General features: G+C 45.9%; 1 protein-coding gene and 2 long non-coding RNA genes across 3 annotated transcripts; 2 read left to right on the top strand and 1 right to left on the bottom strand.

Annotated features, from left to right (window-relative positions):
- Positions 1–16,302: 16,302 nt before the first annotated feature.
- On the bottom strand, positions 16,303–63,884 carry MRPS5 (mitochondrial ribosomal protein S5). The gene is made up of 11 exons (XM_079968898.1): positions 63,750–63,884; positions 57,215–57,352; positions 53,061–53,186; positions 51,440–51,673; positions 47,999–48,033; positions 29,262–29,352; positions 28,073–28,119; positions 26,655–26,712; positions 25,341–25,403; positions 18,297–18,433; positions 16,303–16,862 (listed from the first exon to the last, which is right to left on the bottom strand). Exons 1-11 carry the CDS (start codon positions 63,817–63,819, stop codon positions 16,638–16,640), a joined length of 1,224 nt encoding a protein of 407 aa, XP_079825024.1. The 5' UTR covers positions 63,820–63,884; the 3' UTR covers positions 16,303–16,637.
- On the top strand, positions 18,440–19,998 carry LOC307212047. The gene is made up of 2 exons (XR_013836766.1): positions 18,440–18,904; positions 19,114–19,998. It is a non-coding gene; the product is annotated as an uncharacterized lncRNA (long non-coding RNA).
- A 122-nt stretch (positions 63,885–64,006) lies between the features above and the next one.
- Positions 64,007–73,177, top strand: LOC307212093. Its single transcript, XR_013836817.1, has 3 exons — positions 64,007–64,231; positions 66,362–66,439; positions 72,744–73,177. It is a non-coding gene; the product is annotated as an uncharacterized lncRNA (long non-coding RNA).
- The last annotated feature ends 54,020 nt before the right edge of the window (positions 73,178–127,197 follow it).

Here is a 127,197-nt window from a genome sequence, read left to right as displayed (position 1 = left end):
TTCCCTGCTCTGGGATTTATTTTATTTTAATGAATAAATAAATTGAGAAAGAGATCAAAAATAAAACTGCCAACAACACAATGTCAGCCCACACTCTTCTCACTGTCCCTGCTTCACACCTCAAGTGTTTCTTCCTGTTTGGAATATATCCCTGAACTCTGATAAAGGCTCTTGCTTGTACAGAGGGGTGTGTGAATGTGTGTAGGAACTAGCCTGCTGTACAAAGGCAAAAACTGACATTCATTCCTCTGCTCTGTTTTTTGCCCACCATTGGTTCTATTGGTTCTGCCCATGAATGGCATGTGCCATTTGGCTGAAAAAGGATCCCCAACCCTGTATTTCAACACAGCAGCCATCTAATCTGGGCTGCCTCCTTTGTACAGTCCAACATGATTAATTATCTTGGGTTTGGCAGCATTTCCTGCCAGATTCCCCAAATGCCAGGCATTTGGAAGAATTCTGTTGGGTGGCCTACAGCAAGCTATAATTTCATACCCTTTTAACAGTTCACTGATGAAAATAGGGATGTGCTATTCAGTGATGATGATGACTGGATTACCCAGCCACTCTGGGAGGCTTCCAACATAATAAAACATTAAAAAAAAAAAAACTTCTCTATACAGAGCTGCCTTCAGATGTCTTCTAAAGGTTGTATAGTTGCTTATCTCCTTGGCTCGTGGGTCGGATAACTCCATACCTTCCAACATTTATCAGATGAAAATACAGACGTCCTAAGGAAAAGTGGGACATCCTTGGGTCAAATCAGAAACCGGGGCAGCTTCTGTAAATCTGGGAGTGTCCCCAGAAAATAGGGACTCTTGGAGGGTCAGTCATTTGCCAGTCTGTTGGCATGCTGGAAAAGGTCTGAGAGAAGCCCGTTCCACCCCTAATAGGTATGAATTATTACTGAACTTTTAATGACCCCGGAAAGGAAAGCCTCACTCTTCAAATGACAGAATGTACATGCATTTGTGCAATAAATTCCTAAGGAACCTATGGGACAAAAGGATGGCGGTATCTGGAGGTGAGCAGAGAGCAATCCTTGTATGGACTTCTTTTTCTAAGATGGAACCAAAGAGCCTAATGAATCCGGTGCGGTTTGGCTCCACGTCTTGCAGACAATCAGAAATATGCAGCAAAACTGCTTGTGTGAGAAAATTCATATTCCGGTGTCTTTTACACTCGGTACACTGGTCGAAGAGCAGGTTCTCAAAACATGAAGGGGGGTTTTCTGGAGAGGTGTGTCCAGGGTATGGCTCCGTCTCTGAAGAGTTTTTTTTCCTTTTGGTTTTGTTAAGCATGCGGTTTTGTTTGAAGTAATCTCTTAAATACCTCTAAGACCAGGATTTGTTGAAAATAAGAAAAGAGCAAAGAAGGAATGTGAAGCTCCCCCACTCAATTGAAAGAACACATGGGGGAGAATTTATCAGCTCTGCCATGGCTTCTTTTGTTTAAAAGCTAAGGGTAAAGGACCGTTGGACGGTTAAGTCCAGTCAAAGGCGACTATGGGGTTGTGGTGCTCATCTTGCTTTCAGGCCGAGGGAGCTGCCATTTGTCCGCAGACAGCTTTTCAGGTCATGTGGCCAGCATGACTAAACCGCTTGTGGTGCAACAGAACACCGTGATGGAAACCAGAGCGCACAGAAACACTGTTTACCTTCCCGCCGCAGCGGTACCTATTTATCTACCTGCACTGGTGTGCTTTTGAACTGCTAGGTTGGCAGGAGCTGGGACAGAAGAAGAAGTTTGGATTTGATGTTCCGCTTTATCAGTACCCTAAGGCGTCTCAAAGCGGCTATCATTCTTCTTTCCCTTCCTCCCCACAACAAACACTCTATGAGGTGAGTGGGGCTGAGAGACTTCAGAGAAGGTCACCCAGCAGCTGCATGTGGAGGAGCGGAGACCCGAACCCATCACAGGGATTCAAACCGCTGACCTTCTGATTGGTGAGGCCAAGAGGCTCAGTGGTTTAGACCACAGCGCCACCCGTGTTTATGTTGTATGATAAATGGTATTTATGCCGTTGTTTATGTCGAATGATTGATCGATTCTCTGGTTTTCTGATTCTCTGTCATGAAAAGTGGTCTATTGCTTATAGGAAGAAAGAACAAGAAAACTCAGCATTTCAGAGGTCTTTCACTAAGTAAAAATCTAAGCCAAAAACCCTAAGTGTGAACACGCAGCCCTGGGCGAAATTGAAAAGCCTTTTAATCCTGTATCTGCGAGGTTAGAATCTATAAGTGGAAACCTGCTGAACTGGCCAAATGAGTTCTTAAGGCCATAGCCTCCCAGCTAACTATAAAAGAATTGAATATGCCCATCAGCATATTAAAGAATGAACTCTGTTGCCATAGTGAACAAATGGATGGTCTCTCCCCCCCAACTCATCTGACTCAATGCCACATCAAGCTAGTGAGGCATCTAATCATAAGCCTGAATTTTTATTAAAGCTTATATGTTTAATCAGGGCTTGTATTTTAAAAATGAGCTTAAAGATCTTCAAATGTTTCATGCCAGGCAGAAGACCAGCTGCCTAAGAACCTTGGCAATGTTTTTACTCCTAGACAAGGGGCCCCCCTGATTTATAGCAGAAAACAATTCTCAAAGTCGTAAAAAGGGAATTACAGGCTGACAGCCAAGGTTACACTGACCCTACAAATTAAGGGTGGATAAATAGTAAAATGAGCCATATCTTCTTCCTAAGGTTAAAAAGGTCAAGAGCAGTGAAAAAGCAACTGGTCTGGCTGGCAGAAACAGAACATTTTTGGGAAGTCTTTTCTAAAGCTGTTTCTTTCTTAAACTAAGATCCTTTTAAGATTTCTTTTCCTTTTAAAAGGTTATTTATGTATTAAATATATTAGTTTAAATATAATTATGCAAAGGATTTAAGAAATGCTAGATTCTTATTTCATATAGTTGTAAGAGTTGTAACTATCCTGAAATTAAGTCAGCCACCAGCCCCCCTTGCCAGACAGGAGACACCATCGAGCACTCCTGATATATGGTTGTCAGGCCTTTTGTTTAGAAACCTTCAAATGAAGGAGATCTCTCAATGTTGATGTGAACTCAAAATCCTTGACATATGTTTAAGATGAAAATTCAAGATTAACCATCTGTTTTGGAAGGCAATAGGGCAAGGAGGGCAAGAGGTGAGCTGGTAATTAAGATTCCTTGTTGAGACACATGTAAGATATATTACTACTTATTTGTCATTTATAGATAGAAGAATATATAGCTTTTTGATTCCCATAAAAGGACAAGAGGAAATGGGTGTATCTTTTGTGATTGGTTCTAGCAAACAACCAATAGGAATTTCAACCAGGCTGATTGGACAGAGGCAGCCACAGGAGGAGCAAGGGGGCTGGATTAAGGAAATATAAGTGCTGGCCAGAATGGCAAGAGGCCAGGCCAGAGCTTGGTAACCATATACGACTGTGCCTCATATTTATTTGTCTGACAAATAAATTACTATTTTAATTTCTCTATTGCTGCGTTGAATATTTCATTCCAGCTAAGCGTTAACCACAAGCAGGGTGCTACACTAGGATGGAGAGCGATAGGCCCAGGGGGTATTGTGTGTGTGTGTAGAGAGAGAGGGCAGGGGGTTTGGAGAGAGTTTTGACTGATGCCAGAAGCTGGAGACACAGAAGCTTGTCTTGTTCTGTGCTGGACCCCAAAGCTATGGATTGTGAATGCCCCTGGGAACCTAAAGAGGAGGCAAGATCTGCTGGAGTGTTAATTCTGTAAGGCCCTCCATCCCATGCTCTGTAAAAGGTAAAGGTACCCCTGACTGTTAGGTCCAGTCATGGACGACTCTGGGGTTGCGGCGCTCATCTCACTTTACTGGCCAAGGAAGCCAGTGTACAGCTTCCAGGTCATGTGGCCAGCATGACTAAGCCGCTTCTGGCGAAACCAAAGCAGTGCACGGAAATGCCGTTTACCTTCCCGCCGGAGCGGTACCTATTTATCTACTTGCACTTTGAAGTGCTTTCGAACTGTTAGGTGGGCAGGAGCAGGGACCGAGCAATGGGAACTCACCCCGTCACAGGGATTCGAACTGCTGACCTTCCGATCAGCAAGCCATAGGCTCTGTGGTTTAGACCACAGCGCCACCCGCGTCCAATGCTCTGGTTGTATATGTGTTTAAATAAAGCCACATATTGTAAAATCACCAACATCTCTATTGACTTCGATTTCAAGAAAACAGAACCCCAGGTAAACTATGGATCTTCTGGAATGAGCTCCTTGCTGCTCAGAGACTGGTGTGTGTGTATTATTATTATTATTAGTATTATTATTATTATTCCTTGCCCTTCTAATATGTTACCTGGGCAGTTTACCACAAAATATTCAAAACACCATAAAATAAATAATGCATTGAAATATGCCCATTTCTCTCTTCCCCTGTGCTTTTAGATGACAATATCAGTCCTTGAGATATCTGGCTCTGAAGCCCTGGTCCTCCTCAGTCCACTCAAGTCATGTTTTGAACATTACACCCGTGTTGATTGGAAAGGGAAAGGGTCTTCACAGCGAGTTGCCTAGGGTTTTCTGTATACCACTGTAAGCCAGCGCTTGCATTTTAGGATTCACAATAAAGGTGTGCAAACATGAATTATAGTAGTCTTATCGCTCTGTACGGCGACCATCTGTGGAAGAAGAGAACTGAGGGAAAAGATTTGGCAAGCCGCAGGGACTCTCGGCTCTCAGCTGTGTTTGAAGAATCCCCATTAAAATGTAAAACAAATATTCTTCTCTTTGTACATTTGTTTTGCCTCCCATATTAAGCAATGCCCTCCCCCTTTTATTACCTCAGAACGACAGTTTCTTCAGTCTGAATGAAAGAGGCACCTACGTAGCAGCTACATAAACCTGATTTATCACATGAAAACAAACCGGTATCTACTGCTGGATCCTATTTACACTAAAGCGATGGTTAAAAGCCAGTGCTGTCAACAATTCTTTTCCCAGCAGGTTCCAATACTTGCCTTAGGAGTCTTGAGGGGGCCGCTGACAAAATGGGCTGCATCCCAGTTAGTTTACCTGGCTGTGTTAGCAGCGGCAGGTGGCAATGGCAATGTGGTCAGAAGTGGGTGGCTTGAAGCTGCCTTTTACATTTCCCATAATGCCCTGTGTGCTGGCTCTGGCTCTGTGTGTCTTTCATGTCTACATGACCGGGCAAAATTTAATCGGTGAAGCTGGAAATTGATGCTCGGATGGAAATTTCTCCCTGCTGTGCTGCAACCCTGTCAGCAGTCAAGGGGACAACCCAGGTCAAAGTGCAGTAAAACCACTGTGTGTTTAGAAAGTGTTTGAGAATGCTCAAAGAGCTTCAGTCATATTGTCGCAGTGAATTCTTAAAACAGCTTTGTAAGGGAAGTCAAGATTAAGAACCCGATATTGCAGAAACAGGGCAGGCGAGGGCGTGGAGGTGCCAAGTCAGTGACTTGCCTGAGGCTACCTGCCGAGTCCATGGCAAGAGGAGAGATTTGGAAGAACTTCCCGGTTGACTGCCCCTACAGCAGCGGAACTAGAAAATGTTGTAAATGGGGTTTTTCCCTGCACACTGTAAATTTGGTGGAGGAAGATGACTGGGGTTGAAGGTGGGGAGATTATGAATCTTCCTTGCAGGTATCGGCACTTTTGTGGGTTAAACCACAGAGCCTAGGGCTTGCAGATCAGAAGGTCTGTAGTTCGAATCCCCGCGACGAGGTGAGCTCCTGTTGCTCGGTCCCTGCTCCTGCCCACCTAGCAGTTCAAAAGCAAGTCAAAGTGCAAGTAGATAAATAGGTACCACTCCGGTGGGAAGGTAAACGGCGTTTCCGTGTGCTGCTCTGGTTTCGCCAGAAGTGGCTTAGTCATGCTGGCCACATGACCCGGAAGCTGTACGCCAGCTCCCTCAGCCAATAAAGCGAGATGAGCGCCGCAACCCCAGAGTCGGTCACGACGGAACGTAATGGTCAGGGGTCCCTTTACCTTTACTAAGTTGTCATTATTCAGCCAGTGTTCTGGAATAAAGTACTCAAAAACCCGCTTCCTTTTCTACCACAAAAAAATTTGACTTTTGTGAAAGATCCATGGATCCTCAATATTGTTACATGCCACCTCAATTCTGAGCAGAAAATCTGTAGGGGTTCCGGAGCGGACCTAAGGTTCTGTTTCCTTTGAATTCAGGTCGAGACTGGGGATTCTTTTTCATATATGGATTTATTTGCATATATATACAACCTCTCGCAGGACATCTTTTTTTTGGGGGGGGGGGGAGCCTGGGAAGCTAGCCCATCTAGAAGAAGGAAAACTCTGATCTTAAACCTCTGTTGCCTTGCTTCAGGAAGCTTTTAATGTTTGATAAGAATGTATTAATTACAATTACAGTGGTACCTCGGGTTAAGTACAGAGGTCCGTTCTTAACCTGAAACTGTTCATAACCTGAAGCACCACTTGAGCTAATGGGGCCTCCCGCTGCCGCCGTGCTGCCGGAGCACGATTTCTGTTCTCATCCTGAAGCAAAGTTCTTAACCCAAGGTACTATTTCTGGGTTAGCGGAGTCTGTAACCTGAAGCATATGTAACCCGAGATACCACTGTTATTTGTGCAAATTCAGGATGTGTTTTGTATATTGCTTGCTAAGGTGTGAATATCAAAAGACTCCATAAATGTCTTGATTCTCACCTTCCACTTTAAGCTTATGAAATTCAGGCCACATGTATTTCTTCAGATAGAAGCAAACATTTAATTCAAACATATTGGAGATGTGAGGTGCTTTTGGAATGGGATTCAGTGTTGTTCAGTTTCTGAAGACGCCAGATGGATCAATCCCATCAGTGCCTTTCAAACCCTGCAGTTCAACACCCCCCTGTTTTATGTCAGTCTAGGGTCCCTCCTGCCCCATACGTCAGTGGTGTTGACTGTCCCTGGAGCGAAACTTGAATTGGCTGCTGTCTAGCAGATGCACAGAGCCAGAGAGCATAGAAGATGCTTGTCTCTGTGTGCTTCTCTGACAAAATATTTGACACGGGCCCTTATATGACTAAGAGAAACAGACTTTGTTCCTGTAGGGGAGTTTGTTCTGGCACTTAACTGACAAGCAGACGAATACCTCCCCCCAGCCCAAAAGCCTGCATAGCACTTGAGTTATATCGGTGGAGCCCAAGGGACATAACAGAACAGCTCAGTAAACTTTTTAAGAAGACCCATTGACAAGGCTCAGGGCAGATCTGAAATAGCAAATCCCCCTCGTTCTTTAGGCCCTGGAGCAAGGAAGATGATTTCCGGGCAGATGGCTGAAGCCGGAATATAATGCATATGTCTTCCAATAGCGAGCCATGAATTCTTGCAGAACTAATGAAGAAAATATGCTCCGAAGCTGTACAGATGCCCTCCAAAGAGCTTCCTTGGTGGATCAGACCAAAGATTTGCTAGTCAAACGCCCTGCTTTCCACAGCAGCCAGCCAGGTGCCTCTGGGAAGCCCCCCCAAGCAAGAAATGAACCCTCTGCTGCTCATGATCCCCAGGAACTGCTTCTGAATATGAAGTTCCTTATAGTCACAATGAATAATACTATGAACCATTCATTTGCCTAATCGCCTTTTAAGGCAATGAATTATACCAACACACTTCCTTTCATCACCCCTGGATCTCACGCAGGACAGCACCTTCCCGTTTCAGCTCAGGTGGAGAAATGGGATGGGCCAGTACCCTGTGGCATCCCACACCACATTTCTCCAGGGACTAATCTACACTTGTGAGTTATAATGTTATAAATGCTTTATAAAATTGTGACACCAGGGGGTGCTGTACAGCAGTCAATGGAAGCTTGCGTTAAGAGTTATATAACTTTTTTTGTGTGTTAGCGTTTGTTGTTGCTTTTTAGAGCAATATAGATCCAGCCCAGGTTGATGAGAAGCCGAACTGTCTTTGGCTAAGTTCCATCATACCCAACGTACCGGTAGCATCCTCTTGTATTGTCTGGGATCGGAGTTTAATTGAACACAAAATTTGAGGGTGGTCGAATAATAATAATAATAATAATAATAATAATAATAATAATTTATTATTTATACCCTGCCCATCTGGCTGAGTTTCCCCAGCCACTCTGGGTGTCTCCCAATCTATTGTTAAAAACAATACAGCGTTAAATATTAAAAAACTTCCCTGAACAGGGCTGCCTTCAGATGTCTTTTAAAGATAGGATATCTGCTTATTTCCTTCACATCCGAAGGGAGGGTGTTCCACAAGGTGGGCACCACTACCGAGAAGACCCTCTGTCTGGTTCCCTGTAACTTCACTTCTCGCAGCGAGGGAACCGCCAGAAGGCCCTCGGCGCTGGATCTCAGTGTCCGGGCTGAACGATGGGGGTGGAGATGCTCCTTCAGGTATACAGGACCGAGGCCGTTTAGGGCTTTAAAGATCAACACCAACATTTTGAATTGTGCTTGGAAACGTACTGGGAGCCAATGCAGATCTCTCAGAACCGGTGTTATGTGGTCCCAGCGGCCACTCCCAGTCACCAGTCTAGCTGCTGCATTCTGGATTAATTGCAGTTTCTGGGTCATCTTCAGAGGTAGCCCCACGTAGAGCGTGTTACAGTAGTCCAAGCAGGAGATAACTAGAGCATGCACCACTCTGGCGAGACAGTCTGCAGGCAGGTAGGGTCTGAGCCTGCGTACCAGGTGGAGCTGGTAGACAGCTGCCCTGGACTCAGAATTGACCTGTGCCTCCATGGACAGCTGCGAGTCCAAAATGACTCCCAGGCTGCACACCTGGTCCTTCAGGGGCACAGTTGCCCCATTCAGGACCAGGGAATCCCCCACACCCGCCTGCCCCCTGTCCCCCAAACCAGTACTTCTGTCTTGTCAGGATTCAACCTCAATCTGTTAGCCGCCATCCATCCTCCGCCTCCAACCGCCGTATCAGGAATAGTTTGACATTCTTCCAGCCAAATTAGCTCCATCTACATTGAGATTAGCCCTTCCTCTAGGTTCCACCTGAGGTTAAAAGGCGGGAACTCAGTCTCCTTATCACTGCTTGAGCTTTTGCAGACAGGGAGAGAACATTTGATACTTGCTTTCAGCCAGAGAAATGTGGCAAACCATTTGTCTTCTGGCCATGGACAGATGCCAGCATAGTTGGAGATTTGGAAATCCAAAGCTGCCTGGCCACGTGAGGCTTAAATCACCTCTGATCGCCTCTCGTACATTTATTCAGCCATTTGATCTGCATCTGCATGAGAAAGGAAAAGCACAAGAAAGGCATTTATCTTCTTTTGGCAAGGAGCATTCTCCCAAATGCAGGTTTTACATTTGCATTGCAAACTGCTCAGAGCAGGAGCTGCTTCCAGACTCGTGTCACGCTTGCAAAATGCAACCTGCTCCGAGCACTCCTTCCTGCCAGCCAATATCGCCATCAACCTGGCTCATCCTGACAGCTGATTTTATTATATTCTTTAAAACGTTCTATAGAGTGCAACCGAACATCATAATTCATAATTCAACGTCGAACTGCTGTGCTGTGGCAGACAGAAACAGTCCATCTAGGTTAGATTTCTGGCAGTTGAAGCCCACATGCCGCAGAGCAGATGGAGATAGCTGAGTCAGAAGAGCGTGAGACCCTTAATCTCAGAGTCATGGGTTCAAATCCCACACCGGGCGAAAGATTGTTGGGGGTTGGGCTAGATGACCCTCAGGGTCCTTCCCATCACTACAATTCTACGATTCTATGTCATTTATCACCATCAGCTGATAGTCAAAAGCGTATCGTCTTGGAACATGGGAGATCTCATTTCTGGCTGTTGGGGCTGACAGACAGAGGCAGTGGTAGAAGACTCCTCCTCCCCAGGGTCTTGCAGAGCCGGGCAGAGGCCCAGGCCAGGTAGATAATGTGCCCCCCCTTTTTTACCCTGGGAATAACTGAAGTCTTATAAATAAGTACTGTATTTTTCGCTCCATAAGACGCACCTGACCATAAGACACACCTAGTTTTTAGGAGGAGAAAGGAAAACAAGAAAAAAAATATTCTGAACGAAACAGTGGATGTATGATTTTTGTGGTACATGCTGTGGCCACAGACATGTGATCTGATGGTGAATTTGGGGTGACCCAATGCATAAATCCTGAGGATCCATGTAGATCCGTGCTTTGTAACTACGTTTTTGCGCCATTGCGGCCCCACGAAACAGTGGGTGCGTGATTCTTTTGGTGCAGGCTGTAGCCATGGACATGCTGTGTGAACTGATGGTGAATTTGGGGTGACCCAATGCAAAAATCCTGAGGATCCATGGGCTTTTACCTCCCCCCTCCCTCCCTCCTTTATCTCTAGCATCCCTTATCTCTCTCCCCGATTGGCAAACGATTAGCGGCTTTGTTTCAACACCCACTTCCCTCTTTCAAAAAAGAAAAAAGAAAAAAGCATGATCTGCTTTTTGCCCCTGGGCAATTCGGCTCCAGGGACCACGCATTCGCTCCGTAAGACGCACAGACATTTCCCCTTACTTTTTAGGAAGAAAAAAGTGTGTCTTATGGAGCGAAGAATATGGTAAGTATATAAATAATTTTCACAAAAGTTATGCTGACAAATAATTTTATTTCTAGGCTTGAACCGTATCTGCATATAAAGACAAAATGGAAAATATAGATATACAATAGTGCTTTTTAAAAATACATAGAGAATGTATGCTGACTGAGGCCCCCTTTGGAATTGGAGGCCCGAGCCAAGTGGCCCATATGACGCCCCCTCTGTCCTCCCTGTACTCATATATTTTAAAAATCTGCTTTGGCAAGTACAGTAGCCGTCATTACATGCTGCCGGAATGATTTCTTCAGGAGCTGAGCTGTATAAAGAGGTGCTTCATTTCTGTTTGTTTTAAACTTTCAGATCGGTCACCTCAAATATTTTATCATAGTAGACACAAAATTGTAGACACGCTCTAACCAGCTAAGCTATATCATTTCATATGAGTTGTTGGCTAGAACTCAACCTGCTTTGCAGATCTCTGCCTGCCTGAATAATCAGCCACCTGCTCAGCAATGGAGAAACTCCAATGGCAAAAGGGAGCACAGTCTGCACCAATTGTTTCTTATTATTTCTTGAGATCTAATTATTTCTTCCTGGAGTGTGGGCTGCTGCTTGAAACCCTCAGCAACAGCAATTAAAACAAATGCAAAACGCGGTTCCCCCACTAATTTGTTTAAAGTAATTAGCTGAACATAATACGGAATGGGTTTAAAAATAAAAATTAAAAATCCTAGGTACAATGACTCAGCATGACCTTCTGCACATCACTGATTCCGAACTGCGCCTTTCCTCCTATTCAGAGTCATTTCCACAAATTCCATGCAATGCTGCTAGAGCCATGATCTCAGTGGCAAAATCTGATAAGAGCCTCGGCAACAGGAACAGGATCAACAAAACATTTTATGTGAGAATGTGGCAGTGGCACACCCATTAAAAACAAATGGAATTAATTCATCTTCTTGATTATTTTTAAGGAATTCCCAAGGAAGTAGCCAATTACTTGACGGACAATGCAACCCCAAGGTTGCGCATGGATGCAAGGGATAGCGAAGAAAGTTTTATCCAGTGCATGCCAGGCTCAATGGCCTCTGAACTGCATCACTTTTAATTGCAAGTTGGAGCAAATTTCAAGTTTGAATGTTCTTCACACCGCTGCAGCTAGCAAACTCCACCATCTCAACCCCATGGCATAGAGGAGGGGGGCACAGGGACGGTTGCTCTGGGTGCAAAATTGTTAGGGGATACAAAATTTCAACACCCGGTGCTGCCTAAATACAGTGGCACGCTTCCATCACTGGGCTCCATTGAAAACGGCTTCTTCCCGTGAACCAGGAAGTGACCTCTCTGGACAACAGAACTCTTGGTGTAGTGGTTAAGAGTGGTAGATTCGTAATCTGGGGAACCGGGTTCGCGTCTCCGCTCCTCTACATGCAGCTGCTGGGTGACCTTGGGCTAGTCACACTTCTCTGAAGTCTCTCAGCCCCACTCACCTCACAGAGTGTTTGTTGTGGGGGAGGAAGGGAAAGGAGAATGTTAGCCGTTTTGAGACTCCTTCGGGTAGTGATAAATCGGGATATCAAATCCAAACTCTTCTTCTTCTTTTTTCTCTTGCAATATCTTGGGTGATGCAGACACCAATAGGCAGCTGAATGCTCATGTGTACTCAATCTGTTTCCCACCCTCCTCTGTGCAACCCCGGGTCCTTGCAACCCGCGCTATGCCACTGTTTCAACCCACTGCCTTAGAGAGTTTAAAGGTTTCAGAGAAGCCAAGGATGATGAATTTTTGGCTCTGCAAATGTTGCTCAACTTTAGCTCCACCATCCCTGATCATTGCTGTGGTGATAGGAGATGGAGTCCAACAACATCTGGGGCCCAAGGTCAAAGTTCATTGGCTTCCCATCCCTGAATGAGCCATGTTCCTCAGTTCTGTAGCTTTTTTTATTTTTTTACCTCTAGAACAAGATCTTTCCCCTGCCTTTTGTCAAGGGGACAATGGAATAGAGAAGAGCGCCACCTGGTGGCTGTCATGTGTCCTAATGGAAACTGCAGCTCTTCTGGTCATCCATTTATTCCTTAAACCAGTCTGATCAATGGTTTGGGCAGGGTGGTAAACCAAGAATATGTGGAGGGGCACAGGCTCCCCGTGCCTGATGAAAAAGACCTGTAAGCTGCCTTTCAAAATATATTTCCAAAATGTCGCATAAAATACAGCACAAAAACGAAAATCACGATTCACAACTAAAATAGTAAAATTGGCTTATCGCTTCAAATCGTCCATTCCACCGTAAGCACTAAAACGCGACTTCGCAAGCCTTTGAAAGCAAGATCCAGAAAGAGAAATCTGTTGGGAGAACACAGAGGAGTGTCTCTTTCTCGCTGTTGTTCATTAGGCTGCCGATGGAGTGGCTTCTCCACGGAAATATTACCAAGATGGGTCAATATGACACACGGTTTGTGGGTGGAAGTCTGTGGACTCTTCCAAATCTCTTCAAGGCTGGGCAGTAAATTGATGCTGGTACATGATGCCACAGAAGAATGAAGGACTAGATAGACCACAAAGAACACGTGTATTATTATTTTTTAAAAAGTTCTGAACAGGAAAAATAAAGTACCTGTGGTTAGTGGATGGCTCAGACCTTTTTATATAAATTTTATATGGTTTTTCAGATTAAAATTTTAGTCACACATCCAACATACAACCAAGATTCCAAAGAATATCATGGACTTCCCTCCTCCCTGCTGTGGGTCCTATTGTTAATCATTTCCTCCCGCATCTTTTATAATAATCCAAATCTTTTACCTCTCAACTGTGTCCAAAATTTACCATTAAATTACAAGTGTTATTCCAATCCTACTAATGATTTTAACTGTTCGCAATGGTTTTTAAGATAAATTATAAAATTTCCCCCATTCCTCATTAAAATTATGGTTTTCCTGATTTCTGCTTCTTCCGGTCATTTTAGACATTTCGGCATAATCCATCAACTTGATCTCTGGTAGACCTACCTACCTACCAGGCTCAGAACTTCTTTAGCCTTTCCCTCTCTGCCAGTGTGGTGTAGTGGTTAAGAGCGGTAGTCTCGTAATCTGGGGAACCGGGTTCGCGTCTCCGCTCCTCCACATGCAGCTGCTGGGTGACCTTGGGCCAGTCACACTTCTCTGAAGTCTCTCAGCCCCACTCACCTCACAGAGTGTTTGTTGTGGGGGAGGAAGGGAAAGGAGAATGTTAGCCGCTTTGAGACTCCTTCGGGTAGTGATAAAGCGGGATAGTAAATCCAAACTCTTCTTCTTCTTCCCGGATGATGTGCCAGTCATTCAGGGTGGCTCCTGAAAGGCTGCTTTGTGCTGAAGCACAGCTGAAGTTCAAAGCGCACACATAGGCACACGCTCTGCAATGGCCACACACAGACCCTAAACTGTGAAACTCCCTCCCCAAAGGGGTACATGCAGCACCTTTGTTGTTTGGTGCATTTTGAAGGTGTACCTTTTTATCCTGGCCTTTGACAGTTAAAAGGTTTTTGCTTTGCGGGACCTGCCTCTTTCGCCAAATCTGTACAGTGGTACCTCGGGTTACATAAGCTTCAGGTTACAGACTCTGCTAACCCAGAAATATTACCTTGGGTTAAGAACTTTGCTTCAGGATGAGAACAGAAATCGTGCTCCGGCAGCGCAGCAGCAGCAGGAGGCCCCATTAGCTAAAGTGGTGCTTCAGGTTAAGAACAGTTTCAGGTTAAGAGTGGACCTCCGGAACGAATTAAGTACTTAACCCGAGGTACCACTGTATTTGTCCTAAGTCCTGTGGAGGTATCATGGAGGGGCGAGTGGTTTTCTGATCCCAAGGAGAGGAGCTCAGGGAGTTGGGAGCTGGATGACCCTGGAAGTGTCAAGAGTCCAGGGAAACTGTTGGTAGTGTGGTGGATGGTAAGCCGGATCTCAAGAGGGGGACCAAGTGAGTTCGCAGAGAACAAGTTGTGCTCCGGTGACAGCAGACACCCTTAGTGTCTCTTAGTTAAGGCCACCCTTTCATCAGAGGGCATGGGGGCTGGGAAGTGGCCACCCCAGCTGCATAGCCAATGAAGAGGTTCCAAACCACAAAAGCATTGCCAGATTGTGTTCCTGTTCTCGTACTGAGCATGTGGGTTTCTCCATCAATGCTGTTGTCCGGGCTTCTTGAGACCAATTGTCTATTAAGTTCGTTCACCTATCCCAGGGGTCAGCAAACTTTTTCAGCAGACCTTGGGGGGGGGCGGACGATCTATCTATCTATCTATCTATCTATCTATCTATCTATCTAGGGGGGAAAAGAACGAATTCCTATGCCCCAGAAATAACCCAGAGATGCATTTTAAATAAAAGCACACATTCTACCCATGTAAAAACACCAGGCAGGCCCCACAAATAACCCAGAGATGCATTTTAAATAAAAGCACACATTCTACTCATGTGAAAACATGCTGATTCCCAGACCGTCCGTGGGCTGGATTTAGAAGGCGATTGGGCTGGATCCGGCCCCTGGGCATTAGTTTGCCTACCCATGACCTATCCCCCTCAAAAACCCACTGTTGGCTCCTCCTGCTCAGTTCTTGTTTGCTTCTCAGCATCTCCAATATTAAAAATGCCCCACTCCCTATTGGAAGCCAGGTTTTGACTCCCACCTTCCCTGCCATTCTGAACAGAGAAGAGGTGCAAGGAGCTTGTTTGTGAGCAAGGGGAAGCCACAGCTGATGGAAGTGACTTTCCAAATGGGGCATCCCATTTTGTGGTCCTCTCTCTCTCTCTCTCTCTCCCCTGCCCCAGTATCTGTTGGATACAGCACAGCACACATTTTGGTTGTTGTTGCGGGCGCTTTATCATTGAAATTCCACCGGCCCCAAAAAGGTTGGCAACCCTTGATCCCCTGCCGCTGCTGCTTTAATGGGGGAAGCCGTAAAAACAGCTATTATTCTCATTCATCTTAATCCAGAAGCACAGTGCAGCGCAGGCTGCATGCCTACAGGAACATCTGTGAAGACCTTCTGCCTCTATTGAAATTAATGAGGCTTCCACCACGGATGGGAAAGCTCCCAATATACATGGTTCAAATCACCTGCATTTATAAGAGTTTGCTGGATCGTGGTGGATGCATTTTGGAACGACTATTACAACTGTAGCCCAACCTCTCTCTTAACAATAGGTCTTGTTTTTTGTTTGTTTGAAATGAATTCCTTCAAGAGCAGACTTTCAGGTGTTTTCTATCTCCCCCTTTCTTACACCGCTAACAGGACTGGTAGTGCTTTTCTTGAGTACAAGGCATGAAATTTATTACGGTCAGAGACCAGCTTGAGAATCACAAATGGAACTATAATCCCAATAGCAAAACAAACATTTAAAACAATTGAGTACAAGGCATGTTTCTGGCAAGCTTGTGGATTTTATTTCTTTAAAATAGTGGTGCCTTGAAGCAAAATCTGGGTTGCCTCCAACACAGTGCAGTTAGTTTTTTTAGTGTGGCAGTGCCTAAACTTTGAAACTCCCTGCTGATTGACAGGAGGCGGGGGGGGGGGGGGTCAGGGGCTTTGCTGTGTTTTCTTTGGTGCTGGCTTAAAACATTTTTGTTCAGTCAATTAACGTAGAATGCCAACTTGTGTTTTAATCTTTTAATGCTAACTTTTGACTTTACTTATCTTGCAAACGTCTTCAATGCCCGTCTTTAAACAACAGTTTTAAATTTTGTGCGTGGCCCGCTTAGAGGTTTTATTAACAATCAGACAGTATATAAATGCTGTGAAACAAATAAGTAGGCAGGACAGGATTTTCTCACAACTTTATTTTTGCTATGTTGTTTGACGGTTCACCCCCACCCCAAGTTACACAGGAAAACAACCTATTGGTTGCAAGCTCTCCCACCCCTCCACGGCCCGGGTCAGTCGCAATAAAGCAGATGCAGTTATGAAATTGCAATCTTAGTGCATCCATCGCTTGCACTCAACAGAGAACTGCCCACTGGAGAGAGGCAGCCAAGCTGTTTTCAGCCCCTAAATTAGAATGAAACCTTCACACCGCATTGATCTTAGAAATGAATTCTATGACCCTGTGTTGATGGTACATCTTCCTCAGCTTTGGGCATCTAAATACGGACCCCGTCTACGAAGCTGTTCTTCTCACATTTGCCCAGACGTTCTTCTTCATTCCTTGCGCTGCCTTCACTTCACTGAACTCCAATTTGACATTGAGAGCTTCATCCTTGGGCTCCGGATCTTCTCTGATCGCCCCCTGGGGCTTTGCGACGACGACAGGAAGCGGGCCGCGTTCTTCACAGAATTCTACGACGTAGAGGCCTTTCTTATTGGCTAGGTTTTGGTGAGTTTCCTAGTTGGGGAGGGGAGAGGAAAGACAAACATTTAAGCCACAAGTAGCAGAAGAAGAGTTTGGATTTGATATCCCACTTTATCACTACCCTAAGGAGTCTCAAAGCGGATAACATCCTCCTTTCCCTTCCTCCCCCACAACAAACACTCTGTGAGGTGAGTGAGGCTGAGAGACTTCAGAGAAGTGTGACTAGCCCAAGGTCACCCAGCAGCTGCATGTGGAGGAGTGGAGACGCGAACCTGGTTCAACAGATTACGAGTCCACCGCTCTTAACCACTACACCACACTGGCTGATCAATCCAATTTCAAGCCGTAACCATGTAGATATTCTGCATAGTTGGCTCTAAGGCTTTAGTGGTGAGATTGGCAAGTCACCTTTTTCTTCTAAACAAGAGAAGGGACGCTTTAGGATCCAGCAACTCAGAAACTGTTTTGGAAAGAAAACAGGCACCTGCTAGACACAGATAACCTCACATTTTATTATTATTTTTAAATATATGTATGTTGCTAGCCCTCATGGATGCAACAATGAGCTAAAAAATACCCAGGTAATATGAAACCAGAAAGAAAGCAAAGAAATGCAAAATCGCCACAACAGCAGCCAGAAATAGGCTAGCCCAGAATTGGAAAACGGATGTAATACCTAATATAATGGACTGGCAGGTTAAAATGATGAATTATGCAGAACTTGCTAGACTAACAGGGAAATTAAGAGATCAGGACGAACAGAGGTTCAAGAAAATTGGAGTAAATATTTGATGTATATAAGAAACAATTGTAAATCTTTGAAGACACTGGTAGGGTTGGAATAACTCTTTCAGTGTATGGTAGATAAATATGATATGTAAAATACGAGATTCCAGAATTTATTTGATACTTACCAAAGGAATGGAGGGAAGTCTGAGGCTCGGCAGAGCCTAGTTTAAATATGTAACTTATATATGTAATATATGAATGTATGTATGTTCACTAAAAATTAATAAAAATTATTCTGCAAAAAAAGAGAGAAACGCAAAATCATTTGGTCTTGTTTTTTCAAGTCTCGTGATCAGCTCAATTAGCATGAATAAAGATTAAGCTGATGCCCTAATAAGCCTTAACTGTGAGAGTCTGTGTTCTCAGGAAGGAATGAGTGCACGATCCCTCAGACCCTGGACTGGTTTGCACACAACCATGGCTTAGTGCAAACCCAGAGAGGCAACTGCAGCTGCTTTGCTCCCCTCTTGCCAGGCTGTTGTACTAACAGTTTATGATAGAATGACGCAATGCATGATCCCAACCCCCAGTGCATCATCTCTTAACCATGGATAGCAAACTTTTTGGCAGAGGGCAAGTTAGAATGCAAAGTGGCAGTCTTGCCCCTCCAATTGACATGCATAGGACTGTACTGTAACAAAACATGAGCCACCCTGGATAAGACCGGGCATGTCTTACCTGTTTTGATAATCCCTTGAAGAGCGCTCGGGTGACATTGAGTAAATTCCTGGATCCATAAAGCTTGGCGTACATGTCTTGAATCCCAATAAGTTTGCACATGGTAATGATAGCTCGGTGGCAGTGAAGACCGTATCCTGGGGGAAGCAGTTAGCGAGCATTAAAGCAGTCTAGTAAAATAATTACTAAACAATTGCTTTTGGCATGGAATTACATTACAAATCACACCAGTTTGAACCATCACAATCTGCACCTGAATCTGAGATGGGTACAGATTGGTCAGGGGCTCCAAAAATTGATGAAACTGCCCAGTCAATCCCAATTTACCTTCTCTCCGCCCCTGCTGTCTCTAAACGCTTTCGCACAAGTGTTTAAACTGCGGGCCAGAACATCAGTTAAGCGAATCATACTTTATTTATACCTGAGTCCACACTGAACCACCGCCTGCCCAAATATAGTTTGCAGAGCTTCGGAGACTAGACCTTCTTCCACATCAGAGAATCAGACCCTAATCAGAGATGCACACAGTCTGTTGAGCAGACCCGAGACAGGGAAAGAACAAGAACCACAGGAACTGAGAAACTCTGTATTCTTCCTTAAGGCCTGAGGTTTTATTTTTATTTTTTTTTTTAAAATGATTTTTATTAATTTCCAATTTTTTATCACAAACAAAAAAACAACATAAAAACAAACAAACAACAAACTCATATTTTCTTAACCTTATTTTCGTAACCCTCTTTTCCCGGACTTCCCCATACCTTTCCCTTTTTGCATCCTTAGTTTAGTACCATTATTCAGCAACCTATCTTACCCAGAGGTTTTAATTCAAGCCAGAAGGCCATGGCACGGTGCATTGTGTCACCTTTGTTATTCTGAGGTGTAGGAGAGAAGGAAGAGAGAGCAAAGTCCTATCCAAATATTGCACAGCATGGAGATTAAGTGAGTGCACGTCTTCCCCTCATTTATACCAACTGCACAACATGAGATTTATAGCAAGGTTTTTATAGGCCTCCAATTAAGGGCACTACTTAAAGGCATCAGCCATAAGTGATGCAAAAGGAGGGCTGCCCTTCTGAAATAACTGTGCTTTGGCGGAGGAAACACTCCCATTGAGCTGATCTCGGTTACAGTCTGGGTAGCTAGAAATGAGAAGCAGAACAGTGCAGGCTGTGAGAATAGGTCTGAGCTTTCAAGAAGCTTGCCACCAAAGCGACTGGCTTTTGAATGGCATTCATTTCCTTCATTCATTTGGGTGGGAGGCAACATGCTTGTTAACGGGAGCAAGGCGATTTATTATTGAAAGCACTGGTCACTGCTCTGTTGCTAAGCAAACTCCCTTCGCTGCTTTCATTTGTCATCTGAATATGCCACTTGCTCAAAGCTTTTTATTCTGCAAGACTGGTCCTACAGGAGGCTGAGGGAATTGCCATCAGACCCAGACCCTTCGGCAATTCATTTTCACCTTTGGGGGGGAAGGGAGCTCTAAGCCTCTCTCCCCGTCACTTTGAAGCCAACAGAGATAGGTATAACATAGGCCCTGTTTTGTACACTGCTGCCACTATCTCACGTTGAAGCGCTGCAGGATGTGCGTTAGGTACCATAATGCCGGTGATACGAAGATTGCTTTTCAAGGCATGGTTATGAGACAGAAGAATACAGCACAGCTGCTGGAGGTAAGCAGGCTGATACGAGCTGGATATCTTCAGCCTAAAGAAAAGAAGAAATTAAAAGGGAGAGGAGAACATGACAGTGCTCTTCAAATATCTGAAGGGCTGTCATGCAGAAGATGGGGTGGACTTGGTCTCTGTTGCTCCAGAAAGAAGGACTAGAACCAGTTTGGAAATTGCAGAGAAGCAGACCCCAGTTCAATGCACACAGAGAGAAACAGAGATCAATGGCAGAGCACACACAGGAAGTCTCAAGTCCAGGACTTAGAATCTCTTGTTGAAAGGGTCTCAGGCAGCAGAAAAACCTTATCTGGAGACTCTCTCCCATGCTTTTTAACATCTATATGAAGCCGCTGGGAGAGATCATCAGGGGGTTTGGACTGGGTGTCCATCAATATGCAGATGATACCCAGCTCTACCTCTCTTTCAAATCAGAACCAGTGAAGGTGGTGAAGGTCCTGTGTGAGTGCCTGGAGGCGGTTGGAGGATGGATGGCGGCTAATGGATTGAGGTTGAATCCTGACAAGACAGAAGTACTGTCTTTGGGGGACAGGGGGCGGGCTGGTGTGGAGGACTCCCTGGTCCTGAATAGGGTAACTGTGCCCCTGAAGGACCAGGTGCGCAGCCTGGGAGTCATTTTGGACTCACAGCTGTCCATGGAGGCGCAGGTCAATTCTGTATCCAGGGCAGCTGTCTACCAACTCCACCTGGTACGCAGGCTGAGACCCTACCTGCCCGCGGACTGTCTCGCCAGAGTGGTGCATGCTCTAGTTATCTCCCGCTTGGACTACTGCAATGCGCTCTACGTGGGGCTACCTTTGAAGGTGACCCTGAAACTACAACTAATCCAGAATGCGGCAGCTAGACTGGTGACTGGGGGCGGCCGCCGAGACCACATAACACCGGTCTTGAAAGACCTACATTGGCTCTCAGTACGTTTCCGAGCACAATTCAAAGTGCTGGTGTTGACCTTTAAAGCCCTAAACGGCCTCGGCCCAGTATACCTGAAGGAGCGTCTCCACCCCCATCGTTCTGCCCGGACGCTGAGGTCCAGCGCCGAGGGCCTTCTGGCGGTTCCCTCATTGCGAGAAGCAAAGCTACAGGGAACCAGGCAGAGGGCCTTCTTGGTAGTGGCGCCTGCCCTGTGGAACGCCCTCCCATCAGATGTCAAAGAGATAAACAACTACCTGACATTCAGAAGACATCTTAAGGCAGCCCTGTTCAGGGAAGTTTTTAATCTGTGATATTTTAGTGTATTTTTTGGTTTTTATGGAAGCCGCCCAGAGTGGCTGGGGAAACCCAGCCAGATGGGCGGGGTTCAAATAATAAATTATTATTATTATTATTATCTCGAGAGCTGCTGCCAGCCAGGGTGGACAATACTGGGGAGGGGGACCAAGCAGCCTGGCCTGGCATAAGAACCTATCTATTCTTCCTTAAGGATCATAATTCTTCTTCAATTCTTCTTAGGATCCTAACTCATTTCAAAAGTAACTCTTTGCCAGGCTGTGAAAACAGCCCGGTCCTTTAAAGGACACCTGAACGATGCATCCTGGGCACAAATCTCAGCTAGGCTCTCTGCTGTGCACAACTGATCCCTACATGAGTGAAGGCTGCATTGCTCTCTTCATTTGAAAAATGTTATGAATGGAAAACAGGAAATCCCTAGTGGCCCACACAGAGCATGCTCAGTGTAAACAGGACACCGAAGCCCCCATTCCAAGAGGGGGGAATCTGTGGCCTTGCAGATGTTCTTGAACTGTGCCCTCTCCTACCAATTGACCATACTGGTTGGGGCTGGGAATGTGAGAACATCTGGAGGGCCACCCCCCATTCCTGCCACACCTGTACAAAGCGGCAAATGCACAAATTTGGGTGCGTGTCTCCAGTGCTGAACGGGACGCGGGTGGCGTTGTGGGTTAAACCACAGAGCCTAGGGCTTGCCTATCAGAAGGTCGGTGGTTTGAATCCCCGCCACGGGGTGAGCTCCCGTTGCTCGGTCCCTGCTCCTGCCAACCTAGCAGTTTGAAAGCACGTCAAAGTGCAAGTAGATAAATAGGTACCGCTCTGGTGGGAAGGTAAATGGCGTTTCTGTGCGCTGCTCTGGTTCACCAGAAGCGGCTTAGTCATGCTGGCCACATGACCCGGAAGCTGTACGCCGGCTCCCTCGGCCAGTAAAGCGAGATGAGCACCGCAACCCCAGAGTCAGTAACGACTGGACCTAATGGTCAGGGGTCCCTTTACCTTTTTACCTCTGGTGCTGAGGAAAGAAAAGAATTTTCCGTAACCTCTAGCTCCACCCCTGCCTCCGGTCAGGTGCAAATATTTAGCTCCTATCGCAAAGTAACCTGGGGCAGCAGCTGACCGTTTACCATGCAAGCTGGCCAATTCACACCCGCTACGAAGTAACCCGCAGAAATGCAGTTTTTGAGTCCAAGGATGGAAAACGCGGCGCTTCCGAAATGGCAAATGTGGGACCGCTACCAAATGAAACTCTTGATAAATAGCTTTTCAGATATCGCTCAGACGTAATTATGTCGAAAACCTGATTCCATCTCCAAGCATGAAATTGATACTTTCTCAAAACAGCAGAGCAAATGGCTTTAGATGGCTATCGCTTGTTTTTCAATTATAGGGGTGGGGTGGGGGGTGTGGAAAGAAGGGGGAAAAGAGGGAAATATTAGCCCAGCAAAGCCTGTGGCCTGCTAATAGACTTCCTTTCCTCCATTTACTGAGCACCGAGCTTGCCCTGCAGACTGGAATAATCTCGAAGAGCTGTCTTAATGGCTTTTTAATAAAATGCATTAGATCACACTTGGGGTTTTTAAAGATTTATTGGCCTGAGTCACATGAACTAGCACAACTTAAAGAGGGCTGGGTCATTCTAAGCGAAAACCCCAGCACAGAACCATGGAATTGTTGAGTTGGAAGGGACTCAAGCGATCATCTAGTCCAGCCCCCCAAATTCTCATTTAAAATGGTAATAGGTTGTAAATCTGCAGGAACAAACAATGTAATGCTCCAGAAAGGAAGGAGACTTGAGGTTCCTTCTTGCATCCAAACCCACCTAAAAACACTGATAAAAGAAAGTTCTTCTTCACTTGATCCCCTCCCTCCCTCCCTTTCCTTTTTCCTTTCTCCTTCTGTGATGGAACTCCTATTTGGGCACTTCCCTGGCTTTTTTTCTGGTCCATGTAGGACCAGTCTGGATAGTTGGCCTTGGTGAAGATTTGATGTTTTCATCCTCAAAAAGTTTTTGATTTGAGTTTCTACTGAAATGAGGCTGCATTTTAATGTTGTATTTTAATCAATTGCTTTTAAGTTGTATTTTAATCAATTGTTTTTATACCTGGTGTTAGCTGCCCTAAGCCCTGTCTTGGCTGGGGAGGGCGGGGTATAAATAAAACTTATTTTTATTATTATTATTATTATTATTATTATTATTATTATTATTACAGTGGTGTCCCGCAAGACGAATGCCTCGCAAGATGGAAAACCCGCTAGACAAAAGGGTTTTCTGTTTTGGAGGTGTTTCGCAAAACGAATTTCCTATGGGCTTGCTTCGCAAGACGAAAATGTCTTGCGAGTTCCTGCAGGTTTTTTCCCCTCCCCCCCTTTTTCTAAGCCCCTAAGCCGCTTATCAGCTGATCCGCTAAGCCGCTTATCAGCTGATCCACTAAGCCGCTAATAGCGCTAATCCGCTAATGGGCTTGCTTCGCAAGACGAAAAAACCGCAAGACGAAGAGACTCGCGGAACGGATTCTTTTCATCTTGCGAGGCACCACTGTATTACGTATAGCTGAACTAGGGAACTTGCAGGAGGGAGTGACAGCCACCAACTTGTACGGCTTTAAGAGACGATTAGACACATTCATGTTATCAGTGGCTTCTAGTCATGGTGGGTGTGTTGTAATGGTTCCACTGTTAAGAGGTCATATGCCTCTGAAAACCAGGTGCTGAGAAACACGAGCGAGCCGAGTGCTGTTATGCTCAGGTCCCGCTTCCAGGTTTCCCACAGGCATCTGGCCTGATTCAGCAGACTCGCCTTGTGTTCTTAGGAAGTGCAAATTTCTTACCCAGGCAATCCAACACCTGCACCAGGAAAACCTGAATTCTGCAGGTTAATAATAGAAAGAATTAGAGGAACCATCGGAAATGACTATGAAAAGCAGTAGAGATATGAGATGATCAGAGCCCTCCGAACCTGAAGCATGGTAAGTCCTATTAAAAAAATTATAATTTGGAAGATTATTTGGATTATTTGATATGTATAATTTGGAATATTTAATGTGATTTGATTGGATTGATAAAGTGGGAAATTTAATAAAAACAAATTTAAAAAAAGAAAACCTGAATTCTGCAACTGGTGGCAATGACACAATTTACACAATTGGTTCTTTTGCTAGTCTTGGGGGAGGCCATAAGAACTGCCCCTCTACCCATGGCCAACTACTAGAAATCTTATTTAGCAACCTCTCTTGTATCTGAGGTTTCAGCAGGCAGTGCTCACATGCTTACGAGTCTGTTTTTTGCAATCGTAAGGATTAGAATTTGGCTTTTTACTCCCCTGCAAAAAACAAGGAGGGAAAGAGATTCTCGGGAAGTTGAATCCCACACCCCAGTGTCATATGCTGCATTTTCCTGTGCTCCCTTGCAAAATGACAACAGACACACAACCCTGAAAAGGAAAGAGGGCTGTGTTTTGCTCTGGAGTATTTTTTCGTGAGGTTAAGAGGAGTGGGGGCACTCGCTTTACAATCAGAGCTACACTGGTGTGGTTTGTGTGACTCTCCATTTGTATGACCCTTCACATTTTGGGAAGGCGTGAGATATATTTTTCAGTCATTTCTGAAATACCTAAATCAGCTGTGCCAGAAGAAAGAGCCCAAAAGGGGAAAAATGCATTGGATCAATAAACCCTTTCTTCATATTCTTGCATTTGGTGCCTTCCCCTCTTTCCTTCTTCCACAAGATGCTCCAGCAGAATTAACGTTCAAGAGACAGCAAGAGAAAAATCGTTTCATTGCACAGGTGAAGGAGTTCACAGTCAACAGAATGATGCCCGAGGCATCGGCAAGGATGAGCAATAAAACTTCCACTGCCACCCCGACCTTCCACATATGGGAATTCTTAATGCTTCCATTTGTCAGCTTGCGACAGCACTCCTGACCTAAGTTCTGCACACTCAGCACTGCCGCCTGCCCACTAAACTTATCGGGGAATTAGAAATGCTGAAAAACTGAGAGTGCCGGGCTTCAATCCGGACAGAGCGACTGTTTCACATTACAGGAAAGGTTATGTTAAGAACAGAACACTGACCACACCGACTTGGACGAGAACACTTCTAAATTACGCCTCGGTTGCAGCTTTCACTTACCCTTGTTCTGCTTCTTCATCCGGATGGTTGTTTTCTTAACAGTGCTTGCGATATCGTGATAAACTAGAAGAAAAGGTAAATGTTACAGTAGGGACTGGGTTTGACCAAAGGCTCTTCTAGCTCAGCATGGACAGAGGATCTAAGGGCAACAGCCCACTCCCCAGCAACTGGCGTTCAAAGGTAAACTACAGGGAGGGGGAAAAGTCGACAGGTGTATTTTGTACAGGTACTGTAATGAGCTGGGATTACAGGTAAGACCTCCCCCTTACAGCAGGTGCTTCTAATCTCAGCTCGTTACATACAGCGAAGACACCAGGTAGCCTGACATCTGGCTGGTTGATAGGGGATCAAATAATTACTTCACTCATTATAATGCACATCAATCTCTGACTTTTGTCTTCTGGGTTTCTGGGGGTTTTCCTGTTGTTATTCTGTCTCTCACAGCTACAATAAACCTACCATTAAAATTATGGTATTTCTTTCTCAGAGGCAAATTTAGCAGGGGATCAAATACTCCCCCCCCCCCTCACTGTACCTCTGATACTGGAAGTAGTACTGCAATTCACTTTCAAGTGCCTAATGTTCAGAGTATGGTACATGACGCAGGGGCATCTGAACGGGACCAGTATTCCTGCAAGGCAGGGCATTGGACTTGATGACCCTTGGGGTCCCTCTTCCAACTCTACGCTTCTGTGATTTGCATGTTCATTCAAACTTTTGGACTTGAGCTTTAGAGACAAGCAGACTAAAGGAATGGCAAGCTACGTAGGCTGCGTCAACAGAAGTCTAGTGTCCGGATCAAGGGGAAGTCACAGTCCCGTTCTATTCTGCCTTGGTCAGACCACCCCTGGAATACCGTGTCCAGTTCTGGGCACCACGATTTAATAAGGGGGATATTGACAAACTGGAACGTGGGCAGAGGAGGGCAATCAAGAGGGTCAAAGGTCTGGGGACCAAGCCTTATGAGGAACAGTTGAGGGAGGTGGGTACTCTGGAGGGTAGGACATGAGACAATGGATTTAACTTACAAGAAAGGAGATTCCAACCAAACGTGGGGGGAAACTTTCTCTGGTAAGAGCTTTTTGACAGTGGAACGGACTCCCTTGGAGAGCGATGGACTCTTTTGCATTGGAGGTTTTTAATCAGAGCTTTGATGGTTGTCTGTTAGGGATGCTTTAGCTGCAATTCCTGCATTGCAGGGGTTGGTCTAGATGACCCGTGGGGTCCCTTCCAACTCTACAATTCTATAAGAAGAATCAATGCAACTAGCTGGCTTTTAAAACCTTAGGTAGAGTCTAAAATCTTGCAACTTACTTGTGTGATCTTCGTATCTTTCGATATAGTGCAAATAGTGGATAGCTCTGTTCTTCGCCTAGGGGGAAAAAATCCAAGAAGACACTTTTCATTAAGAAATGATTATGTCAGATGACTGTTTCCATTTTACGGCGAGATCGAATTTAAGATAAAAAGGAAGCGGCTCAAAAATAAGAGCTATTTCTGCCAGTTACGTACCGACCTGAAATGTAATTAGCTTGATAAATTAAAAGGGATCAAAATGCTTTTATAAAGTACCACAGACTATGCCCAACCAAACTTGCCAGCCTACCTGCCCACACTGGCAATGTCAGCTATTTGGGGGCTAAAAGGAACAACGGGCAAGATGTCCTGGTGTTCCAAAAGGGATTCTGCTTCTTTTGCTCCCCTCAACAGCTGCCGGCACGCCCCTGAAAAGCTGCTCCTGAAGGACAGAAGATCCTCAAGCTCAATTTTTTTTTTTTGTATACATGGAGGGAGGACAGGAACTAGAGGAGGAAGGCAATCTACAACACAGCTATGCCCTCCTTTGGCAAAAGAGAGCAACAGATCCCCAGCTGGTTTGAGGCTGGCCTACGTTTCCAGTGTCCTTCACATGGAACAAAGGAATCTGCCTTCTACCAATTCAGATCATTAGTCCATCTAGCTACAGCACGATCTACGCTGACTGGCAGTGGACCTCAGGCAGGGAACCTTTCCGAGTCCTACCTAAAGATGATAGGGATTGAAACCTGCAAGCATTGCAGGTGCTCCCATCACTGAGCTACATTCCGTCCCCCCAGTATGTTCTCATGCCAGGACAGAACCACGGCACTGTGTGCATTTCATGCATAAATACCAAGTAAAGGAAGACCAGATTTGAAGGAAGACATCTGAAGGCAGCCCTGTTTAGGGAAACTTTTAATGTTTAATAGACTATTGTATTTTAATATTCTGTTGGAAGCCACCCAAAGTGGCTGGGGAAACCCAGCCAGATGGGCGGGGTATAAATAATAAATTATTATTATTATCATTAAAGGTAAAGGTAAAGGACCCCTGACTATTAGGTCCAGTCGTGACAGACTCTGGGGTTGTGGCGCTCATCTCACTTTATTTACTGAGGGAGCCGGCGTACAGCTTCTGGGTCATGTGGCCAGCATGACTAAGCTGCTTCTGGTGAACCAGAGCAGTGCACAGAAACACCATTTACCTTCCCGCCGGAGCAGTACCTATTGATCTACTTGCACTTTGACATGCTTTTGAACTGCTAGGTTGGCAGGAGCAGGGACTGAGCAACGGGAGCTCACCCCGTCGCAAGGATTCGAACCTTTGACCTTCTGATCAGCAAGTCCTAGACTCTGTGGTTTAACCCACAGCGCCACCCGCATCCCAACACCATCATCATCATCACCATTATTATTACTTTTCAAAGGACATACTTTCCTCAATGCAATCATCCTGTCCGTTGCTTTTCCCAGTGCAAAACCTGAGGGATGCAAACAGATTGGTTAGTAGACAAATGCCGCACGCGGAAATCTGCAAAGCACTTGCAAACAAGGAGGCCTCCTCATATCTCCGCACTTCGCCCCACCGAAGCAAGTGGCAGTCCTGAAGTCCTTTTGCATTTTCAGCTTGGCTTCCCCCCCCCCCCGAAGGATACTAAAACTGTCCAGAAATGTGCTCAAGGAATCAGATGGCAGTTGCGAAAGTCTTCACCTCTCCCTTCTGTCTGTGGAACGGCTTGCCAGAATTCAGCAAAAGGGAGGAAAAAACCTTACTAAATGTGCCCTTGGCTCCTTGATCAATCTACTTTCCGTGCAATTAAACGGCACAAGTCTTGGCTTTCATGGAACAGAGTGCCACCGGGAACCACAGAGCGTAATTATAGAATCGTGGTGTTGGAAGGGACCTCCTGTGATGCAGGAATCCCAACTAAAGCATCCTTGACACATGGCCTCTGCAAATTAAAAGCAAAGGACCCTGTATTAATCTACATCTCGAGAACAGAGCCAATGAGGGTGGCTTTGCTGCTAGCCTGTAATCTTGGCAACAGCCTTAGATTCTTACTCTCCGAGGAAAAATAAATTGGTGTCTGATGGTGTATTTTAGAAGCTGCTGCAAGAGAAGTGTTATTTTCTTGCTAAGTTCGTATTTAACAATGTTCCAAAGAAAATTGCTGACAGTTAGGAAAAAGCCCCCTTACCAACAGTCTTTTTGAACAGGGGCAGCCAAACTTTGTGCATTGCAAAGGCCAAAGTGTCCTTTCGAGTCAGAGGACAGGAAACAGCCTTCCACTCGGGGGCAAAACCCTCCTCTCCGGACCAGTTCCTTGGCCTTTCCACGCTTCAGGCAATACTGTGTTCTATCTCCTTCCACCCTTGTAGAAATTCTCCCCCTTCCACCCCTTGGGTGATGAAGATCGAAAATAACTTGGGCATGAGATACGGAAGATGATAGACAAAAGCACACATTCAAGAGCTGCGGCCAACACAGAGCACAAACCCTGGATGGAGACGCACACACCAAAGAAACAGAGACGCAACTGAAAAGAAGTTATAGAAAAATAGTGGGTTGCTACGGTTATGAAATGAACAGAAGCTGCCCCCTGAGAATGAAGTGCTCACTTACCAGCAATTCCATTTCCATTTCCAACCACCACCAGGGCACTGACAGATCTTCTCCTTCCTTCCTTGGCTGTCATATTAAATACATTTTTCAACTGAAAAAGAGAGGGAGAGAGAGAAAATGCAGGCAAAGTTGAAGATTGTTGATAAGTTAAAATAAAAAGAGGATGTTTGCAGCAAGACTGTTCTGATGGATTTGCAAATCAAGATTCATCATTTTGACAGTTCTCTTGATATGGGTGGGTTGTTGGGAGCACTGTCATTTTCTGAAGGGGTGGGGGCGGGGAGGACAGGCAGATGGGAGACTCCTATGCTGCCTTCCTAAAATGGTAAGGAGATCTATTTGGCCTTGTGTGCATTGCATTTTATTTCCATGTTAGGCCTTGTTTCTCTCTCCTTATTGGTGTTAAATGATTGTTGTTTAGTCGTTTAGTTGTGTCCGACTCTTCGTGACCCCATGGACCAGAGCACGCCAGGCACTCCTGTCTTCCACTGCCTCCTGCAGTTTGGTCAAACTCATGCTGTGGTAGCTTCGAGAACACAGTCCAACCATCTCGTCCTCTGTCGTCCCCTTCTCCTTGTGGCCTCCATCTTTCCCAGCATCAGGGTCTTTTCCAGGGAGTCTTCTCTTCTCATGAGGTGGCCAAAGTATTGGAGCCTCAGCTTCACGATCTGTCCTTCCAGTGAGCCCTCAGGGCTGATTTCCTTCAGAATGGAGAGGTTTGATCTTCTTGCAGTCCACGGGACTCTCAAGAGTCTCCTTCAGCACCATAATTCAAAAGCATTAATTCTTTGGCGATCAGTCTTCTTTATCGTCCAGCTCTCACTTCCATACATCACTACTGGGAAAACCATAGCTTTAACTATACGGAGCTTTGTTGGCAAGGTGATGTCTCTGCTTTTTAAGATTGAATGATTAGGTTAGTTTAAACCAGGGATGCAGGAATCTGGGGCCCTCCAGTCCCCATCCGCCCCAGCCAAGGGATGATGGGACTTGAAGTCCAACGACACCAGAAAGGCCACAAGTTCCCCATCCCAGGTTTAAAACTTTTATTTGCATAGTGCTACCTGTTTATAGTGTTACCTGGGAACGGCTGTCCATTTGATGCTGTAAACCCCTCCGGATACCATCTTGTGGAATGGAGGCATAAGAATAAATTATATGAATGGACGTGTCTGTCTCTTTTACCATCCACAGAGTGTTTCTGTGCACATCCACACACCCCCTTTAACGTATCTCTGCATCAACACACCTCTTTTCATGGTCGCCAACATATCAGTTCAGAATGAAACAAAAGCAAGGGAAAACAATCAGATCTGTTCAGCTGCACAACTTATAAGGGCTGCAGGATTCCACCTGCAGAACTGAGACTAAATGCAATACAGAATTCTTCTTATTCTTTTTTAAAGTCATCCAGGACCCTGCATGGATGTATGGGAAGGAGAGCAGGCTGGTGGATGCCTTTCGTTTGATTTCTGTGAGGCCGGTTCAATGGTTAGCCATAACTTCTCTTTGCTAAGGCGTCTGCTTGGTTAAGAAACCAGATGCGAGACATTTGAAGTTCTCTTCCCTGCAGTACTTCACTCAAGCTTCACACTTCGTTTCTAATCAGTGTGCTAAAGAAATATCACTGCGCAGGATAAAAACAATAATGCGGCAAGACATCAAACCCTCCTCTATTTTGCTTTCTAAGTTGACATGTTCCTGGAGTGCTCTCCCAGCGACAGGTTAACGTGCTGTGTCATTTGAGGGAGGAGTTCTCAATTTATTTATTTTTCAGTTGGCAGAACAGATTCTGCTTGAATTGACAGCGGCTAAGTCTTGTGTGCTAAAATGCAACTGATGGGAGTTAGAGAACTGCCACCAGATTTCCAGAACAACAAAGACAAAGTATTTATTTAGATTTTATAGGCCACCCTTCATCACTGATCCCAGAGCGCATGTCTGTCTGTCTGTCTGTCGTTTTGCTTAGCTCCAAGCTTTTCTGATCAAGGTTGGCTTGTTCTGAGGCCTTTTTGCTAGATGAAACAATGTCTTACTTTGAACCTGTTCCTTCAAGTTCTGAAGCTGTTTGTGGCCATTCTCCTACAAACCAGTCCTTTGGGGCTTTGGCCTGTAAACAACTTGGAAGAGATTTTGGCTTCTGGCTTTTGCTTGTTCCCAGGTGAGGTTTACACTCACAATTTCAGTTTTCCAACCTTTTCCCCTTAATCTGGATTGCGCACAGGATTCCACCTGGATTACTTGTAGCATCTTGCATTCATCTCTTAGCTCTTCTCCAAACCCACAGAAACGGGTTCATTTGAATTTTTGCTTGGGCAAGTAGTGCTCATGTTATTTGTTTTCTCTTTCCTTAATATTTAGGATAAGTTATTATATAGCTGGAACACAGCAAAGCCTTTAACTAGGCTGGACTATAAAAGCAGACTTGCATAATAGTTAAAAGTTTTGCACGCCATAATTATTGTTTGTAAAAATTAAGTTGCATATTGGTTTTCTGAGCAGTGTTAATATTTTAGCTGCATATTTTGCTTCCCCATATAATCAGTATATACTGGGTGGCGAAGTCTTACTCAGAGTAGGTCCACTGAAATTAATGGACCTGTTAATAATGTTTATTAATGTCAATGGGCCAAACTTTGTCAAGCCTAGCTGAATACCACCCACTTACTTTTCCCCTTCCCCAAGATTCATTCATGTATGAGCCTAAAAATAACGAAGAGAAATCGGTAGCACAGTACATCTGCTATATATTTTGGAAAGTTGGCTGCTTGTTGGCTAAGTATTTGGACAGTTCTTGAGAATTTTTGTTCCTGAGATAAAGCAGTATGTTTCCCCTCTATATTTAGATACAAGTGGGCCCCACTCTAAACCAAGATGGCAGGCCGAACCTTTCAAAACTGCACCGATTTTAATCACCGATTTCAGAACCAATTTTTGTGTTTCTTTGAATTCCCAAGCAATGGTAGATATGAGGCTGCTAGTATCTTTCATAAACCAAAATGGTCACTACCCTCTCACCAACTGAAGGAAATGAAGAACCTCACTGTTACTACCCTTCTATTTTCAAGTGTAAGACATGCTCTGCTTCCTGCCGATTGGGTGCTAGGATCTTCTCTGCTTCAGAAATGAATACTCACCAGCAATGTACCATTTCCAATACCAGCCTTTGTGCAACGGAACTGGAAGGAGCACTTGCTGAATCATTCAGATTAAATAGACACGTTTCCTAGCTGAATTAAACTAACCAAACTCCAGGCTTCATCCAGCACCCAGCAACCGTATCCATAAAGTTAACACCTCCCCCTCAAAACACGGCACATCGGAAGCGTTCTCGATGATGACATGTTTCTAGGATTCTGCACTGCCTAGGGATGCCTAAATGTATGCACTGATATGAAGCAGGCTGCACGTGCATTCTTTGTAGCTGCAGGAGGGAGGAAAAAGTAAAGGAAAGGATCAACCCGAGGGAGGATTTCAGCAGATATTATCTGCTGAACTTTGCCAATGAGATCCATGCACCACCGTGCTGTTTCAACAGGAGCACAGCTGAATCAACAAGTACTCTGCTACTGGAGAGTCTGCATTTGGCTCTCCCGATAAGCTATCTGGACAAACCCAGATCCATGGGAAGTCTGGGTTTTATTACTATGAAAGCTTTTCTCCTTCATTTCTTAAGCGTTTACTGGTGGATATCTGAAGTTCACAGGCTGATTTATGGGAGGAAAACAACCCCCAAGGCAAGAAAAAGGAGCTTTTTGAAAAACCCCTCTATGCAAACTTGGGTTGCTGTGAAAGAGTACTGCTCTCGATTTCCTAATGCTGGCTAAGAGATTGGGAGCAGCATAAGGAAACTGGGGGCAGAACAGAGGATCACAGGCTCTCCAGCATGAAACCTGCCCCCCCCCCCAACTCAAGGCACAGTCAAGGGTTACATCAATAACTCCACAATAGCAACTGCAACAAGATAAAAACTACCTAGTTTCTACAACAACACAAGCAGCCTGGTTTCTCTTTACTCCTCTTCTCCACCTACCAAAAAACCTATGTGTATGACCTAAGGATTGAAGCAGACCAGGCTAACAGCTAGATTTTTATATTTTCAAATATAGGGGTGGAGGAATCAACCTTTGACTGACACTTGGAAACAACAGCTGTTTGCTCCTCCTGCTCAGCTTCTGCAGGTCCACCCAGAAGCCTGCATAGCACCCAACAGAACCTCATACGAACACCGTCTATCTCTTTCCAACATTGCATTTAGTCAATCACAGCCCTTGGGATGCAAACTCCACAATTTCAACATTGGCCACATCCCCCTTGCTCTGCTTACCATCCAGCCAAAAGAAGAACTCTGTAGAACTCAAAACCTTCCACATTATTCTGCAATGTTTTGGTTACGCTAATAAAATGATTTGCCCTAATACAGATTTTGGAAGCGACAGTGTCAATCACGGTTAACGTTAAGCAAGCTTTTCATGTCAATCAGAGTTTGAAGGTTAGGAAACCCTAGTTAAGAGGTCCAGCTGCCTGCTGTTAACCACAGTTATGGCAGATGCGGAAGAATTTATGTCAGCTGTGAGGATCAGATTCCAAGGTTTGCTCTTGATCTCTTAACCACTGGCCAGATTTCCTCTTAACTAGGATTCCCTTACTTCCAAATCCAGGAAAATGAGACTTCCTCCTTTTTTCCCAGAAGGTGGCAACAGCAGCACATGGAAGCGAGTCAGGCTACTGGAGGGGAAAAACCACATACACACAAAATTACTCCTGTCAGCTGTTTCTGTGCAGCTCTGAAGGGAAATGTGCCCAGTCACCCATCACAATCAGACCCATCACATCTCTCTTAAAACTCTGTAAAGGCCTTTCAAGCTTGATAATGTGCACAGGCAGCCATGGACTGTTACTACATCAACTGTCCTGACATCAAACAATGCAATTTTTTTTTACCTACTGAGCTCTGGTAGAATTTCCTCCCCCTCTCTCATTCTAGAGTAGACAAAAGCAGCTAAAATGCCCCTCTGCAAAGCAATATCGATTTTGCAGCTTGTACAGATATATATTCTCATTCACATATATTGTCATATGAAGAATACAAAGTTGGAGTACAGGAACATATCTGCTGTGGGAGGCAGTTTGCATCTGAATGCCAGTTGCTGGTTGTGAAAAGTGGGGAGTGTGCTCTCGCACTCGGGGCCTGCGTGTGAGCTTCCCAAGGGCACTGTGAGAAAAGGAAGCTGGATTCTTATGACAGCTTCCTATGTAAATAAGCTATGGTGGTTTTTTTTTTTAAAAAAAGGGGGGTGAGGATAACGTGCATTGCTATGGTCTGTCCACTGAAGGAAAATCAAACGGTCTCCTTTCTATGTGGCTTTCATTTGGTACCTAGCTCAGCTGTTGTCACGAGACTCTTAATCTCAGGGTTGTGGGTTCGAGACCCATGTTGGGCCACAGATTCCTGCATTGCAGGGGTTTGGGCTAGAGGATCTACGTGATCCCTTCCAACTCTACAAGTCAATGAATTCTAAGTATGGTGCTATGTGGTGTAACAACCTTATTCGAGCTGTGAAAAGGGGGGTGGGCGAGGAGGACACACACACACACACATTTAATCATGCCACAACTGCTCAGCTTGCTGACCAAAAAAAGCCTGGGAGTCATTTTGAACTCACAGCTGTCCATGGAGGCACAGGTCAATTCTGTGTCCAGTGCAGCTGTTTATCAGCTCCATCTGGTACGCAGGCTGAGACCCTACCTGCCTGCAGACTGTCTCAGTCTAACAGATTGAGGTTGAATCCTGACAAGACAGAAGTACTGTTTTGGGGGACAGGGGGTGGGCGGGGTGGGGGATTCCCTGGTCCTGAATGGGGCAACTGTGCCCCTGAAGGACCAGGTGTGCAGCCTGGGAGTCATTTTGGACTCGCAGCTGTCCATGGAGGCACAGGTCAGTTCTGAGTCCAGGGCAGCTGTCTACCAGTTCCACCTGGTATGCAGGCTCAGACCCTACCTGCCTGCAGACTGTCTTGCCAGAGTGGGGCATGCTCTAGTTATCTCCCGCTTGGACTACTGTAACACGCTCTACGTGGGGCTACCTCTGAAGATGACCCAGAAACTGCAATTAATCCAGAATGCGGCAGCTAGACTGGTGACTGGGAGTGGCCGCTGGGACCACATAACACCGGTTCTGAGAGATCTGCATTGCCTCCCAGTACGTTTCCAAGCACAATTCAAAGTGTTGGTGCTGACCTTTAAAGCCCTAAACAGCCTCAGCCCAGTATGCCCGAAGGAGCATCTCCACCCCCATCGTTCTACCCAGACACTGAGGTCCAGCGCCGAGGGCCTTCTGGCGGTTCCCTCACTGCGAGAAGCAAAGCTACAGGGAACCAGGCAGAGGGCCTTCTCGGTAGTGGCACCCACCCCGTGGAACGCCCTCCCACCAGATGTCTAAGAGAACAACTACTACCAGACTTTTAGAAGACATCTGAAGGCAGCCCTGTTTAGGGAAGTTTTTAATGTTTGATGCATTATGGTATGTTAATATTTTGTTGGAAGCCACCCAGAGTAGCTGGGGAGGCCCAGCCAGATGGGTGGGGTATGAATAAATTATTAATTATTAATTATTATTGTTATTATTAGGACGCAGGTGGCGCTGTGGGTTAAAGCCTCAGCGCCTAGGACTTGCCGATCGAAAGGTCGGCGGTTCGAATCCCTGCGGCGGGGTGCGCTCCCGCTGCTCGGTCCCAGCGCCTGCCAACCTAGCAGTTCGAAAGCACCTCCGGGTGCAAGTAGATAAATAGGGACCGCTTACCAGCGGGAAGGTAAACGGCGTTTCCGTGTGCGGCTCTGGCTCTGGCCAGAGCAGCGATGTCACGCTGGCCACGTGACCCGGAAGTGTCTCCGGACAGCGCTGGCCCCTGGCCTCTTAAGTGAGATGGGCGCACAACCCCAGAGTCTGTCAAGACTGGCCCGTACGGGCAGGGGTACCTTTACCTTTACCTATTATTATTATTATTATTATTATTATTATTATTATTATCCTTTGACAGGAGAGCCACACACCAGGAAGGCACTGCAGGCCATATGCTATTTGGCACTGTGGTTCACAGATCCTGACAGAAGGGCTCCCAGAGTCAACAGTAAACTGTGTTGGTTGGTGACTCTTCCTCTTAACAGGCTCCATGCTTTAAACTCAGCAAATATAGCCTAAGGGTTCTTTAATGTCTCACGGTGTGAAGATCAGAGGCAGAAGGATGGATAGCTCAGTCAGTAAAGCATGAGACTCTTAATCCCAGGGCTATGGGTCTGAGCCCCATGTTGGGTGAAAGATTCCTGCATTGCAGGGGTTGGAATAACTGACCCTTGTGGCTCCTTCCAAGTCTACAATGCTATGATAGCGGCTCTGGCATGGCTGTTCTGTTATGACAAAAAGAGCTGGAGACCCAAGTTGAGAAACACTGGCAAAAGGTTTAATTTACCAGCACTGCAGAAACGTGAAGGGAGAAACAAGGTTTATAAAAGGGACATCTCTGGACAGCAAAAGGTTACTTTAAGGTTACTGCTCAAACTGTTTTATTCCACCTTCTGGAGAACATGGGGAGAAATCTATATTTAATTAGGGGAAGTAGGCAGGAATGATTATGAAAATGCAGGTTATAGCTTTCGCTGACACTAATAAGCAGGTTAAGTGCTGCTTCGTGTTATCACCTTCAATAAACTTCGACATGTTCAGTCTCCCATTTCAAACAATGAAAAAGAGAAATGGAGGGATCTGAACAGAAGGGTTTATTATCAGCTAATCAGAGTCTCTGGAGTTTCAACCAGGAATGTTTAGGAGCCACAGAGGAACCAAACAGGGTTGCAACATCAGCACCTGTGATTGGTCAGCAGAATGCTTTCTTTGGATTGGGCATGCCTGGTACAACTACTGAGCATTCAGCTGACAAATCAGCACCTTCTGCATTTCAGGCTCAGCCCAAATTCTTGATTTCGCTGTGCCTCACAGATATAGCTCTAGCAAAAGCACTAGAACTCTCTCTCTCTCTCTCTCTCTCTCTCTCTCTCTCACACACACACACACACACACACACACACTCAGCTGTTTGGAGCTGACAGTGCACCCCTTTGAAGTTGCCCACCTGCAGGCACAGTTTGGAATCAAAGCATACCCCAAAATTGATTCCCACCTCCCACCCCCATGCAGACAGCCTGTCGAGGAAAAATATCCATTTGCGGGTTCAGCTTGAATTCATTTTTAGCATTATTCCCATTTCTCCCGTAACATGCTGTTCTGCCCTTCAGATGTTCCCACCAGCATTAAGCTTTCAAGATTTGGCAAAATCAAAGAACACACACACACACACACCAGACCCTCTGCACAAATGGAAGTTTCATTAGAGAGAAGACCCAAAATCTCAAAACATGGCCGAGGGAGTGAACGCTTAGCTCCTCAGATAGGGGTTTTCAGGACCCATCCTATTCCCATGACTGTAATTCGTTTGAAGTGTTGTGACCTGCCCTGGGACCTGGAGGCGAAAGTGGGCTATAAATGTAATAGTAGCAGCAACTACAGCATACGAATATAAAAAGAGCCCTGCAGGATTAGGCCAAAGGCCCAATCTAGTCCAGCATTGTTCTCATAGGGCAAAGCCCCAAAACGGGACCTGAGTGAAACACCATTCTCTCCATTTATGATTCCCAGCAAGTGGAGTTCAGGGACATGCAGGCATCCACCCAATTACACGTGTTCAATTCACACGCAACTGCGCACATGCACAGGACTTGCTCTCAGGATGGTGCAGGCCGCGCAGAAGCTGCTGATGGCCATCATCACCCAAGGGCCCAAGCTTGTCTCTGCTGCTATCACTTATTCAAAGCCTCACCTGGCCACTTTTTGGTACTGGCTCCCTCAACTCCTGCTGAAATTCCTAAGGCTACTGATGGCATGAAAGGATTGCTGAAGAGCATGCAGTCTAGCCACATCAAACAGCTTGCTGTCACGAAAGCTCTAAGGAACGGCTTGGTAGCTAGGTAAAGGTAAAGGGACCCCTGACAATTAGGTCCAGTCGTGACAGACTCTGGGGTTGCGGCGCTCATCTCGCTTTATTGGCTGAGGGAGCCGGCGTACAGCTTCCAGGTCATGTGGCCAGCATGACTAAGCCGCTTCTGGCAAACTAGAGCAGCACACGGAAACACCATTTACCTTCCCACCAGAGCGGTACCTATTTATCTACTTGCACTTTGACGTGCTTTCGAACTGCTAGGTTGGCAGGAGCAGGGACCAAGCAACGGGAGCTCACCCCTTCGTGGGGATTCGAACCACCAACCTTCTGAGGTTTAACCCACAGCGCCACCCGTGTTCCTTGGTGGCTACTGAAGTGCTAATGTGGTTTTACATTGGTGAAATCATAGGCAAATGTGGCCTGGTTGGCTATGATGTTTGAAAGTTTTTGGTTTTTTTAGTCCTAACAGTGTCTTATTATTAAATTACAGCACTGAGATGAAATTGTGGTGGTATCTACAAATATCATTCTGACTGGGGCAGAATCAGATAATGGTGATGTGAATGCTGACAAGGATCCCTAAAATACTCCTTCTCTTCCTCCTCCTGTTGGGGAGTAGGGCAGGCACTATATATCACTTGGGAAGAGAGGCAAACTAATGCCAGTGTACTGGAAGAAGCAAAGATCACCAGTGTTGAAGCAATGATTCTTCAACATCAACTTCGTTGGACTGGTCATGTTGTGCGGATGCCTGATGATCGTCTTCCAAAGCAACTACTCCATTCCGAACTTAAAAATGGAAAGTGTAATGCTGGTAGTCAACAAAAGAGGTTTAAAGACTGTCTCAAGGCAAATCTTAAAAAATGTAGCATAAACACTGATAACTGGGAAACACTGTCCTGCGAGCGCTCCAGTTGGAGAACAGCCTTTACCAAAGGTGTCATGGGCTTTGAAGACGCTCGAACTCAGGACGCAAGGGAGAAAAATGCTAAGAGGAAGGCACGCTTGGCAAATCCACACCGTGATCAACTCCCGCCCGGAAACCAATGTCCCCACTGTGGAAGGACGTGTGGGTCCAGAATTGGCCTCCACAGTCACTTATGGACTCATTGTTAAAACCGTGTTTATGGAAGACAATCTTACTCAGCTACAAGTGATCGCCAAAGAAGAAGAAGTGGTTGACTATTCAAATAAATGCTATACAATGAAAAAAGTAAAAAATGAACAAAACTGTGCATATGCGCAGGAAATTGGCGGCGGGGGGGGGGGAGACCTGAAGAGTCTCAACAAAGCTCTGTGGCAACTCTGGCGGGTGAGGAGACCCTCCCCAGAGCCCACCTCAACTGCCTTCAACAGGGGAGGTAAAACATAACCATCATGGCTAGCGGTCACCAAATGCTTTTGCATAACAGCAGCTGCCCAGCTGCCAAGGAAATGCCAGCTTCAAAATTTGCCATTGCTAAGAGTACAGTTGCTTAATTGCTCAGCAGTCCTCCGGGTCCTTAGGATACTCTCCTTTCATTTGCCTTTGAGCAAAATCCCAAGGGACTTCTTTGTGCTTTCATTCCACACACTGGCTCACTTACTATTCATTAAAGTTTGCTTTTCTCACTCAGCTGCTGTTTAAAATCGCTAGCTCTGCAATTTCACAAGCCACCATCAAGCGCTACTTTTATGTCATGGGCACAAGGGTGGGCGAGGACGTTTCTGGCCGAGTTGTATTTTAGGGGCTCAAGGGCGAAGCCACACACACTGGGCCGCAAATGAGAAAAGTCTGACAGTACAAATTAGAGAAGAGTTTGTGCCGCTGTTTAAAACGGAACAAGACGCCAGCGACGACAACCAACCCTGCATGCAAATATTAATATCTTCTTGCACAAGCTAGACGTGCTAATCAGTGTTTACAGAAGGATAGCATTAGGATTCTTTGTTCATAAAACACTAGTAATGCTGCTTTGGCATCTTTGTTCACAAAGGGGTTTCTTCTACGGTATAATTAATTTTCAGGGAAACACTGATTAGCGTAGGCCAAATTTCAAGCACTCTGGTGCGTTCCCCTTCCCTTGCTAACAGAAATGGAGGCAAGCAAGTTGAGAGGGAAGCCTCCTCCTCACCCCAGATAATTGTGTGCAAACTCCTACCACCTTATCGTATGCATTATCCAAAACCTAGAGCACAGAGCACACATTTACTGCAGAAGTTTGGGTTACTGTAGAGGATTCTTAATTGCCCGCTGCAGCCTATGGCAAATGTCTCACTCCCAAGGCATTTGAATCATAACGCTTTGCCTGCCAATAGCGTAGGAACCCGAGGAAAATCACATGCCCCCTGCCGTTCTTAAAAGCCCTGCTGCACCTATTTAAATCTAACAAAATTGCCATTGGGGCAGGGTGGCAAGACAGTGCAGTGCGTTACAGCTCTCTTTATTAACTTAATATAATCTAGTCTGCTTGGTGTGAAATTTTAAACTTAAATCTTGAAGCCGAGCTGCCTGCAAGGTGGAGGAAGGAGTCTCGTAGGTGCACTGGAACTGCCACTTCGCAACTGGGAAGGAGTCTAAACAGAACAAGAGGCTTGCATAATTTGCCACAAGGTTTCCTGATCACATCCATCTTCCAAGGACAGGATGCTTGCTGGAAAGAAATGTGTGCATGTTGCTCCATATCATCCACCAAACTTCTGCTTAGAACATGTCCACATGTGTCATTTAGATACCAAGCTAGGCTAATGGTGCTGCTACAGCTTGGGACAAAAATACCGAAAGAAATGTCTCATTTATTATATTCCCAACCAACAGCATGTTCTGCAGGAGAGGACCTGCTGCAGATACCGCCTCATCCTTCCTTTATGATGTAGGAATTGGGTCTTTAGCGTGACAGCACCTATTCTTAAGCCCTCCTTCCCGTTTACACATCAGAGAGGCCCCCTGAAGTCCTTCTTTTTCCAACAAGCCTCTTAAGTGGAGATTTTAAAAATCTCACTCTCTACCTGCATTGGATTTGAAGCTGTTTTCATATATGCAATGGCTTTAACTGCATTTTTTTTTTTTTACACAGGCAATGTTTTTTATATATAAGAAGTGGCTTTCTATAGGATTTTATTGCACCGTGAAATCGCTTTGAGGTGCTTCACGGGAAGCAATTCATAAACGAAATAAACAATCATGATGAAAACAATATATGCGCCGACTAGTTTCAGAGCTGTTTAACTGCCATGGCTCCTCACCAATGTGCCCTGTAGCTCCACAAAGGGGCTGTCCTCCTCTTCACCCTACGATTCATAGGGAACTGCCTTATACAGTGGTCAACCTAGGTCAGTAGTGTCTAAACTGATTGGCAGCAACTCTGCAGAATTTCAGACCAGGGTCTCTCCTATCCCTGCTGTCAGGGAATGGCTGGACGCTGAGGAGTGGTGCCTGGGAAGGAGTGGGCACTGGGAGAAACAGGGTTTGAGACTGACATGGGAGAAGTCAGAGGCAGGAGAAGCTGCAGGCCTGGAGAGCAGGTGCAGGAGGAGGGGGAGGTTAGGCTGGTGTGGAATCAAGGGCTTCCACACCTCCTCCTCCTCCTGCTGCCACTCCTCCTGTTCCACTGCCTCACAGGACCTTCTTCTCCTCCTCCTTTGGCGATCACTCGTAGCCGAGTAAGATTGTCTTTCATAAACACAGTTTTAACAGCGAGTCCGTAAGCGACTATGGAGGCAAATTCTGGATCCACATGTCCTTCCACAGCGGGGACATAGGTTTTCAGGAAGAAGTAGATCACGGTGAGAGTTTGCCAAACATGTCTTTCTCTTAGCTCGTTTCTCCTTTTCGCCCCAAGTTACTGCCTCTTCAAAGTCCACGACACCTTTGGTAAAGGCTGTTCTCCAATTGGAACGCTTGCAGGCCAGTGTTTCCCAGTTGTCTGTGTTGATATGACATTTTTTAAAAATTAGATTAGTATTTAAACGTCTTCTGTTGACCACCAGTATTTTGCTTTCCATTTTTAAGTTCGGAATACCTCTGGTTACGTACTTAATTTGTTCCGGAGGTCCGTTCTTAACCTGAAACTGTTCTTAACCTGAAGCACCACTTTAGCTAATGGGGCCTCCCGCTGCTGCTGCGCTGCCGCCGTGCGATTTCTGTTCTCATCCTGAAGCAAAGTTCTTAACCCGAGGTATTATTTCTGGGTTAGCGGAGTCTGTAACCTGAAGCATATGTAACCCGAGGTACCATTGTAGTTGCTTTAGAAGACGATAATCGGCACCTGCACAACGTGACCCGTTCAACGAAGTTGATGTTGAAGAATCATTGCTTTGACACTGTTGAACTTTGCTTTGACAATGGCAAGTTCAGTGACCGAACCTCTCTGTTGCTGCAACTGCCTCATCAGGTGCACACCTAGGAGTAGCTGAGAGACGTCGTAGGACTGAGGGACATGCCTTTTCCTAACTTGTAAGTGCGCTTTTGGCAATGTTTAGTCGTTTAGTCGTGTCCGACTCTTCGTGACCCCATGGACCAGAGCACGCCAGGCACTTCTGTCTTCCACTGCCTCCTGCAGTATGGTCAAACTCATGCTGGTAGCTTCGAGAACACTATCCAACCATCTCGTCTTCTGTCGTCCCCTTCTCCTTGTGCCCTCCATCTTTCCCAACATCAGGGTCTTTTCCAGAGAGTCTTCTCTTCTCATGAGGTGGCCAAAGTATTGGAGCCTTAGCTTCAAGATCTGTCCTTCTAGTGAGCACTCAGGGCTGATTTCCTTAAGAATTGATAGGTTTGTTCTTCTTGCAGTCCATGGGACTCTCAAGAGTCTCCTCCAGCACCATAATTCAAAAGCATCAATTCTTTGGCGATCAGCCTTCTTTATGGTCCAGCTCTCACTTCCATACATCACTACTGGGAAAACCATAGCTTTAACTATATGGACCTTTGTTGGCAAGGTGATGTCTCTACTTTTTAAGATGCTGTCTAGGTTTGTCATTGCTTTTCTCCCAAGAAGCAGGCATCTTTTAATTTCGTGGCTGCTGTCACCATCTGCAGTGATCATGGAGGCCAAGAAAGTAAAATCTCTTACTGCCTCCATTTCTTCCCCTTCTATTTGCCAGGAGGTGATGGGACCTGGCTTTTGACAATAAAGAGTTAATTCCTCATCCTGGACATTCCTGGGATCTTCTGTATGCAAAGCAGATGCTCTATCCCTGCCAGGCAGTGTAGACAATACTGATTTAGATGAACCGATTGCCTAAACTCGCTAAACTTCCTGTGCTGCTCTCTAATCAGAAATGGATGCTCAGATACTTATTTATCATCTGCTGGAGGCAATGGATCTGACACCTCTCTAGATACAGCACTGGATTTCTTTGTGCGATTAAAACATAAAAAGAATGGCACATACAGTTGACTAGATCCCTGTATTACCGTACGCCTGCTGCTCACTCCCTTTGTATTTGGGAACCTGTCACTTTCCATTACTCACCCTTCTTTATTACTTGGAGAGAAGCACGCAGTAATCTTAAAACCGAAGCATCTCAGCCCGAGATGTCTTGTATTTTTTTTTTAGGGTGGAAAATAAAACCCAGCTTTACAGTTGCAATAAAAATATGATTCTCTACAGGTATATAAAACAAAAAAAAAAGGAGGGGGGAGGTTTCACTGCCCATCAGAGGCAATTAGGTCTCAAACGACTAAGCTCTCATAACGACTAAGTTAGAGCAGTTCTGCAATAAAAGATCTGTGGCCCTGATCAAGCTTGCACAACACAGCCCCTCTCTTTTGGAAGCGACTTGCTATTCTAAAACCTCTGGGGAGGAAAATGTAGCAGCTTGCTTAGTTGCCTGAGGGATTAAGGACTGAACATGAACTCTCTCCCCCCCCCCCGGCTTCCTCTCATCTTTCCGCTAAAGCTCCCTCCACATCAAAATAAGTTTCTTTATAAGCTGCTCCCACCCTTAGGCTGAAGGAGGCATGCCAATTTCAGCGGTTGTGGCGATCACACAGGGTCCCCGGACATCTCGCCGTCTACTGATCCCTATGCCACCACTTTATTTCTCGCTGCCACCACCGAGGCCCTACCTGGTACAATACTGAGTCCAGTCAGGGTTAAATTGGAACATAAACTTCTGTTTATTTATTGCAGTTTAACATGCGTGTGGTTTCATAAACAGTATCGGACAATTACAATCATGGAGTGCCTATCCAGACCTATAACTTCCGCTACCTGCTCTCACTCACTAAACCACCTCTCAGATATTTACTTGTCTTCCTAGCCCCTAACTGTTCCTGACTCAGCTTATTTCGCTACACTAACTCAACCTACCCACAGACTCTATCCCAATTCACTCCCACTCCAACCAACCTCCCAACAAACTCCTCCCTTCACCCCTCCCAGAGCTGGTTTTATAGTCCCTCTGACTCCACCCCCCTGGGTTCTGATTGGGTAACCTGTTTAACTATTTCACCTCCAGCACTCTCATATGTTAACGTCACAGCGGTTTCATAGAATCGCAGAGTTGGAAGGGCCCCCCAAGGTCATCCAGCTCAACGCCCTGCAATGCAGGAATCTCAGTTAAAGCATCCATGAGAGATGCCCACCCAACCTCTGCTTAAAAAACCTCTGAGGAAGGGGAGTCCACAACTTCCAGTCTTTTTCACCTATTTGCCTGGTCAGGAAGGGATAAGTGGGCAGATAAATGAATTCAGATTTCACCAGAAATTAATAACAGGATTAATTTTTGTGAATGGATTTGTTCTTCTGAGATACACCCTCAACTAACCCCCCAAAGATGGGAATTTAATGATTATTCCTCAATTCCTTTTTGATTGACGCCTGAATTCGTTGTTTGCGATACCGTATATATATATTCCTGCATTTTTCTGTGGGTCGTTTCACACACAGTCTTTTCAGAAATGATGTTTTGAGTTGTCCCTAAGGAAACATGCAAGTTAAAATGTTTTTACACAGAAAAAAAGAAAGGAAAATTGCTTAGTGTGACTGACAAAACTCTTTTGTGAGAAAGACAGTACTGAGGGTTTTAGAAATGTTACTTTTTGAGACTGTACTTGCCAACAGGTCTACGCTGAGTAAAACTTAGTTGCAATACCACCCCACAAATTGGGCCTCAGTAATGTTACACCTGCATAACATTAAAGTCAACACATTGCAAGAAAGAAGTTTAAGGATGTGTTGAATTGTACCCCGGACAGGAAGTTCACACACAGGACAAGGCAACATTAACTGTTGTCTCTTTCTACATTCCTGATAGCCACACGATAATGGGATGATTGATTGATTGATGGTGGCGGGGAAGAATGAGTTGATTTTCTTTTGCTTCATTGTGAATCAGGTTTTGTTTTTTTTTTTTAAAAAAGGTGAAATTTATACTTTTTATCTCATTTTCATTTTTAATTATTTTGCTTCCTGATCTTTCGTGGATGCTTGGATTTAGTCCTTTACTATGGATTTTCCTTGTATTTTTTAGCAGCTGATTTTTATGTGGCAATGTTTCTTTAGTTAAGTTTCATTTAGTTAAGTAAATAAATAGGTACCGCTCTGGCGGGAAGGTAAACAGCATTTCCGTGCGCCGTTCTGGTTCTCCAGAAGTGGCTTAGTCATGCTGGCCACATGACCTGGAAGCTGTACGCTGGCTCCCTTGGCCAATAAAGCGAGATGAGCGCTGCAACCCCAGAGTCGGTCACGACTGGACCTAATGGTCAGGGGTCCCTTTACCTTTACCAGCTGCTGAAAACTGCAGGAGGGGAGAGTGCTGCTGCACTCTGGTCCTGCCTTCATGCTTCCTACAGGTTGGCCACTAAGAGAAAAGGATGCTGAGCTAGACAGGCCCCTGGCCTGATCCAGTAGGCTCTTCTTATGTGAGTTTTCACCCCATGCCAGCCTACTGGTGGCAATCAGTTCTACTCACTCCACCAGCTCTAACAAGAACCAAGTGCAGCACATTACGCTGTAGTTACAGAACTGAAAGTGCAATTAAGGTGCCAGGCCTCCTTCAGCACCCTGCATTTCACTTATTGCAATTCCTCCATCTGCCCACCCCAGAAATAATTGAAACCCTGCCGAAGGATACTCATGCTGCTTTGAAATTCAAATTTCAGCCCACATGGAATTGTGATCCGAGTTGTTGCTAGGTGCCTTCGGCGAGCACCTCGGCTTTCCTCCCAGTAACGATAAGCGAAAACTGGCACGCTATTGAAAATGCTCTAACCCTGGGTTCAACAATCTGCTGACCTCAGTACAAAAGTTAATTACGTATGGGATGCAATTTCAAGCTGCTCTCGAAAGCGACGGAAAAGAAAGCAGGTTCAGAAAGGCTGCAAAATGTTTTACGAAATCTGAAATGCAGAATATGAGTATCTTCACTAATAGTAAGCCATGAGCTAGTGGCAATAGGAACACTTCGCACAGTGTATTTTTTTAGGAATACACCTATGATGTACACGTTTGCAAACAAGTACCTCATACAGGGGGACGCAGGTGGCGTTGTGGGTTAAACCACAGAACCTAGGACTTGCTGATCAGAAGGTCGGTGGTTCGAATCCCCGCAATGGGGTGAGCTCCTGTCGCTTGGTCCCTGCTCCTGCCAACCTAGCAGTTCGAAAGCATGTCAAAGTGCAAGTAGATAAATAGGTACTGCTCCGGCGGGAAGGTAAACGGCGTTTCCGTGCACTGCTCTGGTTCACCAGAAGCGGCTTAGTCATGCTGGCCACATGACCCGGAAGCTGTACGCCGGCTCCCTCTGCCAGTAAAGCGAGATGAGCGCCGCAACCCCAGAGTCGTCCACGACTGGACCTAACGGTCAGGGGTCCCTTTACTCTTACATCATACAGGAGCTGTGACTAACTGCAAATCCCCATAGATTACACATGCAAATTGAATCCTGGCTCTGGGCAAAAGAATGATTAGATGGCACACAAAAGCAATGTTTTGGCATTCAAACAGGGGCAAGTGGTCACTCATTGGAAGTTTAAAAAAAGCATTACACCGGCACTTCTGAAAGTGAAAGGCGGGTTCGTCAGGGACATATGACATACCAGGCAAGGGAAATGAAAATAAAATCCTCCGAATGCATAGTTTGTAAAAAGTCTATATATAAACAATCACATAATTTTTCAAAGGAGGGTGTGAAGTAAGATGATGGGCGTAAGAAAGAGGCATGACTGGCAAAGAGATGTGGTTTGAAGAGAGTCCACAGAGCCTGGCAGAGAGGCCTGCAGGGCTGTATTTGGTTATTGGGTCTGTATTCCTCGTCCCTGGATGACATGAATGCACCAGGTAGAAGAAATCCCTAGCTAATACACATATGTAAACAAGGCAAAGGAAAGGTGGGATGGATTCCAGGCTACTTATTGCTTTTCCAAGAGCAGAGAGTCAAAAGTTGTTTTGTTCATGGCTTCGTTACCGGGGTAAAAGAACGCAAATTAGAAAAAACATTTGCAGAAAACCCTCTCTTTCTCTCAAGCTTGGACCAGATGACTCTTGGGTCCCTTCCAACCCCACAATTCTATAATTCTAGTGGCTAACCTAATGGTTGACTTTGCAGCTTTGCAACCTTTGAACTCTATCCAAGAGTCCTTTGAACTGGGCGCTGTGGCAGAGCCAAAGGAATAGCACACTTTTCTCCGCAGCTGTAATAACGCTATTTCAGAATTCCCCAGCTCCCATTACGAGTGAGTTATAGGCAAAGGATGGCAAGACCAGAAGCATTTTGTGTTTAAGGTGTGAATCCCTGCAGATTTTTTGCAGTGCTTACCTCAATCACTCTGGAGTCGAAATCTTCATATGTTTCTGTCAATAAAGAAAATTCAAGTCAGAGATGTACAACTCACATACACATAAATGCATCGTCTCTCTCTATATAGCTGTATAAAATGTTATCTTTCCTAGGTCTGATTCAAGCAGGATCAAGCCATGCAGAGTTCCCAGGGAAGAGGGACTGATTATTAAACCACTACGGGAAGCATAGCTCTGTGAAGGAACCAGGGCTCTCCTATCAACTCTCAGCACCCATAACAAATTACAGTTCCCAGGAATCTTTGGGGGGGGGGGGAAGCCATGACTGGCACAGGTAAAGGTAAAGGTAAAGGGACCCCTGACCATTAGGTCCAGTCGTGACCGACTCTGGGGTTGGGTGCTCATCTCACTTTATTGGCCGAGGGAGCCAGCATACAGCTTCCGGGTCATGTGGCCAGCATGACGAAGCCGCTTCTGGCGAACCAGAGCAGCACACGGAAACGGCGTTTAGCTTCCTGCCAGAGTGGTACCTATTTATCTACTTGCACTTTGACATGCTTTCGAACTGCTAGGTTGGCAGGAGCTGGGACCGAGCAACGGGAGCTCACCCCGTCGCAGGGATTCAAACCACCGACCTTCTGATCGGCAAGTCAGAGGCTTGTAAAAACTGCAGGGTGCCCCCTGACATTCCTCTGGGCAATGATTACCTTATATGGTAAAAGGGTAATAAAAACTTGACCGGATGAGGTAACATGAGATTGGCAAACGGCCATGCGGCTGGACAGAACAAAGGACAATAAAAAGTTACCCGAGAGGAGAAGAAGTCTGAACGAGCTGCTCTCTCATATTAGGAAATATTACTGGCTTTCTGCGTCTTTATTTTACGCTAAAGAAGTGCCACTTGTAACGGCAGGCTCCAACATAACCCACAGCGCCACCCGTGTCCCTCTGAAGTGGCATAAGGTAAAGGTAAAGGTACCCCTGCCCGTACGGGCCAGTCTTGACAGACTCTGGGGTTGTGCGCCCATCTCACTTAAGAGGCCAGGGGCCAGCGCTGTCCGGAGACACTTCCGGGTCACGTGGCCAGCGTGACATCGCTGCTCTGGCAAGCCAGAGCCGCACACGGAAACGCCGTTTACCTTCCCGCTGGTAAGCGGTCCCTATTTATCTACTTGCACCCGGAGGTGCTTTCGAACTGCTAGGTTGGCAGGCGCTGGGACCGAACAGCGGGAGCGCACCCCGCCGCAGGGATTCGAACTGCCGACCTTTCGATCGGCAAGCCCTAGGCGCTGAGGCTTTAACCCACAGCGCCACCTGCGTCCCACCTGAAGTGGCATAATGGTGCTTAAAAAGGTATAGAGGAGATGGGGCCCAAATTTCAACTCCGCTTGTGCATTTGCATTTGTGGCAAAGGAAAGAAGAATGGGGGAGACAAGGAAGGCAGTTTTATGAACGCGGTGAGTCCCAATGTTATTGTGTTTCTCCTGCTGCTTCCCCACTGCTAAAAGCTCTGCAAAGTGTTAAAACTAGCATGCCATGTTAGGAAGCGAACAGATTGCATACAGACAATGACATTTTCGGCTAAATTTAGAGCTGCCTCCTTGCACATGCTATCGGCCAAAGGGATACCGTAAGCTGGCTGTGCAGTCAGGCGTAGATGGCCGGGTGTTTTAAGGTCTAACAGGAGCAGCCAGGCTATAAACGGCTCACATGTACCGTGCCGACACCACAGCAGGGTATTGTTTTAGAAACGAGAATGCTGAGTGACCAACTATCAAACGGTTTGCAAGGATGCAAATCAAACAAATAAACGGGCTCAGGTCTTATCCAACACATGTTGCTTGCACAGAGACAGAGGGAAGTTGTGTGGTTGTTGTTGTTTTTTTTTTTTTGGGGGGGGGGGGGAGAGATGCACGACCACCCCAGGCACTTCAAATCAAGTCATGTCTCAGAGTTAACAGCCATCTTGCTCTGCATTTCAATTGAAAAGGCTGCCGGGGTGGGGAGCCTGTAATCAGTCAGATGCAATCACTGCAACATCTCTGAAGCGTTAAGGGAACAGCGCTGAGCCAAAGTACCTTGCACAGACCGGGGTTCTAAATGCTGGCCGCACAGCACCCATTCCCACCCAGTTCTGCCCACTGCAGGTGTTAGGGACTTGCTCCAGGAAACTGATGGGGCTGCAGTGGATGTGCTGGAAATGAGGACAGCATTCTGCAAGGCTGCCAACTCCCACTGGCAGGCAAGCAGAGCATGGCAAGCGGCATGTCACATCAGACACATCGCTCTAAAACACCAGAAACCTCTCAAAGCGCCATAGCTCAGCGGCAGAGTGCATGATTTGCATGTAGTCGCCCCGGAGTTCCATCCCCGGCACCTCCAGCTCAAGAAGATAAATTGTCTGCCAGAGACCCTAGAAAATCACCGCCAGCCAGAGAAGTACTTCTGCGTTAAACAGATCGACTGCCCAAGTCACTGTACAGCCTTCTATGGCTCTTTAGGCTAACGAAGGAAGGACCACGGCTCCGTGGAAGAGCTTTGCACGCACAAGGTCTCGGGTTCAAACCTTGGCATCTCCAGGCAGGACTGGGGATAGCTCCTGCCTGAAACCCTGGAAAGCTGCTGCCGGTTAGTGTATGCAGTATGGAGCTAGATGGGCCAAGTATAAGGCAGCTTCCTAGGTTCTTGTTATTATATTTTCTTGGTGTTGCTTTATCTGTATATTTTTCAATTGTCCATTGCAAACCGCGTTGAGCAGTCAGGCAGGTTGCCCACATATTTTTTTTAAGATAAAGTGGTACCTCAGGTTAAATACTGAATTCGTTCTGGAGGTCCGTTCTTAACCTGAAACTGTTCTTAACCTGAAGCACCACTTTAGCTAATGGAGCCTCCTGCCGCCGCCGCACCGCCGGAGCACGATTTCTGTTCTCATCCTGAAGCAAAGTTCTTAACCTGAGGTATTATTTCTGGATTAGTGGAGTTTGTAACCTGAAGCATATGTAACCTGAAGCGTATGTAACCTAAAGCGTATGTAACCTGAGGTACCACTGTACTCATAAGTTCAGATGACAATTTATAGTTATGGGATACAGAAAGTACCCCCTCTTTGAATTCTGTGATTTTACATATTGGGACATAATAACAACCACCTGTTCCTTAGAAGGCCTTAAAATTAGGTAAATGCAACCTCGGACGAACAACAACACATGACACATTGCACTGTATCGTGATTTATTTAACAGAAGAGAGTCTTGAGGGCTGGACAGAGATGCCTGGAGGGCCATACATCACCTCCTGAACCCGAGGTTCCCCATCCCTGATCAAACTGTAGCTTATAGAAACCTTTTCTTAAGGGAGTTATTAGCAACCCCAATAGCGCCTTAAGAAAAGCAGATGTTCTACCACTGAGCTACACAGACATGCACAAATAAAACAACTAGAATGCACCTAGTTATCTTACCTCCAGTAGGACTTGGATCCGGGGGTCCTAGGCTGATACCTCCCCAAGATCTTCCAGTCCATCCTCTCTCCCTCTTCACCTTTATCTTTCTTTTCCTGTCAAACTCTTCCCGCAGACGGAGCTTTTCTGCTTGCACCTTCTCCTGCTCCTCTTTACCCCGCTGATCAATGGCCTGGACTGCTCCTTGTTTCAGTACCGGAGCGTTGAGGCCAGGCCAGAGGAAACCTGAGCGTCCTAAGGCAGATGGAGAGCACAAGAACGACTTAGGATACTTCCCAGATCACAGCTGAAGCTGTACAACAAGCATCGTCCGGTGTTAAAATTCAACTGCTTTTTAGGATGAATGGGGTGGGGAGCTAAGCTACAATTAAGGAAAACAGCATGCACTAAGTATATTGATAATAAATACATTTTATTTCTCTGTTTGTGGATATATAACCTGCTTCAGCTGACAAAGCAGTGCACTGAGATAGAACACAGAAGAGGATGATCTCAGTGAACCAAAAGCAATAAGCAACATTTATTTAGCCAACTTGGGGGTGGGGGTGTCCCATTCTGGGACTGGGGGACCGGATGTATTTCAAAACAAATAAAAATACAGTACGCACAGGTCTTGCTTTACAAACATTCGCTATGTGGAAAAAAATCACTTATGCAAACATGCGGAATTACAGTGGTACCTTGGTTACAAACTTAATTCATTCCGGAGGTCCGCTCTTAACCTGAAACCGTTCTTAACCTGAGTTACCACGTTAGCTAATGGGGCCTCCCGCTGCCGCTGTGCTATTTCTGTTCTAATCCTGAGATAAAGTTCTTAACCCAAGGTACTACTTCCGGGTTAGCGGAGTCTGTAACCTGAAGTGTTTATAACCCGAGGTGTTTGTAACCCAAGGTACCACTGTTGTACCTGAACCTCACTGTGCACACTGCAGAATCAGATATTCACACAGAGTATTTTTTACTTTCTTGTTTACACACCTCCTAGACTTAGCATTCTGTGGCTAACTATGATCTCCTGGAGCTGGCTGATTGTGTGTGTGCCCTCAATAGGGTTTCAAATTATTTATATGTATTACTTCTGCAAACTATGGGGTCCCCCCAAGCATGCAGATATCTCGCTTTCGTATCTCAGCAGCCCTGGTTTGGTGTTGAGTGCTGATGGGAGTAGAGCTAGAGTTCACTCTTAAAAGGTAAAGGTAAAGGTACCCCTGCCCGTACGGGCCAGTCTTGACAGACTCTGGGGTTGTGCGCCCATCTCACTCAAGAGGCCAGGGGCCAGCGCTGTCCGGAGACACTTCCGGGTCACATGGCCAGCGTGACATCGCTGCTCTGGCGAGCCAGAGCCGCACATGGAAACGCCGTTTACCTTCCCGCTGGTAAGCGGTCCCTATTTATCTACTTGCACCCGGAGGTGCTTTCGAACTGCTAGGTTGGCAGGCGCTGGGACCGAGCAGCGGGAGCGCACCCCGCCGCAGGGATTCGAACCGCCGACCTTTCGATCGGCAAGTCCTAGGCGCTGAGGCTTTAACCCACAGTGCCACCTGCGTCCCAGAGTTCACTCTTAGAGGGACTCAATATGAATAAAGAGGTTTCTGGCCTCTTGCTTATGTTGTGGATTTACCTTCGCCAATGATCTGGCCTCTATTGAGATCCTTCTTCAGCTTCTTCTTGGTCCTCTTCCCTCTTCCCTTCCTTCCACTGGCACCACTCTCTGCCAAAACGCCTTTCCAGAGCTGATCAGCCGTCACTGAAACAGATATTGCACACAACTCATCCAAATTCTTAACAGCAGAAATTCAAGGGTGGGGTGGGGAAAACATGCTCAGGTGTCATTTAATCTAAGGTATGCCAAGCCGACTGTGCCTTGAGAAAGTGTTGAAGTGTCACCGAGAGACCGTTTGCCGGGATCAAAAATGAGGTCACGGGCATCTTGGGTCTGTAGCCTGACCTATTAATGCTCTGGATGGATAAAGCTCACATCTTCTTCACAACAATCTTGAATCATCATCATCATGGCTTGCTGAATATGAATGCCTACCAAATCATGAGTGTGTGTCTGGAAACACGGCTATGAAGATGGGCTGCAGTTGAGCAGATGAGTGGCTACCAACTTCAATACCCACACTTGGGAACATAGGAACCTGCCTCATACGGAGACCATTGGTCCATATAGTTCAATGCTGTCTAACCTGACCGGAAGTGTCTCTCCAGGATTTCAGAAGCAGGGCATTCACAGCCCCACCTGGAGATGCTGAGGAGCTTCTGAATGCAGAGCAGATGTTCTGCTGAATTCCCCCCCCCCAACTGGCTTTGCCCTCTGTCCCCCCTCCTCAAGGTTAAGATTATTAAGATTACTACAATGAGAGGGCAGGTCCAGAAAGCTCAGGCCAGGCCCAGACAGGTCTTTCTCCATGTGATTGCAGAGACGTATATAGACCGAGAATGACTGCAGTGAGGGTAAAGGTAAAGGGACCCCTGACCATTAGGTCCAGTCGTGACCGACTCTGGGGTTGCGGCACTCATCTCGCTTTATTGGCAGAGGAAGCTGGCATACAGCTTCCGGGTCATGTGGCCAGCATGATTAAGCCACTTCTGGTGAAGCAGAGTAGCACACAGAAACGCCGTTTACCTTCCCACCGGAGCAGTACCTATTTATCTACTTGCACTTTGAGGTGCTTTCGAATGGCTAGGTTGTCAGGAGCAGGGACCGAGCGACGGGCGCTCACCCCGTTGTGGGGATTTGAACCGCTGACCTTCTGATCAGCAAGTCCTAGGCTCTGCGGTTTAACCCACAGTGCCACAATGAGGGTAGCCTGTGTCAAAAATTACTTGCAAATTGGTTCACAGATTTCCTCCATCTATTCTTTGCTCAGCTTCCTTTTCAGTAACAGTTTCTTCTCAGACCCCAACCCAGAGAGGGACTCTTATTTTCTTCTCACCTCCCCTGGCATCCTGTATCTAACTTATTTTCCTCTCCTCCCATCAGCCACATGAACCATCACTTCTTAAAAGGGAGCAGCCTTGCTCCCTCCCCAACCCTGCTGCCTCTCCATCTTCCACAGTCAAGGCAGAAAGGAATGGAAACAGAAAGGAATCAATGCACAGCTTGTGGTGACAATGCCGCTAAGTGCTCCTTCCAGTCTCCTGCAACACCTCATACCGTGACAGTGCCCAGCCGGCGTCAAAGGACATTGATCACTTCGTGTGATTTCCCCCAAATTCCCAGCTCTTGAGCTCTTAACTAGCCACAGGGACACAGAAGAGGGCCTTCAAATGTTTGCCATGGAAAGCAAAGCATGCAAGAGGCATTCGGCTCCTTACAGTTAAATATCACAAAGCAAAAGGGCACAGATTGTGACAAGAGACTGATAACACGTTGTGATGGCTGGATAGCACCTCCCAAGATCTGAGGCAGCATGCCTCTGAATGACAGCCGCTGGGGCATTATAGGGGGAGAGAGCTGTGGCACTCAAGTCCTGCCTGAGGGCTTCCCATAGGCATCTGGTTGGCCACTCCGAAAACAGGATGCTGCTTCCAGATAAGGCTTTGGTCAGATCCAGGAAGGCTTATCCAATCGATCCAAAGCATGGCCTTGGTTAGGCTGGCCTCAACCAGAGCCAGGGCTTTTTTGGACGTGGCCCCGATCTGGTGGAACGCTCCGTCACAAGAGACTAGGGCCCTGCGGGACTTGATATCTTTCCGCAGGGCCTGCAAGACAGAGCTGTTCCACCAGGCCTTTGGCCAAGGCACAGTCTGACTGCCTCCTTTGGTAATTCTCATAGAATTCTAGCCCAATGGTTGCCATTAATTTGACTCTGAATTATTATTATTATTATTATTATTATTATTATTATTATTATTCTCTGCCAGCTCAGCTGGGACTCTCTGTTATTTTGCTCCTTCTCTCCAAGTTCAATCACATGCAAAGGTGCCTCCATGCACTTCTCTTCCTCTTCCCTTCACACTTGTGTATTGGGTGTAATAAATGTTACCTTAAACCAGGTGTGGAGAAACTTTGCCCCACTACAGGTTGCCGAAGTACAACCCCCTATCACCCCTGGCTATTGGCTATGCTTGCTGGGGATGATGGGAGCTGTAGTTCCAGTGGTGTAGCGTGGGCTGCCGGTTTCCAAAGCGGGGAAAGTGTTCTGCCCCCTTAGTGGACTGGGCAGCTGGAGTGGAGGCGTGGGCCAGAGGCTGGGGTGTGCAGATCCGGCAAGGCACATGGCTGCTGGCGCTGCTGGTGACAGTGGCTGCATGCCTTTCTCATCCTTCTGACTTGGGCAGCCCAGGGGACAGGGGGCATGAGCATTGCGCCCCTCCAGAATTTTGCTCCTGGGGACACTGCTGCTCTGCCCCCACCCCCAACGCTACACCTCTGTGCAGTTCAGCAACATCTGGAGGGTCAATGGTTCTCAACCCTTGTCTTGAAGTGCGAACCACGCTGAATACAAATAATAAGCAAATAAATAAAGAGTTGGGATCAACTTACTGCATTTATATATATTAATGACTATGTTCTCTCACCACTGTTGGAGGAAGCATTCTCTGAATACCAGTTGCTGGGAATAAAAAAATAGGTGTTGTGGCACAGGTCCTGCTTCTGGACTTCCCATAAGCCTCTGGGTTGGCCACTGTGAGAACAGGATGCTGGACTAGCTGGGCTTTTGGCCTGATCCAACAGTACTTTTCCTGATGGTATCAAAAGCTGAGGAAAGGTCAAAGAAAACCACTTCTCCATCCGTTTCCTAAGGGCTTTAACAAGCGCAACTGAGGCAGCTTTGGTACCCTATCCTGGCATGAAGCCCACTTCAACACCTTGCCTAAAAGTGGGATATTGGTGACTGGGTGATAGTTGCTCAGCCCTTGTGGGCCCACACAAGTCTTCTTAAGGGCTTATAGCACCACCACATTCTCTTTTTAAATTTTTTTATACATTTTTATTGGTTTTTTTAACATATCATTTCCAACAATCATATAACATAACTTTGTATCTTATACAATATTTTAGACTTCCGTCAACACCTCTGATGATTTTTTGTTCTTTATCACTTATTCTGCATTTCTTAATTTCTCTATTACTCTTAATTATCATTAACTAATAATTCTCCTCATAGTCTTTCTTGCAATATTTCAAATAGTCCTCCTTACAGAACTTCTTGCAGTCCTATTAGCATAAGCTGTTCATTACAGTTACTTTTCAAATCGTTCATATATTTACTCCAGTCTTCTAAGAATCTCTGGTCCCGCAAGTTTCGAATTCTTCCTGTTAATTTATCAAATTCTGCATAGTTCATCAATTTCATCTGCCATTCTTCTTTCGTCAGTAATTCTTCTTGCTTCCATTTTTGTGCCAATAATATTCTTGCTGCTAGCACCTCCACATTCTCAGACTGCCACAAATCAAACTGATCCACAATAACCTGACCAGATGGTGCTTTGGATGCTTCCTCAAGACTCTGGCATCCAATTCTGTGTGAATCTGAGCAATTTCATTTCTGGCCACACGTTAGGCCGCTGATGCACTAAGACAGTCTCATGGTTTACGTGGAGGACATGATGTCCCGAGTGAGCACATCAGGACATGTGCAGCCTAAGTATGTGTTCAACTCCCTCCTACTGAAATCATTTTGGTACCCAGTTAGGTAGGCTCAGTTTCAAGGGCTTCAATGGGCAGGTTAAATGGATACAGGATGGTGGCCTGAGAGGGGAGAAAAGCTATGCAAATGTTGTTTCTGGTTATAAGCCGCAGGACCTGTTGTTTACAAGACTTACATTTATTGAAGAAGCTGCTGCGCCTGCATGGCTGCACTGTCACGTCGCGGGGGCCAGAAATGTAGCAATGCGTCTGGAAAGCACATGCCAAGGTAGCATAATGACAATTGACTCCAGACCCTGGAATCAAGGTGCAGCCTGGGGAGAGAAGCAAAGAGAGGTTAGCCTAACCAACAGGGCTGTCACCCAGTTAAAGAAATGTTAGCTGACAAATTAAATTAACGTAAATAAGATAATACTTCTGAAGAAGAAAAGGAAGCACATTATGCTTGGTTTTTTGGACAAGTGCATGCACACGCCTTCTTAGGAAAGGGGGAATGTCTCTTCTAAGACAATCCTGCCGCTTGCCGTTTTTGCATTAAAAATGATGAATGGTTTTTGAAACCCCGACTGCCTAATTCATTGGGGACACTATTTTTAGATTTATTAACAGAAATCTTAATAGGCTTTAGATCTATTAATCTAACTGATTGATTTATGCTGCATCCCGAGTGCCAATCATCCCCATAAGATAGTGGCTTTCAACCAGGGTGCCTTGAATGATGGTCAGGGGTGCCTTGAGCAACACTGGCCTCTGTCCCTCTTTCCTTCCATCCCTCCTGCGATGCCCTCTCACACCTCTGCCTCCCAAAGGGTTGCACAACTGTTTATTGCAGCAGCCCTGGCTATTAGCTCCACAGGTGAATTGTGCCTCTGGGACTCTTGGAGCTGGCCGGAGGTTGCGGGCAGGCAGCTCAGAGACTAGGGGTGGCAGCAGTGGCTGCCTGGAGGAATCCCAAGCAGTAGGGAGAGGAGGCTGAGAGAACACTCCACAAGGGAGGGTGTTTGAAAAAGGGTGAGGGGCTGCCAGCTCTGCAGGCAAGGGGTGACATAGCTGGGCTCCTGAGCCCCACAGGGGTCCCACAGAAAAAATGTACAGTGGTGCCTCGCAAGACGAAATTAATTCGTTCCGCAAGTTTTTACTTCTTGCGAGTTTTTCGTCTTGCAAAGCACGGTTTCCCATAGGAATGCATTGAAAATCAATCAATGCGTTCCTATGGAAACCGCCTTCAGACCAGGTCCGGGGACAGTCTGTCCCCCGACCTCTTCTGAAGGCTGGGGGGGGGGGACAAGGGCTTTTCTTCCCACCGCCAGCCTTCAGAACTCTATTCTTAGAACAATTTGAGGGTGGCAACACAAGAAAGGGCCTTCTCAGTGGTGGCTCCCCACTTGTTGAGTGCTCTCCCTAAGGCGTTACACCTGGTGCCATCACAATCCATGTTTAGGTGACAGGCAGAAAAACCCCCACATTCTTATTCACTGATGTCATTGCTCCATAATTTTTTGACTTAGTGGAATAGGGTTGAGCTGGATCTGCTCTTTTATATATATATCTCATTGGTGAGCATTTTAGATTGTTTTTACTCTTGGCTTTCATGCTTTTATTTACTGTTTGTTTCTGTAAGTCACTTTGAGTTTCACCTTTCTGAAAAGAGCAACTAATAAATGAAAATAGCAACACTAATCAAAACACTTCACAGAACAAGTTCAAATGTCAAGATCCATGTTAACAAAACCCTTCAATAAGTTACAAGAATCACAGAATCGTAGAGTTGTAAGGGACCCTCAGGGTCATGTGGTCCAACTTCCTGCAATACAGAAATGCTGATATTTAAAAATAGACTTGCATTAAAGTTAGTTAGCTACAACACCAGGACAAGGCATGACTGGGTTTTGGGGGGGGGGGGGAATGAGGGTAAGATTCACAGCAAGTTTCAAAGACCCATTTTTGGATTAAATTTCAAAGAAGAGGACTGCTCTTTGTGCAGGAAGACTGAATGGATTGGCAAAGCTGGCATTGAAGAAAGTGATATTCTCACTGGAAGAATCCTGGAATCCCAATGAGCTTTGGGATTCTCTGAAACACAACTGGGAACTACTGGTTTATAGTGAGTCGCCCAACATGCAGAACTAATATGGGAGCAACAGAAATAGTTATGGCTGATGAATAACCACACAGGAAGGTGGAGGAACTCCCGCAGCAGCTGCCTGTCTATAAATTGCTCCCTTTCACCAGGACTGTGAACAGGAAACACCTGGGCTGAAACAGCTGCAATGTTCTGGGAAAGTTAATGTACAAAGAAACCTGATTAAGCTGCAAGATTGCAGCTCTAGAAACATCCAGTCCTATTAATTTTAATCCTCTAGCGGGCAACAAACTCCTTCACCTCAAGTTTTCTGTATCTTTTATCTGAACAGAATCCCAAAAGGCAAAATGCTAAATCGCATTACAGAATTACACTGAACAAGAAGCCCCAAGGGAATGTACAATCCGGTTAATCACAACCCTGCATAGTGCATGTTTCACCTCCTTTCAGGGACACAATTGCTCAAATGCCTTTTACTTCAAAATATGGCAATGCCTCAAATTAATGGGCGCCCTTTATTTCAGAGAATCCTAGCTCAGGGGTGCCTCAGGCTCTCAGTAACAGATCTCCCCAAGTGGCATATGGACAACCCATGGGACTCATAGGGCCCTCGTATCTATGGGACCGCCTCTCCTGGTATGCCCTGCAGAGGACCTTAAGGTCCATGAATAACCATAGTTTAGAGCTCCCGAGCCCTAAGGAAGTCAGACTATCCTCCACCAGCGCCAGGGCCAGGGCCTTTCCAGTGATGGCTCCAATCTGGTGGAATGCTCTGTCGCATGAGACTAGGGCCTTTCAGGATTTAACCTTCTTCCATTGGGCATGTAAGAGAGAACTATTCCGCCTGGCCTTTAATTTGAATTCAGCCTGATCTTTTCTTTCCCTTCTCTTCCTTCCCCCTCCCCTTTTATGAAGATCACCTGCTCTGAGACCCCACAGCAAATTCTCCCCTGGCCTCCTCGCTGGCTCATTTCAGCCAGCTAGCGCTGGGGATTATCTAACTGATTTTTGATTTTTACTGTTTTCACGAATTCATGTTTTTATACTGCATTTTATGCTGCTTTTATAATTAAGTGTTTTAAAGTGTTTAAAATTTGTTGTTAGCTGCCCTGAGCCTGGTTTTTGAACCAGGAAGAGTGGGGTATAAATAAAAATTTATTATTATTATTATTTATTATTATAAAGGACTCTGTCCCAGCCAATTGGCACTGGAAATAGCTGATCTATACATTCTTCAGCTGTCCCCTGTGCTTACTGACCAGTCCAGAGGTTCCCAAACTGTAAGCTTCATTCTGGTGATCTGTGGATTTGTGGTCGAAGTCAGGAGATGGCATACCCATCACATTAAACATTCAGATTGGTTTTTAATTGTATCTTTATTGCATCATATCTTATGTCATAGAATTATAGAACTGTATGAGTTGGAATGGACCCCAAGGGTCATCTAGTCCAACCTCCTGCAATGCTAAAGGATCCATGACAGATGGCCATCCAGCCTCTGCTTAAAACCTCCAAGGAAGGAGAGTCTATCACGTCCTGAGGGAGACTGTTCCACTGTCAAACAGTTTTTACTGCCAGAAAGTACTTCCTGGTGTTTAGTCAGAACCTCCTTTCTTGTAAGCCATTGATCTGACTCCTACCCTCCGGAGCAGGAGAAGAAGAAGAAGAAGATTTGATATCCCGCCTTTCACTCCCTTTAAGGAGTCTCAAAGCGGCTATCAATCTCCTTTTCCTTCCTCCCCCACAACAAACACTCTGTGAGGTGAGTGGGGCTGAGAGACTTCAAAGAAGTGTGACAATCCCAAGGTCACCCAGCAGCTGCATGTGGAGGAGCAGAGACGCGAACCCGGTTCCCCAGATTACAAGACTGCCGCTCTTAACCACTACACCACACTGGTGTAGCAGGAGGAAACAAGCTTGCTCCATCTTCCATGTGACAGCCCTTGAGACATTTGAAGATGGCTATCATATTTCCTCTCAGTCTCCTCTTTTCCAGGCTAAACATACCCAACTCCCTCAACCATTCCTCATAAGGCTTGGTTTCCAGACCCTTGTATTACAGCTTGAATTCCACAGAATATATACGAAAGAAGCAATAAAAATACAGTTGCTGCAACAGGCAGAAAAACAATTAAGGGGTCTGCCAAGATCCTCAGCAGTTTTCAAGTGGTCTGTGGAAAATAAGTCTGGGAACCACTAAGTGAGATGACAGGGAAGAAGAGCTGTGGTGGCACATCTCAATGTGGTGGAAGCTTCCACACACTGAGGTGGAGCAGGAAGGAGTAGGGGAGGAAGGCTGTGCATTGGAGTGAATTCAGGGTAATGCAGTGCTGGAGTGGAGATTAGTCCCAGGTCCTTCCCACTGCCAGGTCTGCTCTCCACCTGAGGCCTTTAATGTTGCATGCAGCGCTTTAGGGCTCCACGGTTGGCCACTCCTACCCTAAGTAAAGAAAAGGTCCAAGCCTCTCCAACTGTAATTTCTTCTAACTCTTAAGAAGGGTATGTGAAGGAGCAGGGTCACTGTTGCAAACCGCATCAATATTTTAAGGGAGTGGGCAGTGTAGTAATATTTTTATATATAAATATAAGCCTACAATTTTAAGCAAATGTTGCTCATAAAAGCAACGGAGGTTCTCCTACTGAAGGAATAGGCAAGCAGGTGCCTTAGGGCAAACCCATATGCCAGCATCACCTTCAGACTTAAGAATCGTCCTTCACTTCTACCATTTACTCAAGTGGCTTTCTAGCACAGATTTCATTGGCTACTTTAAGTGCTTCTGAGCTCCTCTCCCACTTTTGCAGCAGCTGTTGAATGGCAAAAATGCAGTATTAAATATACTTGCAACAAGTTTTTCTTTAATTAATCAATGACTATGTGGAAAGGGTTCTAAATCCTACATTATTTATGTCTCCTGTGAACAGATGCATTCAAATAGTTTTTATTCCAGTTCATGTTACAGTGGCAGCTAGGCAATATCAGATCGCACACTAGGTCTGATTCAAATGCAACAAGGTTCTTTTTTCTGTCACTTGTTCGCAACTGTTCAGTCTTCATAATGTAAACTCAGAAGTAAAACCTACTGAGTTCAGCAGAGATTACTCTGAGTGGGGTTAGGATTGCAACCTTAAAAAAAGAGAGACACGGCACTGTTTGAAACCCAGTTTCAAAGTTCATTTCTTGAAAAGCGGCAATTTTATAGATCTGGAAGCAGGCAGGTTGGGGTGTATCATTCTCCAAAAATAGCTAGAATGGGTGTGGCGACATTTAAAGCAGAGATAACATAGCTTGTGAATGTTGGTAGTGTGCATTAACAGAACTGGAGAAAGACTCTCAAATGATTTAACGGTGTAAACGTCTACCCAGAAGGCAGTCACTTAAGAGCCGTTTACTTCCAAGTCAGCATATATAAGATTGCTGGGGCTATTGGGAGTTTCAGCTCAACAGCAGCTGTCGGTCACAGCTTTAAGTTCACAGCTGGGGGAGATCTGAACAGGAGACAGGAAGGGAACACATGCTTTGATGCAAAACATTACAGTTTAAACGTCCCTGGCATCTCCAAGGAAGGCTGGAAAAGACCTAGGTTTAAAACTATGAAAATCCACTGCCAGCCAGCATAGCCAATTGGTTACCTATGTGATGACCTCCAGGGGTTGTTTGGCTGCAAGTCAGTGTGGTTGTTGCTCGGGAATGGTGGAAGTTATAAGTCAAACACCTGGAGGGCCCCACATCTACTGAACTAGATGGACCATTGGTATAATGTGTCAGCCTCCTGTAGAGAAAAACTACGTACGTTTACGGGTGGGCGGGGGGGCTATGTTCAACAGAGCAGAGTGTTAGAAACTCAGATACAGTGGTACCTCAGGTTAAGTACTTAATTTGTTCCGGAGGTCCGTTCTTAACCTGAAACTGTTCTTAACCTGAAGCACCACTTTAGCTAATGGGGCCTCCTGCTGCCGCCGTGCCGCCGGAGCACGATTTCTGTTCTCATCCTGGAGCAAAGTTCTTAACCCGAGGTAAAATTCTGGGTTAGCGGAGTCTGTAACCTGAAGCATATGTAACCTGAAGCTCATGTAACCCGAGGTACCACTGTATATAATCTAGGCGCCAAATGGCTCCTTCATTTATGCCCTTCATTCCTGGTGTCCTCTGGTCCATGGGGTCACGAAGAGTCGGACACGACTAAGCAACACCACATCCCCCCACCCCAGCAGGGGCTGGAGGCGGTTTACAGATAAAAATAAGAACCGCTACTAAAACAGGGGGAGGGGGAACCCACCATTAAAAACAACTGATAAATATATTGTATATTCTCTCAACGGTCAGCCCCGTTGTACTCAATGGGGTTTTACTCCCAGGTACACGTGCGATCCTATCTGCACGGTCGCTTGCGAGTGAGGAACCCTCGTGGCGGGGCTCAGTCTGGGGTTTCGCTGCCTGGCAGCTGCGCTACACCGAGGACCAGAAAGCCCAAGGCGGCGGCGATGGGAGGCGGCAGGATCTGGGCAGAGTCGGGCGAGGGGAACGTACGAGGGACACAAGCCGCCGCCTCGAAGGGCGAGAGCAGCCGGAGGCCAATAGCATGCCGACCCCGCCGAAGAAGCAAGAATAAGTAAAAAGGGGGCTTCACCTCTCCACGCGGCTCGGAGGGCTCCGGCGCTGCAGGCTCTTTGAGCTACCACAGCTATGGCGGCCGCCATCTTGGCGGAGATCCTCCTCGGCCACCGTACTTGGTGCCCGCGCGTTTGCCCGAAATCTTAAAATCTCCAGGACGCGGCGCCCATCACAGGCTCCGTTTCGCGGCGCTCAGCACGGCGGTCAGGGAAGTATGAGGGAGGGGGCGAACCTCGACTCGCCTGCCTATATTTTCAGAGTGCGCTGCAGGCAGTACTGAAGACAGCCCCTCCTTCCCGGTGGAGGGGGCCTTCCCGTTAGGACCTGAAGACTCCTCTCCGCGCGTTAGGTAAAGACAGCCCAAAGGGGGTCAACAAGCCGCTTGTGGTTTTCAATACACTTCCGGGGGTGGTTCGGAAAGCCGCTCCTGGAATCTCCCATGTGCGGGGCTGCGAGGGGCAGCTGCCCGCGCAAGGTAACGTGGAAAATGCCAAAGAGGTAGATGGAGCAGTGTCGTTAAGAGGCTCTTTTTCAATTGAAGTGTTTTGAAAGCAGGATCAAAAGGGGTGCAAGGGAGCCTGGACTGTTTATCTGGCTTTTTATTTAATTAAAACATTCATAAACCCCATACTTATTTTTAAAACTCTTTGTGTTTTGAACAAAAAAACAGTGAACAGCATAATTAAAACAAAAATACAACATAAACCCAGTAACACAGCTCATAAAATCATATAAAAACAAATCAAGGACTGCAAAAAACTATCCTGTGTGTCAGTTACAACCTGTCTTCCGCAGCTCACCTGGAGTTCTGCTCCTCCTACTCCCTGCTAACTGACTCCAAGGATTCCCCCCAGCCTGTCATTCAAAGTTGAAACCTTAAACCAGGGGTAGGCAACCTAAGGCCTGGGGGCCAGGTCCGGAGCAATCACCTTCTCAATCCGGCCCGCGGACGGTCCGGGAATCAGCATGTTTTTACATGAGTAGAATGTGTCCTTTTATTTAAAATGCCTCTCTGGGTTATTTATGGGGCATAGGAATTCATTCTTTTTTTAAAAAAAATACCTGTATAGTCCGGCCCACCACATGGTCTGAGGGACGGTGGACAGCTGAAAAAGGTTGTGACCCCTGCCCTAAATCCTGGCCTTTGCCTCTGCCCACTAGCACCCAGCAAGGAAGGGCCCCAATCACCCATACTGTACCTTTGTTCCCTGCTAATGGCCGATCCAGTGGGTTTCCGTGTTTGGCAAAGTTTAATCAAACCTTGATCAATTCCAACTTTTACTAAATCCAGGCATTACAGTGGTACCTCAGGTTAAGTACTTAATTCGTTCCGGAGGTCTGTTCTTAACCTGAAACTGTTCTTAACCTGAAGCACCACTTTAGTTAATGGGGCTTCCCGCTGCTGCCACGCCGCAGGAGCACTATTTCTGTTCTCACCTTGAAGCAGATTTCTTAACCCAAGGTACTATTTCTGGGTTAGCGGAGTCTGTAACCTGAAGCGTATGTAACCTGAAGCGTATGTAACCCAAGGTACCACTGTATGAGGATCTGGCACCCCCACAAACCCATAACAATACATTTTGTTGGAAAACATATGGATAATGTGAGGTCATCTTCCACACTCTGGATCTTTTGCATCAATCTGTGGTAATAAACTCAGTGCTTGTGCTAAAAATATGTTTAATGCTTGCAGTGCTAGGTGATATATATATCATAGAATCATAGAGTTGGAAGAGACCACAAGGGCCATGGAGTCCAACCCCCTGCCAAGCAGGAAACACCATCAGAGCACTCCTGACATATGGTTGTCAAGCCTCTGCTTAAAGACCTCCAAAGAAGGAGACTCCACCACACTCCTTGGCAGCAAATTCCACTGTCGAACAGCTCTTACTGTCAGGAAGTTCTTCCTAATGTTTAGGTGGAATCTTCTTTCTTGTAGTTTGGAACCATTGCTCCGTGTCCGCTTCTCTGGAGCAGCAGAAAACAACCTTTCTCCCTCCTCTATGTGACATCCTTTTATATATTTGAACATGGCTATCATATCACCCCTTAACCTCCTCTTCTCCAGGCTAAACATACCCAGCTCCCTTAGCCGTTCCTCATAAGGCATCGTTTCCAGGCCTTTGACCATTTTGGTTGCCCTCCTCTGGACACGTTCCAGCTTGTCAGTGTCCTTCTTGAACTGTGGTGCCCAGAACTGGACACAGTACTCCAGGTGAGGTCTGACCAGAGCAGAATACAGTGGCACTATTACTTCCCTTGATCTAGATGCTATACTCCTATTGATGCAGCCCAGAATTGCATTGGCTTTTTTAGCTGCCGCGTCACACTGTTGGCTCATGTCAAGTTTGTATATATATAGCTAGTCCATCACAAATTATAACAGATAATTTCCTTCCACTCCTCCCCAACCCCCTGGTTATTTAGTTTTTATAACTAGTCTTAGATTATGTGTATCTACCGGTAATTAAGTTTCTGCTCTAATGGACACAACTGGCAAAAGCTGTGGGGAGAACAAAGTCCAGTAACTGGACAACGAAAAGTGCCGGTTGCAAACTGGTTGTTTCACACAATCCCTTCCCCAGCCTGAATGGATGTCTGCTTAACTTCTTTATCTTGTTATGGCAGATGCTTGAGGTGACTGGCTGGCAGAGCAATCTTTTCTATATCAAGATGAATAGCTGTGTAATGCTTTGCTGTCTTCAGGTAGGGAAGTCAGCTTCAAAACTGTTGAACTTTTTTGGGGGAACACATACTTCCTGGTTCTGTTGGCAAAAACCCAGACATTTGGCTGATTTTTTGAATCACCCTTCCCCAATAGTTTCGCCATTTGATTCCTGTACATGTCCAGGACATATGGCAAACTTGCTTACGGTTGCATTTTAAAGAGAGTCAGTGTAGCACCAGTGGCTGGCAGAGCAATCCAAAAACCAGAAGAAGCCAGAATCATTTACACCACTGTAATTTACCCCATTTGCAGACAGCAGTGCCCTTAAGAACACAAAGACAGCCATTAAGAACAACTGAGCAGGCAGATATTGTCCTTCCCCCAGCTGAGAAGTGGACAGAAACAGAAGAACTGAAAGAGGGAGGTTGCCAGTATAATAGGGGGTTTGATGTCAGCACATTAAAAGAGGTGTCCTTTTAAAACAGAGGTTTTGGAGCAAGGGTTTCTGGGAATAAGACAACAGGGGCAGGACTCCATGTGGCTGGAGGAGGCTGCACGCAGAGACCTGGGAGTCTGGCTGGCTGATTGATTGATGCTTGGGACCCAAGCTTGCTGAACCTATAAGAGAAGTGAAGAAGTAGAAGAGTTTGGATTTGCTATCCCGCTTTATCACTATCCAAAGGAGTCTCAAAGCGGCTAACATTCTCCTTTCCCTTCTGTTATGTAGTGAAGTTTCACCCTGGGCCAGCAGGGGGATACTGTATATAGTTTTCACTCAGGTCTGTAGATAGTTTTCACTCAGGTCCACGTCAGTTATTTTAGGCGGGAAACGCTGGGCTGTTGTTGCTACAATGTTGACAGCCGGCTGCCTATAAAAGCAGGCCGGCTGAGCTGTTTGCAGTCAGTTCTATTCCAGCTTACAAAATAAAGAGCTACTTGGAGAAATCGCTGTGTCGTCTGCTATGTCAACCCACAACCTAACACTGGCGACGAAGGTGGGATCGATGGACATCAGAGCACAGCCAGATGCGGCCAGCCTCTGAACTGAGCTGAATCACTGAGCTGAATCACAGAGCGAAATCACTGAGCGAAATCACTGGACAGAACCAATTCAGAGCTGACTGTTCTGGCTAAGAGCACTGTGTTCCATCCATCGCCCTTCATGCCGGCATCGGAATCATGGCTTCACTTGTGCCTCTACCGCCGTTTGCGCCAGCCTCTGAATCATGGGACTCCTACCTCGCTCGGTTCGACTGCTACCTCCAAGCCAACGAGCTGACAGCAGTATCAAAGGATCGGAAGCGGGGCCTATTCCTCAGCCTCTGTGGGCATGAGGTGTTTGAGACGGCCCGAGCATTGGTTGCGCCTGAAGCAGTCCAGGCAACACCATGGGACACGATCCAAGAGAAGCTCCGCAACCACTACGCACCAAAGCCGTCCAAGATTGCTGCCCGCCATGCGTTCTACCACCGGAACCAGGCAGAGGGGGAGTCAATCAACAACTACACCACCGCCCTGCGACAGGCTGCAATGCACTGTGAGTTCCGAGACTTAGACGATGCCCTGATGGATCGAATCGTCTGCCGGGTCCGGGACATCCATCTGCAACGGCGTCTCCTCGCCAAGCCAGACCTCACACTACAGAAAGCCACTGAGGAGGCTGTGGCCTCAGAAGCTGCTGAACGCTCCGCCCAGGAGATCCGCAAGTCCAGCAGCCCGCGTCTTGCTAGGGAGCCAGTTCCGGTGCATCATGAAGAGGCCAGCAGTGATGAGGCATCCTCCAGTGAAGACGATGACGTGCACCAGACAAAGCGGGAGTGCAGGAAGTTCCAACAGAAGTCCAAGGGCCAACCGGAATGTGCCGGCTGCGGAGGCAACCATTCCCGTGCCAAGTGTCGATTCAGAGACGCCATCTGTAGGAAGCGTTCCAGAAGGGGCCACATCGTTAAGGTCTGCCGATCAGCTCCGTCTGACACCCCCCCTTCATCGACTCGCAAGTCCAAGTCTTCACTCCAGTCTGCCAAGGAAAGTTGTTTTGCTCTCACCAACTGCCGCTGCCCGTCTGGAACCACGATTGGCCAAACCGACTCGCCTACGCGACGCAAGCTGAACGTCACGGTGCTCATTGAAGGAGCTCCATGTGACATGGAGATCGACACCGGGTCTGCCCTGTCCATCGTGTCATGGAGCACCATCAAAAGACTGGTACCCAGAGTGTCCAAAAGGCAACTCGACTCTCACCGCGTACACCTGAGAGACTACCAGGGAAACGACATTCCCGTGGTAGGCGTTGGCCGGTTCCGGATTGCCTTCAAGGATTTTTCGGGCCTGCTCCGGTTGGTGGTGGTCGAAGGTCAGCGGCCAAGCCTCCTAGGGCTAGACTGGTTTGATGCCCTTGGCCTGGAAGTCACCGGCATCAACTGCATCTCTAACGCAGAGACTGAGGGTCTGGTCAAAGACTTTGCCGAGGTTTTCGACGGCACCTTGGGGCAATATACAGGTACGCCCATCTCCTTTAGCCTTGATCAACAAGTCGCCCCCATCAAGCTAAAGCCACGCCGGGTTCCCTTTGCTCTCAAGGCTAAGGTGGACGAACAACTGGACAAACTGATCGCCCAAGGGGTTTTGGAGCCGGTTGACCACGCCAAGTGGGAAACCCCCATCGTCAGGCCTGTCAAGCCAGATGGGTCAGTGAGAATCTGCGCCGACTACAAGTGCACGATCAACAAGGCACTTCAGCAGCACGCTTATCCGGTTCCCGTTGTCCAACACCTGCTGCATTCCCTGGGTGAGGGTAAGGTCTTCGCTAAGCTGGACCTTGCCCAAGCCTATCAACAACTGCCCGTCGATGATGCCACTGCTGAAGCCCAGACGATCGTCACCCACCGGGGGGCATTCCGTTGCCGCCGGTTGCAGTTCGGGGTGAGTGTGGCTCCTGGCATTTTCCAAAGCCTTATGGAGCGTCTCCTGCAAGGGCTTCCGGGCGTGGTACCATATTTCGATCACGTCTTGGTGTCTGCAGACTCACACCAGCAGCTGTTCGAGCACCTCCGTGCCGTGCTGACCAGGTTCCAAGAGGCTGGGCTCAAGGTAAAGAGGGAAAAGTGCCAGATCGCCGTTCCACAGGTAGAGTTCCTGGGCTATCTTATCGATGCCTCCGGCCTTCACCCGACCACATCCAAGATCCGCGCTATCCAGCAGGCCCCCACCCCAAAGAACAAGACGGAGTTGCAGGCGTTCCTGGGGCTGCTGAACTTTTATAACATGTTCCTGCCCCATAAAGCCACAGTGGCTGAGCCTCTTCACCGACTCCTTAGCACAAAGACGCCTTGGGCCTGGGGTCATCAGGAGACGGCGGCCTTCAACGCGGTCAAGGCTCTCCTTTCATCAGACAGTGTGCTGGTACAGTACAGTGAATCCAGTCCGCTGGTCCTTGCCTGCGACGCCTCACCTTTTGGCATCGGTGCTGTCCTTAGTCACCGTTTTCCAGACGGAAGAGAAGCACCGCTCGCCTACATTTCCAGGACGCTATCTCCGACGGAACGGAATTACAGCCAGCTCGACAAGGAGGCACTGGCTCTTGTGGCTGGAGTGAAGAGGTTCCATGAATACCTCTATGGCAGGACTTTTGACCTCATCACTGACCACAAGCCACTCCTGGGCCTCCTCGCCGGTGATCGTCCAACTCCACCGGTCCTCTCGCCACGCATGCTGCGATGGACTGTTTTCCTGGCTGCCTACCACTACCGGCTCATCCATCGCCCCGGGAAATCGATGGGCCATGCCGACGCCCTCAGCCGTTGCCCTCTTCCAGCATTTGTGGAAGACCCGGCTCCAGCTTCATCGCTCCTTCTGATTGAGGATCTTCCGGCAGCGCCTGTATCGGCTGCCACTGTGGCCTCCGCGTCTGCCCAGGATCGCACCATCAGCCGGGTGCTCAACTGGGTGTGGAGGGGGTGGCCACAAGGGCCTTTTGCATCGGAGTTCCAGCCCTTCGCAACCAGACAACATGAACTCTCAGCTCATTGCGGCTGTCTGCTGTGGGGAGACCGTGTCGTGATTCCCCAGGGACTCCGTCAGCGCGTCCTGGAGGCTCTGCACGTTGGCCACCCGGGAATTGTCAAAATGAAGGCGTTGGCTTGGTGTTACGTCTGGTGGCCTAATATGGATGATGCCATCACTGCCTGGGTGTCCGCCTGTCAAGCGTGCCAAGAGTCGAGGCCTGCACCACCGGCAGCTAAGGGACACACCTGGGAGATGCCAAAGACACCCTGGTCAAGGGTGCACATCGATCTGGCTGGCCCCTTTCACGGCCGGACCTTTATGGTAGTGGTGGACGCCTATTCCAAATGGCTGGAGGTCGCCCTGATGCCCTCCACCACTACCGAAGCCGTCATCCGGGTGCTGCGAGGCCTGTTTGCAACGCATGGGTGTCCTGATGTCCTTGTCTCTGACAACGGACCGCAGTTCACGTCAGGCACGTTTGAGCGGTATCTTTTGGGACTGGGCATCCGCCATGCCCTAACGGCACCCTTTCATCCATCCAGCAACGGGCAAGCGGAAAGAATGGTGCGCTCGGCAAAAGAGGCACTGGCGCGCCTGGACCGGGGAGACTGGCATGAGCGGGTCACCGAATACTTGTTTGTGCAACACATCACCCCTCATGCGGCCACAGGACGGAGTCCTGCTGAACTGCTTATGGGCCGCCGCCTCAGGTCACCGCTCGACCGGCTACACCTGGACTTTGCCGTGACTGAACCCCCAGGCTGTGCCAACGCGCCACGGTCATTTGTCCCAGGAAACCAGGTCTTTGCCCGGAACTGTGGGGGACATTCCTTGGGTGCCAGCCACAGTAGTGGGAGTCACTGGACCTCGCTCGTACCAGGTGGCACTCGAAGACGGACGTTTGTGGCGACGGCACATAGACCAGCTTAGGCGCAGGGTTGGGGACTTGGACACTACCGTGGTGCCCCCAACTGCGCTTGCGGCTCAAGGAGAGACACGTACAGATGGCGAGGCCCCACCTACACCTCCCTCGCAAACTGCCAGCGTGGAGCCGAACCAAGCTGCTTCAGAGGGTCTGCCAGACTTACCACAGACTCAGACCACTCCACTTGCGGAGGCTCCACCCACAGCAGCGGATCCAGGGGAGTTGGTTCCAACGCCACCTAGGGTCGCACCACAGCCTCAGCAAGAACTGTGTGGCCCTCTGGACTTGGCTACCAGTCCCTGGCGGTCTGGCAGAGTTTCCAAGCGCCCAACTTATTTAAAGGACTATGTTGTTGGACAGGTATCACTGTTGGTCTAAGTATGGGAAATGTAACCGATATGCTTTTGTGCCTAATTGAACCATTACGCGTAGTGCTGTATATAAGGAAACCATTACGATTGTAACTAACGCCTTATCTCGGTGGGGAGGGGTGTTATGTAGTGAAGTTTCACCCTGGGCCAGCAGGGGGATACTGTATATAGTTTTCACTCCGGTCTGTAGATAGTTTTCACTCAGGTCCACGTCAGTTATTTTAGGCGGGAAACGCTGGGCTGTTGTTGCTACAATGTTGACAGCCGGCTGCCTATAAAAGCAGGCCGGCTGAGCTGTTTGCAGTCAGTTCTATTCCAGCTTACAAAATAAAGAGCTACTTGGAGAAATCGCTGTGTCGTCTGCTATGTCAACCCACAACCTAACACCTTCCTTCCCCACAACAAACACTCTGGGAGGTGAGTGGGGCTGAGAGACTTCAGAGAAGTGTGACTAGCCCAAGGTCACCCAGCAGCTGCATGTGGAGGAGCAGAGACGTGAGCCCGGTTCACCAGATTACGAGTCTACCACTCTTAACCACCACAAAAAACAGGTGATAGATACTCTTGCGGTGCAATGTTCTGCTGCACTCCTTCCACTGAAACTCAGGTTTTAAATATGTGTAAAATAAGCCATATTGCATAAAGACACGGCAGTCTCTGCTATGCCTCATTCCCAAGGAACACAAGCCCTCCTGGTTAAGTGCCAAGACCTTTGGAATTTTGCTGCCAATAGGCAGAGGTTGGGGTGGCCTGTAACAGTATAATTTTGCCTAAAATACACCTTTTGCAAAGCAATTTCCCCTTATATGATGCATTTTGGTACATCTTATTTTCACTAAAATATTCCTTTGTACACACAATTTGCCACAGTATATGCATTTCACATTGCTTGGCAGGAGAACCACGTTGCAAAATTTGGAAAAGTGCAAATTTCGAAGGATACCTGTGTTATGTTTCACATACTGTTTTGAGAAATTTGAATTTGGTAACTTTACGTTTATATACGAATGAAGCTGAATTTCTCCCCTACGTTTCTTGCAGGAATACTGCCACCAGGAAAGAAAGCAAATGGTCGCCTAATTCAGTAATTGCAATCATGGTCGTTGTAGGAGGCCTCAAGAAACCAACCAGAACCTTTTCTTTTTCTTTCTGTTGTTTGAAAAATAAAATAAAAAGGCGAGGCTCACAAAGCAAGAAAGATAATCCTCACTTTGTCATCTGAATGGCGAAGAAAGCAAATCTTAATTTAGCTGCCTCGTGTGTTCTCTCCTGTGGAACCGCATTTCTCGTTGATGCAGCTGAGGCTTTGCCTGAAAGGGATTAAGGAAATCAGCCCTCGCTTTGCTCCCGGTATTTTACATAATGGCGTGAAGTTTAACCAGTAAAAGTATCAAGAGGCGGTAATGAGGCTCTAGCAAAAGTAATAATTTCCACGATTTGTGTGTGGTGTCGTAAATTAACTTCAGATTAAAGGAGAGAAAAGGAGAAGTTGAGTTCGGAGTGGCGTCTTGCATGCTTAAGAGAGATTTTGCAGAAAGCTAGAAAACTCATGCTGGCGAGGGGGATGTAATGTGCGATGGAGCAACTTAATGGAGCCCCGAGGTTTATTACCTGAGCTAGATCAGTAATGAAAGGACATGGACCAACCTATCCTATTAAGGAGCAGCAAACCGTGAGAGTACATAATGTTTGTATCTCAAGTACTTTGTGGGATTCCCCCCCCCCCCCAGCAGCTGGAGAAAATTCTAATACTAGCAAGCTCCCCTTCTTTAATAAGCCTTTGGAGAATGTAAAGTTAAGGACAGATGCAGAAAGTCCCGTTCTACAGAAGATACCAGCATTTGACAGCATTGCCTATTGAGACGGAACAAAAAGAACTCACAAAGGGAAAGCTGGAGAGGCCTTGATGTTGCCCACCAGCTCTCAGCACCTGATAACTGACTGAGTAGCATATAGTCCCCACTATAGTGAGATGTACAGGGACACGAGTGGCGCTGTGGGTTAAATCACAGAGCCTAGGGCTTGCCAATCGGAAGGTCGGTGGTTTGAATCCCCGCGACGGGGTGAGCTCCTGTTGCTCGGTCCCTGCTCCTGCCAACCTAGCAGTTCGAAAGCACGTCAAAGTGCAAGCAGATAAATAGGTACCGCTCGGGTGGGAAGGTAAACGGTGTTTCCGTGCGCTGCTCTGGTTTGCCAGAAGTGGCTTAGTCATGCTGGTCACATGACCCGGAAGCTGTACGCCGGCTCCCTTGGCCACTAAAGTGAGATGAGCACCACAACCCCAGAGTCATCCGTGACTGGACCTAACAGTCAGGGGTCCCTTTACCTTTACCTGTGGTGAGATGTATTGTATTTCTATTTAAATCATAACAATAGGGAAGAGAGATTTTGTGCTGGCCATCAGGGAATGGCTTTTCCATCCTGCCTTGCCCCACCCTCCAGCCCTAGGAGCCTTTCCCAGACCATAACTTTAAGACAGGGTCTCCAGCTGTTTTTGGACTACAATTCCCATCATTCCTGACCACTGGTAGCTAGGGATGATGGGAGTTGATGTCCTAAGGCTTATTTGTAGAAGGAACAGTTCTCATCAAAGTTTTTGCCTTCCTGACTTGAGGGAACATGCATGATAGTTACTGTAGTTACCCTTTGCGCTGTGCAGGGACTTCTTAAAAGACCATATACTGAGTCATTGGTCTCCAAAGTCCATTTTGGGGGCCTAATATGGCCCACTGGTTGGTTTAATCTGGCCCCTGTGGCAGTTTATTTCCTGGGGAAAAATCCTAAAAAAACCTGAACAACTTCAACCCTAAGAAAAGCTCAACAACTTTGGGGAAATATCATTAAAAAAGGTCAACAACCTCAGTCCTAAAAAAGGTCAACAACTTTGGTTGGCTCTTTGGTCGGCCCTCACGGCCCTCCACTTCATCAAATCTGTCCTCTTTAGAAAAAGTTTGGACACCACTGGATCTAGTTCAGTATTGCTTTACACTGGCTGGCAGGATTTACAGGCAGGAGGTTCTCCCCGGAATGATGTAGGGGATTGAATTTAGGGCCTTCAGCATGCAAAACAGATGCTGTCGCATGGCTGTTACCTCACCAGGGATCTTTTCATAGAGCTTTGTTTGCACATTCATCGCTCTCAGTTCATCACAGAAGTATCTCAGGTGTGCTGCTGTTCCTTTAACACACAATGCCTTTAACAAGAAGAGAAAATAGCAGATGCCCGTTCACTACTTTCAAAGGGATTAGCCAGCTTTGGGAGCAGTTCACCAGAGGCAACAGCTTTCTAATTTTCAGAAAAAGGCACAAAGGTTTCTAAAAAGTTACACTCTTCTTCATAATTTAAAGAAAAACCACAGCGCCGCTGCCCCCCACCCCCGGAGTGCAGCATCTGTTTATTAAGACTCTACAATACGATCACAAAGAACTGTTTTGTTCTTGAAACACGCTGAGAAATTGCACAGAATGAAAAGTAAAGATGATGCGGAAAGCATGGTAGCAACCGTTACCAACGTGCATTGTTATCGAGAGGCTGAAAAGACATTGGCTGCAGAAATGGAAAATTACAATCTGGATTATAGCATTTCTGCTGCTATCCCGTTATTGGATGCTTTGCCCTCACAGGCTACACTTTCAGGGAGGTGAAAGGGGTTCTATTTAGATATACACTTTCCCTCCATACACAACAGGAGGTGCATCGACTGATTTTCAATGTGTGGGCTCAGAACAGGGGAGGAGCCCTGCCAGGTGAGGTTGCCAGCCCCTTGAGTCCAGCATCCCATTCCTACAAAGGCCCACCCAAATGTCTATGGGAAGCCCGCTAGCACAGGACTGCGGCACAATAGCACTTTCTCATCTCTTTTTCGCCTCAGTCAACTTCAGCATGTGGATCGGTCCATAGTGAGAGAGCTAGAGGAAGGCTTCTAAACATACAGGGAGGAGAAATCTGTTGTTCTCCAGATTTCGTTGGACTGCCGTCTCCCATTAGCTCCACCTAGGAGGGATGGAGGGACATGCCAATTTCAGCTCAGCTGTTTCTCAGTTTCTTCTTTTTAAAAAATCACCAGCGTTTTAATATGCACAATCTCCTAATCAACAGTGTGCACGCACATATACATTTCTGAGTGCAATTTTGCCAAATATACACATTTTTGTATGCAGTTTATCCTACTATAACACATTTTTGCATGTCATGTTCATTGAATATATGCATTTTTATCACACACACAAACACACGCATGCATTTCTGTATGTATTTTTTAGTTTGAATTTCATAACGGGGGGTTTCAAAGGATAGCTGTTTAGCTTTACATGTTGCTTTGGGAAGAGCAGCTACAAATGAAACCCCAGGTTTCTTTGAGGGAGCAATGTGTGTTTGTTAAAAAGACTACGATGCCACTTTAAACAGTCATGGCTTCCCCCAAAGAATGCTGTGAACTGTAGCTTGTTAAGGGTCCTGAGAGTTCTTAGGAGGAACCCCCCCTTTGCTTCATAGAGCTACAACACTCAGAGCGGTTTAACGATTGACCTCCTCTTCCCCGGGAACTCTGGGAATTGCAGCTGTGTGAGGGGAATAAGGGGTCTATTAACAACTCTTAGCACCCTTAAGAAGCTGCAGTTCCCAGGACGCTTTGGTATAAAGTGTGCATTAAACGTATGGTGCAGGAAGCCATCAATAATGTGCTTTGAGTTTATGGGGCCTTGTTTCCCTTCCCTTTCCCAGAAATTTTGCCAGTGCAGATTTGGAATGCTAAAGCACCCTTTAGCGGCTCGATAGTGCAAACTGTGTTAGAACGAACTGCTGCTTTGACTTCCGGGTTAGCGCCATCAGCTAATGGCGGATTCCCTCTGATTCGGAGGGACCAGCTCCGTGAAAATCGGGTCTGTACCGCTACGGCAAAGCGGGGACCCTACAGAAATCGCAGGCGGGTGAAGCCTGTGAACGTGGAACTCGGTGGGCACCCTTTGCGCCCCCCCCAAATCGCAAGGAAACCCGTTTACGGGCTTCGGAGCGGAACGGGGTGAGTGGCGCGGTGCTGTGAGTCAACTGCTCTTTTCACGGAGCGAAGCCGCATAGCCGTTGCTGGAGAGCGCTGACTTTTTCTTGTGGACAATTGGATTTTAAACAACAACCCGTGAGTAGAACGGAAATTGGGCTTTTAAAATATTTTAAATTGGCACCGATCGGGGAAGGTCTAAACAGGAAGTCCATCTCCCCTTTCTGTAAATAAACTGAAGCAAAGAATATGTTAACTAAGGTCGTGGAGAGTCTTACCTAAAGGATTAAAACTCCACTGATTGAAACTACTATCAATACTTTTTTCGGAAGCAGGGAAGCTTGCAGGAGAAGGTTAAAATTTAGGAACTGAAGCGCCACTTCCCTAAACCCGGGAGCGGTCTGTGAGAGCCCGTTGACGGTGAATTGATAAATCTGACAGCTACCTGTCAAGATATAAAAGAAGGACTTTGTTGCTATCGTCCGTTTCTGTGTACAAAAAGAAGGAAGGTAATTTGAATTGCTACAATTTTATGTCTGGGACTTTTGGGACCGTGCTGGAAGGAGCGAATGGAAACTGTGTCCCTCTAGAGGGAGCTTTGAGGTATTGTTGCAAGAATCCAGCTGGGCTAAAGATAAAGGCCCTGAGAAATCAGATTTGACCTTGGATATTTTTAAAGATGGCAGTTGAGAAGGAAGTTGCGTCTGAATTGAACAGGACATTTTATCTGCTGGGAAAGCTGCCAGAACAGATAAATGTTATGGCTACTAATGTTGAAACTCTGGGAACAAAAGTGGGCATCGGCAAAGAGGTTGACAGGAACCTGGCACAGGAGTCTATCTTAATTGAACAGATTGGAGAACCAGAGAAGGAGAAAGTTGCTGCTGCGAAAGTGATGCAAGGGGGAGCTGTAACCCTACAGAGGCAAATGTTGGATTATAACTTGAGGCCTTACATGATTGTTACTAGGAGAAGCCAGTCTTTGGAGGTGAGAGCCTGGCTTGGGGTGGAAAATGAGGGATGGAGAGATCACTCTATGTGGGGATCGGGTAATTTTTGGGATGTGAATCTGAGCCAGGTGGAGATCGGAGTCTTTGGGGCCTTTAGATTTGGAAGGAGTGTGAAACAAGATTTGGAATATTCTATGGGTCCTACCCTCAACTATGGAAGCCTGGCAGACCTGCTAAGAAGGAATATGACTACTGTTGGGTTGGAGCTCCCCCGAGATTTGTCTTTTAACACTAAAGACTACCAAAAAGATCGGCAGAGGGGATATGAAAGAGAGTTAAGAGCCTCGGACTTAAGATCTCCGGGTTGATGGACTTTTATTGATGGAACTGTTGGTAGGGGCCAAGACCGGGGAGGGGAGTTGGTGAAAGAAAAATTGGGAATCTAAAGTGTATATCTTTTTTCTTCTCTTAATGAGAGATGGGAAAATCGTGGAATGGAATTTCTATGATCCTAGGGGAAACGTCTTAAGGGAATAAGTCCTGATATATAAGTTTTAAATGAGAAATAAGATTAATTATAGTAAAAGTGGATGGCTAATTGGTAAAAGAGAGAATGGAAAATTACAGTATATTAAGATAAGTTATAAGGATAAAAAAAAGGATGAAGGATTTGCTGAAATATCTATTTGAAGTAGAATACAAAGAGGGGAGGTGTGAGGAGGTCAAGGAAATAAGTTAAGAAAGGGAATTATATTAAGGTTGGTTTTTATTTTTTTATTGTATCTTTTTTTTCTTCTCTTTTTGGCTGTTTTTTGCTTTTTTGTCTTTTCATTTTATTTTTCTTTTGGATATGTTGTGTTTCTGTATTCTGTGTTCCTTTTTGTAATTTTCTTTTTCTTTGAAAATTTGAATAAATATTATTTGAAAAAAAAATAGAATGAACTGCTGCTTTGATGCTAATGAAAAGAAACCTCCCAAAGTTTCAGTTATTAAGAAGTCATCATTTGCCCTGCAGGGCCTGCTGACTGCAGAACAGGCAGTACCCTTGCTCTGGGTAGCAGGTAGTGGTCTCGGAGGCTGCAGACCAACCAGGAGGTTTAATTTAAATCAACATGACTGGATCGTAGCCCCAGATCCTGTTATTTAGTGTTTGGGATCAATTCTCTTAACACGTGGAGGAATAAAGCCCTAAATGGCCTCAGCCCTGTATACCTGAAAGAATATCTCCACCTGCATTGTTTATTGTGGACACTGAGATGTAGCTCCGAAGGGCTTCCAGCGGTTCCCTCACTGTGAGAAATGAGGTTACAGGGAAGCAGGCAGACGGCCTTCTTGGTAGTGGCACCTGCAATGTGGAATGCCCTCCCACCAGATGTCAAAGAGTTGCTTGCATATATAGTGATATAGTAAACATTTTTTTCCTTTTCCTTTTAATGCACTTTTTATTTTTCCTTTATTTGATTCCACTGAAATACTTTCGATAAAATAATAGACAAGGTAAAGGAAAAAGACCTCTGGACGGTTAAATCCAGTCAAAGGCGACTCTGGGGTTGCGGCGCTCATCTCGCTTCAGGCCAAGGGAGCCAGCCTTTGTCCACAGACAGCTTTCCAAATCATGTGGCCAGCATGACTAAACCGTTTCTGGCTCAACGGGACAGCATGGCGAGTGCCAGAGCAGCTTGCCAGTTTTTGAATCTGGAGACAGAGAGTTAAACTACATTCTGTGCTATTCATACTTTGAAAAACAAAAACAAATCATGGTTAAATTGCCCACTTTTATGGTGAAGAAAAAAGCAGCTGCAGGCCCCCATTTAGAAAGTACTGGCGATCCAGATTAGCACCAATATTCTGTTAACAGTCCAGACGGAGCTCTTGTGGTTACTTCTTCTTCAGAAAAAGAAAATGTGGCCAGTCTGTCTATCTAAACTATAATAATCTACAGTGGGTCCCAGAGAGAGGGACGGAAAGAGAGAGCTGTGAGATGGCTGAAAACAGTCTCTTAGGAGACCTGAGATGATGTAGTGGATCTCCTGCTTGCCTTCACTGAAGCCAATAATTTGCAAATAAGGCAAATCTGTAAGCCTTCGACGCAATCTTATGCATGGGTGTGCAAGTCTCCAAAGCAATCTTCAGTGCAATCATATGCAGGTCTGCTCAGAATTATGTCCCACTGAAGGGGCTTGGTCTCAGGTAAGTGGACATCATCTCAAGTTCCCCACCAGTGCAGGAGAAAAGTGCTCTGTAAATCATGTAGTGCTGCCATGGGACTTTTCTTGGAATTAGGGAGTGCATAACCACCTTATCCTTCCAGATCATTAAAAAACCAAAACCTTACAGAATTGATCCAGGGATGGTGTGGGGAGAGGAAGAAATGTTCTGGTAGTCTCAAAGATTCTAGCTAATTGGTGCCCATCACAGCAGATTCCTTCTGGGGCAAATTGAAATAGCATCTAGATCAAGGGAAGTAATAGTGCCACTGTATTCTGCTCTAGTCAGACCTCACCTGGAGTACTGTGTCCAGTTCTGGGCACCACAGTTCAAGAAAGACACTGACAAACTGGAACGTGTCCAGAGGAGGGCAACCAAAATGGTCAAAGGCCTGGAAACGATGCCTTATGAGGAGTGGCTAAGGGAGCTGGGCATGTTTAGCCTGGAGAAGAGGAGGTTAAGGGGTGATATGATAGCCATGTTCAAATATATAAAAGGATGTCACATAGAGGAGGGAGAAAGGTTGTTTTCTGCTGCTCCAGAGAAGCGGACATGGAGCAATGGTTCCAAACTACAAGAAAGAAGATTCCACCTAAACATTAGGAAGAACTTCCTGACAGTAAGAGCTGTTCGACAGTGGAATTTGCTGCCAAGGAGTGTGGTGGAGTCTCCTTCTTTGGAGGTCTTTAAGCAGAGGCTTGACAACCATATGTCAGGAGTGCTCTGATGGTGTTTCCTGCTTGGCAAGGGGTTGGACTCGATGGCCCTTGTGGTCTCTTCCAACTCTATGATTCTATGATTCTATGAAATAGGAAGCCATACTTTTTTGGGGGGAAACTCGCCTTGGGACAGAAAAATGTTTGGAGGGCAGCAACTGCACCATCAAACCCCTCTTTAAACGTTACGTTTGCCTTCACCCTGATGTGGAGTAATACATTCAGCTCATTGAACTCACCAGAGGTGCCACAAATGAACCCTGGCAAGTAAAAAGATGAGGAAGGCCCTATAAAGGAATCCAGAATGGCTCTGTTGCACGGTGATGATCAGGTTAGCGGTAGGTCCTTAAGGGTGATGTGTGGCTACCATTTACTGTGGTGTTGTGTGCGTGCACATGTACACTCACGGCTGATTTTTCTGATGATAGGGATGGAGAACCACATCTGAGGCAGACCAGTCCTGGGCCTTTATGAGGTCCTGAGGCACTTACACTTGCTCCAGTATGCTATCTTGTGGAATGGGACCTACAAGGAAACCTTTATCCCCCCCCCCAGCCTGCGCAGATGACGCTGTAAAATTAGATGTTACAAAAGAAAAAGACACATAATTTTTAGTATCTGTTTCTGTGAGATGTGATGATTTGTACTTTAAATCCAGGCCCTCTTGTAAACACTTGGATCTCGAGCTAATAAATAATGGGACGAGGACCAGAAGATACAAAGACATATTTTGTACAATGTGGGGGTTTGGGTTCTGTGTAATTGGCAGTTCCTTGCACTGCAATTCAGAGTCCCTGTCAAGAAGCTGAAAATGTATATGCCTTGATGTGACAGATTTGGGTTGATAGCCTGAATTACTAAAGAAATAAAAATAAAAATGAACGCAACACATCTTTCTCTCGAACGTGGCATGTGTTGGGATCTGTGATACCTATGTGATATGTTACAGGTTGGCCTGCGGGCTTGCTTTCCTGTAACAATTTGGAATTGGGTTGTAGCTGCTCGTCATTGCCAGTGTCACAAGCCCTTTCCAATAGATACCTCTGATACTTGTGTTCTGTACATAGCATTCTTAGTGTTAAGGTTTCCAGTGGTTCTCAACCTGTGGGTCCCCAGATACTGTTGGACTACAACTCCCATCATCCCTGAGCTCTGGCCTTGCTAGCTAGGGGTGATGGGAGTTGTAGTTCAACAACATCTGAGGACCCACAGCTTGAGAAAGGCTGGTTTAGACTTACCATGTTGTAGGTTAAGTCTGCTGCAACTGGATTTCTTATGGACAGTGCCAATCCTGAATGTATTGGATTTGTGACCATTATGCTCATTTGCCTTCAGTAGCAGTAAAGCTCTGCTGGATGAAATATGATAGACCAATCTTTTGGGGGAAGGCTGCAACATGTTCAAGATTTTACTCTGCTAACTCTATGTTGAGATCTGCTCTGGATCAATATTGAGTAGAATTCCATGACACAGACAACACTCCGAATCACAAGGAAAGGTGGTCTGAATTTTACTCAAGCTTAGAGGTAGCCAATGTGTTGTCCTCCAGCTGTAGTTGGATCCATCCATGAGAACATAAGAAGAGGAGGCTGCTGGATCAGCTCAATGGCTCATCTAGTCCGGCATCCTGTTTGCACAGTAGCCAACCAGATGTCCCTGTAGGAAGACCACAAGTGGGACATACGTTAGTGCAACAGCACTCTGCCCCACCTGCAATTGCCGGCAATGGGTATTCAGAAGCAATACTGCCTTCTGACAGTGGAGGTAGAACATAGCCATCAGGCTAGCAGCTGTGGAGAGCTTTATCCTCCATTGATTTTGTGCCTCCTGTGGAAAATGACTCCATAATTTAACTATTCCTTTTTTTAAAAAAATATTTTTTATTGATTTTCCAATAAAAAACATCCAATTAATATATCCAATCATAATACTCCAATTAAAATAAAAAACTAAAAATAAAAAAGACCAAATTATAGTCCAAATTATAATTATTAATTTTTCACGGCTCCCCACGGTCTGGATCTCTGAAGCATATCTCCACATCCCAGTCCTGCCTCTTCTCGTTGTTTCCATATTTCCCACATCTCAATTTTGACGCTTTATAATTCCTGTCCCTGAGTCCACAATTCTCAATCATGTCAAACATCATATACTTTCATCTGTCGAATACAGCTTTGTTAATATATATTTTCCCAACTGTCTTTTTTATCAGCGCAGCTTCCTCTGACTCCGTTCCGATCCGGAATGTTGTCCAAGTCTGTTATCTGTCACATAATTTAACTATTCCTGACCATTGGCCATACTTACTGAGGCTTACCTTCTCTAGCTAAATTCTAGTTGACTGATTTCTTGATTGGTTTGGAACCTGCTGATTTCTGGTGGATTAGAATAATGAAATCATTGAATTGTATAGTTGGAAGCGGGTTGCTATTTGTCTGGGATTTCTTGGACATATCCAAAACACTGCAGTTGGCAGCAGTGCCCGGGCAGAAATTGGGGGAAATCTCCAGGAAAATCCGGATGTACGGCAGCCCATGTCGGTAGTGCCGATTTTTCATAAAAATAGCTCAAAAACTTTTTCTGTGTGATTTTGCTTTAAAAAAGCTCAACAACTTGTCTGTCTGGATTTTCACTGTTTGAAATATGGCAACCTTAAGTTGGAAGCAGAACTGTCAATGTTTCTCTCTTTTTTTTAAAGGGAAATTCCTTTATTCCAAATAGGATTCCTCGTAAGAAAAGGGAAAAGTTGACAGCTATGGTTGGAAGGGACCTTGAGGGTCACCATGTCCAACCCCCTGCCATGAAGGAATCTCAACTAAAGCATCCTTGAAAGATAGCCATCCAAACTCTGCTTTAAAACCTCCATCGAAGGCGAGTCCCCCACCTCCCTGGGGGAGACTTAGTGTGGTTCAAAAATAAGGTGTGATCCGGAGCCAAGGGGACAGCCTGGTCACATTTGCAGGCCGCTGAAAAACTAACCTGTCGTTCTCAGGGGCTTCTGGTGCCATTTCAGTGCTTTGGGTAGCTTGGAGAACTTTCACCACATTCCAAAATCCATCCCATTTGGGGGAGACCAGATTTATTTCATTCAAGGATCTGTCAAACATTTTCAGTGAGGAACCCATGGATGGGCTCCACCCACCCCTAATCTCATTGGTCCTACTAGCTGGTCAAACATCTGAAGAGGGCAACATCTGGCGTGGAAACCTGTCTTCCAAAAAGGTACTCCCCCACTCCCCTGCACTTTGGAGAATGCTTCATAAATTCAGTATATTATTTGGCTTTGGAAGGCATCCTTACTTTAGGGTATGGTGTGTGTGTGTGATTTTGATTTTGATGAGCTGTCCTTTCAAAATTAGGACACTGGGCTTAGCCATCAGTGCATCTATAAATATAGGCCTTGCTTTAAAGGACCAAACAGATTCCCACAATGCGTTCTAACTTTTATTGCATGCAGGGGACCTGACCCACTTTCCTAAGATGAAAAGCTATTCAAATTCCATGTATGACAACTTCACAGGGATATCAGAACATTGCCAACAGAGCCTGTGATCTCTGTACATCTCAGCCTGGGCCAAGTTGCAGAAGAGACTTGAGCAAGTGAAGCATTTGTTGGACTGGGTGCAAAGCCTGTCCTGTGATTTGTGCTACAATGAAAATGAGATGATTGTTGGTTCCCTTTGCATTATTATTATTAATATTTGCATTAGAGCTGAGCCAAAATGCCCATCCCTTGGCCAACATCACCACCCCATTTGCAAACTTCTTACTGCATTTTTGCTGAAGGCAGGGATGGGGAACTTGTTGACCCTCCAAATGTTGTCAGACTACAATTCCCATCATCCCTGACCATTGACTATGCTGCGGGAATGGTGTGGATAGTAGGAGAGGATATATTGATTAAATATTATCCTTCCTCACTCACGCTAGTGAGCTAATAGCACAGCACATTCCCTTGCACATTGCTGGAAGCAAGTTGATGGATTCGTGAGAATCATTTGAGTTGAGCAATCATTGAGTTGAGTCAAGCAGGTCTGGCTTGTCCAGACTGGATTTGCTCCTGGTAAATTTCCCTTTAGTTCTCTCTTAAAAACAAGAACGACACCACAGTCTTCTTTTAAAAGTAATGATAAAGTTTACTTACATTCACTTCACAGTATTGTCTGGAAGGCAGGCTTTATCTCGTAGTTACAGTTACAGGCCTCAGACTTTCTACCTTGTGGCGTCCATCCTCTGTAAAGATGAGCCATGTGCTGTTGGCTAAGAGCCAGCAGAGGTGTCCAAAAGGTGAAAATGGAAAAGGCGAAAAAGAGGAAGATGGTTGCGTGACTAGCTCTTTTATAGGGTCTGCTAGGGTCACGCCCATCTACCTGTTCACACACAGGGGGAGGATGCTCCAGAGCAGGTATGACAGGAAGTCCTCCATGTCTGGAGCAACATTCCCCTGTGTTTCCACTCTTTGTTGTTGTTGTTTAGTCATTTAGTCGTGTCCAACTCTTCGTGACCCCATGGACCAGAGCATGCCAGGTACTCCTGTCTTCCACTGCCTCCCGCAGTTTGGTCAAACTCATGTTTGTAGCTTCGAGAACACTGTCCAACCATCTCGTCCTCTGTCGTCCCCTTCTCCTTGTGCCCTCCATCTTTCCCAGCATCAGGGTCTTTTCCAGGGAGTCTTCTCTTCTCATGAGGTGGCCAAAGTATTGGAGCCTCAGCTTCAGGATCTGTCCTTCCAGTGAGCACTCAGGGCTGATTTCCTTCAGAATGGAGAGGTTTGATCTTCTTGCAGTCCATGGGACTCTCAAGAGTCTCCTCCAGCACCATAATTCAAAAGTATCAATTCTTCGGCGATCAGCCTTCTTTATGGTCCAGCTTTCACTTCCATATATCACTACTGGGAAAACCATAGCTTTAACTATACGGACCTTTGTTGGCAAGGTTATGTCTCTGCTTTTTAAGATGCTGTCTAGGTTTGTCATTGCTTTTCTTCCAAGAAGCAGGCGTCTTTTAATTTCGTGACTGCTGTCACCATCTGCAGTGATCATGGAGCCCAAGACGGTAAAATTTCTCACTGCCTCCATTTCTTCCCCTTCCATTTGCTAGGAGGTGATGGGACCAGTCCACTCTAGGAAACAGGAAATGTTGTATTTGACTGCTTCAGTGAAGATACATCCCACACATGTAATGTAGTGGCAAATTCAGAAGTGCCAAAGAAAACTATGCTTCCTATCTGGGCAGAAACAGGAGAAATGTCACAGGGAAGAAACTGCAATGTTTCTGAGAACAATCGCTGCGGCATCAAAAACAGATAAGTGGTGAAGAACAACGTGATCTTACGAAATGCTTTACTGATGACCCCCAGGAGTGAAAGAAGTTATTACAAGAACTTTTCAGCTCATCTTTCTTTTTGTATGGTCCTTATGTGCGCGGGCGTGCTTAAAGAAAAGCTTTGGGTTAGTCTGTAACTTAATCATCTTTTATTTAAAAAGCAACATGATGGCTCATGTAAACTCTCTAATTGTCTCCTATATGCTGTGAGTTGGACCACCTCTGCCCAGGTGTCGCTATGTGAACTGTGAAGTTATTCAAATCGGGAATACGGTGGAATCATTTTAATAGTGTTACACAGTCAATTGCTTCAGCCTTTGCAAATAATTGAAAATTATGCTCTCTTTAACACTGTGTTTGAAATCCTTCATTAGAGAGTGATAGAAATTCACAGCAATTATCCCGCTCATTCAGCTCCTCTGCGGGTGCAAATTCATATGAGAGAATTGAGTTCATTGATTCTACTGATTGCCAAAGAGTTGGCAAATACAGAGAAACCTGCTTGATTGTAGGGTATCGGCTAACCTAACTCCATCTTGGATGTAAAATTTATATATGCTCTTATGCTTTTCCTCTTGGTTAAGAACATAATTTTGAGCCTTGCTTTAGGGAATCTTAGCCTAAGTTCGCATAAGCTTGCAGGGTTTGGTTCCTGCACTATCTGCTTGTATAAAAGCCATTTCTCAGTATTGCATAACAGTTTAGAGTTGGGAAAATCCAGCTATTGGGAGACCTCTATTTCTCTCACTGTTATGTACTGAAGTTCTCACCCTGGGCCAGCAGGGGGATACTGTAGATAGTTATGCAAATGAAGGATCAAAAGTGACGTTCAGTGATTGGATAGTTTGTATGCAAATGAAGGATCGAAAATGACGTTCACTGATTGGATAGTTTTAGAAAATGGCAACAGTTACATTGTTCTGGAGCTCTATACAAGCAGGCTGACTGAGCTCCTCAGTTCAGTTCTGTTCCAGATTACAAATAAAGAGCTGCTTGGAAGAATCGCTGTGTCATCTGATATGTTTGCCCACAACTTAACACTCACAAAGCTACATTCCCCAAAGTTCCCTTTGAAAAGGGATTGTAAAACCACTCTGGGAATTGTAGTTCTGTGAAGGGGGTGTCTTATCAATGCTCTGAACAAACTCCAGCTCCCAGAATTCTTTGGGGGAAGTCATGTCTGTTTAAAATTTTATCCTAGCACTTTAAATGTTTGGTGTGGATGTAGTCTCAGTCTGGACAAAGTATTGGCATAATGGATTTATCTAGAGCCAGGTCTCCAAGGTTAGCAGAGATATTGAAGTTTGACCCTGAGAGTCGCCTCCCACTCTGAATTCTGACATCTTGTCAAATAGAAACACAGCCCTGGGTTATAGTCATTGTGATTAACAGCCATCAATAGCTCCATCCACCATGATTTTTTTCTAAGCCCCCAAACGCCTTGGTACTCGGATTTTTTGGCTCCCGAAAGCTGCAAACCTGGAAGTGAGTGTTCTGAACGTTTTTTGGAACCTGGCCGTCTGATGGGGCTTCCTGCAGCCAATCAAAAGCCGCGCTTTGGTTTCCGAAAGTTTTGGAAGTCGAACAGACTTCTGGAACAGATTCCATTTGACTTCCAAGGTACCACTGTATAAGGAAATGAGAATAAAACATAGAGTTATATTCACACTAAGAGGAGTCCATAAATTCCACATCAGTTCCATGGAAGACCTGTTTGTAGGAATGAGGGCAATAAACCCAGAGTTTGAGTGACACCATGAAGGCTGATTAGTTTGTACTCTCCCTGTTAAGGTTAAATCAGAAAAGAGGCTGCTCGGGTTACGGATAATATTATCTATTTGCCCCGGAGGAGTTGTTACATTTTTACAGTGAAATCTTACGGATATTTGCCGAAAGGTAAGTCCCACTGAATTTAATGGGGCTGACTTCAAAGTAATTGTGCTTTGTACTGGGAGCCTGAATTATTCATCAATTTCTTTTTTATTAATCAATTTCAATTTATGGAACCAATTTTGTAGCAGAGAGCCTTGTTGAGGCAGGAATGAGTAGTATCCCAGAGGCTTTTTATTTTTATTTTTTTAAAACATTGAGTGTCTTCCGTGACCTCAAACATCATTTACTAGCATTTGTTTGTGGGCTGTTGTTGTTGTTTTTTAATAAAAAAAATTCAATGCATTTATGTGACTTATTATTCTCTGTAGTGCTGTCCTCTGAGACCTGCTGTATCTCTTAGGCAGCTGGCTGGGTTTTATTTACATTCATGGTCAGAGGTACAAACAGCATTCAAGGTTATCTCCTGCTGCTGCTGCTGCTTCCCAGCGCAGGCAATTTCTTTATGGAGGGAAGCCTGCTAGTTAGCTTGTTTCCATGGAAATTAGGAGAACATGGGCATGATAAGAGAAGGAGTGTGGTGCCTCCCAGAGCCAGGTCCTCGAGCTGGAACACTGGAACACAGAGCTGCCTTCTCTTGAGCCAGACCAATGGTTCATCTAGCTCATCGGCAGCAGCCAAGCCAGGATTTCAAGGTTTGTTCACATTAGCAGCTTCAAAATTACTGCATTAATAACTCATCTTTTCCTCCAAGGAGCTCAAGGTGATGTACATGGTTCCTCTGCTTTAATTTCCAGAACAGCCCTGTGAGGCAGGTTAGGTGGAAAGGCAGTAACTGGCCTAGATTCATGGCCAAGTGAAGATTTGAACCCTGGTCTACCCAGGTCCAGGGACGCGAATGGCGCTGTGGGTTAAACCACAGAGCCTAGGACTTGCCGATCAGAAGGTTGGCAGTTCGAATCACCGCGACGGGTTGAGCTCCTGTTGCTCAGTCCCTGCTCCTGCCAACCTAGCACATCAAAGTGCAAGTAGATAAATAGGTACTCCTTGAAAGATTCCATCAATAGCGTCTCCGAAAATTTTTACACATCACTTGGGAAGACAGGCGAACTAATATCAGTGTACTGGAAGAAGCAAAGATCACCAGTGTTGAAGCAATGATTCTTCAACATCAACTTCATTGGACTGGCCGTGTTGTTCGGATGCCTAATGATCATCTTCCAAAGCAACTACTCTATTCCGAACTTTAAAATGGAAAGCGTAATGCTGGTGGTCAACAAAAGAGGTTTAAAGACTGTCTCAAGGCAAATCTTTAAAAATGTAGTATAAACACTGACAACTGGGAAACACTGGCTTGCGAGAGCTCCAGTTGGAGAACAGCCTTTACCAAAGGTGTCATGGGCTTTGAAGACACTCGAACTCAGGATGCAAGGGAGAAATGTGCTAAGAGGAAGGAACACTTGGCAAATCCACACCATGATCAACTCCCGCCCGGAAACCAATGTCCCCACTGTGGAAGGACGTGTGGATCTAGAATTGGCCTCCACAGTCACTTACGGACTCATTGTTAAAACCGTATTTATGGAAGACAATCTTACTCGGTTACGAGTGATTGCCAAAGAAGAAGAAGAAGACATCATCATATGACACCACACAATTTTATATGTATGTAGTTTTACTGCACCAATGAGGGTAGCACAGATAGTGGTGGGCATGGACCCTGGAGACAGATGCCCCACGTACTCCTCCGCTGTGAACTTCAATCAGTAAATGAGCATGTCAGCGCCTTTCAGCCTCAGTTCTCCAGCTGCAAAATGGGGATAATAGGAACCTGCTTCCCCAGGAAGTTTTGATTTAGTCGTATAAAAATCTATCGCCCTGCTTTCCAGGACTTGTACACCGGTCAGGGAGGCTTATAACCATTTTAATCCCACTACAATCCTAAATATATTATAATCAATGCAAACATGAAAATACATAAAATATAAAACATTATATTTTCAAAAGCAACAAAGGCTGGGTTGGCGTCTGGAACCCTGAACAGGAGCACACCATGCTGCAACATTCTAGTGTGGGTTCCACTTCCTTTAAAACCCAGACCTAGTTCAACAACCTGTGCTCAGAAGATTTCTACAGTTTTTGTAGGCTGTCAAAACTTTGCCAAGAAACACAATTTCTTCTCTTCCTCTACTTAGCGCTGTGCGTGCATCTGCATGTGTGTAACTTGAACTGACTGCGTTTGCAGGTTTCCATAGTTACGCATTACATTTAACAAGGGCGGGGGGGGGGAATGAAGACTGGAACAAATGGCGTTTATTAATATTCATATAATAAAGCCTGCCTACTTGCAATCAAATATATTGAAATATAATTGACTATTTAGCTAGCTTCAGCCGCTAATGGTAATTCCTGTATTCATATTTGGATATTTGATTTGTGCTCTGAGGATATTAATACAAAAGAGACAAGATTTCAACGGCAATGTGGAAAAAGCCAGGAAAGTTAATGGCACACCTACTTTACAGATTGCCTACTAGGACATTAAATGTACACAAAGTGGTGGCTTAAGTCTTCCTGAGTGATTCTTTTGAGACCATGTTACAACCCCCCCCATCATGCAGAACACTGTTCAATCCATCAAGCAGTAGGGTAGGTAGGTAGGTATTTAATGATGTCATTAAATAGTGAAAATCTTGCTTTACTCCAAACTCCGTGGAACACATCACCAGCACATAGCTCTAACCTGTAGATGTTCATAAGCAGCTGTAAAAGTGCTGAAGTTATTTCCAGTGGTGGAATAACATCTCTTCTCTGGGATCGGGGAGACGTGTTCTACTGTGGTTGATGTTCTTCTAGGTTGCATCAACAGAAGTATGGGGTCCAGGTCAAGGGAAGGAATAGTACCTCTCTATTCGGCCTTGGTCAGACCACATTTGAAATACTGTGTCCAGTTCTGGGCACCACAATTTAAGAAGGATGTTAACAAGCTGGAACGTGTGCAGAGGAGGGCAACCAAGATGACCAAGGATCTGGAAACCAAGCCTTCTGAGGACCGGTTGGACATGTTTAGTCCGGAAAAGAGGAGATTGAGAGGACATACGATATTTTTAAATATCTAAAGGACTGTCACATGGACGATGGAGCAAACTTGTTTTTTTTCCTGCTTCGGAGAATAGAACCTGCACCAACGGCTTCAAGTTACAAGGAAGGAGATTTCAACTAAACATTAGGAAGAATTTTCTGGCGGTAAGAGCTGTTCGATGGTGGAAAAGAGTCTCTTGGGAGGTGGTGGACTCTCCTTCCTTGGAGGTTTTTAAGCAAAGGTTGGATGGCCATCTGTCATGGATGCTTTAGTTGATATTCCTACATTTCAGGGGGTTGGACTAGATGACCCTCGGGGTCCCTTCTAACTCTATAATTCTGTAATTTATTGTGGCGTGTTTGTAAATGCGCCATCATATCTGCATTACAGATTCACCAGATATATAAAGTAACCGCAGTCATGAGTGTGCTGGCCAAACACCTTGCGAGTGACATTTTAACTATAACTGTCACTCACTTCCCCATTTGCTTGCAACTTGGATGTTGGCAAGGAGTAAAGTGACATTTAACAAGAACTGTGTTCCCAGAAGGCAGTGCATCTGTCACCATGGTAATGGGGGAGCAAAATATTTTCTTTTTCGGAAAAAAGAAAGAAAAGAAAAGAAAAGAAAAGGCTTCACTCACATCATAGTAAATTTATCACTGTGGCAATAATGCCACATTAGGGAGATAGTCATTTTATTTAATAGAATTCACAAGCTGCTTTTCACCAGAGGTCCCAAAGCGGTGTGCAGCAGTAGTGAAACAGTAAAATCATCAGACTAAAGCCGGTTAAATTAAAATCAATTCCAAACATTTACAGCAGATCCCATACGAAATCGATTCCGTATGATACAGCAGAGGTGGGAACCTGCAGCCCACCAGATTCTTCACAGATCAAAGAATTGTAGAGTTGGAAGGGACCAAGAGGGTCATCTGTTGTTGCGCTACAACTCCCAACTTCCCTGACCATTGGGCATGCTGGTGGGAGTTGGAGTCCTTTGGAGGACACCACATTGGCTCCTGCTAATTTCAGTTCCTCCCATCTTCAGTTCTCCACATTTCGGTGCCAATTTACAATTCCTTCCCTGCCCCCCCCCAAGTTCTCCTGAAAATCCACCAGCATTTTAATCATGCTAATTATGTTGCTTTGAATGTATACTTTATTTTTTACTTTCTTCAGCAATGTTTTATTCTGGATTGTTTTATTTAATGTTTTAATGTGTTGTTAACCACTTTGAAATCCCTCCCTTAAAAATGTTAAGCGGTATAGAAATGAAATGAACAACAACAACAACAACGTTTGCTCTTGCATGTAAAGTGAGAGAACTCCAAATATGTCGGCTCTCAAGAGGGAGGCATGGCAAGGAAGGAAGGAAGGAAGGAAGGAAGGAAGGAAGGAAGGAAGGAGAGATCAGCAGCCCTAAGAGTTTTAACACTGAAGGAGAACAGTCTAGGAAGCTTAGGAGCTCCTATTGCTATCTCCCCATTCTCATGCAGATGTATCACCCTCCAGTACAAGCTGAATTGCATGCCAACACTTCCCACACATTGCAACCCATGGTTCACAACAGACATCACGCCAAACCATAGTTTGTAGTAACCATGGTGAAGAGCACACACCATGAATTGAGCTTCCAAATGTAGAGCAGGCAAGCTGATTCTCTCATTTTCTCTCCCTTCTCTTCAGCTTCAAGCATTCCTAAGTTTACTCTCATTTTCATGGTGTAGCACCCTCTTGAGGCGAACCCGTAACTGCTTTGTGAATTGCAGTACCCCAGAAACTGTGGTTTGACAGCCGGTGCAGTTTCACATATAGTACTGAATCATGGTTCGGCATTAAACCTGAATTACCACCTATGTATTCACCTTTATCACAAAGCCACTGGAAAGCGCTGCTAAGAGAAAACACATATACAGTATTAGATTTAAATGCCTTGTCGTGAATTTGGTTAATTGCTGAGTGAATTCCTTTAATGTGGCAAAAGAAAAATGCAGCTGCGCTTAATGAGCTGCTAAAATATTCTCTGGGCAAATCTCTCCCTGCCCCCACTTCTGGATTGGCAGCAATTGCCGGTGGGGTTCTTTCCTAAATTATTCCGAATGAAAACTTGATGTCTATTATCATCCAGACCTGCACAACACTTAGTTTCATTAATGTGAAATGTTGAACAGTATTTATACTTATCAGTGGTTTGCAGCATGCCAATGAACTCACTTCAGCTGGCTGCTGTGAAACCTATTCGCCAACACTGAACGTGCTTGGGGGGAGGGCAGTTTCAGGTCCCAGCTTTGCCTCATGCAAGGAGGAGACCAGAGTCTGCAGAAAAGATGGGCAGAGCAGTGTGGTTCTGCTCTGAATTTGTCTGAGGGGGCTCACTGGCGAGAGACAGTCTGGTGTACTGGTTAGAGTGTTGGATGGGCATGCCACCTCTAGATGGCGGAGGTGTCTCCAGCTCCCTCAATACTTGTTGGAAGAGGGCCCAGCCCCCCAGTGTTGCGGGGGCCCAGCGTGACATCGTGGAAGTTTACACCAGCCTGCACAGTGTTGGGAGACATCTTGGGGACTGGCACACCTGGCATGAGGTTGACTGGCCTGTGCAGCATCTCTCCGCCCTACAGGGACTGGTGTGGCCTAGCGGAAGGCTGATGCTGTAGTCAGAGGAGTGGTAGGAGTTGATGTCCTCTATTAAAGGGGGGAAAAAAGCAAGTTGTGTTTATGCAAATATGACTTGGTAACAGGAGTTGTCTTTGTCCATGGAGTTTTCTTGGCAGGGATACTGGAGTGGCTTGCCAGTTCCTGCAAAGCAGAGACATCACCTTGCCGACAGAGGTCCGTATAGTTAAAGCTACGGTTTTCCCAGTTGTGATGTATGGAAGTGAGAGCTGGACCATAAAGAAGGCTGATCGCCAAAGAATTGATGCTTTTGAATTATGGTGCTGGAGGAGACTCTTGAGAGTCCCACGGACTGCAAGAAGATCAAACCTCTCCATTCTGAAGGAAATCAGCCCTGAGTGCTCACTGAAAGGACAGATCCTGAAGCTGAGGCTCCAATACTTTGGCCACCTCATGAGAAGAGAAGACTCCTTGGAAAAGACCCTGATGTTGGGAAAGAGTGAGGGCACAAGGAGAAGGGGACGACAGAGGACGAGATGGTTGGACAGTGTTCTCGAAGCTACCAGCATGAGTCTCACCAAACTGCGGGAGGCAGTGGAAGACAGGAGGGCCTGGCCTGCTCTGGTCCATGGGGTCACGAAGAGTAAGACACAACTAAACGACTAAACAACAACAACAACAACAGGAGTTGAGCAAATTTCGTTCACTTTGTCAGGCGAGCAAATGGTTTTCTAAATAGGACATATTTCAGCATTATCCATGTGATATAAGAGGGTTTGCAGCTGCAGAAACATCTCTCTCTCTCTCTCTCTCTCTCTCTCTCTCTCTCTCTGTGTGTGTGTGTGTGTAGCATGTCAATCTATCCCCCTTCTTTGTTCCTTAGGAAAGTAAATATTCCGTAGCCCCCGCTCCCAATGGGGCTTACTGCTCTCTCCCTCCCATTGCAGATGTCACTTCCTGCTCGAAGGAATGCAGCGATTTATGTATATTATTTTCCTTCCTTTGGAGGAAAGAAAGACCTTCTGGTGGAAAAATGTAGCAGGGATGGAACAGATGGCACAGCCTGACGTTTTAAAAAGCTAGCACATGTTATCAAGCACACTTTGTTGTCCCTGAGATACGAATTAATCCCACATTTGTACCAATGTAAAGTGCCAACTTGATTTTACTTTAAATACTTGCATGACAAAGATGAAGGAAGACAGTGATGAGGCTCGGGTTGGCTGCTATCTTGGTCATCGTGGCCAATGGGACGCGGGTGGCGCTGTGGTCTAAGCCACCAAGCCTCTTGGGCTTGCCGATCATAAGACCGGCAGTTCGAATCCGCACCATGGAGTGAGCTCCCGTTGCTTTGTCTCAGCTCCTGCCAACCTAGCAATTTGAAAGCATACCAGCACAAGTAAATAAATAGATATTGCTGCGGCAGGAAGGTAAATGGTGTTTCCGTGCGCTCTGGCATTCGTCACAGTGTCCCGTTGTACCGGAAGTGGTTTGGTCATGCTAGCCACATGACTTGGAAAAGCTGTCTGTGGACAAACGCTGGCTCCCTTGGCCTGCAAGTGGAGATAAGCACCACACGCCACAGTCAATTTTGACTGGACTTAACTGTCCAGGGGTCCTATTATTATTATTATTATTATTATTATTATTATTATTATTTATTATTATCTGTGTACCATCCTTCACATGCAGATCTCAGGGTGGTTCGCAGCATAAAATTACAATATAAAAAACACAAAATACATAGTAAAAATAAGAACAACAACAAACCCAGAATCCTCCCTCTCTCAACACATTTTAAAGGGCATCTCAATAGCTACACCTACCTTTTGCACAGTAAAACCATGACAAAACAGTAACTAAAAATACTAGCATTGCATCACTAAATTAACATTTCTATTTAAAAGCAAAGCAGCCCAGTCCATAAGCTTACGCAGGATGTTTCCTTGCCATCACGCAACGCTTGGTTTGCAGTGATGGCAAGCTATATGTAATGTGGGGTATGTTTAGCCAGATCTCCTGATATTTTTATTTAAAAGCAATCGTGGGGGTTCTGAACTGGAACAGAGCTGTGCATGAATGATGGGCTAATAGCAATTGGGTGTTTGTGCATGACTATGTTTGCTTGTGAGTGACTGACGTGAGAAAGAGGATGGAGGTTGGTGCAGTGGTAACACATTGGCAGAACCAACCCACAGCATGCCCACCTCAACACCTCTGTTCCCAGCAACACCACGACTAAGGCTCCATCCCACTGGGTGAGCCATTTCTGCACCATGTAGAGCTGTTTATATGCCGGCACGTAGAAGCCTCTGAGCCAAGATGGATGAGCTACAGTGCTTGGTCCTATTGGAAAGCACAGACATACTGGGCATAACAGAAGCCTAGTGAGATGGAGAGAACCAGTGGGATGGCACAGACAACAATCACCTGATGCAGCCTGCTTATCGTGGTACAAACTGAACCATGTTTGCAACCTACATAGTTGGGTCGCATCCCATTTTGGAATTTTGCCAGCACCATATCTCTGCTGCCCAAGGCAGGGGAGAAATATACAGGTGTTTAGAGGGAAGGTATGGTGCCATCAAATCACCTCTGCAGTATTAAAAATGTGGCCTCCATCTTCCCTTGTTGTTGTTGTTGTTTAGTCGTGTCTGACTCTTCGTGACCCCATGGACCAGAGCACGCCAGGCACTCCTGTCTTCCACTGCCTCCTGCAGCTTGGTCAAACTCATGTTCGTAGCTTCGAGAACACTGTCCAACCATCTTGTCCTCTGTCGTCCCCTTCTCCTTGTGCCCTCCATCTTTCCCAACATCAGGGTCTTTTCCAGGGAGTCTTCTCTTCTCATCAGGTGGCCAAAATATTGGAGCCCCAGCTTCAGGATCTGTCCTTCCATCTTCCCTTAAGTTCTTTCAAAGAAGCCACAAGGACGAGTCCTGTCATCTGTTTCACTCACTAGCAACCACTAATGGGAGCCCTATTTCTGTCTGATTTCTGAAGTTGGCAGAGGCCAGAAGCTCCTTCTGAATCACTGCTCCTCGGTCATACCTTCAGGGTCAGTTCTTATTGATCTTCACCTTTCCACCTCTCATTCTGGGCAGCCTCAAAGGGAGCCAGCCGTTCTGAACAATAAGAGTGAAGGTGGTTGATGGTGTTGAAGTAATCTTCTGATCCAGAGGCATTATTCATATAATTCTTTTCTTAATTTCCTTCTTTTCCACCCAGAGTATTCTCACAGATCAAGGATACATTCCAGCCAGGCAAAAGCATGCAACGAAGGTATACAGTAGGGTCGTATATATTGTTTAGTTGTTTAGTCGTGTCCGCCTCTTCTTGACCCCCTGGACCAGAGCACGCCAGGCCCTCCTGTCTTCCACTGCCTCCCGCAGTTTGGTCAGGCTCATGTTTGTAGCTTCAGTTATATTACTTCTGGCATTTCAGGTTGCCACAGCAGGATGATGGCCATCAGTCAACATTCTGTTAAATTTTACCTCAAGAAAACCAGCGAAGTTGGAAGGGAGCACAAGGATCATCTACTCCAACCCCACTGCAATGTAGGAATCCCTGACCAAACCCCCCAATGATGTTGTTGTTGTTTAGTCGTTTAGTCGTGTCCGACTCTTCGTGACCCCATGGACCAGAGAACGCCAGGCACTCCTGTCTTCCACTGCCCCCCGCAGCTTGGTCAGACTCATGCTGGTAACCTCGAAAACACTATCCAACCATCTCGTCCTCTGTCGCCCCCTTCTCCTTGTGCCCTCCATCTTTCCCAACATCAGGGTCTTCTCCAGGGAGTCTTCTCTTCTCATGAGGTGGCCAAAGTACTGGAGCCTCAGCTTCACGATCTGTCCTTCCAGTGAGCACTCAGGGCTGATTTCCTTCAGAATGGAGAGGTTTGATCTTCTTGCAGTCCATGGGACTCTCAAGAGTCTCCTCCAGCACCATAATTCAAAAGCATCAATTCTTCGGCGATCAGCCTTCTTTATGGTCCAGCTCTCACTTCCATACATCACTACTGGGAAAACCATAGCTTTAACTATACGGACCTTTGTTGGCAAGGTGATGTCTCTACTTCTCAAGATGCTGTCTAGGCCTGTCATTGCCCTTCTCTCAAGAAGCAGGCGTCTTTTAATTTCGTGGCTGCTGTCACCATCTGCAGTGATCATGGAGCCCAAGAAAGTAAAATCTCTCACTGCCTCCATTTCTTCCCCTTCTATTTGCCAGGAGCTGATGGGACCAGTAGCCATGATCTTCGTTTTTTTGATGTTGAGCTTCAGACCATATTTTGCACTCTCCTCTTTCACCCTCAATAAAAGGTTCTTTAATTCCTCCTCACTTTCTGCCATCAAGGTTGTGTCATCTGCATATCTGAGGTTGTTGATATTTCTTCCGGCAATCTTAATTCCGGCTAGGGATTCATCCAGCCCAGCCTTTCGCATGATGAATTCTGCATATAAGTTAAATAAGCAGGGAGACAAAATGCAGCCTTGTCGTACTCCTTTCCCAATTTTGAACCAATCAGTTGTTCCATATCCAGTTCTAACTGTAGCTTCTTGTCCCACATAGAGATTTCTCAGGAGACAGATGAGGTGATAGGCACTCCCATTTCTTTAAGAACTTGCCATAGTTTGCCATGGTCGACACAGTCAAAGGCTTTTGCATAGTCAATGAAGCAGAAGTAAATGTCTTTCTGGAACTCTCTAGCTTTCTCCATAATCCAGCGCATGTTTGCAATTTGGTCTCTGGTTCCTCTGCCTCTTCTAAATCCAGCTTGCACTTCTGGGAGTTCTTGGTCCACATACTGCTTGAGCCTTCCTTGTAGAATTTTAAGCATAACCTTGCTAGCGTGAGAAATTAGTGCAATTGTGCGATAGTTGGAGCATTCTTTGGCACTGCCCTTCTTTGGGATTGGGATGTAGACTGATCTTCTCCAATCTTCTGGCCACTGCTGAGTTTTCCAAACTTGCTGGCATATTGAGTGTAGCACCTTAACAGCATCATCTTTTAAAATTTTAAATAGTTCAGCTGGAATACCATCACTTCCACTGGCCTTGTTATTTGCAGTGCTTTCTAAGGCCCATTTGACTTCACTCTCCAGGATGTCTGGCTCAAGGTCAGCAACCACACTACCTGGGGTATATGAGACATCCATTTCTTTCTGGTATAATTCCTCTGTGTATTCTTGCCACCTCTTCTTGATGTCTTCTGCTTCTGTTAGGTCCTTTCCACTTTTGTCCTTTATTATGGAAATCTTTGTATGAAATTTTCCTTTCATATCTCCAATTTTCTTGAACAGATCTCTGGTTCTTCCCATTCTATTGCTTTCCTCTATTTCTTTGCATTGCTTGTTTAAGAAGGTCTTCTTGTCTCTCCTTGCTATTCTTTGGAAATCTGCATTCAATTTCCTGTATGTTTCACGATCTCCCTTGCATTTTGCTTGCCTTCTCTCCCCCGCTATTTGTAAGGCCTCATTGGACAGCCACTTTGCTTTCTTGCATTTCCTTTTCATTGGGATGGTTTTCGTTGCTGCCTCCTGTATAATGTTACGAGCCTCCATCCATAGTTCTTCAGGCACTCTGTCCACCAAATCTAAATCCTTAAACCTGTTCCTCACTTCCACTGTGTATTCATAAGGGATTTGACTTAGATTGTATCTTACCGGCCCAGTGGTTTTTCCTACTTTCTTCAGTTTAAGCTTGAATTTTGCTATAAGAAGCTGATGATCTGAGCCACAGTCAGCTCCAGGTCTTGTTTTTGCTGACTGTATAGAGCTTCTCCATCTTTGGCTGCAGAGAATATAATCAATCTGATTTCGATGCTGCCCATCTGGTGATGTCCATGTGTAGAGTCGTCTCTTGTGTTGTTGGAAAAGCGTGTTTGTGATGACCAGCTTGTTCTCTTGACAGAACTCTATTAGCCTTTGCCCTGCTTCATTTTGATCTCCAAGGCCAAACTTGCCAGTTGTTCCTTTTATCTCTTGACTCCCTACTTTAGCATTCCAATCCCCTATAATGAGAAGAACATCCTTCTTTGGTGTCACTTCTATAAGGTGTTGTAAGTCTTCATAGAATTGGTCAATTTCAGTTTCTTCAGCACCAGTAGTTGGTGCATAAACTTGGATTACTGTGATGTTAAAAGGTCTGCCTTGGATTCGTATCGAGATCATTCTATCATTTTTGAGATTGCATCCCAGTACAGCTTTTGCCACTCTTTTGTTGACTATGAGGGCCACTCCATTTCTTTTACGGGTTTCTTGCCCACAGTAGTAGTTATGATGGTCACCCGAACTGAATTCACCCATTCCCGTCCATTTTAGTTCACTGATGCCCAGGATGTCAATATTTATTCTTGCCATCTCATTTTTGACCACCTCCAACTAACCCATGTTCATGGTTCTTACATTCCAGGTTCCTATGCAATATTTTTCTTTACAGCATTGGACTTTCCTTTCGCTTCCAGGCATATCCGCAACTGAGCGTCCTTTCGGCTTTGGCCCAGCCGCTTCATCAGCTCTGGATCTACTTGTACTTGCCCTCCGCTCTTCCCCAGTAGCATGTTGGACGCCTTCCGACCTGAGGGGCTCATCTTCCAGCGTCATAACTTTTATATGCCTGTTGTCTTTGTCCATGGAGTTTTCTTGGCAGGGATACTGGAGTGGCTTGCCGGTTCCTCCTCCAGGTGGATCACGTTTGGTCAAAACTCTCCACTATGACCTGTTCATCTTGGGTGCCCTGCTCGGCATAGTTCATAGCTTCTCTGAGTTCTTCAAGCCCCTTCGCCACGGCAAGGCAGTGATCCATGAAGGCAGTGATCCATGAAGTGATCCAATGATGTAGAGTCCACCAAATGCATTATTTAACCAACAAACAAAGCAATGGCATCTCATCGCTTCCAAGGTCTCTGGAGTCCAGCTGTTTTGTGTGAGGTTCCCTGTGAGCTTGTGAATTTGTGGGCATGATCCTGATAGCTGCAAGAGGGCAAAGCACGCCTTATCGGCTTCTTCCCAGGGCCATTTTGCTTTGGACACAATTCATGAGTCGCAAATTCTACAAAAAACCATGTTGCTGTTGCTGTTGTTGCGAGGGACCTTTCTCAGCCCAAGGTCCACATTCCAGTCTCCGTGAACATGTAGGGGCCATATGTCAGTTGTGGGTGGGGTCAGAGGCAAAACTGGGTGGAGCAAGGAAGAGAACACTTACGTAAAACATCCTGGTGGTTGTCGCCTTTAGAAGCAATGTGTGTGAAAAAGATAAATATGAGTAAAAATTGGGTTACACATGAAAAATTAGTACAAGAGGAAGGAAATAAATGGAAAATTAAACCTTATCAAGAGGTAAAAGTATATGTAAACGGCTGGCTGCATTATCGCAAAATCAATGAAATGTTTAAAGAAGATTTAAAGGAAAATGGATTTGGTCATAATAAATCAAAATTTGAAATTAAGGTATTGAATGATAATTGTAAAAATATGGTCTAAAATGTATAAATTGCTGTTGGAATGACATTTGAAAGATGAAGAAGTAAAGTCAGTTATGATACACTGGGCCAAAGATTTTGGGTATAATATACAGTTAAATGATTGGAGAAAACTGTGGAAAGAAGGAATAAAATTTACAGCATGCAATGCTTTGAAAGAAAATGTGATGAAAATGATGTACAGATGGTATATTACACCAGTGAAATTAGCTAGAATGTATAAAACAAGTAATAAATGTTGGAAATGTAAAGAAAAAGAAGGATCTTTTTATCACATGTGGTGGGAATGTAAGAAAGTGAAAAGCTTCTGGGAAATGATATATAATGAGATGAAAAAAATGTTGAAATATATATTTATAAAAAAACCAGAAGCATTTTTACTTGGCATTGTGGGGAGGATATTAATAGACAGGATAATAAACTGTTTTTATATGCAACAATGGCAGCAAGAGTACTATTGGCACAGAAATGGAAACAAGAAGAACTACCAACGAAAGAAGAATGGCAGATGAAATTAATGGACTATGCAGAATTAGATAAGATGACAGGAAGGATTCGAAACCTGCGGGATCAGAGATTCTCAGAGGGCTGGAGTAAATATGTGAATTATTTGAAAAGCAATTGTAATCTACAGATTACGCTAGTAGGATTGCAAGAAGTTTTGTAAGGAGGACTATGGGAAATATTACAGAGGAAAGTATGAAGAGAATTATTAGTGAAGGACTATTAAAAGTAATAGTGAAATTAATGAAATGCAGATTAAGTGATAACGACTGAAAAATCTTCAGATGTGGTTGATGGACGTCCAAAACGTTGTATAAGACAAGAAAATATGTTATATGATTTGTGGAAATTTTATGTAAAAATCAATAAATATAAATAAATAAAAGAAACACGAAGCGGTGTAATAAGCCTCTCCCCAAAGGAAGATAACACTTACCTTTGCACAGTAGACTGCATTATGTTCTTGGGATTCAGGAAAAAGCAGCACCAGTCAGAGCTGGTCAAGAGCCAGCTATAGGCTGTGTATACATTCTTTGCATAAATATATAAGCCATCATTACTTCCCATTCCCCTAGGCAAAAGAGATAACACAAGGGGGATGGAAGCCTACAGCAACCATGACATCAGATGAATAACGTTTTTAAAGTTTTTGTTAAGTGGAAGGATGGATGGTCAAACCCTTCCCTCCTTGTGAGTGTTGGCTCTTGTCTGCTTCTATGGCAGAGATCTAATTAAACACACACCATTGTTGCACAAAGCAGCAAATGTACATAATTAATCACTCATTAATCTGTCACCACCACACGCTTGATGTCGACAGTGACTTTCATTAAATACATCCCAAGGTGCTTTAACCAGAGAAGTAAAATTTAAACAGCTCAAATATTTAAGGATCAATCAGGCTTGCAAATGAGATCTGAACTTAGATCTGAAGGCTAGAGGGAAAACACAAGAGTCAAAGGAATAGACATAAAATAGAATAAAAGGACGGAGAAGAACAAAAACAGAAGAGTTTTAATATGGGGGGGGGAGAGCTCAAATCCCATGTCTGTAACTAGAAATCTACAGAGAGATGAACAAAATTGTTTTTGTTTTTATCAGATTCCTTGGGGATATCAACAGAAGATGAAAAGCGGGTGAGGGAGGGAATGTAACCCCTGAACCAAGGAGATCAGTAATCATGCCTTAGAAGACATCTGAAGGCAGCCCTGTATAGGGAAGCTTTTAATGTTTTATTATGCTTTTATATACAGTGGTACCTCAGGTTAAGTACTTAATGCGTTCTGGAGTTTCGTTCTTAACCTGAAACTGTTCTTAACCTGAAGCACCACTTTAGCTAATGGGGCCTCCTGCTGCCACCATGCCGCCGGAGCATGATTTCTGTTCTTATCCTCAAGCAAAGTTCTTAACCTGAAGCACTATTTCTGGGTTAGCGGAGTCTGTAACCTGAAGTGTATGTAACCTGAAGCGTATGTAACCTGAACTCGAGGTACCACTGTACGTTGAAAGCCACCCAGAGTGGCTGAGACAACCCAGTCAAATGGGTGGGGAACAAGAACAAGAACAAGAACAAGAACAAGAACAAGAACAAGAACAAGATATTCCTATTTATGTTGGAGGCAACCTGAGCCTGCAATGGAGGCGTGGACAGTCTTAACACCCCAAAAGAGTCTAGCTTTGCCCATAGCCACAGCCTTGGAATCAAGCAGAAATCAAGCATGGCGCTCTCTCTCTCTCTCTCTCTCTCTCTCTCTCTCTCTCTCTCTCTCTCTCTCTCCCTTTCCAGCCTGCAGCTTTTCCCTCCAGCTTCTAGCTCATGGGTAGGCAAACTAAGACCTGGGGGCCAGATCCGGCCCAATCGCCCGCCTTCTAAATCCGGCCCATGGATGGTCCGGGAATCAGCTTGTTTTTACATGAGTAGAATGTATCCTTTTTAAGATGCATCTCCGGGTTATTTGCAGGGCCTGCCTGGTGTTTTTACATGAGTAGAATGTTTGCTTTTATTTATATGCATCTCTGGGTTATTTGTGGGGCATAGGAATTCATTCATGTTTTTCCCCCAAAATATAGTCCGGCCCCCCACAAGGTCTGAGGGACAGTGGACCGGCCCCCTGCTGAAAAAGTTTGCTGACCCCTGTTCTAGCTCCTATAACTCAACTCTCCGCTCTGGCCCTTTGTCTTTCTAACTAACAGGCAGTTGAGGGAGGCCCACACATCTATCCTTCGATACAGAGCCACTCCCTTTGTTACCTTAACATACTGACCCATACTTAGCAGGCCATTACCAGATTTGCCTGGCTATTCCAGCAATTGAATCCATGGCTGGATCCAGGAAGCAGAAGGGAGGCTCAGGCATACAGCCTACCCAGCCCCAAACTCATAACACTATGCATCTATTTTACTAGTGTTGTTTCACAACAACAACAAAAAAACAACAACCTTGACATAGGTAGAGTGAACACATCCCAGAAGCTACAAAGCTGGTTCTCAAGGAATAGTGAAATGACACAACATCCAGTTGGCCAGGGTGGTAATGTAAAGGAAAAGGACCACTGGATATTTAAGTCCAGTCAAATTTGACTGTGGGCTGTGGCACTCATCTCCGCTTTCAGGCCAAGGGAGCCAGCGTTTGTCCACAGACAGCTTTTCCAGGTCATGATTAAAGGAAGCAATACAGGATGTCAAGGGAAGATAGGTTGGGAAATCTATAAAAAGGTAAAGGGACCCCTGACCATTAGGTCCAGTCGTGACCGACTCTGGGGTTGCGGCGCTCATCTCGCTTTATTGGCCGAGGGAGCCGGCATACAGCTTCTGGGTCATGTGGCCAGCATGACTAAGCCGCTTCTGGCGAACCAGAGCAGAGCACGGAAACGCCGTTTACCTTCCCGCCGGAGCGGTACCTATTTATCTACTTGCACTTTGACGTGCTTTTGAACTGCTAGGTTGGCAGGAGCAGGGACTGAGCAATGGGAGCTCATCCCGTTGCGGGGATTCGAACCGCCGACCTTCTGATCGGCAAGTCCTTGGCTCTGTGGTTTAACCCACAGCGCCACCCGTGTCCCTGGGAAGTCTATATAAGATGATTAATGTATGTAAAACATAAAATGGGAAATCTGTAAATAAATAAATCATTTTTAAAAAAATAGACGGCTGTGATATCAACCACCTTCTGAAAGGAAAGGCCTCTGCTACAAGACAAAGGGGATAAAAAACAGCAACAGAAGTTTGCCTTTAAAAAAATCCCTGGTTGTTGTCTGCATTATACTGGAGTAGACTTCCGAAGAACCAGAGGTGGAAATCAAATGAGCGCAAGGCATAGCAATGATGAGGAAGAGAGCAATGGCAGCTTGATGTCCTTAATTCATTTGTGCCAGAGAACTCATATGTATCTGTTCCGTTCGCTTTCTGTTGTTGTTGTTTCTTCTTCTTCTTCTTGCACGAGCAGTTTTAATTGGCTCATGTGCTTCTGTTGCAAATTGAGAACATAATTTAGGATGTCTGAAATCCTGGCAGGAGGTAAGGACCAAAACAATGTAGGTTAGTTCATAACCATATGCTGGGATTATCACTCTCCTTGGAAATATAAATAGCCTGTCTGCATACAAACGTAAAAGAGCCGAGTGCCGTCAAAGGAATGCTATTTACAAGACAAAAACGTTTCTGAGATTTGAAGAGGCAGTCATGATCCCACTTGGTCACCTTTTCCATCCCATCACTGTAAAGCTGGTTGTTGTTTTTTCAGATTCTGCACTTCAAACAATACCTGGAGAAAGCCCAAATTATTCCCCAAACAACTATTGAACAGTTGTGTGAAGACACCTGTGGGATAGTATCTCTGCCATTTCTGGTGATGGAGAGTACACTTGATTCCACACAACCAGCCACACAGGTTATTTTACAGTGGTACCTCGGGTTAAGAACATAATTCGTTCTGGAGGTCCATTCTTAACCTGAAACTGTTCTTAACCTGAGGTACCATTTTAGCTAATGGGGCCTCCCGCTGCCGCCGCGCCACCAGAGCACTATTTCTGTTCTCATCCTGAAGCAAAGTTCTTAACCTGAAGCACTATTTCTGGGTTAGCGGAGTCTGTAACCTGAAGTTTATTTTTGGTTTTACCTTTTTTTTTTAATCAACAGGAAAATATGAGAGCATATTTATTTATCTGGATATATGCTGGCAGAGATGACAAGCAGAATCCGTAACCAGGGAAGAGAAACAGCGGAAGAAGATTGGAAAAAATTTAAGGACTATTTAAAGAAATATTGCAAAATTAATGAACCTTAGAATGATGATGGATTAGAATATATGTGGTTATGTGTGGTAATGGATAAGTTAAAGAAATTAAGTAAGATTAAAATTAGGTTCAAAACAAGGGAAGGATTTGTTGAAAATTAGTTAGAAATTGGAATACAGAAAGGGGAGGTATAAGGAAGTCGGGAAAGTAAGGTATAAGAAAATAAGGTTTGAATTTATATGTGTTTTTTATATTGTTTGTTGTGTGTTATTTTTATTGTATTGTTTTATTTTGTATTTGTAGTGAAAAAATCTGGAAATTTCATTAAAAAAATTATTTTTTTAAAAAAATTATCTGGATATATGCAATTCCATTACCGTGGACGCTCAGGTTGCGAATGTGATCTGTGCGGGATGCATGTTCGCAACCCGCAACAGCGCGTCTGCTCACGTGCGGGTTGCAATTTGGCACTTCTGCGCATGTAGAAAGTGCGATTTAGTGCTTCTGCACATGCGCGACCGCCGAAACCCGGAAGTAACCCATTCCGGTACTTCCGGGTTTTGGCACATCCATAACCCCAAAAAACGCAGCCTGAAGCGTCTGTCTGTCACCCGAGGTATGGCTGTATTATAATGTAAGCTTTTTAAAAAACAAAAGGTGTCCATTGATGTAAGTGGCGGTGAATAAAATACTTTTCCCCCATCGTTGGGTTTCCCCAGCACTAAAGATGGTTGCATCAGAGGAAGTTTATATTGTAACCTTTAGAATACAAAAATAATTCATTGCTACACCCTCCTTCAGAGTCCCACTATTTCTCCCAGCTGGTTCCTCCCACCCTTCTTCTGCCTCCAACCAGTCCATGACAGTAAGGGGCTGTCCTCTTGTACCTTGTAAAATGCCATGCAGATAGAGCTATCTGTGGCCTTTACTGGACTCCAATGCTCATCTGTTCCAGACAGCATGGACAACGATGAGATATAATGGAATTTCTAGTCCAACAGCTTTCCTGCCCCTGACATAGAGAGTGCTACCCTTATTGTTATTTTAAAATAATGCTAGTTTAACATCATAAACAACTGAAACCCAAAGCTCTGTTTCAGAATTCTCTCCCCCCCTTTCACTCTCTGCAAATTTAAGTGAGCTTTCCTAGAATTCTTTTAAAAAAACCCTCCAGCCAATGTGTATGCAGTGAACTGACATTTATCAATAACAATCTGTTCCTTCCAAGCCTCCATATGCCAAATACCTCATTTTCCCATTTTTGCTTGTTGTGAGAAATTTCACAATCTGTCCAATCTTTCTAATGTATCACATGTAACATGCAGCAAGATGGATGGCTTGAAAAAAAGGAAATCTTTAAATCAACCCTTAATTGTTCTGCAGGATATATATTTTTTTCTGTCTTTGTCTGTCACAACTGGAATGAAATAAATCTCACCTTTCGCCCCAAGTGCCTGGGTGCGGTGCCCAGAGCAGCATGAATGCATATATCAGAAAGCAGAATGCATCTGGATGAAGGTAATGAGATACCGTCTGACTAATGAAGGTAGAAGACACCATCTGATGGATGCTTCCTTTCTGTTTTAGAATTATTTTTCCTTTATGCTATTCTGTTAAAGTTTATGCTAAGAGTGCCTGTCAAAACTGGGAGCAGCTCTATCCATCACAGAAGACAGCCCAAGATTGTGTGTTCTTTCCATTTTAAAAGGTGAAAGACAGAATTATGTTAGATTGCTACCAAACTGAGGATTTGGCGAGCTCAATTTCATCAGCCTTGGTTAAGGATGGGGGAGCAACTTGACTCGGTTCATATTTCTAGGCCAGCCCACCTTGTTCATACATTCTAGAACAATATGTGAACTGAGACACAGGCCAGCTTTGAATTTCAAACTTCAGCTTTTGGAACTTTTGAAAGTCTCTGAATTTTGTAGTGCAGTTGTCCAGCCAAGCAATGTGTACAAAAAAATTGCATAAATGAGGGCAAAGTGTGCAAAAAATAAAAATAGCATGTCTAAGAGAAAACTCCTTTGCAAAAAATGTGCGTACTAGGCAAAATTACCTTAAAGGGTTTGTATATTAGGAGAAACCTACAATAAAATGCTACTGAATTTTCGCCTTCTCTTCGCTTATATTTATATAGCAGCAACTAGTAGGTTGGAATTAACAGGAACCAATTATTAGATGCATCCCTCTTTCCCCTGTTTTCTTTTCCCCTATGCCAGGCATATATTGATTCCCATGCCTAGCTTTTTCTGCTATGGCAGGCTAGGCCAATCAGTTACGGAAAGGTTTCATTTGTCATTCTCGATTGCCGTTCTTCCCTCCTGTCTGCTGGATTCAGCCTTCCATTTGGCCTCAATCAGATAACTCAGTGACATGTTTGTTGACTTGGGCTGAGGCAACAGAAGGCAAACATTAATCACCAGTCTTTCTAGGAAGCCAGGAAACTCCCTGGAAGGAAAGAGAAATTCCAAGGAACAAATCCTGAGTTGGAGGAAAACAACAACAACAACAACAAACAACAACATTGCTCTGCCTTACATTAATATCACTGTTTGATACCTGATTTAGGTCCTGGTTAGCTGACAAAGAAAAGTTCATCACATCTCTTAATGGTTGCGAATATTTTGTGAATGGGCAATTCCTCCAAAGGCTGGGGTCGATAGAGGTAGATAGAGACAACTATTTCTCCTCTGTGTCAGTTTTGCACATAGCCCATGATAGATCTATCCCAAAGGACTCCAACTGGAGAACAGCCTTTACCGAAGAAGAAGAAGAAGAAGTTTGGATTTGATATCCCACTTTATCACTACCCTAAGGAGTCTCAAAGCGGCGAACAATCTCCTTTCCCTTCCTCCCCCACAACAAACACTCTGTGAGGTGAGTGAGGCTGAGAGACTTCAGAGAAGTGTGACTGGCCCAAGGTCACCCAGCAGGTGCATGCGGAGGAGCGGAGACGCGAACCTGGTTCACCAGATTATGAGATTACCGCTCTTAACCACTACACCACACTGGCTGACAAAGGTGTCATGGACTCAGGAACTCAGGGCGAGAAGGAGAAAGGTGCTAAAAGGAAAGTACATTTGGCAAACCCTCACCATGATCAACTCCCACCTGGAAACCTATGTCCGCTCTGTGGAAGAACGTGTGGATCCAGAATTGGCCTCCACAGTCACTTACGGACTCACTGTTAAGACTGTGTTATGGAAGACAATCTTACTTGGCTACGAGTGATCGCCAAAGAAGAAGAAGAGGAGGAGGAGGAGGAGGAGGAGGAGGAGGAGGAGGAAGATCATGTCCCTTTTTTAAAAAAAAGACAAAAACTCACTTATAAAATGCATAGCATAGAAAAAAACAAAAACTGCCCAATTCCTGGGCTGCGAATTGAAAATAGGTTTGAAATTCCACACCACTGAGCTTGCTCCAGTGAGCTAGGCACCAGAGTCAGATCAAAAATTTGGTCACCATCTACTGACCCATCGGGGAAATTAAGAACCTAATTTTTAGTCATACTGGTGAATCCTAGTCGATCAGTAAACCTGATCACATCACTGAGGGCAAATGAAGCATACTCCGGATGCTGGGCCCTGAATAGGCAAACACTTTCATTCCTTCTAATGACACTCCATCAGGGAAAGAAAAGCAATTTGTGTGAAAATTGCCCTTCATTTCAGCCCAGTCGTTGTATATTTCTCATGAGGGTTGGGGAGTGAGGCAGTCATTGGCTCGTGGTGTGCGTTGATTGGCACTCCTATACACCATACAGCCCCAGATCACCCTCTTCCACCCCCCCAGTGGTATGCACAGTGATCATCTTCTCCCAGTGTGCCAGTGTGGTGTAGTGGTTAAGAGCGGTAGACTCGTAATCTGGGGAACCGGGTTCGCGTCTCCGCTCCTCCACATGCAGCTGCTGGGTGACCTTGGGCCAGTCACACTTCTTTGAAGTCTCTCAGCCCCACTCACCTCACAGAGTGTTTGTTGTGGGGGAGGAAGGGAAAGGAGAATGTTAGCCGCTTTGAGACTCCTTCGGGTAGTGATAAAGCGGGATATCAAATCCAAACTCTTCTTCTTCTTCTTCTTCTTCCTTAGCTGCTGCTCAGAGGTGGTAGCTTCCTTGCATTTATACATAGAATAATAGAATTGTGTGTCTTGACCCCGCAACCATCCCCTCATTGAGAAATAAGACACCAGGACACAGATATTAGGTTAATGTTGAGGAGATTTCACCCCTCCCATATCCAAGAATCTCCTGACGAGTCTGCTGATTCTCCAGAGAGGAGGAGCAGTGTACTGCTTTCTACTTATTCAGCTCCAGCACCAAGTCAGTCAGTCAGTCAGTCAGTCAGTCAGTCAGTGTGTCGGAGAGAGAGAGAGACTGAGTGTTAGAGATCGTGTGTAGAGATAAGGTTGCTGCTAAGAGCAGCTGCAGGCACTCAGTGTAGCATTCATTTATGCTTAGACCTATTTAGCTCTGTATATAGTTTTGTATCATAGTTGTAGTTATAGAATAAAAGAAGATATTCTACAGAGCTGCTCTCCGAGTCGTGTATACACTGCTAGACTCTGCTATACTCTGCTGTGCGACGACTGTATTGTGGAAGTTAATCCGGTGCTCACAACTTTAAGCTGTGAGTCCACAGCACTTTGACCTTGTGGTCTCTGGAAGTGCTACCCAGCTCGCCTAGCCCAGTCGGGGTTGAAGCGCACGAGTCCAGTTGGTGACACTGGCTCAGGGGCGATGCTGACAAATGTTATTGGGCAAATTTTGGCCACAGCTTTATTGATTACAGAATGTGAGTGGTAATTGGCTTAGGCATTGAATGGACCCGGCTATATCTGACTCCTGCCCATTGCGCAGGGAGTCTGGTAAGGGTAAACCACCAGAAGGGGGAGCTCCATTGATGCAGACCAACTTGAGCTCCCCCAGGTGTTCCTGACAGAATTGTGTCATGGCCCTAGCCCCACCCCAGGCTTCGGACAAGATCCACACCCCCGGATTCCTTTAACGGAATACCCTTCAGCTTGGAGGGGCAGGTGATGGCCACACCTCACCTCCCCCATCACAAGGTCAATCAATGCCTAACCACAAAACCTTACAAAGTTGTGATGATTGCTATGAGGTAGGCAAAAACCAAATGGCCCTTGCTGGTTTTGCCAAGTGGAAAAATTCCTACCAGGCCCCTCAACGGCGACCAACCGAGGTCCATAGCAAGGCCAATGAAAACCCGCAGAAAGGGAGGGAGGGCGGGAGATTGAGGAAGCGAGCCAAGAGGAAGCCCTCTGGCTCATGCCTCCGCTTAAATGGTCCCAGCCATGCCCCCACCAGCCAGCTGATTGGCTGGCTGAGTGTTGATGCGGCCGGGATCTCCAAGGCAACATGGGACTTTGTCCCCCGCCCCTGGAGGAGAGTGGGTGGCCACGTGGTCCGCCGCAACTCCTCCCCATGAGGAAGTGGAGCGGAATTGCAGAGCTGGAAGGGACCCTGAGGGTCATCTAGTCCAACCCCCTGCAGTACAGAAATCTCAACTAGATAATCCATGACAGGCGGTCATCCAACCCCTGCTTAAAAACCTCCAAGGAAGGAGAGTCCACAACCAACTTCTGAGGGAGTCCGCTCCACTGTTGAATGGCTCCTACCATCAGAAAGTTCTTCCTGACGTTGAGTCAGAATCTCCTTTCATGTAACTTGACTCCATTGGTACAGGTACTATCCTCCGGAGCACGCTCCATCTCCACATGTACAGGTACAGACGTGAAGATTATGTACAGTGGTACCTCTGGTTAAGAACTTAATTCGTTCTGGAGGTCCGTTCTTAACCTGAAACTGTTCTTAACCTGAGGTACCACTTTAGCTAATGGGGCCTCCCACTGCCACCACACCTCTGGCGCATGATTTCTGTTCTCATCCTGAGGTAAAGTTCTTAACCCAAGGTACTATTTTTGGGTTAGTGGAGTTTGTAACCTGAAGCGTCTGTAACCTGAGGTACCACTGTATACATAAATACATTATTTTATCTGTATGCTGCCTTTCCATAGCTCAAACCAAGCTCAAGGTGGCGTACAACATGGGGGGGGGGTCACATAATTACAAGCATAAACAATAATAAAACATCAAAAGGCAGACAACCAAATTGAATAATTCCACATAAATATTCCCAACAGAATAAAACACGATAAAAAAAAACCACACAATAAAACATCAAACATGAACAACTTCCCTAAACAGGGTTGCCTTCAGATGCCTTCTAAAAGTCTGGTAGTTGTTGCTCTCTTTGACATCTGATGGGAGGACGTTCCACAGGGTGGGTGCCACTATTGAGAAGGCCCGCTGCCTGGTTCCCTGTAGCTTGGCTTTTCGCAGTGAGGGAACCGCCAGAAGGCCCTCAGAGCTGATCTAAAAGAAATATACAAAAAATTAATATCAACAGCAGCAGCAACTCCCCACCCGCAACAATTCCCCAACCCAAGAATCTGTTCAGCAGCCACAGCTTTTGTAGCTAGAGTCAATCTGGGCCCCACCCTCCCAGGCCAGGTGGGAAATCCCATGCCATTTTAAAATGTGTTAGGGGTGGTGGTTATTTGGTTGTTTTTATTTTGATTGTGTACTTTGTGGTTTTGTATTTCTGATGTTACCCTATGAACCACCCTGAGGCCTAGGCGTATAGGGTGATATATAAATTAAAATAATAATAATAATAATAATAATAATAATAATAATAGCCAGCCAGACAGGGAGTAGGTCTTCCAGGACACACAGCCAAGATTATGGTGAGAAGAAGAGGAGAAGAAAGCAGGGCTCTACTGAAGTACTTAATGCCTTCACAATCACTTCAGATTGTGTGGCTATTCCCTCCCCCCCACAGGTGGAATAAATGAAGACAACGGACACAGAGTTTTAGGTTAATGGGCGAAAAATGGCCACAACTTTATTGATTACAGGAAAGAAGGGTATTGGCTTTAGGCATTGGCCCTAACCGACTATCCGGTCTGACCGGGAAGGGTTAAACACCAACAGGGGGAGCCACCCGAGATGCATATCCCTGGGCGCTCCCCAAGGGGTTACCGCTCGGGGGCGCGCTTTAGGCCCTAGCCTCCGTAGGTTTCGGACGAGGCGTCGCCCCTCGGAGTCCTTTAACGAACTACCCTTCAAGCATTGGGGGAGGTGATGGCGTTCCTCCCCCCCAACCTCATCTGCATGATAATACCCCGGCCAATGCCTACCGCCAAAACCGAGGGAGTTGTGACGATTTGCTACGAGGTAGGCGAAAAAACCAAGTGGCTCACAAAACCAGCCAATTAGCCAAATGGAAAAACTCCTACCAGGCCCCTTGCGGCGACCAGCCGAAGCCCATAGCAAGGTCAGTGGCAAAACCTAAAGGGCGGGTGGGTGGGAAACTGCGACGTCTCCAGGGAAGAAAGGGGGTGAGCCAGGGGCTGCCCTGACCTTAAGTGGCCCTAGGAAGGCCCGCCCCTTCCGCCAGCCAATTGGCTGGCGCCACAGGGTATGCTAATTGGGTGAATCCCTGTCTCCTGCGAGGCTGACGCCAGCCTCGCAGAGTGTGGGCGGGGTCGTGATCCCACAACCCCCCCTCCTCCTGAAGGTCGGAAGGGGCATTGTGTGGCTATTCCCTCCCCCCCACAGGTGGAATAAATGAAGACAACGGACACAGAGTTTTAGGTTAATGGGCGAAAAATGGCCACAACTTTATTGATTACAGGAAAGAAGGGTATTGGCTTTAGGCATTGGCCCTAACCGACTATCCGGTCTGACCGGGAAGGGTTAAACACCAACAGGGGGAGCCACCCGAGATGCATATCCCTGGGCGCTCCCCAAGGGGTTACCGCTCGGGGGCGCGCTTTAGGCCCTAGCCTCCGTAGGTTTCGGACGAGGCGTCGCCCCTCGGAGTCCTTTAACGAACTACCCTTCAAGCATTGGGGGAGGTGATGGCGTTCCTCCCCCCCAACCTCATCTGCATGATAATACCCCGGCCAATGCCTACCGCCACCGAGCCGCAAGCCGGCTCGCCGCCAATACCCTCAGACCTTTAACCAATCCCTAACGCCTTGAAAATTATCTGCCAACCAAATAGCATTGCCAGCATCAGATAGATGCACGCCATCCCAGTGATAAAGCATTTCCTTGTCAAACCGTATGAACGCCATCCCAGTGATAAAGCATTTCCTTGTCAAACCGTATGCATGGGTGCTGAATGACCCGACCGCCCCATGCGGCCACTCTACGAGCCACCGTGCGCTCCACAATCCTCCTAGCTTTGTTCACAGCCACGGGTTTTTCTGCATCCCTTTCCAACATCGCCTTTCCAGCAAAGATGACCAGATTATTGTAATGTTTTCATGGGATGCCCTCAACAATTCCAAGTCATTGATAATGTTCCATATCAAGTCCACCCCTTTCCTATACGCCAAGTCGTTCTCGCTCAGCTGGATGACCATGGCACTGGGTGGGCCCTCAATGCCACTCCCACCCAGGGCTGCCACTCTACGCACCACCGCCCAATGCCAGGCTTTCCTAGCCCTGTTTATGGCTATCGGGCACCTGCAATCTCTCCAAACCCGCCTCTCCATCCACGAGGCCCCAAATAAACTAGTAGTGACGTTTGGGTAAGAGGCCTTAAGTTCCTCCAAGTCACTAAAGATATGCCACATCAAGTCGACTGCCTTTCTGTAAGCTAACACTTTTCGCCTAATTGGATATCTAAAGCATCTGGGGGCCCCTCCGCCGCCTCTCTGGCCCTAATAGCGGGCAACATTTTTTGGCCCAGCGCATTCTCCTTCGAGAGATCCAAGATATATTTATGTAGCTAAGGTGCGGCCCGAGACCGGAATTGATGGCGCGGACCCTGGCCCAATGCACCATGCTGTGCCTGATTATCCAGATGCGCGCCCTCGTAGCTCCTGCACCCTAGGTCCCCATTAGCGGCATGGTTTATATCCCAGTGGACGGTGCAGGGCCTATACTCCAAATATGCATCACAACGTCACCTGAAAGCAAAAGAAGGTAACAAAGCCAGGTCAGGTATACTGTGAACAATCACAAGGTCTTATGAATATATCCTTCATATGCATCAGACTTCCCTGAATGCATCAGACTTCCACTGCCCCCAAGTCCTTCATCCTTTCAGATGAGAGTCCCAAATGCACTGCTGTGGTGGCGGCCCCAATCCGAAAGGAGTTAACCGTGAATTTTAGCTGAGGGTAAACCTCAGGCAGCAATCGCCCTTCGCATAACGTGCATGGACTGATGCCGTGCAAGGCCGGAGCCATCCCAATGTTCGAGGAATGGACCTGAGACGGTTGGTCCCATGTACATGAATTGTTTAGTGTCCTTTACTGCTGATCGGTTTTGGAACATTGGACATGCAGGACTAAATTGGATCTGAACAAGGTCAGGTCTCTCAAACTACCTCGGGCAATGGAATCTGGTTGGCCCTTACAAACCACTTCGCCACTGCGCATAGCGCCAAAGGCAATGGAGTATGCAGCTGTAAATAACTGGGCCTTGTCCTCGGACCAACAGATACTTCTTAATTTTCTTCCTTCTTGTTTTTTTTTTTTTTTAAATGGTTTATTATTATTATTATTATTATTATTATTTTACATTTATTTATTTATTTATGAATTAGCATAGAATGTCATAAGTTAAGGGCCTTCTACCATCACTTTTAGGAGGCTGCGGCCTGCGCCAGCCCCACAGTGCCCTTCACACTAAGAAGGCCACACCAGGGTCTCTGGATTAAACAACCTTACAGAAAAAAGAGATTGCCGCCTACTGGATGTTTAAGAGTCTTTGCTGCACGACCCAGCACTCTCCAATGTACCAAGTATTGCAGAGCTTCAGCCTTGGTAGGAGGCGTGTGAAGCTTAGGATTTTTTTAATTTACCTTGAGGTGTGTCAAGTGTAGGTTTTTTTTTTTTGTTTTTTTTTTGTTTTTTTTTTTGTTTTTTTGTTTTTTACTATTATTATTATTGTCATTATTATTATTATTATCATTCTCATATTTTATTATTATTATTTATAAGTTTGCCTTGAAACTCCATAAAGTCCACCCAAGCCCTTTTAAAAGATCTAAGCGTGGGCTTGGCTCCTGAAGCTAATACTCCCTTCAGGACATCATGTTCCCAAGGCTCCAAAGGTGCTCCCGGAATGGCTGTGGCAATTCGCTGCACCTGTGCATCCGTGATGCCCTTGTTAACCCCAGGGGTAAATTTGTTAGAGAAGTAGATGTTTATTTCTAAGCACTAAAGGTCAAAGGTCCGGGACAGGTTTGCCACTCTAGGAGTGCGATAATTGTTTAGACGGGACACTTACGAACTGATTCTTTGGTTTGGGGGGGGGTTCCCCGAGTTAGGGGGTAATGAAATGAGGATCCTGAGGCCATAAGAGAAACTCTTTGCTACCTCTATTTTTAGGGTATCTATCGAGAAGGGTTCTAAGAGGTGAGGGCTCAACAGAAGAGAACATGCCAGTCAAGGGCCAAATTAATACCAGTTTCTGGCTGTTCTTTTTGGCGGGTCTGTGAGCTTTTCAAGACCCCTGATGGAAATGCCCCCTGCTGCCCGGAAAAGGCTGTTTACCTTTAAAACACGAAGACGCTGGGTGGTTACCTAGGCACTTCTCACATTCATGCACATACTTACAATTTGGCCCTTGGCACACACCCGTGTTGTACTCCCAGCAAACCTCATGGTGAGGGACTCGCTTGGCTTCAAATTTTCTGACTTTCCTTTTCCCACATAGGGACCCATATGCTCCATCCAGTAATTCTGGTCGCTCGGAACACAGCAGGTGGTGGGCAGCAGGAAGCTTTTCTGAATCGTCCTCGGCATCAGAAGGCTTACTTCTTTTGCTCTTCTTGGCCGAATGCTTCTTCTTACTTAGACTTCTTTCTCCCTTCCACAGCATTCCCTGTGGAATACTGGGAAAGTCTGGGGTATACTGAGAGGCAGAAAGGTTATAATTGTAAGCATGAGCCCTACCTCCCGAGGATCTGTCATTGGAAACCCAGGGACACGTAGACTGTAATTATGTGTGAGGATGCATAAATGGATTGCTACCCGAATGTGGAACCCTAAATAAGGAGGCCAAAGTGCAAAGGAGCTCCTCACTATTTCGGAAGAGGCCGTAGTGACCATGGGCCTGAATTGTTGGTAAAAGGTTTCCAAAGCAGAGGAAACACTGACTAGGCCTGTGGGTTGCAGGGCACAGGAGGCTACCCTAACCCATCTTGGACACAGGACTCACTGTTGAATCATTGGCTGCTCTCAGCACTGCTGCGGTGGCCGCGGAGGTACCAGGGCGGTCCACAACGTAGGTGGCGTATCCGGGATGCATTCTTGGGTGAGCGCAAGAGGTGCCGCTGCCACCTGGCCTGCGGGCCTATATTGCCTATAAAATGTCTAAGAGCATTGAAAAACTGTGCCAAAGTATGTGGGTTACTAGGCACTACGAAGGCCTGAGGCCCCTCTTGGTTCCCTTATGCCCCCCCCCCCCCGATACAGTAGGCATTACAAAGCCTGGGACCCCTCCTGGTTCCCTTGTGCCACCCCAGATATAGCGGCATTTTGAGCAGACATAGTTTGATACCCTTAATTAGCCTGGTTCAGTAAAATCAACGCCAACTAGCTTGGATTATATGGGTGAGGTGCGAGCAATATCACAGTAGTTCAGTATTGTCCGCACTGGTGAGTTTAAAGGAATCAAAGATGCCTAACTAATCTCCAACAAATTGTATTTAGCTGCAAACAATATCACCGTAGCTCATTATTATCTGCACTGGATAGCAAACCAAAATACCAGCCCACACCTCAAGCAATGTATTTAGAGGAATACTGAGTCTATAATAAACAGAAGAGCACCTTTGATAATGTCAGCAGCTATGCAGCAAGCTAGAGGTAGAATTATACATTGTAACCCAGCAATACAGCAGTGAAAGATGATAAGTTGACTTATGCAACAAACCTATAAGCAAAGCAAAGCTCCCAAAAGCCCTTAAGCACTATTATCAAAATCAACCAAATGATTTAAAATTGCCAGATTAAATATATACTTATAAACTAACTGATGAAATACCAGAAAGAGATGAACGTAAAAGAGGCATGAGCTATTTGCTTTAGATTCCCTATAACCTGTATGCAAAGCTCGCAAGAGATTGCAGGCGAAGAAACCCTTTAATAAATCAAATGATGTAAAACCTGGATCTCTTTTCCTTATAACTATGAATTGACTATACCAAATTATAAAATTAAAGCCTAGGCAGAGAGTAAATGACACAGCTCCACAGAGCACCGCAAGCTGAATGAAATAATTTGAATTCCAATATACTATGCACTAATGCTTCAATTTGATTTAAATGTGTTTCCTAAATTCCCAGAATGAAATTCTCGAGAGTGTAAGTATAAACAAAAGCAGTCAAATTAATTAGAGGATATTAATTCTAAGATTAGCCTAGCCAGAGATGCTGTAGCCAGCTCTATGCAAGCTTATGCACCAAGAGGAGGGGCTCCCTGCAGCCCCTTGCATGCTCATATTTAAGCTAGGCTCTATTAATAGTTGCGCTATCATCCTTTGTTTATATAGCTTGTGTTTATTTCCTTTGTTTATATTGTTTATATTGCTTTTGAATTTAAAACCAAATAGAAAGTGAGGGGCACTCAAAAAGTAGATCCCACGTGGTTTTGCCTCTCCTAAAATGGCCGCCGCCGCAAGGCCACGTGGGCAATCAAAATGGCGGCCGTAATGCGTTCCCACTGCCTAGCGGCAAGGAACATGTGCGGAAACACTTAACGCTAGCCCTTTAACACTGAAAAATTCCACAGCCGCAAGAGCAAAACCTGCAGGCATTCCCCACGTACCCCTTATGAACATTAATTATTTCCCTGGTTTTTCCGCCGGTTAGGCTTAAAAGGTAGGGTTTTTAAAATTACTTCCCACGTGGAGTGCCTATAGTAAAATGGCAACCGCCCGGAAGGCAATGTGGGTGGATGAAATGGCGGCAGGGGCACGGTGGTTGCCCGGCAACGGCACAGCTGCTTCCGATGCTTTCCAAGTCTAAACTTCCGCGCGAAAATAAAACAGCCTGTAGAACTCACCCCCTCAAGAATGCTGCTGAAATGATTATTTGAGAAGAAATTCTGCCCCCTCACCCCAGCAGGAAAATGAAACACAACCGGCACCAAATGCAGCCCGCTCTCCTCCCGCAGCTGCCATCCACCTAATTGCACCACGCTCCCCTGCACAAACCCCTAGCTAAAGCATGAAGCCCCAACAGCAAAAACCTGATTGGATGGGTGCGCTGTGTCCTCTGGCCTTTCTTCCAGAAAAAGCTCCACAAAGCTGAATAAATTCTTCTGAAGGGGGCATGCAGCAGCAGGCAAGGCAAGCTCCTGAGGGCAGGGAACTTGCACCAAAACACACAGAGCTTCCTGTAAAACTGTAGACGTGAAAGAGATGCTGGAAGGAAAGCACACAAACACACACACACAGTGATTTTAGCTCAATTACAGCTCCCGTGTTAAACTGCAGCAGCTGGACTGGAGCGCAAAGGGGAAACCCCCCAGAAGGAGAAAAGCCCCACAAAACTAGAGATAACAACTCCTGAAAATCAAGCAGTTTAGAAATAAAGCAACACCAGCAGCGAATGCTGAAAATTCCCTGTAAAAGAAAGGGAGCTTTTTCTGTGAAGCTACAGCATATTCCACGAGGTGCCCTGCAGCTCAAGAACAAAGGCAACAAAGAAGCAAGGCAGGAACGCTCCAGGCAAGGCAGATAAGATCTCCCACAAGCAGGAACAGCTGATATGCGGGAAACGTGAGGGCTGGCCGGGGAGAGGGGAGAAAAGAAGGGGCAGAATGGAGACTGTTTAAATTAGCTGGGGAGAGGGAGAGATAACAACTCCTGAAACAAGGGGGGCAGAACGGAGACCGTGTAAAATCAGCTGATTAAAGAGCATTCAAACCATGGGGAGAGAGGGGGAGAAGCAAAAGGAGGAAGGATGAGGAAATTCTGAAGCACCTCTGCTGACCACGGGAACAATAAACACACACACAAACAGCAACGCACCAGCAGAATTAACGACGAATGGCAATGTAGTCACCCCCCCAGGCACCCCAATCAATTAAAATTCAGCCAAAGTACCCAATTATGAAGAGAGCAGCGCAATAAAGGCAAATTAAGCAGCCCTCACTCCTAGAGGAGAAAGGAATAACAAAAGGTAAAAACTTCCCTGCCGGCCAGCCTCTTCTGAGATAACTCCACGTGGTCCAGCAGCTGAGGGAAACCCAAACTGCAAACTGCAAACTGCGACGTCTCCAGGGAAGAAAGGGGGTGAGCCAGGGGCTGCCCTGACCTTAAGTGGCCCTAGGAAGGCCCGCCCCTTCCGCCAGCCAATTGGCTGGCGCCACAGGGTATGCTAATTGGGTGAATCCCTGTCTCCTGCGAGGCTGACGCCAGCCTCGCAGAGTGTGGGCGGGGTCGTGATCCCACAACCCCCCCTCCTCCTGAAGGTCGGAAGGGGCATTCTGACGTGGCCAGAAAGCAGCAACGGCTAAAAGAAATGAAGGGATCCTGCTCTGCGTTTCCTGCCTGTCTTTCAGCTACTGCAAAATTATTGCAGACTCCCCCAAATAAATGGCTTTGCGGTACCCCTCAGGGGGAAGAAAACCATCCTTGTTTGCACGACATGGTAGGATGTATCAGATCACCAATGCGGAGCCTTTTGCTGCATAACCCGGCTTGTTTTTTCATGCTGTCTGTCTGGAGTTTGCTCCCACGGAAGGGCAGAGACACAGAAGGAATCGAAAAGGCCAGTTCACTGCAGATTGATTTGAATTAGCCAAGTCAGTGGTCTGAAAGATTCATTTCTGCCGTTCCCATTTGTTTCAGTTCTGAAATTTGTTATTTCCAAGCAACTCCTCCTCCCTTCTGACTTGCCGCCCACCCAGCCTGGCCTTGGAGCCATCAATGTCACAAAAATATATCTACTAAAAAGGCATAAGTAGCTGCTGCAACATTATTGGCTCCTATAGGGAGCCTGCATTTTTTATTTTTTTAAAAACGGATGGTTAGATTAACACAGAAAGGAGCTGATTCCATGTGTCGTGGCTGAATGATGGCTCCCTTCTGTATTAGCAGCAGCCAAAGGAAGCCGCTGCTTCCACCGCTGGGAATAATAATAATAATAATAATAATAATAATAATAATAATAATAACAACAATAATAATAATAATTTATTATTTATACCCCGCCCATCTGGCTGAGTTTCCCCAGCCTCTCTGGGCGGCTCCCAATCAAGTGTTAAAAACAGTACAGCGTTACATATTAAAAACTTCCCTAAACAGGGCTGCCTTCAGATGTGATTTAAAGAGAAGATAGCTGCTTATTTCCCTCACATCTGAAGGGAGGGCGTTCCACAGGGCGGGAATGAAATGCACCCCCCTGCAGTGATGATGGTGGGGCACATTTGTCAGTGAGCTGTCTCTCAGACCCTGAAAAATATCATCATAATACAACCTTTGCCAACCCAACTCCCACGAAGCTACCTTATACTGAATCAGACCACCAGTTCAATTAGCTCAGTTTGTCTACACTGACTGGCAGCTCTCCAGGCTTTCAGATAGGAGTCTATCCTGGCTTGAACCCGATACCTTTTACATGCCAAACAGCTGCTCTACTGCTGAGCTGTGTCCTTTCTCCTATGGGGAAGGGTTAAAACATTTGGAGCATTTTAACGTTCACAAGGAAGGTCAATGGATAGATGGCACGGCGACTCTTGCAACCTACAAACGGATCACTCTCAGACGAAGATTATGCACGGGCAAATTTAAAGTTATTTGGAACGTATTCATCCAAACCACAGTGACCCATGAATCAATGGATTTTTCGAGGGAAACAATGAGTTCATCCATTTGCATATATGTTATATAGTTCTGTAATCTTAATCACAAAAAGAAGTTCGTAGGGAAAGCAAGCGAGGGGAGACATGGTAGAGGCGTATATAACCATGCAATGAGGTAGAGAAAATGGATGAGAAACGTTGCCCTCCCTCTCTCAGAATACTGGAGCGTGGGAGTGAAATTCAATGAAAGTGAACAATGGAAGCTGTGATGGCCTAGGACTCGGGCTCAGACTCAGAACCGGAGGAGTCTCGGTCCGCACCGGATCCTCTGCCTCAGGTGGTATCTGAACCAAGTCTGGGGCCTGATTCTGAAGAGCCCCTGTCTGCACAGGTTCCCCTGCAACAAGCACCAGCTGAGCTGAGTCAGGGGCCTGAGCCTGCCCTGGCTCCAGATGCGGGGATTACCTCGTTGCCTTCAGCTGGGCCATCACTTACAGCTGCTCCACTACCAGTTTGGTCAGGGGAGGCTGAGGCGGCCTCTGCGTCTAGTAACCCACCAACGTCTCCTGAGCTGCAGAGACTCAGGTCTGAGAGAAGGAGAGACCTGAGTACTTGCAGGAGGAGTGCTCACCTTTGGGTGAAACAGGGAGGTGAGTCGCTGGGGGATCAGGACCGGCTGTTACCCCATCAGCGATAAAAGGCTGCTGGAGCAACATTGCTGTTTGCTGGAACCCGCCTGTTATCCTGTGCCTGACCTAGCCTTGTCTCCTGCCTTGGCCCTGTTGGACTGACTACTCGTGGAATCCTTGGATTCGGGACCAGACCTGGACCGTGTTGCTCAGGTTAACTCCCGGGCCCAGCACAGAAGCTTCACGACAGACAAATGAAAGCATTTCATCGCACAGCACAAGTGGAATTTGCCCCCGTGCTGTGGAATTTGCTCTCACAAGATCTAGTGATGGCCACCAACTTGGATATGCTTGAAAGAGGATTAGATAAATTCCTGGAGGATGACATGAGGCCTGCAAGACATGATGGCTGTACTGTACCTCCACTATTGAAGGCAGTTTGCTTCTGAATACAATACTGGTTGCTGGGAGTCCAAAGACCTGCCCCCCCTCTCTTGCTTATGTTACTCTGTAAAGTGACGCTCTTGCTGGTGGCACTACCTGAACACTTCCTCTTCACTTCCTCTTCATTTTACGACCACAACACTAAGCCAACATTAAGGAAGCTGCGAGGGTTTTGTCCCCTTAACTGAAAGAAGGCTCTTCCCTTGGTCCTGAGTCCACTCACTTCTCCTATACAAAGAGCAGCAACAAAGAGTCTCATGCATGGCCAGGATGAGTCAGGAGAAACGGTGGTCTGGACTCGGAGCACGTAGCAGGGAGAAGACTGAAAAGTCAAGAACGAACAGCAGAAGGTTAGAGACAGGTCCTTCAGCACCATGGACAGATCTAAGGAAAGAGACAACTTAGTCAAAGACCTATTGGGTCAAGCCCTTACATAGTTCTTGAGCGTCTCTGAGGCACCATCCTTTTGCTGGGGAATGGAAATCTCTATATGCCCCAGAGGTGCACTTAAGCCTGCACTAGAAACCAGGCTTTTAGTGTGGCAGCTCCAGCTCTTGAGAATCAATCGCCAGGCAGGTGCCCAGCGTGATTAGGTTTAATAATACAGTTTTGTTTGAGAAGGCTTTCCCTGATGTGTAGCCAAGGGCTCCATCCACACTTTGTCCTGGCATTTTAAGGCATGTTTTTGAGAGGTTTTTCTTTTGTGCCACCGTCTTATCCCAGGAAAACCTGCTGCTTACCGATGAATTGGAACAAGCATCAATCCACAGAAAACCCGGCTGTTTGTTCCGATTCAGCAGTAAACAGCTGGCTTTCCCAGGGAAAGCAGCAGGACAAAGGAAAAGCCTCTCCTTCCAGAGGTTGGGTGTCCACCTGTCATGGATGCTTTAGCTGGTTTTCCTACATTTCAGGGGGTTGGACTAGATCCCTTAGATCCCTTCCAACTCTCCAGTTCTATGATTCTATGATTCTCGGACCCATGCCTAGCAATCACAGAAGTGTGGATGAGCCCCAAGTCATAAATGGAAGATGGATTTTATACCTGATGAAATTGTTGTATGGAGTTTGTATGGGTGGCTTTAATTCTAATTTGTTGAATTGGTTTTATTGTGTCTGCATGCTTTTTTCCTGTTTTTGTGTGTGCACACCACTTTGATTACTTTATGCTGTGAAGTGGTCTATACCTTTGCATAACTGCCACCACCGCTTCTCGCTGGGCTCACTAACATGGCCTATCCAGGCTACTTGAGCACATGCTTGTGTGAGTTTGCGCCTGGAACCCTTCATTAGGCTAATTGCCTGGGTTCGTCAGCTGATGGGAGCTAAATGTTCGGAAATGCTTTCCTAATACATGGGGAAATCACTTTGTCTGGTTGTGAATGCAAAATCCAATGGGATGCAGAGAAGGTGAGCAGAACAAATATTACAAAATCAGGCTCCAGCTGTTTACACGGTGCACAGTTAACCTATAGAATTTGTTGCCACAACATGTAGGGATGGCTATCAGTTTCTGTTGGGATGCATCCTGGGAGACAGGGGTAATTAGCAGGCCCTCAGCTGGCTCCAGACCACCAGCCGGCAGCTGGGTGAACTCCAGTTCTTGGAACAGCATCAAAAACTGTGACTCAGGCCTCAGAAATCTTTAGAGACTGAGCACACAAGCCAGCAGAGATAAGAACTCTTTGCAATGGACGTAGCGGGCAGAGTCATATGTAGGCATATTTACAAGCGTTTATTCAGCATCAGGACAAAAGAAAAACATGTCTGCTTCCCTTCGTGTCCAAGCAAACAGCATAGGCAAAAGCTATACACAACGGAAGTTCCCAGCTGACTGCGCTGGAAGTAAACAGACATGTGACATACAGCAACTCCACATGCCTGTTCTAAAGGTGGAATGGAACTATATCCTAACAGTTTCAACAGCTTTAAAAGTGGATTAGGAAAATTCATGGAGGACAAAGCTATCAGTGGCTACTTGCCACAATGCTCTACAATGGAGGAAGCATGCCTCTGGAAACCAGTTGTTGAGAATAGCAAGTGGGGAGAATATTGTTGTGCTTGGGACCTGCTTACGGGGCTTCCCATCAGCAACTTGTTGGCCACTGTGAAAACAGGACACTGAACTAGATAGGCCTTTGACCTGATCAAGCAGCCAGGCTCTTACGTTCTTACATCTACAGAACTCTCTTGTGCAAGAGAAAGCAAACCTGTGTGGCCCTGTTCCCCAGAAGTTTCTTAGTGGGAAGCGTACTACTATGACCAAACACCAGCACGTCTCGGCTTGCATAAGAGACGTTTGAAAAGCAAGTGCTGCCTTTTTGTTGAAACTGCATGTGCACAAAGAGAGCCCCGTATACAGATTTCTGCTGGCGAGATTGAATCAGACAAGAGGGAAACTCAATTCTCAGCAGAGCGGACGCTGCAGATGTAGGTAGCAGATTGAATTGTACCACTCAACCCTCCCCCACCCCCGTTTCTCATCCCTGGCTTTATCTGTTGGATGCCTTGTGAATCAAAAGCACCTAGCACCGGCCTCAGCCAGGAATGGAAGTTAGCAGCTTCTGCTTCCATTTCTTTTCATAAGTTCTGAAATATACTCGGAGTCGAGAGTGGATTTCATGCTCTTTATTCAGCTCACAGTGGTGAGGAGGAATGGAAGTTCCCCCAGAATGTCTGCTTTATATACATTATTTACATAATGGGCCCCACGTGATTGGCTAATTCTGGGATTCACCTGTAGGCCAATCAGGTTGCGGATTCACTTCCACCTGGAGCTGGATTGGGTGGCTCCTGTGGACCAATCAGACTGCTGCATTCTGGACCCTATTGTTCTAGGACCAATCAGACTGCTGCATTCTGAATCCTATTGTTCTAGGACCAATCAGACTGCTGCATTCTGAATCCTATTGTTCTAGGACCAATCAGACTGCTGCCTTTTGGATCCTTATTCAACTCAATACATAACAAGTTCCCACAAGCCGTGTGTGTGTGTGTGTCTGACAATTAGCCTTTTCATTGCAGGCTTGGATTTGTCCGCATGCATAGATATATTTCAAAGGCAGCAACTGCTGAGATAAGAAGGGCTACCCATCCCAGCTTCTCCAGGCTATTGGTTTTTTTTTTTTTTTGCTACACACACACACACACACACACACACACACACAGACAATGTTGTAGTTGTCCATCAACTGCCAGAAAAATTATGGGAAAAGCTCCTAATGTCAAGACTGGACACTTAGCAACTTAAAGCATTGCAAACTGGGCAAAGAATGTTGCTCCAGAAAACTACTGAAAAATGCCTGGGTTTGGAAGCTGCTCAGCAAATGAAAGCCTTTGCTTTAGCCTCTCCCCCTTGCAAATTATGCAGCAAGTCATGGTTGTCAAACATCAAGGGAGGCTGCAGACCTGATTATGCAACTGTTCTCTGCGAGACGTACATGCGGCTTGGCAGGGCTGTCTCGAGATGCTAGTTTGCCTGCAGCAAAAGAGCCAAATGGCACCGCTCCTGACCCACTAACTAACATGGCCCACCAGGAAGTGCAATACCTCATTGCAACAAAGGGGAATCATGCAAGGCCTCCATTTTAATAGGGCAAGTGCACAAGAATTTCCTAACTTTTTAGAACATGGGAAACTGCCTCACACTGAGTTGTATCTTGTTATTGTTTAGTCATTCAGTCGTGTCCGACTCTTCGTGACCCCATGGACCAGAGCACGCCAGGCACTCCTGTCTTCCACTGCCTCCTGTACTTTGGTCAAACTCATGCAGGTAGCTTCGAGAACACTATCCAACCATCTCGCCCTTTGTCGTCCCCTTCTCCTTGTGCCCTCCATCTTTCCCAACATCAGGGTCTTTTCCAGGGAGTCTTCTCTTCTCATGAGGTGGCCAAAGTACTGGAGCCTCAGCTTCAGGATCTGTCCTTCCAGTGAGCACTCAGGGCCGATTTCCTTAAGAATGGATACGTTTGATCTTCTTGCAGTCCATGGGACTCTCAAGAGTCTCCTCCAGCACCATAATTCAACAGCATAAATTCTTCAGTGATCAGCCTTCTTTATGGTACAGCTCTCACTTCCATACATCACTACTGGCAAAACCATAGCTCTAACTATACGGACCTTTGTTGGTAAGGTGATGTCTCTGCTTAGCTCAGTTTTGTCTGCACTGACCTCCTGCAGCTGTCCAGGGTTTCGGGAAAGCATCTCTCCCAACTTTATCTGGAGATGCTGGGGATTGAACCTGGGACGTTCTGCAGATGCTACAACCACCGAACTATTGCCCTTCCCCGGATTGCATCCCCCTAGGTCAAAGCTGCTATCAAACTCTGCTCCACTTTGCTTTAGGGCAGGTCCAGCCATTCGTGTTTCCCCCTCCAGCTGCTACGCTTCCTTCAAATCAAGGGTTGATTCATTAGCCTGTCTACTTATTGGCTGATTAGGGGGGAAATTAGAGGGCATTATTAGGGGCGAGTCCACTTTCCGGAGACTTGCAAAGCTGCCTGCTCTGCATAGAAAACAGCTTGGAGGAACAGAAACGTTTTCCAGCATCAGCATTTCCCTCCCAGGCTGCCTGTCTTCGCAGCACCTGCCCCAGAATAAAAGGCAGAAAGGGACAGGGGAAGCCTTTTCC

The sequence above is a fragment of the Podarcis cretensis genome, assembly GCF_951804945.1.
Source record: "Podarcis cretensis genome assembly, chromosome: 3".
NCBI classification, from domain to species: Eukaryota; Metazoa; Chordata; class Lepidosauria; order Squamata; family Lacertidae; genus Podarcis; species Podarcis cretensis.
The sequence above is the reverse complement of the archived record's forward strand: the minus strand, read 5'-3'. Positions and strand labels throughout refer to the sequence as shown.

Excerpts from the sequence above, each read along its gene's own strand:
- MRPS5 (XM_079968898.1), bottom strand. The coding sequence starts at position 63,819 with ATGGCGGCCGCCATAGCTGTGGTAGCTCAAAGAGCCTGCAGCGCCGGA. Across the intron at positions 53,187-57,214 it reads CAGCAGCTTCTTCAATAAAT|TGACGGCTGATCAGCTCTGG; the intron begins GTAAGTCTTGTA and ends TATCTGTTTCAG. Across the intron at positions 16,863-18,296 it reads TCAAGGGATTATCAAAACAG|GAAACTCACCAAAACCTAGC; the intron begins GTAAGACATGCC and ends CTCCCCAACTAG.